Below are 121,896 nucleotides of genomic sequence, written 5' to 3'. Positions count from 1 at the left end.
CAGAACATGAAGCTGCATCTAAAGATGAGAACGCTGTTGTACCACTTAGAAACAATTTTCTCTGCAGTAGGGAGAACATACCTCACACTCTTTATAGCTTTATTCAATTTCCTCAGGTCAGCACAGATACGTACACTGCCATTCTGTTTTGGAACTGGAAGCGTAGGTGTGCACCAATCAGTAGGATATCTGTCCCTTACTCCTTGACACCAGTCCCCTCCATACTGTACACTCCAGCTCCTCCTGTACCCTTTACCCTTTGCATAAGAGACAGGGGGATTCTGCAAGCTGTATGAACTGCATATGGCTGAGCATCCTCCCTCAACCATCTCTGTCACTTTCGTAACTGTTTTACTGTGACACATTCTCTCCCAGTGACCCTTTTCCACTTTGGTGTTTGTCTATTAGCCGGTTTTTCATTCACTATTTCCTACACCACAGCTCACGTCTCCCCCTGCTGGTGAACTTGAAGTGTAACCTCATCAGACTAGCGTCGGCTTTGAATAGTTTGGGCTAATGTGAGATCCGGCATAAGCTGGGAATTCTGTGACAGCTCTTTGTAAAGAACACCCACAACTAAATTGTCGCAAATGAGTCCTTCTCTTTGCCAAAGTCACAGTTTTCAGATAAATCATACAGCACTCTAATACAAGCCTCTCCGCTCTCTGGATGAAACAGGCGTGCTTGTGAATCACAGAAGTACCCGTCATATTTTTGTAATACGACATCAAACCTTTTCTCATCCCGCTCCTCGGAAAAAGTGAACGACATGAAAATGTTCCCACTTCATTTCCCATGTCCCTGTAAATTAGAGAGCCGACACGCACATCACCATCCTCTTTGACTCTTTGTCTAGCTTATCAGCTGTTTGAAAGTGCTGGAAACGTTGCCAGCCAGCCACCCCATTCATTCAGACAAACAAATGCAAAACCATACAGGATCAAACTTAGCCATTTAAACATTGTCAGTAAATGGAACAACGGTCCTCAGATCACCAAAAGAATTTATTGTAGGAGTCCATTCCAACACACAAGCACTTGCAATACCAAACACCTTCTGCACGTGTCACCCTCTGTCAGGGTCAGCACCCATTTGCCTGGGCCTTTCGTGTCTCTTTCCCTTTTGGCCAGCAGGTGTCGCTGTCAGGTGTTCCTGAGTTTCGTGGTTTGGATTCTGTTTTGGATTTTGGTTGTGTTTCACCTGTCTTTGTTATTTCCCTAGTGTTGGAATGTGTTGTGTAGTTTCCGAGTTTCATGATTTAGCTTATTAGATTCACCTGTTTGGTGTTTCCCTGAGCCTCTTGATTGTTCTCACCTGCCCTGTGTTTCCTTGCTAGTCCTGTGTCGGTACCGGATTCTGCTCTGTTCCCTGTGGAGTCATTCCCTGATGTTAGCAATTCTGATTTGCTATGTTTGCTTCCCGACCTGTTCTCTGTGCTACCAGTTTCCATTCGTAGATCATTTTTTGTTCTGTTAGTTATATTGTATCGTTCCCCCTCTTTATATTTGACCACTTGTTTTTTTAGTGTTCCCAATGCGTTCAGTTCTGTAATAAACCTTTGCTCTTGTGGAGGTGTAAGTGGCTTGTCACCACCTTTTTTCCTGCCTGTACTATGCCCTGAGTCCATGACAAGAACCCTCGAGTCTATGACACCCTCCACTCTTACATACCCATCACTGTCATCCTAAAGCTCATTACATTTCCAAGACTAATGATACATTGTCTTTAGGTGGGAGAGGGTGTCAGACTTTAGGATGACTCTCAAGTCTCATGCATTGACTGTGAGACACACACACTCCAACCAGTTCACATGCTCACAATGCCACAGCTTGTGTGTCTCAGGCTAAGTAAGGGATAATGCCCACCAGGGTGTCCCGTTATGCAAAAATATGGACGATGCACAGGCATACGGAGTGGAGTTTTCCACCAAGTTCAGAGCTGTCCTGAGTTATACACCGTTATTAGCCACCTACCAACCAATCAGAAAGCAGCATTTATTGTGTCCGGATAAATTAAAAAATAAGTTACATGTGATCCCGCTGCAAGCGCGTTATTACATGGATGCACACACACACGGAGTGCAGACAAGGTGGATGTGGCAGAACAGCATCCGTTGATTGCGGAACACAGGGCTCTCAAGTGTCATGCGTTGACCGTGAGACACACACTAATCTAACAGATATAATCTCACTCCAAAAGAGAGAAACGTAGGAAAATACACCATGACCATGTAAAAAAAATACACTCTGAAAGCCCTGTTCTATGACTCACCCCAGTGGCCTCTACTACAAAGCAGGGTTACTGGCTTATTGGGTAACTTGTTAGATTTAAGGTACCACAGTTTAAACGGACTTTATATTTGTTCACTTACATTTTGCCCAGTCTACCTTAAATCCGTCATCCTGTCTAACATTCCCCCCTGACACAGTTACTGGGTAAAAATTAGTTACATGTCTTTCAGAGAAAATCTTGCATTTCCACAAAAAAATATTTTTTTCTACTATACAGTAAGCTGTCGTACATTTGCGCTTTGTTATTCGCGATTTCACAGATCCGCGAAAATTTCATTGGAACCGAACTTACTTGCCTCCGCGATTTTTTCGCACATCTGCGAAATCCTCGAGAAACCCTACAGAAGTGTTTATGTTTAATTGTCATAGTAATTTAGAAGTTTTCATGCTTTTAAGTATAAGATTGGTAAAAAAAAAACTTAGTTAATGAAGATGTTACTATGTTTTTGGAGTTACAATAAACATACAATAAATATCAGTTTAAAAATCCTTTAAAAAACCATGGCTTTCTTATGTAAATATTCCTTTTTATGTACATACTGTACCTTTACAAGATGTGAATCCCATTCACAAAGTTTATTCCCTTTGGAACTGTCAGGACCTGTTCATGCGATCCTCCCATGCGATCCTCCCATGTGCCACATTTTTAAGGAGAGGGCTAACCTTGGGCTAACCTTGGGCTAACCTTGTGTGCCTGTAATCAGAAGGTTGCCAGTTCAAACCATATTTAGGTTTAAACTATAGAAATAAGCACATATTACCATTTTCAGTGACTTTACCAAACACCCACGATTCCTCCTCTGGAACGTTCTGGATTCTGGGTTCTGGAACGTAACATCGCAAATGTCCGAGGTCTTACTTTACAGTGAAATATCCATTGATTTCCATTAACTGACCAGGTATTACAGGGTGACTGAGTCTGGAAACTATCCCAGGAAGTACAGGACACACAGAGAATGCGATGCCAGTCCATAAAAGGGCATTATGGGGAGAACATACAAACTCAAAAGAGTAGGTTGATCATTATTTCCTTAAGATAAAGATTAAGAATAAAATAATATTGTGCTATACTGCTATAAAAGATACTATACTACTATACTAAGTGCATACACCCATTATTAAAAAGAGTGATATATAAGGATTTAGCTGAATTCAGACATAAGTTTATCAAGCACAATTAAGTATAACAACTTTGATAAATGGAAAGGAAGGGTTATTAGTAACTGAGACCGTGAAAGTATAGAAATGCAGCTAAAGCCAGTATGCCAGACTGAAGGGTAGCTTGAAGTCTTGCAGAGGTGTTTGTTATTATTTGTTGTATCGGTTTTGCTGGCTTGACAGGGGTGGCTGCTGATGTTGTTACCATTTTTGGGGTCATTGTAGTTGATGTTGACGTGGAGGATCCTGTGGTTGTTGATGTCGACATTGGGGTCATTGTGGTTGATGATGTCGACGTTGGGGTCGTTGGGGTGGTTGATGACGTCGACATTGGGCTCGTTGGGGTGGTTGATGATGTCGACGTTGGGGTCGTTGGGGTGGTTGATGATGTCGACATTGGGCTCGTTGGGGTGGTTGATGATGTCGACGTTGGGGTCCTTGGGGTGGTTGATGATGTCGAAGTTGGGGTCGTTGAGGTGGTTGATGATGCCGACATTGGGCTCGTTGGGGTGGTTGATGATGTCGAAGTTGGGGTCGTTGAGGTGGTTGATGATGCCGATGTTGCGGTCGTTGGGGTGGTTGATGATGTCGAAGTTGGGGTCGTTGAGGTGGTTGATGATGCCGACATTGGGCTCGTTGGGGTGGTTGATGATGTCGCCGTTGGGGTTGTTAATGCTGTTAGAAATCAGAAATGCAATATCAATATTAATACTTTTCTGTATATTCTGTATATCATGCGTGTATTTTACAGCAAAAATAAAATGTAATTTTAATATGTTGTTTTTCATATCAAAGCAGTTATACTTGAAAAAAATGAACTGATATTCTGAACACCTTTATTGACACAACTTGCACTTGAACTAGGTCAATAATGTATAGAAACTGAATATACTTTTAAATTTCATGCGTTCTGCTTTTTTACAATGTAATATTCAAGTTTAAATTCAATTTCTCACATCATTGAAAAACTATAATATAATAATAAACGCTGAAACATATACAGAGTTTCATAAATTACTTACCTGCAATGGCTATTTCTCCCAGTGGTAAGAAACAGCCTAATAACAGAACGAGGTACAGCATTTTCATTCCCTGTTGAACCTACTGATGGCAACTACTTTGGACAGCAAAAGAATAAGCTTCTCTCTGGCCCGAGTGATGAAGTGTACCGAATATATTCTTCTCAGGGATGGGAGGAGCATTCAGTAATGTTTCCTTGACATGCTTCTCTGAATGTGCAGCTCATCTACTTTTGAAGTGATTATGGAGTAAAAATATGGGTCTCTCAGGTAGGGTGTAGGGGTTCATAATGAAGTAGCCACCCAAGGTAATAGAAATATATACTCCTTTGTTTACTATAACTTAAGTTATATTGATTAAAAGAACTTGTGAGCAGGTGGCTCCTGGCCGTGACATTTGGCAGGTATGTTTGTTTGGCATGAGTCATGTGATGGGTAGTTTCATTTGCGTATGAGTTGTGACAGTTTCTCTGTACTGTATATAATGATTAGGTAGGAAGGGAAGCTGCATAGGAACTGAAATGTACAGTGAACTGAATGTTACACAATATCTGTCTCATGATTGTATGGAATGATAGTTTTTTTAATTTTATTATGAGTGCTAATGTGGAAAGATGCTCTGCTTTGATTCCAGCGACCCTCCTCATCTGCTAGGCGTCGGGTTAAGGAGATGAATTGACCCGCTTCACCACCCGTTCCCGCAATCTCCTATGGTTTATCTACTGGTTGCTCTGTGTGCTCCGTGTGACTTGGTACCTTGTGCCAGAGTGTGATGAGAGCACTTTGCTGGAATAAAAGAGATTTTCTTTACTTACCAAACTGAGAGGTCCAGACTTTTATTCTAAGTAACTCTCTGTGTTATCAGAGAGGTTGATTTATAATTTTTCTACCACACTAATAGGTAACAAGAACCAGATATACAGACATGACAGTAACCACTGCATTTATGACAGCACACAACCCTTAAAAGTCTAATACAAAAAAATTCCACTTAATAATAAACATTTATTTTGCATAAAAATGTTATAAAAATACTTGAATGTATTGTACAGTTGTGCACAAACATATACATCCAATAATAAACAGTTTTAGACCGCGATAATTAAAAAAATATATATTCTCGTGATTCACTTAGTGAAACCTTAGGGAAAAACTATAAACATACAACCTGCAAAATACTATATGAAAATGTAACCTTTAGAGAATATAGTCCAATTATTGCTGCTTGATCTAGCCTCAGAGTTTCTGTAACTGTATCTTATTTTTACCCTGGTTGTATGAATCTTATTCAGCTCTGTTGCTTATCGCTATGTTGAAGGCCAAGGAGTATAATTGACTTTAATATGTGGTCAGCTAAAACTTCCAAAAATGGTTACTGCTCAACCACAGAAACACTTGCGTTCTCACGGCATGTCTGGGCGTCTTGTCCGGACCTTTATCACGTTGCCCTTGGCTGACTCTGGGCTCCCGTCAATGAGTATACAAAACATTGTGGTGGCCATTTTTCCATGATTGTGCTTACAGAAAATATGATTGATAAACTCTATCAAAAGGGGGTGGGGATGTAGTTGGACTCTTAAGAAGGTAGGGAATAATGGTAGGACACCCGGGGGGACAACCTGGGCCCTGGAAAGGGAAGCATTATGACTGCAACTGATCCAGAGAGGATGATGCTCGACCCCCTCTGAGAAGAAATATGGAAAGTGTATAAAAACCAGTGTAATTGCATTTATATTTCAGCAAGTGTCAGTTACTAACATAGCATGTCATATTAATTTTGTTATAACAGATAATGTTAAAATTAAATACATATACAATCAAATGTGTAAACAATGAAAAGGCAATATACAACCATGAAGTATATGTATGTTCATATAGATTTCCTTTAAGTATCAATTACTGGACTAGAATTGACGTCCAGAGTGGGTGGAGTAGGTGGAGTGACAGGGAATGTCAGAAGACCAGATCTGGGGTGCTGAGTATTGACACACGTCCCTCTTATGATGCTCCTACTATCCTGGAAGAAGTTTTACCCCTGCTAGCCACACAAGCCTGTTGTATCTCCCCCAAACCTCTGCTTTTCCTGCCATCTATCTCTTGATTTGTTTTTAATTTCAGTTTTCTTTTTATTTCTTTTTATATTCCAGCTGCACCCTGTTCCCTTAAAAATGTTCTTCTTCAAATACACATCCGGTGTCCTGGCTCACCCTGTGAGTCATGCTTCTGCTATACCTACCACTCAAAGACAGATTCACAGGGTGAAAGATGTTCCGTTGTTTCTTTACGTTATTGCCTTGGGCGTGCTTTCTTCTGTAAATACCTGCAATACCTTTTCAATATAGCTAAAAGGGTGTTAAATCACCATGTTGATTTTACTCTACCCACTACAACGCTACAATGTTTCTGTAGGATATTGTAGCATATTGTCCAGTTGCTGTATAATGTATTATGTGAAGTATGTTGTGTAGTCAGAATCATAATATATGGAACCTCGGTTCTCGAACTTTATCCGTTCCAGAAAGCTGTACGAGAACCAATTTGTTCGAAAACTGAATCAGTTTTTCCCAAAAGAAATAATGTAAGTTGATCATTATTTCTAACCCATTCCAGGCCCTCAAATGATTGCCTATTTAAACCTGTATAAATATATACCTAATGTTAATACTATAAATAAAATCTTCAAAGCTTGCAAATACATTAAATAAATGAATAAATGACTGCACCATTCCGTGCTCAGTAGTGAGATCACACATGCAAACTCCTGTATCGTGCTTTGCAATTATAATAAGCTATATTGTGGTTTTCACAACTTTCCTATTGGTTTGCTGCTATCACTAATGGTCTTATTTAAAAAGAAACTAAGATCAACAAAACAAAAAAAAAAACACTAGAATATTCACAGCGCAATTAATCTGAGTGCTTATCTACGCGAGCGTCAGCAGTAGGCTGACTCATACACACGCATTCTCCTTTCTGTTTATGTGTAAATAGACACAAGCTTTCTAAGACACAATCTAGCATGAAAGGGTTATCTGGTTGAGAACCAAAAATACATTAGACAATCAAGGCATTTTTTTTTACCAAAAAATATGGCCGAGAATCGAATCATATACTGTAACAAAGAAAAGCTGACGCACCTTAAAATAATAAGGCAATTTCACTCCAATTTTTGAGTAAGTAATTGGTGGCTCTGAGGATAGGGATCTGTTCCAACGTTCGGAAGGTTGCTGGTTTGAAACCCTGAATGTCAGGACTGAAACTACTCCGTTAGGCCCTTGAGTAAAGGCCCTTAACATGTAATTGCTTTGTTCTGGGTATGATGTTATCCTACATTCAGCTTTCTAGGAAAATTTGGAGGTTGGTGGCAGGACTGGCACTCCAGCCACTGGAAAAAAACTCACACTGGTCCATTCAGACTAGTGTGGTGCTGAGCTATCACCTGCCACACACGTACACTCAGGTTCTCATCACTGAGGTAGATTGTCATGTAAAGGGTGTGGCCCATGATTACCGATATGAAGAATGAAAGATGATACACACACACAAAAAGACTTGGTGCTACATATATTTAATTTTATATATATCCACTTTCATTGTAAATATGCCAAGTTTCATTTTATATACAATATACCCACACACACACACACACACACACACATGTCGGGCGTTCATTTCTATGGGAAAAATGCTAATGCTAACTATGACAACCTTAACCCCCACCCTGCCCTAAACATAACCATAAGTAAAATGCAAGAGCTATTGCATTTTTAACTTTTTCATAGCAGTCACCGATTTTTATAAAATAGAGTTTTCCCTTATGGGGACCAGGAAACCAGTCCCCATAAGGTAAAAAAAAAACAATATTTATCACTTTATGGGGACATTGCGTCCCCATAAGAGTAGGTATACCCGCTCACACATGCTCACGCAAAAACACACACACACACACGCAAGTTGGTATTCCTATCTAAATGGGAACCGTCCATTTATTTCTATGTGAAAAACCCTAATCCCAATCACGACCCCCTTAACCCCTACCCCAGCCCTGACCTTAACCATAAATAACCAACCAAAATACAAGACTTTTGGCACTTTTTTGATCGCATTCACAGTTTCAGGCCGGCCGAGCAGGGAGGGGGCAGACCCCGAAATGCGGAGGTAAATTCCTTTATTTCTGTGATTTGGTAGTACAGAAACCAAGTGGAACGTACTAAATCGTGGTCAAGGGGCAGGCGAGAGTCGAGACCCGTGATGATCAGTCCGGAACAGATGGAAGAGACGGGGATCCGGGGAGGGAGGAGGAAAACCGACAAGGGAGCAGGGAAGGCAAGGAAGGAGGGCAGGGTATACACACGGGTCCAACAGGGAGACGAGGCAGGCACGGAGGGTGAGGCGAGCAGGGAAGGCAGACGGGCGATCAGGCAGGACACAACGGGCAAGACAAACCGGGAAGACAATACACAGAAAGATTGCTTGGTATGGCGCATTACTAGAATGGCAATACTTTCATTGTATGCATGCCAGGTTTTGTTTTATACATATTGGTATTCACTCGATATATATTAAAGATGGTGCAATATTTCCCGTTTGGTATGCTATAATTCTAATGGCAAAATAATATTTAAGTTGCATTTATTACAGTCTTCAAAAAAAACAGAAGCACATCCATCCATCCATTTTCCAAACCGCTTATCCTACTTGGTCGCGGGAGGTCCGGAGCCTATCCCGGAAGCAATGGGCACGAGGCTGGGAACAACCCAGGATGGGGGGCCAGCCCATCACAGGGCACACTCACACACCATTCACTCTCACATGCATTTCTATGGGCAATTTAGCAACTCCAATTAGCCTCAGCATGTTTTTGGACTGTGGGGGGAAACCAGCGTACCCGGAGGAAACCCCACGACGACATGGGGAGAACATGCAAACTCCACACACATGTGACCCAGGCGGAGATTTGAACCCGGGTCCCAGAGGTGTGAGGTAACAGTGCTAACCACTGCACTACCATGCCGCCCCCAACAGAAGCACATCTGTATATATTTTTTCATCATAAATAAAAGTTAAAGGGAAGCATTACTGTACATGACTCGCACCAAAACCAGTTGCATTTCAGAAAGCTTCACCTTCACTTCTACTTTCTTTAGCCACTTGCCCAGAGATCAATGAAAAATATACCACTAACAGGAAAAACATTTCATTTCTCAGGTTAAATATGCAAATTTGCGGATAATTTACTTGACTCACATGTATAATATGCGCAATAAGCAGTTATAATATCCCTCCTCTTAATTATGATTATGCCAAAGCAGATATAATTGGTTTATAATTAGGGTTCGAGTCTCCGCCTTGCCTCCATATGTGTGGAGGCTCCATGTTCTCCCCATCATCCTGGGGTTTCTGATGCATGAGCTTTGCTAGACCCCTTTTACTTGGACCTCTAGCCCAGTCTTTCTCTGCTGAATCTCACATTCAAGTTTTGAGAAGCTCCTATATTTCGCAGTGGATTAATTTAGATTGATAATAAATGGAAAAGAATAGGTTTTTTACAATGTCAAATAAAGCAGTACAGTTTAACCCTGAATACAAGCTGAGGCGTGCATCCTGCAGGCCAGGCCTGTACACCGTGGCAGTCCGTGCTTGGATGGGGGCATGTAATAGCCAGTGCACAGAGCACACACGCCGTAATCACTGTACTGGCATGACTATACGAATCAGAACTGATGAATGATAACAGGACGGGACAGAAATAGCTTTTTAAATAATGCTAATGATGTTATTTTGATTTCTCTTTCACTCAAATATTACTGCGTCCTGTAGATTAACATCAGCATGGCAGTGGCAATAATGGTGCCCTTAGCAGAGTTCAAATAGCACACTGTCTAGCACGTTCCTGACACGGAGCAGTCTTCAGTATTCAAGAAAAGTTTTGTGTGATTTGAGTAATGGAAGCCCTGCAGCAGCCAATAATGTACTAACCACCAGTAATTTAATAACATGCCAATGACATAATAAATTTCTTCATTCTTAAAGTAAAAAAAGTAAGTAATGTAATAACTTTTTGCTGATCTTGTAATAAATTATCACATTATTGGCTGGGAAAATGTATTACATTATTGGCCAGTCATTACATTACTGACTTTTATTACATAAAGAATGGAAAAAATATTACTTTATTGGCAGTTATTGCATTATAGGAAGTTATTACAGAATGGGCCTGAGGCCCAGTAGAGCTTTATATCTAGCAACTGTGCTGATCATATATCTATTTCCATTCCAGCACATTTATTAAAAGTACATTATAGCTATCTGACTGACAAGGAGTGATATTATTCCACTGTTTTTTAGCACCGGTCAGTGTGTCACAGCTGAATTTCTTTAACCACTTATGAGCTGGTAAATCACACATATTTCAATGCAATGTAAATCTTAGGTAAAAGTCCCTCAGTGAGCCAATGTCTGCAACCTTAAGTGTGTCACAGCGACTCTATGGGCTCTTCCACTGGACCTTCTGGCTCTGGACACTTCCGCCGCTTCTGCTGCTGCCACTAGCGCCGCTCCCGGGCCTGGAATCCCGTGGGGATGGTGTGACACCAGGTGCGGACGTCACCGAGAGACCCATGCCCAGGTCCACGGTCCTTACAGCGGGAGGCGGGGCCGCTTGCACAGAGGAGGAACCTCTGCTGCTTGACGAGCCCAGCGACCAGCTGTGCACAAAGCGCACAAGTACTGAGTGATATAGATGTGGCACACATGACGGAGCGTGCAGTCACATGATCTGTGTGTGTGTGTGTGTGGGGGGGGGGTTACAATCAGAATTCTGGGTTGGTCAAGTGGATAAGGCTAAGTATAGTTCGTTGTGAGCCAGAGGGGAACTATATTGAAGTCCCTCAGCTCCCGGAGATTGATGTCTCGCTCTTACAAGGATTCCTCCTTGGTCTCCCTGGCAGACCGAATCTCCCTGGTTAGTTTTGAGCACTGCGATGGAGGGAGAATTTAGCTGGAAGACTTTCAACTGAATTTTAAAGATATTATATATTATATATCTTATAATAGAAAAAAACACCCTTTCATAAGCCATTCTGTCATCCTGGAGAGACTGTGCACTGTGTCCTTTCCAACAGGAGAGTGCATAAATATTTACTTAAGACATCAACAAAGACACTGTATGAACTGAGCAATTGGGAAGATTAAGTATTAGTGCTTGTCGCAGCCTGTTGATTACTATTCTATAACTGTAACCGGAACGTTGTTGGTTCAAATACCATGGCTGACAGAGGATCATATCAATGCTAAACCCTTGCAATTGCTCCTAGCAGATAAATGGCTAACCCTGAACTCTGAGCCTAATCTTCACTCTCCCCAGTCTCTGTGTGTCTCATAGGCGAATAAGATGGGATTTACTAAAAAAAAATCCAGTGTACCAGTTACTTGTACAAATGGAAAAACAAATATCTCCATTTGAGGCTGCCAAGGATATTACAGTGCGTATTTGCTGTGCTCTGTACCTGCGCTGTTGTCCTTTTGTATCAGTACACTGTGAAGTAGTCCTTCCACATGTTTTACAGGTGCAAATTGTGATTTGAATTCAAATATTGGCCAAGATGTAAAGGATTATTGTTGACAGGGGTGAGGCAGGGTGTAACATTTTATTGTTGAATGACTCATTTGAGGGAGACTCTTACAGAAGATTTTGTAAATAGTTACGTACTATTATCAGGACAATACTCAATTGTTCAATCTGATTGTTCAGTATGGTAATAACTACACATGTAGTGCCTGTCAGGCAAATCACAGTAGTAATTCAATGCGCTATTATAATTTTATGATTCCAACTAACATTATTTAAAATTTACAAAATTTAAAATTCACAGAAACTAAACAGAAAGGGTTAATAATTGGTAATAATTACATGTACCTGCACTGTTCTCTTTTTGTGTCAGTACACTGTGAAGTAGTTCTTCATTTTTCACAGGAGCAAATTATGATTGGAATTCAAATATAGGCCAAGAGGATTTTTGTTTACAGGGGTGGAGCAGGGTGTGACCTTCTTCTTGTTGAATGAATCATTTATAGGAAGACTGTGAGATTTTGTAATTAGTTACATTATTAATACTACCAGGACAATACTCAATTGTAATCTGATTGATCAGTAAGGTGGCTAATAACCACACATGTAGTGCTTCAGGCAAATCACAGCAGTAATTCGATACGCTATTATAATCTTATAATTCCAACATTATTTAAATGTTACATCATTTAAAATTGACAGAAACTAACCAGAATGGTTTAATCATTTATGGAAGAAAGTAGTTTTACTAATAAGTGCTTTTTCTGCTCATAAACATTAGAATAATGTTTTTATGTTACAAATGTGTAATCCAAATGTGTGGTAACTGTGGTATAAGTGGATTAATATACCCCAAGCCATGGATTATACGTGTTTAAATGCACCCTGCTTTGCATTGGGCAGTACTTCACCTCCACAGCCATGCACTTAAAAACATATAAACAGCTTGCCATGCATTAACCCTGACTTATTACAGTACATATACTTTGTGCAACGTGGGATATAGACACCATTGTGAAGGTCTGGTGATATAGATTATCCAAATTGATTTCATCCTCTTGTCCCATGCTCTCACAACCCTACCTTAAAATGTACCCCCAAGTAAGCCTACAGAAATTAGCTTAATGGGCCATTTCCTTCAGCCCCCTTAGTAATGGCTTAGCTCCCTTTTTCACAAACTTCTACTGACACTCCTGTGTCAGATCTAATTTCACTCTCAGCTCCCATAACCAATCCACTCCATCTCATCAAAAGAGCTGTTTAGAACAGGGGTAGGCAGCCCTGATCCTGGAGTGCCGGTACCCAGCAGGTTATCCATCCTACCTGGTCTGTGAAGAACCCCACATGATCTCAGACAGATAGTAACTCATCAGGTAGGATATAAAATCTCCCGGATGCTAACATTGGGGTCACACGTCGCATTATAGGGCAATTCTGTAGTCATGCTGTATACAGCTGTTTTTATTTATTGGTAAACCATTACAATTACCATTACAGTACATTATATATCCATCTTTCCATTTTTACTGATGTCCATCTTCACTAATATGCAAACAAACATACCTGAATGTCATCCTGTAGTTCTTTCATTTGCCTTCTTTTATGTTTATACCTTTCCTCTACAGCTCTCTTTTGCTCCTCTAGTCTGAGCTTCTCCTGATATTCCTCACCTAAAAACACAAAACGTGTCATGCAGAATGAACACCATAAACGGCTAAGTGGTTGCAGCAGAAGGTACATCTGAAACATAGCTTGTAGATGGACATCTACAACGCATCACATCTACTTGACTCCTCCATATTGTGGAATGATTTCTGGTAAGTGGTATTGCGGCTGTTGACCACATGCAGGGTGTTCTCCAGAGCCTGGATCTCCTTCTCTGCCTTGCCGATTTTAGCATCCAGATCGTCCTCCTTACACTGGAGCTCTTCATTCTGTGCAGCCTGAAAAATTGAAATGATGATACTTAGTTGATCTCCATGGGGAAATTTTCACCTACCCCATCTTGCTCTCCATGACACACAGACACATATGTGACAGTATGCTTAGCAGCGAAGGGCAGCCACCCATAGGGACGCCCATGGAGCTGGGGGTTAAGGGCCTTGTTCAAGGGCCCATAGACATGACAATTTTTCCAAAACTGTGCTCAAACCGGCAACCTTACAATCACGGGCGCAGAGGCTTAGCTAGGATCTAAAAAAAAATCAAACATGTAAACAAACACAAGATGTTTGGCTGCTTTAGCAGCTTAATAAGCATTCACCTTCATAATGCAGTAAGCCTGAGATCTCTCCTCCTCACCATCGGATGTAATCATGGATACAGTCAGTATCTCATACCTCTTTTTCATCTTGTCAGTCTTGAAGAGCCTTTCACTGACTTCAACACTGACATAAGAGACCAGCCAAATATAAATATGCCATATTTTGTTTTACAAATAATTCTTATAATGAATTAGGCATAAATACTGATCTGGGGAGGAACAATGGCTCAGTGGTCGGTGGCACGGCACGCCTTGTCTGTGTGCGTGTGAAGTTTGCGAAATCTCTCTCCATGTTTCTGGGCGTCCTCTGGAAACTCCAGATTCCTCCAGCAGGTACAGAAACCTGGTTCTCTAAATTACCTGTGGAGATTGTGCGTCTGTGCCCTATTATCAACTGGAATAAGCTCCATTGTGTGCATGTATAGTGTAAAATGCCGCTTGTGTCTGGATTGTTTTGACAGCTGTCTCCATTAGTTATTCAACTAAGAATTTTGATATAGCTACATTTAAAACAACATACACTACATTTTATTTGCATTGATCTGGATGAATGGATATCACTATAATGGCTAACGTTTATGATGTATCTATCCAGTCTTATTATTGTATCCATTTCAAGTTTACCCATCAATAAAAATGATTCAGGAAACTGGGTATTAACTCATTAGGACAAAGAAAGTCCAGGATCCGAGCGGCTCAGCCAATCACCTGAGGGCCTGCTGCTCCTGCTCGGCCAACCTGACCTGCTTGCAGATCATCTCACGGTGAAGCTTAAGCTCCTCCTCCCGCTCGCTCATGACCGCCTGCAGCCACAGCCTCTGCTTCTCCAGGGAGAGGACGCTGTCGGCCTTATTGTACAGCAGGTCCCGCAGGCGTTTCGTCTCCAGCTTCAGGATGTTGTCCTCCACCATGGCATCCTGTGGTGTGATCGCCAGTCACCAAACCAGTCTGCACTCCCCGAGACGCTATGCGATAAATTCTACCGTTTCTGAGACTAGTCTCTTCACCTGCTTTTTCCGATTGAGCTGCTTCAGTTCTTTGTCTGAGGTATCATTGAAGAGGTCTAGCTCCTCGATCTTCGTGGTCAGGTCTGACTTCTCCACTCCTGTCTTCTCCATCTTCTTTTGCATGCACTGAATGTATAACAACCTGACTCAATTTGAAACTTGAATAAACAATCTTCATGTTTCAGAAAGATTTAGTCATAAATTAAGTCTCACATTAACAGACTCACGGGGATTCACAATTGAGTTTGAAGGAGCCGGCCATTCGGCATAACAATTGGTTAATAATCAGCATTAAATAATAATTAATTAAAAGTTAATTAATTTCAAAACATATTGGTGGAGATATTAAAATTTACCTGAGCTAATAATTCCTACACAGGGACCAACCCAGGATGGGGGGCCAGCCCATCGCAGGGCACACTCACACACCATTTGACCTGAGCTTAAACTCATTTATTGAAATATATTTGTCACACAGATTTTGGTCACTGATATTATTTAGGTCATGCTCCAATTACCTGCTTTCCTGAGTGAAGAATCCATCACAGAGCAAACATCTCAAAGAATGAGAAGATGATTCCATACTTACCCAGTTTATTTAATAAAGCTATGGATAATTTTGTTTCTCAGATAGCACGTAACTTCTACATGTCACTGGAATCATGCAGTGTAAGGGCTGGGTAACTGAATTTTTGTTACAGTACTGGTAATTCCATATGTGTTTTACATCACTGATTTTAAATAGTTTCACAAGGTTCCTTTACCCCCCATGGGGCAGTAATTTTTTTAAAAAGTCTTCCATTTTAATCAGAATGTCACTGGTGTTACTGCTGGTACAGTATATCTGTGGCAGTAACTAACGTTATTGTCATGAACGATAAGAAAAATTAAAAGGTTAATGAATATGAAAGCTAGACTTTTGTTAATAGTTTATCTGTTAATTTTGCCATTTTGCAAGGTGAAATAAAACTGTTCCATCTCTGGTGATACAAAGTGTCATAGTTTAGTTATAACACAGTGTTTATTTTTGCAAAGAATATAATCTTTATGAAGAGTATCTTTCTTCAACTGTCATTAAATACAGACTAAATGAAATATAAAAGTTTCACCGCAGATCATGCATTGTGATTTTGGCATCTTGCTGAACTCTCGTGTATCTGAAGGAAGCGGCATTATCTCTATTGTATCTTGTAGTAGAACAACGGAAATCATGTGTCCTCCATTATTAGACACGGTCTTCAGCAGTTCAGTGGTGCAGCCTTCTGACTCAGCTGGGACGACTATCAGCTTTCTCTGCTCACTTCCTCCATCATACATATCTTGGGGGAGGTAAAATGAAGGCGAGTGCATATCATGTGCCCTTTTAATACAAGGTGGCAAAACTGTCTACCAGAAATTATAAACCACAACATGAAACTTTACCATGAATAATCAGATAATTGCTTACCTTGTCAGGTGGATGGCTTTTGTACAACCTTTCCAGTTTAGGATATTCCGTTACAAGCAATGTTGAACTCTTGTGAGTTGTTTGGATATTTTATTGCTTATTGACGTTTTGAACAGCAGGGTAGCATAAAAAGAAATAAAGTACTTTGTATAATATACCAGGGCAGCATGGTATTGGAAAATTTCGAAGTATTGCGATGTGATTTTGTTGTAATAAATATTGGGGTATTTATATAACGAAAAAGGAGTTCAACATAAATTTCTCAAAAACATGTCTATGGGAGTGATGTAAACAGCGACGATGAAAATGATTATTGTCTCGGAGAACGTACGCAGCGCTCATGCAAAAGCAGCGGAGGTAAACTTTAAACTGATTTTTAAACATGTGCTAGACAATCTTTGAAAGGAATAATCATTAATATTGCAAAACGTGATAATTTTTTTTTCGTATGAGAGTAAAAATGTTTTAGCGAAACCTAAACTCCCTGCGCTATAATGTCCATACCAAATTGAAGGTAAGAAAAAGCCTGGTCTTAATCCTCCTTTTGTGATGTCATTCAGTGCCAAAGTTATTACATTACTTACAATTTCCACCTTGAAGTACCGTACTTTTGGTACTTTCCTACAATATATCGTGATTATATTGCGATGTGATATTTTGCAGCCCTCTCTGGCCACATTATGAAATGCGATGTCACACCACTTAGAAGAGGACCGAAACGATTTTAACATTGCTACAAATTTAAATACCTATTTTGTTCTAAATGTAGACATGCACCCATGACAGTACACACACATACACGCATATGTCATCTCAGTCAGTTTCGGGACAAAAAAAATAACATTCAGCAGCATATCTGGGCCTGGATTTCTCATTAATCAAAATTAAAATGTAGAATATCCACAATACGAGCCAGTACTGATCACACCGATATAAGCAAAATTACATCTGCAAGCTTGTGGTTATTGATACACCACCCGGCCCTACAATACCTGCTCTCATTATTATAGAAAAGAAAATCAATCTATGTACTTTTCACATCCTCTTGTCCATTTCAGCATCACAAGGACCTTGAATCCTAGGTCTGCAACCTACAGACGCGAGGCAGGCACAAACCTGGACAGGGCACACTAGCCTATCACAGGGTGATTTTGTGGGTGCACACACTCACACACTTAAGCCCCAAGTTTAGCATCACGAATTTAGGCTGCATGTCTTTACGGCAGGAGAAACCTATGCAGGGAGAATATATGAACTCCAAGTAGGAAATGCCCCAAAAATGAATCTAGGTGATCTGCACAAACTGGACTAGCTGAAGAGAGGAATTATCAGGAGTTGAGTACACGCACTTATAGCGCCATCTGCTGTTTAGGAAGTTGAAGTTGCTTCCATGCCCATCTGTGAAATAATCATGCAGAAACAAATGCCGTTGAATGGTCTTTCTTGTTGAACTTCTGAGCTGCTTGCGCTTGGATCATATAAATGTACATATAAATGTACTCTGGTTAGCTTGTTTTATACACTGCAACATGTTTTCTGTGGTGGGATGGCAAAGATTTAGGATTAAATCCATTTAGCTGATTAGGAAATTCACAACATATTCACAAAAAAGTCCAGACACGCCTATTAAATTAACCAATATTTTTCATAGTTTCACCTTGAGAAAAAAAAACATTGTAGAAACAATGTAATTCCACCTGCATAAACCAACATATGTTGTGTTTTAAAAGCTGATGACATGCATATACCACCAAGGAAAGTAGGGGAGCTAAAATATTAGCCAGGTATGTAGCTGATCCAAGCTTGGTTGAAATTTATCTTGAAAACATTACTTACCTCAAGGTGTTTCTTTAAATTAGAAGTTGAAACTTTTGATGCTAATAGAGTCTTAATTAATGCAAGACACTACTGACATTCAACAGTAAATGATTTTCCACTTTCTGTTTGAACCACACTCGGTCATGGTTGCGCATACTGACCTACAGCTTTAGTGCTGATATACAATTCATCTCTGCCCTCTACTGGGCAAAGGGAAAAGTGTGCATGTGATGATTTAAAACAAAGACAAAACATTCATCTTCCATCCATCCATTTTCCAAACCGCTTATCCTACTGGGTCATGAGGGGTCCAGAGCCTATCCCGTAAGCAACGGGCATTAGGGAGGGAACAACCCAAAATGGGGGGCCAGCCCATCGCAGGGCACACTCACACACCGTTCACTCACACATGCACACCTACGGGCAATTTAGTAACTCCAATTAGCCTCAGCATGTTTTTGGACTGTGGGGGGAAACCGGAGTACCTGGAGGAAACCCCACGACGACATGGGGAGAACATGCAAACTCCACACACATGTGACCCAGGCGGAGACTCGAACCCGGGTCCCAGAGGTGTGAGGCAACAGTGCTAACCACTTTAGCCTAAAGACGAAACAAACAACAACAAAAAAACAGGCATGTCATTCAAAAGATTTTTTAGAACTATTTTTATATCGCAGATATATTCTAAAAGTATTCTCTTATTTTTTTAAAGAGTAATTGTATTACACATACTACCTTGTGGTAATGTGGTAGTTTATGCTGCAATACAGATGGATTGGTAACCCTTTACTTAAAGCCATGATTTTAGTCATTTATAAACACATTGATAATGCATTATAATGCATTCATAATGTATTATAAACATGGCTATAATTTTTTATAAAAAGGCATAACACAGTATAGCCATATTTATTATGCATTATGAATGCTTTTGTCATGCCCGGCTCGTCCGCTCCTCGTGTGTGCCACGCCCCCTGATTACCCATGTGTGCTTCCCTGATCGTCTCCATCTGTGTCTGCTTATTTTGATTAGTCACGTCCTATTTAAGTCCTGGTCTTACCTGTTCCCCTTGTCCGTCATTGTGGTTATGGTGTGGTTGAATGTCTCCAGTCCCTGTTCCCACAATAAACCCTGTAGTTTGCCCTGATCTTTGCCTGTCAGCCTGTTCTTACCCACCTGCCGGCACGATCGCCGCTCAGCACGCAAGTGATCATGACAGCTTTATGAAGCTCTCATCTATAATGCACTATAGATAACCTTTATAATCCAGTACAAACCATCCTTAATGCTTATACCAACCATTATAATGCATTATAAAGGTACCTATGGTATAGTAAAGGTATATTTCTCTGTTGGGAAAAAAAATTGTTTAGCTAAACAACTTATAGCCATGCCTGAGGATGCCAACCCACGCAGAGGTGAGGTGTGCTTTTCGTCATGTTTTTTGGAATTATTGTTCTTTTCATTGGTTGTAACAAATTAACTAATTTGTCATTTAGAGGGTCTTCCTCTTACACCCCGGCATGTAGGAGTACTTTTAAAACATTTGTTTTTCGCTCTCCACTCATGCAGCTTTCAGCTGTCCTGCTCAATCACTTACAGTTAGCTGTGTCGTCAGTGACATACCCACATCAAATGTGTTTAGATGGTTAGCGTTCAGCATCCCTCTTAGTTTGTGATTAAGGCAGGCAAACTTGGGGCACATTTTTTCCAATAATTTATCACAAGTGAAAGCATCTAGATATGAAAGCCACATAAAGTGTGACAGGTGTGTTGACAATAAAATAACCATTTAATTTTTAAAGTGCTGTGAAATTAAATAGCTAAATAGTTGTTATGTACATGTAACCATTGAAATAGAATTAAATTAAATATGTAATGAATGTAACTAAAGCAGTGCTTTACATAGTGGGTCTGTTTGTCGGTTTCTGTCATACCCTCTGTTCCTGTCCCCTTGTTCTAATGTATCTTACCTCCCATTTCAGCCTTCGTGTGACTCACTCCAGCTGCCCCTCGTCTGCTTCCTCATTAGTGATGTATAAAGTGCCTCCAGGGTTTGAGCTCCCCAGTCCAGTCATTGATGTAGCCACCTGTTTCTGCTCCGGATACTGTCCAGTGCTGTCTCATCTTCTCCACTCCTTGTCTCCCTGTTTTGACCCCTCGTGGTCCTTTTTAGTTTGCCCCATTTGTGCTGCGATTCTTTTCAGTAAAGCCCCCTTTAAGTTTCCTGATGCCTGCCTTCCTCTTTGTCCTTGCCCTTGAAGTGACAGTTTGGTTTTTAGATTTCAACATTGCTTATAACGGAATATCCTAAACTAGAAAAAATGTCAGTTATTTGATTATGCATGGGGACGCTTTATGTTTTGGTTTATAATTTCTCGTAGCCAGTTTTGCCAACTTGTATTAGATGTCACATGATATGCCCATCTTCATTTTACCTCCCCCAAAACACTGAAGGAGGAAGTGGTCCGACCTGACAGTCATCCGACCTGAGTGAGAAGGCTACCTCTCTAAACTGCTGAAGACCGTATCAAATAGGAGATGCATGTTTTTTGTTTTTCCACTGCATGATACAATAGACAACGCTGTTGCTTCAGATGCACGGTCATTCGGCAAAATGCCAAAATCACAATGCATGGCCTGTCGTGAAATGTTTATATTTCAATGTGTCTGTATTCAATAACAGCCCAAGTAAGATACTCTTAATAAAGATAAATTTTTATGCAAAAATACTGTGTCATTGCTAAACTATGACACGTTGTAACACCAGTGACAGAACAGTTTTATTTCACCTTGCAAAATGGCAAAATTAACAGATAGACTACTAAGTTTAACTTCCATATTCATAACCTTTTAATTTTTCTAATCATTCATGACATTAACGTTAGTTACTGATGCGACAGATATACTGTACCACCAGTAATATCAGTGACATTCTGATTAAAATGGAAGACTTTTCTTTAAATGGGTAAGGTGACCTTGTGAATCTATTTAAAATCAGTGACAAACACATTTCAATAAATGACAGTTTTTGAATGTAGTGCAATGTTAATGTAACTTTTATACAATTTCTGGTTATACCTTTCAAAAATGTCTGTATATTAAATATGTTTTATAAATGTAGTGCTACTGTGAAACATGGTAAAACCTCTGTGACATGGATTCCTACTTCAAACGGAGCATGACCCAGATGGTATTTCATGTATAAGATGGATTCTCTGCTGCTCCACCACCGGGAGGCGCTGTTCGAGAAGGCCCAGGAGCTGGAGGCCCCAAAGCCAGAGAGATGAAAACAAAAGCAGAGATTACAGGGTTCAGAGCGTCACTGTCCAACCTCAACAGCCGGTTGAACAAGATGGACCAGACCTCCCTCAAGCAACAGAAAATTAAGTACAACCAGATGAAAGACCAGAGTCAGACCTGCATGGAGCTTTCTTTGATGTGATTGCAGTTGATGGATTTAGGATGTGTCTGTGTATCAGCTGTCCATCATATTTGCAGGCATCTCACACTAAAAAATTATTGGTGAATTCTCAGTGGTGATAGAAGCTGTACAGCTTATAAGCAGTACCATGCAGAGACAAGTGCTCAATGCCAGTGGTACAGTAAATGGTAAATCTACAATGGAAAGGTAAATCTACAAACTATATCGAGGTACTCAACTGGCAAACTCCAATCCAAAATACTGCTACAACTCAACCACTACCTACACACTACTACCTAGGTGTACCTAATGAAGTAGCTACTGAAGTGTGTCTGGGAAATTGAGAAATGAAAATCAAATCAACCGTGACACACATGTGGATGTGCTCACATTCTTTTGGAGTAAACGAATAGTTATACTAACTGATACAATCATGTGGAACCAGGACTTCCAGATCCAGCAGCTGGAGAGGAAGATTTCTCGCCTGAAGGGGGAGGTGACTGGGGAGGAAAAGTGGGTGCTGGAGGCCAAGGTGTCTGACCTGTCCGAAGCTTTGGAGGAGAAGAGGACAGCGTCCAGCATGCTGATGCTACAGCTGAAAAGACTGCAGGTACACTGGTCTTTATCTGAGGGACGGGTCTCCAGTACCTGTTGATTGGCACTTTTCAGCCTTCAGAGCAAGATATGATTTTAGTATAGAAATAATACATTTTAGAATTTTTTTGGATTCTGCTGAAAAATAAAATGTTAGACTGGCATTTCATACTTGTGTCATCTTTAGAATTTGCCAATTGAGAATTCTTGTTTTCAGCCCAAAAGCATTGTGTAGAATATGAAATTTCAGAGCTGAATGTTAGTATCTAAACCATTATGAATTGTACAAAGGGTTCCCATAGTTTATAAAACTCTTTCATTTTCCCTTTGACTGTATATTTTGTTTTTTTTAGGGCCAGATTGTCAGACTATAAATACCTTGTTAAAACATAATGCTTACACTTACCATTATAATGGATTATGAAGGTATTTATAGTGCATTATAGATGAGCTTCATAAAGCATTCATAATGCATAATAAACACGGCTATAATTTCTTATGCCTTTTTAAAATAGTTATACAGTAGCTGTGTTTATAATTCTTTATGAATGCACTATTATGCATTATGAAGATATTGCTTTATGACTGCTTTAAGTAAACTCTTACCGACTTCTCTTTTGAGGCTGTTCCGTGTCATAAAACCAGGATATACCTTCCTTTTCTTGTAAGTGCTCCAGAGAAAGTCATTCAATGGTGGATAGTAAAATACATTTTAATATGGGAGTGTATAGAGCTTCTGATCTGTAGATATTTGAAAAAATGTTTCTGAGAAACTTTAAAAGTATTAGCCAGCTGTTGGGAAATCATCAGGACCCCTTCATTGTACAGATCTTTCAATTTACATATTCCCTTTTGCATCCAGTTTTGGGAGCCCATATTTCTCATCCCTAACAATTGTACTTCCATCCATCCATCCATCCATCCATCCATCTCATTTATTCAGAGCAATTAAGGGACACTGTAATCAACATACACAAGGAAGTTATTTCTGAGAATTCAGTCGTATTTTGAATACACTTGTAGCTTATTCCAGTCCACAAATAATTACCATGGAGAATTTAGAGAAGCTGCTTCCTGGTGGAGGAATCTGGAGTTTCCAGAGGACAACCACAAACATGTGGAGAGATTCTGCAAACTTCACACTCACACACAGAAGGAATGCCGTCAACCACTGAGTCACTGTCCCACCCAAGATCAGTATTTACGTCTAATTTATATTAAGAATTATTTATAGAGCAGAATGTGCCGTGTTTATGTTTGTGTTGGCCTGTCACGTCAGTATCAAAGTGCATGATTGGCAAGATGAAAAAGAGGTATGAGATTCTGACTGTATCCATACCTACCCCTGAGGGTGAGGAGGAGAGGTCTCAGGCTTACTGCATCATCAAATGAATGCTTATTAATATGCTGCTAAAGCAGCCAAACACTTGTGTTTGTTTACATGTTTGATTTTTTTTTTAGATCCTAGCTAAGCCTCTGCTCCTGTGATCGGAAGGTTGCTGGTTCGATCACAACTTCGGCAGAATCGTCACTTCTCTGGGCCCTTGAACAAGGCCCTTAACCCCCAGCTCCATGGGCGTCCCTATGGGTGGCTACTCTTCGCTGCCAAGCTTACTGTCACCTACATATGTGTCTGTGTGTCACGGAGACCAAGTATCATCATTTCATTTATTCAGGCTGCACAGAAGAAGGAAGAGCTCCAGCGTAAGGGGGACAATCTGGATGCTAAAATCGACAAGGCAGAGAAGGAGATCCAGGCTCTGGAGAACACCCTGCATGTGGTCAACAGCCGCAATACCACTTACCGGAAATCATTCCACAAAGTAGAGGAGTCAAGTAGGCGTGATGCGTTATTTCAGGATGTCCATCCACAAGCTATGTTTCAGATGCACCCTCTGCTGCAACCACTTAATCTTTTTATGATGTTCATTCTGCATGACACGTTTTGTGTTTTTAGGTGAGGAATATCAGGAGAAGCTCAGGCTAGAGGAGCAAAAGAGAGCTGTAGAGGAAAGGTATAAACATAAAAGAAGGCAAATGAAAGAACTACAGGATGACATTCAGGTATGTTTGTTGTGCAGTGTTATCTAGTTTCCATTTTCCCAGAATCCACTGCCACTGTTAGAGCAATACACATTAGCTTTAGTACAGTTTAATTTTTTAAAAGATGTTATATCATCATAACGTAACACAATTTACAAATACATAACAAGAAAGGTTTAAATCTCAAAAAAAAAAAAGAATTACAAATAATTGACTTTTCTGAGGGGGCGGCATGGTGGTGCAGTGGTTAGCACTGTTGCCTCACACCTCTGGGACCCGGGTTCGAGTTTCCGCCTGGGTTGCATGTGTGTGGAGTTTGCATGTTCTCCCCATGTCGTCGTGAGGTTTCCTCCGGGTACTCCGGTTTCCCCCCACAGTCCAAAAACATGCTGAGGCTAATTGGAGTTGCTACATTGCCCGTAGGCGCACATGCGAGTGAATGGTGTGTGAGTGTGCCCTGCAATGGGCTGGCCGCCCATCCTGGGTTATTCCCTGCCTCGTGCCCATTGCTTCCGGGATAGGCTCCGGACCCCCCGCGACCCAGTAGGATAAGCAGTTTGGAAAATGGATGGATGACTATTCTGATGTACTGTGTTCATTACTTTGATTGGTGATGTTCCTGTTGCAGAGTGCTGGCATTTTCCTGCCCAAGGGCACTGCATGTTTCACTGTAGCTGTGAGTGTTACAAGCCATGGCCTGGAAAGAAGCAGGAAAGAAGCACAAATAGGATAAAATGTGGTTCTTTGGAATGAATAATTCAAGTACAGAATTGCAAAGTCTGTCAGTCAGATTCCCATGAATAATTTATAAAGTATGACAGGAAGTATGTTTCAGTCATACAAGGAAGTAAACATGTTTACAAACATATGTTTGTTGTGCAGTGTTATCTAGTTTCCATTTTCCCAGAATCCACTGCCACTGTTAGAGCAATACACATTAGCTTTAGTACAGTTGAATTTGGATAAATGAGGATATATCACTATAACTTAATTTACAAATCTTTAAGAGAAATATAAAAAATAAACACAAGTACTTGAATATTGTAATTGATTGTGTTCATTACCTAGTTAGCAATGTTCCTGTTGCAGTGTTGGCGTTTTCCTGCCCAAGGGCACTGCATATTTCACTGTAGCTGTGAGTGTTACAAGCCATGGCCTGGAAGGAAGCAGGAAAGAAGCACAAATAGGATAAAATGGGGGCTTTGAATGAATAATCTAAGAACAGAAATATCCCAAAACCTGTCAGAGATTCATTAAATAAACTACAGGATATGACAGAAAGTATGTTTCAGTCATACAAAGAAGTAAACATGAAAAGATTTCTTGTGAAACCGCACATTATGAAATGTCCTACATACTTTGTTCTATCTATTCATTGACCGTTATAGTGGGTGGGGTGTGGGTCTGCCGTTTACGGCTCTGTACCTGCTCCTCAGAGAGAACTGAAGCCATATGACAGCAAAGTTAAAGTGCTACCATGTTATCATGGTCAGTGGTGTCCATGCGGGGGTCTTGGTGTGAGATGCTGCCAGGAGATGTTACTGTTGTCAAGGCTCACGATAATCCCTGCGGAGTAATAGGTCTGTCTAACATGCATGTCCCTCTGTATGAAGCTCAAACGGAATCCTGGTTTGTGAAAAAGGGAGCTAAGCCATTACTAAGGGGATTGAAGGAAATGGCCCATTAAGCTAATTTCTGCAGGCTTACTTGGGGGGTACATTTTAAAGTAGGGTTGTGAGAGCATGGGACAAGAGGATGAAGTCAATTTGGACAATCCATATCACCAGACTTTCACAATGGTGTCTATATCCCACGTTGCACAAAGTATATGTACTGTAATAAGTCAGGGTTAATGCATGACAAGCTGTTCATTATATGTTTTTAAGTGCATGGCTGTGGAGGTGAAGTACTGCCCAATGCAAAGCAGGGTGCATTTAAACACATATAATCCATGGCTTGGGGTGTATTAATCTACTTATACCACAGTTACCACACATTTGGATTACATGTTTGTAACATAAAAACATTATTCTCATGTTTATGAGCAGAAAAAACACTTATTAGTAAAACTACTTTCTTTCACCAATGATTAAAGCATTCTGTTTAGTTTCTGTCAATTTTAAATTTTGTATATTTAAATAATGTTAGTTGTAATCATAAAATTGTAATAGCGCATTGAATTACTGCTGTGATTTGCCTGACAGGCACTACATGTGTAGTTATTAGCCACCATTCTGGTCAATCAGATTACAATTGAGTATTGCCCTGATAATATTATGTAACTAATTTTAAAATCATAGGTGAGAGACTCCCTCAAATGACTCATTCAACAAGAAGAAGGTCACACCCTGCTCCACCCCGTCAACAAAAATCCTCTTGGTCTACATTTGAATTCCAATCATAATTTGCTCCTGTGAAAAATGAAGAACTACTTCACAGTGTACTGACACAAAAGGACAACAGCGCAGGTATACAGCATAGCAAACATAGCAACCTCAAATAAAGTTAATTATTTTGCCATTTGCACAAGTACTACTAAACTGGCTTTTTTAAATCCCATATTACACTCCTATGAGACACACAGACACTGCTGAGAGCAAAGACTGGGCTCATGAGCCATTTGTCTGTCCACCCCCCCAACGCCCCCCTGCCTCCCCCCCTCCGTGGGAGCAACTGCAAGGGTTTTGCAGTGGTATGATTCTCTGCCAGTACTGGAATTTGAACCAAGGACTCTCCGATTACGGGCAAAGAATAGTTATCCACATACCGCAACAAGCACTAAGACGTAATCTTCCCGTTTGCTCAGTTCATACAGTGTCTGTGTTTTTTTGATCTCGTAAATAAATATTTATGCACTGTCCTGTTCGGAAATAGCACTGGACAGAGATGCTGCTGGAAGCGATGCAGGGACATCCAGACCTGAGAGATGCCATTGATATGTACTTTCAGCAGGTACGGTGCCCACTGAACCACAAAATCTGTACAATAAATCTAAAAATACAAAATATAAATGTAAATCCTAAAAGCATGAAATACACAAAAATACATAATACAGTTCCCTTCTGGGTGGCACACATCTATTGTTAGCCTTACAGACTGGGCCAGCCCAGAATTCTGATTGTAAATGCGCCCCCCCCCGACACACGCATACACACACACACACACACACACAGATTATGTGACTTCACACTCCGTCATGTGTACCGCATCTGCATCATTGAGTATTTGTGTGCTTTCTGCACAGCTGGTTGCTGGGCTCTTCAAGCAGCCACACCTCCTGCCACACGGACCTGGGTATGACTTTCTCGGTGACGTCTGCTCCTTGTCACACCATCCCCACCCCATTGAAATGTGTATGATTTACCAGGTTATGAGTGGTTAAACAAATACAGCTCTGACACACTGAGGTCTGGACCTCTGTAATTATTTTCAGAGCTAAAAATAACAGACTTCACTGAAAGCAGATTAAAGCTACATTGTGCGCTTGTGATCATGCAGCAATGTTAATGAAGGCAGCATATCATTCAGTAAGACAAGACAATGATCATTATCTGTAATAAAATATCCCAAAACAGCGACCTGTTACAGTACCTGGAGTAAAGATAATTGTATGAAACGTGCTAAATATAAGAATGAATGAATGATGAATTAATGCCTTTTATTGTCACTATATACATGTACAATGAGATTAAAAGCAACTCCTGCAGTGCAAAAATGTATGTAGAACATACAACAAACAATAAACAAATAGTGCAAAAAGTACAAAGAGTTCTGCGGTACTATATACATATGGAAGGAATAAATAACTTTGTAGGTTATTGCACATTATTTAAATATTACACAGTAGTGATGATCATGTGCAATGAGTAATGGATGTTGGACACAGAGCGATGATATTGTACAGTGTACAGATATAGCACAGTTATTACCAATACCATTTAGATATTGAATACTGCACAGTTGATGGAGAGAAGAAAGTCCAGTGGTTGGGGGGTTAGACTGTGTAGTCAGTGCATGTGAGTTTAGAGTGGTTATGGCTTTTCGGAAAAAAACTGTGCTTGAGTCTGTCCTTGTTGTGATGCACCTGTAGTGTCTCCCTGATGGCAGCAGGTCAAACAGATCAGAACCTGGGTGGGAGGTGTCCTTGATTATGTTTTTTGCTCTGCTGAGGCAGCGGGAGGTGTAAATATCCATCGGCCTCTCCCTGTCTGCCATGGTGCAGCTGCCGTAACAGACGGTGATACAGTACGTCAGCAGGCTCTCCATGGACCAGCGGTAGAAGGTCAGTAGCAGGGTGGAGTCCAGGTTGTGCTTCCTGAGGACCCTCGGGAAGTATAACCGCTGCTGAGCCTTCTTGGTGACTGCTGTGATGTTGTCAGTCCAGGCGACGTTGAGCGGAGATTAGGATGCCGAGAAACCGGAAGGAACGGACCCTCTCCAACACACTCGCCGTTGATGTAGAGGAAAGCCTTGCATAGCCTAGGCTACTCTGGCCATGTTAAAGCTTGAGTTTCTTTCATATTATACCTAATGGGCTAGACTAGGCTAACTAACGTTTCACAAAATGACAATACTTAAAAATAATGACAAACAGCTTAAGAAGGGGACGGTATCAGTTATAGAATGGAATAGAACCATTTCAAAGCCAGATTCGGATATCAAAACAAGTGTATGTGATGTTAGCTTGAAATAGTGTGTTAATCAAGCATTTCTCTTTCATTTTTATCTTTAAACTACCTGCTTTATATCCATAATATTTTACTGCTCTATAATGTTCTCATGAAATAAACCTCAATTCACTCAGCGAGGTACATTCAAACAGTAACCCCACACAGTCTGTTATGACCTAAACTCTAATTAAAATGAATTGAACACTGCAAATTTGGAATGAAATTTCAGCATGTGTCAGTTACTAACATAGCATGTTAATGTTAATGTTAACCATAGTAATTATGTTAGACAATATGTAACCACGCAATACTTGTACTTTGATATAGTTTTCCTATAATTAAGTATCAATTACAGGACTAGAATTGATGGCTGGAGTGGAAGGGGCGGCAGGGAATGTCAGAAGACCAGATCTGAGGTGCTGAGTATTAACACACGTCCCTCTTATGATGCTCCTACTATCCTGGAAGAAGTCTTACCCCTGTTAGCCACACAAGCCTGTTGTATCTCCCCCAAAACCTCTGCTTTTCCTGTCATCTATCTCTTGATTTGTTTTTAATTTCAGTTTTCTTTTTATTTCCTTTTATGCATTTCCATAATGTGTGCTGTCAGTCCAGTTCCAGCTGCACCCTGTTCCCTGAAAAATCTAGCTTATTGTAGTAGGATGCCTAGTCACCATGTAATTTATTATGTGAAGTATGTTGCTTAATCAGAATGAGAATACTTTTATTATCGTGCAGGAAACTGTTTATAACTACAGACTTCAGAGTCTACAGCCACATGAAACGACAAAAATACACAGTACCCCATACAACAAATTCTATGTAAAAATAAGTGTACTGTGAACATCATTATGCCATATTATATTATTTAGTCAATATGCAAACGTATTATGGGTGTAATGGTACACGTACTCGTCATGCCCTTCTCATGATTTAGTGCCATTTATGTGCCCCCTTTATGTGAAATGATGTGTCCTGTACAGCAAACAAATGTCTCAATGAGTGCCCTTCTAGGGAGGAACATATGATGCAGTGCCCTATAAGTTGCCCTTACAGCGGTGTAGCTGGTCCCTATGGGTACCCTTCCAATGGAAAAGGGTGCTGTTACTAAGTGCACTCTAAGCCACTCCCATACAGTATCCCAAAGAGTGCCCTTCATCCATCCATCCATTTTCCAAACCGCTTATCCTACTGGGTCGCAGGGGCTCCGGAGCCTATCCCGGAAGCAATGGGCACGAGGCAGGGAACAACCCAGGAGGGGGGGCCAGCCCATCGCAGGGCACACTCACACACCATTCACTCACACACGCACACCTACGGGCAATTTAGCAACTCCAATTAGCCTCAGCATGTTTTTGAACTGTGGGGGGGAAACTGGAGTACCCGGAGGAAACGCCACGATGACATGGGGAGAACATGCAAACATTCTTTGAAACATTCTTTTTAAAAACATTACCACCAATATTCGTGTAGTAATTTCATAAAGCCCAATGCAAAAAATGATACGTGTTTCCATAGTTCTGGCCACTAGTGTGGTTGATAAAACATTAGTTGAATTACCTTAATTGGGAATGAAGACTACTTCACTGTAAATAGCGAATCATTCTACTGGGGGTGGGGGGATGAATACATCATACAATAACACAACAGGTGCCCTTTTCGCTTTGGTATGCATAATGCACAATGAAATGAATGAACACATTTACTGACATGGGCGGAACCTAAATTCACAAGTACACGTTCAACATGGCAAACATCACGCTAATTGTGATGGGAGCCAGAGGTGGGGGTGGGCCTCATCAATTATACATCACATAGAGAAGGCCTACCTCTATGCAAGAAACATATTTTTATTTCTCTTTACCTATGTCTTCATCATGGGAGATGTAAATTAGGCTTCATTGTAAGAAATGCATTTAATGTATTTTGTTCCAATCACTTCAACATGCCTGTGCAGTTTAGTTTCTGGGGAACAGGCAAGGTTAAAGATAAAGTGGGGAAAATGGGGAGGAGTATGTATGTGGGGTAAATATTAAAGACTCAAGATATCACAGTTTCAATAATGTCAACCATATTTGAATCCAACACTAAATATATGTTAAAATGATTAGAATGCAAAAAAAAAAAAAGATTGCTGTCTAAAACTGTTTATTACTGGATATATATGTTAATGCTAAAATTTCATTAATACACCAAAGTATTTTCATAACATTTTTATGTACATTTTTCTTGTTATTAACCAGAAAATATTTGTGTTAAACTATCCAATGTTGACAGATGTGTGTTGTCATAAATGCAGTTTGTGCTGTAATGGCTGTATATCTGGTTTTTCTTACCTGTTATTCCCTGATCGTTCGTATCTTAGTGTGTGATCTCTCCTCATTTACCTGACGTGGAATCCTCTTGTTATCAGCTGTTTATAATTTTGTTAATTGCTGTGTTTATTTAAGTGTGTTTCTGTGAATGTTTCCCCAGTCAGGTCACTGACGTCAATCCTGCTTGTTGCTCCGTGTTCCTGAGTGTGTTCTCCCCAAATACATCCCTCATTCTCCCCAATCCCTGTACTCCTGTGCCTGCTTCCCCGCTCTGTACCAGCATGTTTGTGACATTACCTGATGGCACACATAATCAAATTACAAAACTATCGTACCTTACACTTATGAGACTTTGTGTAACGTTCAGTTCATTGTAAAGTTCACTTGCCACGCAGTGTTCTTCCTACCTAATCAATATATACAGAGAACCTGTCACAACACATACGCCAAATGAAAATACTCATTACATCACTCATGCCAAACAAACATACCTGCCAAATGTCACGGCCAGGAGCCACCTGCTCACAAGTTCTTTTAATCAATATAATTTAAGTTATAGTAAATAAAGGAGTATATATATTTTTTCTGTTACATTCGGTAGCTATTTCATTAGACACCCTTACACTGTACCTGGTACAACCATATTTTCTCTCCATAATCACTTCAAATATAGATGACCAGCACATTCAGAGAAGCTTTTCTGCACACTACAGTCGTGCTATACTGAGATTTTATTTTTGCATGTGTGTCCTTTCATTTAGAATTGGCCATCCTTAAGTGTAGCTAATAAAGTGCTCCTATGGCCACTTGGTAAAGAATGTATATAGCTATAAAATCGGTTGTATTTACCAAACGCATACACCTGTACTATGTTAGAGATCCTGGATTACATGTTAAGGAAACATTCTTGAGAGCTCCTCCCATCCCTGAAGAGAATATATTAAATACGCTTCATCATTCAGGCCACAGAGAAGCTCATTCTTTTGCTGTGCAAAGTAGTTGCCATTAGTAGATTCAACAGGGAATGAAAATGCTGTACCTCGTTCTGTTATTAGGCTGTTTCTTACCACTGGGAGAAATGGTCACGGCAAGTAAGTCATTTATGAAAACTTTGTAATTTCTTTCAAATGCTATGCTTTTATATATGTATATATATGTATATAAATACACTGCTCAAAAAAAAATAAGGAACACTTTTTAATCAGAGTATAGCATCAAGTCTGTTAAACTTCAGGGATATTGATCTGGTCAGTTAAGTAGTGGAGGGGGTTGTTAATCAGTTTCATACGCTTTGGTGTTATAAATGAAATTATCAACAGGTAAACTAGAGGGGCAACAATGAGACGACCCCCAAACCAGGAATGGTTTAACAGGTGGAGGCCACTGGCATTTTTCCCTCCTCATCTTTTCTAACGGTTTTTTCATTAGTTTTGCATTTTGCGACGGTCAGTGTCACTACTGGTAGCATGATGTGATACCTGGACCCTACAGAGGTTGCACTGGTAGTCCAACTCCTCCAGGATGGTGCATCAATACGTGCCATTGCCAGAAGGTTTGCTGTGTCTCCCAGCACAGTCTCAAGGGCATGGAGGAGATTCAAGGAGACAGGCAGATGCTCAAGGAGAGCTGGACAGGGCCGTAGAAGTCATTAACCCATCAGCAGGACCAGTATCTGCTCCTTTTTAAAGGAGGAACAGGATGAACACTACTGGAGCCCTACAAAATGACCTACAGCAGGCCACTGGTGTGAATGTTTCTGATATTTTGGTCAGAGACAGACTTCATGAGGGTGGCTTGAAGGCCCAACGTCCTCCATGGAGCTTGATTGGCATTTTCCATAGAATACCAGAATTTGCAGGTCTGCCACTGGCACCCTGTGCTTTTCTCACAGGAGGAAGAGAGCAGGTTCACCCTGAGCACATGTGACAGACGGGAAAGGGTCTGGAGAAGCCATGGAGAACGTTATGCTGCCTGCAGCATTGTTCAGCATGACCGGTTTGGTGGTGGGTCAGTGATGGTCTGGGGAGGCATATCCATGGAGGAATGCACAGACCTCTACAGGCTAGACAACAGCATCTTGAATGCCATTAGGTATCTGGATGAAATCCTTCAACCCATTGTCAGACCTTACACTGGTGCAGTGGGTCCTGGGTTCCTCCTGGTGCATGACAATGCCCAGCCTCATGTGGCAAGAGCATGTAGGCAGTTCCTGGAGGATGAAGGAATTGATACCATTGACTGTCCCCCACACTCCCCTGATCTAAGTCCAATAGAACACCTCTGGGACATTATGTTTCATCCATCTGATGCCAGGAGGTTGCACCTCAGACTGTCCAGAAGCTCAGTGATACCCTGGTCCAGATCTGAGAGGAGATCCCCCAGGACACCATCCGTGGTCTCATTAGGACCATGCCCCGACATTGTCAGGCATGCATACAACCACGTGGGGGGCATACAAACTACTGAGTATGATTCTGAATTACCGTAATGAAATTTCGGCAAAATGGACTAGCCTTGCCTCATCATTTTTCACTTAGATTTTTGGGGTGTCTTTGAATTCAGCCCTCTGTAGGTTAATTTAATTTCCGATGTGGCATCCTTTCGTTCCTAACAAATTACCCAGTCTAGATCAGTATAGATATGCAGTATAATTTTTCCCCATTGATATCTGATGTGTTTTCAAAGTGTTCCTTTAAATTTTTTGAGCAGTGTACATATTTTACATATATTGTAAATTATACTGAAAATGTTTCAGCATGTACCATTACACTATAGCTGGTAAATTGTGAGTAACTAAATTTAAATATTATGCCATAACAGTAGAACATTCATTGTTGCTGTAAAATACGCATATGTGAATATACAGACAAACATAGATATTGATATTGTATTTCTGGTTTCTAACAGCACCAACGACCCCAACAGCAACATCAACAACCACCGTCAAACCAGCCACAACGACAGACACAACAACTACAATGACCACGACTTCAACTACCTCAACAACCACTATCAAACCAACCATGACAACCACAACTCCAACAACATCAAGAATCCCAACGTCAACAAGCACAACCCCAACAACAACATCAACATCAACAACCACAATGACCCCAAGACCGTCAACAACCACAATGACCCCAACATCGCCAACAACGACGTCAACAACCACAATGACCCCAACGACATCAACAACGACCATCAAACCAGCACCAATGACAAACAAAGCGACTACAACCACAACGACCCCAACAACTACGACCCCAAAAACAATTTCAACATCAACAACCACAATGACCCGAACATCAACAACCACAACAACCCCAACATCAACAACCACAACAACCCCAACAACGACATTAACAACCACAATGACCCCAACATCAACAACCACCATCAAACCAGCCCCAATGACAAGCAAAGCGACTACAATCACAACGACCCCAACAACAATGTCAACATCAACAACCACAATGACCTCAACAATATCAACAACCACAACTACCCCAACAATGACATCAACAACGACCATCAAACCAGCACCAATGACAAACAAAGCGACTACAACCACAACGACCCCAACAACTACGACCCCAAAAACAATTTCAACATCAACAACCACAATGACCCCAACATCAACAACCACAACAACCCCAACATCAACAACCACAACAACCCCAACAACGACATCAACAACCACAATGACCCCAACATCAACAACCACCATCAAACCAGCCCCAATGACAAGCAAAGTGACTAAAATCACGACCCCAACAACAATGTCAACATCAACAACCACAATGACCTCAACAATATCAACAACCACAACTACCCCAACAATGACATCAACAACCACAACAACCCCAACAACATCAAAAGCCACCATCAAACCAGCTGCAATGACAAACAAAGCAACTACAATCACAACGACCCCAACAACATCAACAACCACAATGACTCCAACAACATCAACAACCACAATGACCCCAACATCAACAACCACAATGACCCCAACAATGTCAACATTAACAACCACGACCCCAACAACCACAACGACCCCAGCAACATCAACAGCCACCATCAAACCAGCCGCAATGACAAACAAAGCAACAACAACCACAACGACTCCAACAATGTCAACATCAACAACCACAACAGTCCCAAAAATGTCAACATCAACAACCACGACCCCAAAAATGTCAACATCAACAACCACAACGACCCCCACAACAACAGCCACTATCAAACCAGCCCCAGTGATAAACAAAGTGACTACAACCCCAATGACCCCAGCAACATCAACAACCACAACAACCCCAACAATGACATCCACAACCACAATGACCCCAACATCAACAGTCACCATCAAACCAGCTGCAATGACAAACAAAGTGACAACAACTACAACGACCCCAACAATGTCAACATCAACAACCAAGACCCCAACAACAATGTCAACATCAACAACCCCAACAACAATGTCAACATCAACAACCATCATCAAACCAGCCCCAACCACACACAAAGCGATAACAAGCACAATGACCTCAAGAACATCAACAACCCCAACAACATCAACAACCACAACGACCCCAACACTGTCAACATCAACAACCATGACCCCAACGTCAACATCAACAACTGCAACGACCCCCACAACAACAGCCACTATCAAACCAGCCCCAGTGATAAACAAAGTGACTACAACCCCAATGACCCCAGCAACATCAACAACCACAACAACCCCAACAATGACATCCACAACCACAATGACCCCAACATCAACAGCCACCATCAAACCAGCTGCAATGACAAACAAAGTGACAACAACTACAACGACCCCAACAATGTCAACATCAACAACCAAGACCCCAACAACAATGTTAACATCAACAACCCCAACAACAATGTCAACATCAACAACCATCATCAAACCAGCCCCAACCACACACAAAGCGATAACAAGCACAATGACCTCAAGAACATCAACAACCCCAACAACATCAACAACCACAACGACCCCAACACTGTCAACATCAACAACCACGACCCCAACGTCAACATCAACAACTGCAATGACCCCCACAACAACAGCCACTATCAAACCAGCCCCAGTGATAAACAAAGTGACTACAACCCCATCAACAAAGACAATGACCCCAACAACATCAACAGCCACCATCAAACCTGCTGCAATGCCAAACAAAGCAACTACAAGCACAATGACCCCAACAATGTCAACATCAACAACCACGACCCCAACAACAATGTCAACATCAACAACCCCAATAACAATGTCAACATCAACAACCATCATCAAACCAGCCCCAACCACACACAAAGTGATAACAAGCACAATGACCTCAAGAACATCAACAACCACAACAACCCCAACAGCGACGTCAACATCCACAACGACCCCAACAACATCAACAACCACTGTCAAACCAGTCCCAACAGCAACCAAAGCGATGACTTCCACAAGGACCCCAACAACATCAACAACCACCATCAACCCAACCGCAACACACAGAACAACAACCACAATAACCCCAAAAATCTCAACATCAACAACCACAACGATCCCAACAATAACATCAACATCCACAATGACCCCAACAACATCAACAACCACTGTCAAAGCAGTCCCAACGATACACAAAGCGATTACAAGCACAATAACCTCAAGAACATCAACAACCACAACAAGCACAACGACCCCAACAGCGACGTCAACATCCACAACGACCCCAACAACATCGAAGACCACCATCAAACCAGCCCCAACAGCAAACAAAGCGATGACTTCCACAAGGACCCCAACAACATCAAGAACCACCATCAACCCAACCGCAACACACAGAACAACAACCACAATAACCCCAAAAATGTCAACATCAACAACCACAACGACCCCAACAATGACATCAACATCCACAAAGACCCCAACATCAACAACCACTGTCAAACCAGTCCCAACGATACACAAAGCGACGACAACCAGAACGACTCCAACAAAAAGATCAACAACCACCATTACCCCAACAAAGACAACCAGAACGACCCCAATAACGAAGTCAACAAGACAATCAACAACCTCCACTGTCAAACCAGCAAACACCTCTGCAGGACTACAAGCTACCGCTCAGTCTGTCATGCTGACTTTAGCTCTATTTCTATCTTTTCATGTACTCAGTTTTTGATAAATCTTCCTTTGCATGTGTCAAAGCTGTTATAATTATGTTTTACATGTATGAAATCACCTAAATCTTTATATATTACTATTTTTAATAATGCATGCATCTGCTTAGTATAATAGTGTAGTAAGTATCTTTTGTAGAAGTATAGCATAATAGTATCTTATTCTTAGGTAATGATCAACCTACCCTTTTGCATGTTCTCCCCATAGTGCCCTTTGATGGACTGTCATCCAATGCTCTGTTTCCTGTGCTTCCTGGGATAGTTTCCAGGCCCAGTGACCATGTTTTACTGTGTAGATGTAAACAATGTGTAAATTTGTATTGCTGTGTAAATTCTTTATTTTCATTAGAGGCACAAATGAATCTTCCAAGGATTTTTGGCTGAACTGTAAGATTTACTCAGAAAGACATACAACCAATTTTTGTCCAATAAATATTCTGTGATATATATTTTTTTAATTGCCCCTTAAAACTGTCTCTGGTTGGGATGTCAAGACATCACCAGCTGAGGTGAGGCTGAGAACGTGGGATGGGTGGCGGGGGGGGTTCATACATTTTTCATATGAATTACTTGTTTAGCTGGATGTAATTCTTGACGAATTGGCATGATCCTGGATCTGTCGGTTTTTCGAAACTCTTGCTGGATGTGTTGTCATAGCAGCACATCCAAATCCTCAAACCTACTCAGAGCAGGTTTATTCTACGTAAACAAGGATTAGCTCACACACTTAACCAGTGTCCGTGCATGGAAACCCGTTCAATCATGGCCTCGCCATTCATGGATGAGCGACTAAGTGCAGTCGCTGCACAAATAATAAGGATGGAATTTCAAATTAAGAGGGTTTTGCGTAATCGCCAAGAGCCTTTATTGTTGCCGGATGATATTCTTTTCGAAAGATACCACTTTAGCCGAGATGTAATATGGTATCTTAAAGATGTATTAGTTCCATGTAGTAGAAGTCCAACTAGGCGAAGTCGGGCTCTCACAGCCACACAGATAATGTGCATTTTGCAAGCAGCGCTTTCTTGTATACTGTACATCCAGTTTGCTAGGCAAGTGCAGGCAATTAAAGAGGTGTTTTATTCCATTGCAGGAAATGTATACGCAATAAAATTACAGTTCTATAAAGAATTTAAAGATTACACTAATATTCTCATTACCCAAAACCAACAAAAGGTTTTGTATGCCTTCATGTTTACCAGTTTGAAGTATATTTTTGTACTTCACTTTAACTTGCTCCCGTGTTCTGCATGATTGTGCTTGTATTTGATCTGTAATTATGACAATAAGACAATAATGAAACAATGGAAATGTAATACTACATTCAAATAATAAATACGATGACTAAAAACTACCTGCACAATTTAATTTGTCGGCCACTTTTTGCCACTTTTTTCACTTTTCTGGTTTAGGCCACTTTTGATGCGTTTTCTTTAGTACATATTAAGTCTTTGAATTCATCATACCCCTCTAATAAAAGGTCCTGCTCGGATTGCGTAAAAATGACACCTTGTTTTTTGACGTTTTGTGGAAGCCAATAAGAGACTTGCCAATGAAGTTTTCTAGACTCGATATATATGGACTTTTCAAGCAGCATGAGCGACACATACGTAACCATCTTGGTCGGTTTCTGGTCTCACTTGTTTTATATGAGGTTATGATCGAGTTGCAAAGTTTTTTAATACTGCTTTGACAGGCATAATATCATAGTTTTACACCAACATGATGATCATTTAAACATAATTTAGTTTTAGTACCCTCTAGTGACCAACTACGGTATTACAACCTAGTTACTAGAATGGACTGGTTGTTACGTCAACCAAATCAACAAGAGTTTCCAAGAGCTAAAAATCTCGGATGTTCTCAGAATCAGCTGGACCTCGATAAGGGTGATTTTTCATAAGTCTCTTGTTGGAATGCTGTTATTATAGACTGCTGCTGGCATTATTTCTGTGTTGTATTTAAATATTGCTCTCCATTAGATCATGTGATCCGCAAAAAAACTGACGGTCAAAAATACCTTTTTGTGAGTAAATGCAGAAATGTGGCAAACATTTTTTCAGGTCGCAAACCATGCATACAAATAAATATCATTAGGACATGCACTTTTTCTAACCTATTTTTGGTACCATTTTGCATAACTTTTTTATTATTATAATTGTACATACGTATGCCCTTCTACAGTTAATTGATCAGCAGATTTATTTTCAGTTCAGACACAGCTAATAACTACTGGGATGAATGACAATACATGCATGTCAATTGAGTGTCTATGTTACAGATTAAAAGTACAGCTTTGTAAATGTGTACAAGTAGCACAAATCCAGTTAAATTATGTCCTCTCTAACAGAATTGTGTTAGCATCTTTACCTTGCATGAATGGACATCTTTAAGTTTCTATCACACCTCATGTTTACCCTCTCCAATAATTAACCAACCTGTATCCTCATGAGCAACAGATGTTCCTCGATATGGTGGAAATGCACACGCAGAATTATAAAATACCATTTTACCGCTCATATGCATGCAAAAGGTTGCTGTTGCATTGTCACTAATATTTAAGGTGAATAGCACAAAAACATTTGTTCCTTACTTGAGTATTATTCAGCTTGGCTATAAGAATGCCTTTCTTTGTGAAGCATCCACAGCAGATTGGCCCCAGGACAATCCACTGCAGTCAGATGCAGCACTCAAAGGGTATACATGGATGCTCATGGTCAAGGTAGATGCAAGAAGGTCAAATGTATAGCTTTGTAGTCTGGCATTTGAAGCTACAGTCAAATAGGATTATTGTGTTGCAGAACATAAAGGAACATCCAGAGAGAGATTTGAGAGGGCGATTTTTGTTCATCTTGATAAACTTGAGGAGAAGCTGTACAATTCTGAATCAATCCTAAGGGCTAGTGTGATGGCTAACAGACATTCTGAAGTATGTGATCTCCTGATGAGGACATGCACTACAACAGAGGAGCTTGAAAACTATTTCAGCATCTGAAAGAGGGCAGCTACAGTATAAGAGGACACTGGTAGGACTGGTAAGTAAATGAAGGGGTTTGCAGTTCTGAGTAAAAGTGCACCTACTACCCAGGTAATCTTAAACATTTCTTTTGACTTTCTTTGATAAATATTTTGCAAAGTATCGTACATTTTACACTGCCCGGCCAAAAAAAAAAAAATTGCCATTAAAATTTTCGTTGGACTGCTTTTAGCTTTGATTTTGTCACACATCTGTCATGGCAATGTTTCCACAAGCTTATCCAACATCTCACCCTTTATTTTCATCCAGATTTGTATTAAATTCTCAGTGACCTTGTATTGACAAGGGGGTTGAACTACTCCAGAAAGCCTCCTTCAGCACATCCCAAAAACCTTCAATGAGGTTAAGGTCACATCTCTGTGGTGACCAAGTCATGTGTTGAAAAAAATTCCTCAAGCTCTCTGAACCAGTCTTTGACAATTCGAGCCCAATGAATCTTGGCATTCTTGCCCTGGAATATGCCCATGTCAACAGGGAAGAGAAAAACCCATTGATGATGGATGGAGGAGTAACCTGGACATTCAGTAGATTCAAGTACTCAGCTGATTTTACTTTATTGCTGCATAACGTTGCTGAGCTGTAATAATAATAAATAAATCAAAATCATAAAAGGTGCCATTTTTTTGTACTTGTATTCTTGTGAGAAAGTGATCGTTTGTGTTTGTAAAACTCCTTGCATTTGTGAGATGGGTTTTGGCCCTATTTCAACTCCATACCCCTTTGCAACCCTTGATGGTGTTGTTGTGGGTGTCTTGGTTGTTTTGCCTGTGGTTGTTGATATCATTGTTGTGGGTTTCATTGTCCTTCGTTTGATTGTGGTGGTGTTTCCTGTTGTCATTGAGGTTGAAATTATGGGTGACCTGGTTGGTTTTATAGTCATGGTTGTTTATGTTGTCATTGAAGGCACTTTTGGGATTGTAGTGATTGTTGTCATTATGGGTGTCATTGTGGTTGGTTTGACACTGGTGGTTATTGTTGTCGTTGATGTTGTTAGGGTCATTGTGGTTAATGTTGTGTGGTGGGTTTGACAGTGATGGTTGTTGATGATGTCATTGGGTTTTTTGTGGTTGTCATAATTGTGGGTGTCATAGTTGGTTTGTCAGTGGTTATTGATGTTGTTATTGGGGTCATATTGGTTGCTAACCCTGCATCAAACATTACCTAAACTGTCAAGCATTAAATACAGTAGTGCACCTGTATCCGCGGGGGATAGGTTCCAAAACCTACCGCAGAAGGTCAACGCTGTAGATAGTAGTGAACACTATAAATTACTTGCTTTCCGTGTACAAACATACCAATGATGAAGCTTAATTTCAAAATTACACTGAGCCTGCGGGGGTTCCATTATACTAGTCTCTGAAAATGACTGTGAATATCATGATGTTGCAGTCCATAATATGTGTGCATGAAGTGATCTGGAGATCTTGTTCGTCTGGCTTGTTTACCAGAGACAAAACGTTGGTGGGAAAAATGCTAAGCAGAGATACTTGGTGTGGGGTTAGCTGTAGCCTAGTCTGAATACCTCCACGCTTCCTTCTTCTTTGTTTGCCAGGAAATTCTGGGGGCCCAGCATTTGACATGGGCTCCCCTTTATTTCCAGCAAGATGGCGGCATGTGTGCATCGCAAGACCTTGCGTCTCCCCAGGTTTTCCGAATAAGTAGTAACATAGTTATTTAAATTTATTTTCCCCCGATTCAGTCATGCAAATGCATTACATAGCAGAAACAACCCAAAAATGCAGCACTGGCCAATGTTCAACTACCAACAGAGATAGCCAGAACAGGTTTAACGCGGTGTAACGAATCAGCTCCATTAGCAGAAAGAGCCCAACGGTAGCAGCGAGGTTGCAAATAAAGGAGAGGGAAGCGTGGAGGTATTCAAACTAGGCTACAGCTGACCCCCCCCCCCCCCCACCAAGTATCTCTGCCTAGCATTTTTCCCGCCAATGCACCATCTTCAGGGCCAACAGAGCAATAAAGAACTCCGGTAAGACCAAAAGTGCGTTTACGTGAACAATGCTTGGTATGAGGACATTGTCACAACGGGAAGTCATTGCTCTGCCGATCTGGAATATCTGATGATTAAGAGAAGACCTTTTTACCTACCCTGGGAATTCACAACTATTGTTATCACTGCCATGTGTTTACTACCAGATGCTAAAACTATGCCCACAATGAAAGAACTGCAGGCTGTCCTTCCAAACAAGACAAACACAAGTGGATCCAGGCAATCAAGTTTATTAGGGGTTAAACATACGGTAGTCATGAGCCGGGTCAAAGTCATAGTCAATAGCTGTCCAATCGTATTGTCAAAAGCCAAAACACAATCCAAAGCCATGGTCGAGAGAGGGGAGGCCGAAGGTCGAGAAGACGGTAGATCAATCATAAATGACGAACATAGGGAAATACACGAGGTGCTTCACGGGAAGAGCAGGAGGGCAGGCAGGAGGCACCGGAGACTCGGGAAGGGCAAGAAGGACAGACCGCAACTGGGGAAGAAACACACAGTTAAATCACTCGGCACGTGCTGCCGCTCCCCAAATACACATCACTCATCAGATGTATGAGGCCTTCCGTGAGGACAGTGAAAGTCTGGCCTGAAGAGGCAGACTCTGCTCTACAGCAGCTTGGTTAACACCACCGCCACTCAGGACTTGGAAGTGGACATTGAAAGGTACACCTCTTCTGTTCTGGATTACATCAATACAAGCAGTCATATCTTATAAATCCTGTCATATCTTATAAATTGTTTATGGGAATCTCTGACTGAAAGACTTTGCAATATTTCTGTACTTGAATTATTCATTCCAAAGAACCACATTTTATCCTATTTGTGCTTCTTTCCTGCTTCGTTCCAGGCCATGGCTTGTAACACTCACTGCTACAGTGAAACATGCAGTGCCCTTGGGCAGGAAAACGCCAACACTCTGCAACAGGAACATCACCAATCGAAGTAATGAACACAGTGAATCAGAATAGTCACTTACTAGCATAGTTTGTAGATGAACATCCTGAAATAACGCATCACGCCTACTTGACTCCTCTACTTTGTGGAATGATTTCCGGTAAGTGGTATTGCGGCTGTTGACCACATGCAGGGTGTTCTCCAGAGCTTGGATCTCCTTCTCTGCCGAGCATCCAGATCGCCCCCCTTATGCTGGAGCTCTTCCAGATGTGAAATGCCCAAGAGCAGTTATATAGCAATAACAGCATTCGTAGAACACCCCTTGTCATATCAGATTCCATGTTGAAACTTTTGTATTATAAAGAATTTATAGACTTTTTCCTCATATTTACCCTGTAAATATAAAACATTGCAAATGAAAAGTATTAACAACAAAATTAGAACATCATAAAATATAAAAATAAGAAAAAACAAAAGGTATCAAAAAAATCTAATTTATGACCTCAACAAAATACAAGCCATAAAATGCTGAACGATAAAACTGAGTTTTTAAGTGCGAAGTAAAATGGCAACTGAGTCAGTTGACCCAATACTGGTACGCTGTTCCAAAGTTTAGGAGTCAACACAGAAAAAGCCTTATGAACTTTGATCTTTAATCTCAACTCTGAAACAGTGAGTAGCTCCTTACCAGATGGTAATAAAGGTCTCATTGTTTGATAGGGAACTAATAATTCAGATATATACTCTGGATCCAATAATGTAAAGCTTAAAAAGTGATCAAAAATATTTAAAATAATTTTTAATAAATTCTGAATTTAAATGGAAGTGAGGTCAGAATTGGAGCAATATGCTCACAAGCCCTTAATCTTGTAAGTAGTCTGGTTGCATCAGACTGCAACAGGAACTGAAAAAGTTCTGTCAAAAAATAGGAGAAGAACCAGGCTAGTGCAGTTCCTGATATTCCCACCCACTGCTTTAATATACTGGTCATATTAGCATGATCAATCGTGTCAAAGAAGAATTAACACCAAGATATTCCCAGCATCTTCATTTACTAAAATGCCATTAGAACTCTGAGGAGAGCTGTTTATGTGCTGTTTTTAGTTGTGAAACCAGATTTAAACTTCTGAAAGAGAATACTGCACTCTACAACTTCCAGAACTTTCATTGCTGTGACTTTCTCTAATTCTTTTGATAAGAATGGGAGTTTGGAGATGGGCCTAAAATTATTTAGCGCTGACTAAGATTTGATTTCTTGAGCAAGGGCTGTGCCACAGCTCTTTTGAAATAATCAGACAACACAAGTGGTCAAAGAACTACTGACAACATAAATGAGTTGAGGATACAACATAACTGATTTATTTGAGCAGTTTAGTGGGTATGACGTCTACAGAGCTAGATGTCAGTTTAAGTTGATGAAAGAGTTCAGTTCAGATCGTGCTCAGTAATACACCTAAATCAGCTAAGTAAACCCTTTTCTGCAAATTGTACCTTATTGTAAGACTGTGGATGAACTATAAACACGCTGATTTTATGGACTTTATAAGTGAAAAACGTTAGGAATTCTTTGCACTCAATAAGTCTAGAAGCCACTGTTGTTTGAACAGGATTATCAAGGTCATTAAAAGTTTTGAACAAATGCCTAGGGTTATGTACATTAGCAGTAATTACTTGTGAGAAATTCTCAGCCTTGGCAGTGTTAACAGCTGTGTCATAAGAATATAAGTGGTCCTTTAAGTGTTCAAGTGGTATGGTCAATTTAGTAGCTTGCTAAACTTCTTAAGCTCTTCTACATTTTCTCTTCAGCACATGGATGTCTTCACTAAAGCAAGGGGAACTCATATGTTCTGTCCGTGGCTTATTTGAGAAAAAGGGTGACAATAATTGAAGCACATAACTTATCTAATTCATCTATCAGCTGATTTGTCAGCTGAATCTACAGCCAACATGATAGAACAAGAGGCATAAAAGGCGGAAGAAACTTTTGCAGCAGTGTCTTCATTTACAATCTGTGAATTTTACGCTCTCAGTAAGAAAGAAATAATCGAGCTAATTTCAAATGATATTGTTTAGAATAAAGCTCTTGTTGGAAAGACACTTTACATTTAATAATCACATCTTAGCAGTAACTGTGGGCCTAGAAAAAAAGTGCAACAATTTTATAGGAATCAAATTTTTATAAATGGCATTCTTATTTTCATTGATTCTCACTGACTTTGGAATAACACAATAAACTCGACAGCAAATAGCATACTGAGTTGAGAGAACAGCAGAGGGCTTATTAATATAAGATAAACCTATAGACTCAAAAGTACGTCTTTAGCACAGAGGAAAAGGCTACTACAACAGGGGTTAATGTAACATTGTCTGCATGCAACCCATACTTAACAGTGTGAACTGTCAGTTTCCGTGGTTACGATCGTTGGGTGAAGCAGGTGATCGCACGGACAGGCAGGCAGGCAAGGAGGAAGCAGGTAGCCATAAGTCGGGGTAAACGGGGTTTATTCGGGGAATTGGGCTACGTGCAGGACAGAACATTAGTACGAACATCAACTAACGTCAATGACGGACAAGGAACAAAGGCAAGACATGGACTGAAATAGACAGGACTGGGCGAAAATAATCAGACACAGCTGGGCTAGATCAGGGAAGCACACGTGGATAATCAGGGGGCGTGGCACACATGAGGAGTGGACGAGCCGGGCATGACATGAACAAACTCATCAAAATTTTGTTATTTTGTAGTATTCGGCACTGAATAAAAATTGTCCTTCAATACTTGAGTGCCTAAAGTATTGGGGTGAATTCTATCAATCCTAAAGATTCAAATTCTCAATAAAAACTAAATTGTATAGAGGGCAAGTCACCTAGAACCAACTCTGCAGGCTTAAAGTGTGCTTGAAACATCCACATCCTCTTCCAAAAGTTGCAATTAGGCCGAAGATAAAAACTTTTTTTCCCACAGGTTTAGATGAAGCCAAAATTCTTGTGTTGAAACCACAGACGTCTGGTTTCTGATGAATAATCATGTTCTGCGCAGATAGGTACTTCTTCAACATAACAGGGAGATGACATAGGAAGTCCAATACCATGGCTCCATAAATATAGTAGATAACAGCTGATCGTAATATTCCTTATGATTGGTATAACTGGTGGGAGACACCAGGGTGCAGCTACATGTGCATTCCACCCAGATGAATGCAGAGGTGAGGCCATCTGGAACAATAGCGATGATGAAGGGTTCTGAGTGATACTGGTCACTCGGTGAAACCCGCTGGGTCCGGTGCGGCGACTTGGAGAGGAGATGCAGACAGAGGAGAGTCCTCCTGCTCTTCCAAAACACTGAATCTATTCCCCAGTTTAATCCCGCATGGTTTGGTCAGGGTATGAGAGTGGCAGTCTGAGCGTTTACCACCTCACTTTCCTCTGCAGGCCACAATCTGGATCTCTAGCTGAGACGGTGTGGAGCAATTCACCAATTTTGGTTGAGCACCCAGTTGGCGCCATGGCTCATTGGTATGAATAGTCTTAGGCTTTGGAGAAGTCGGTGCAACAGCAACTATGGCGGAGCAGGCATTCGCAGTCACACTGGCTACAACCATCATTAGGTCAAGCAGCACTTTGTCTTCTCCGATCTGGTAGAGTTGACATCCTACTTTCCAGCTCAACAGTTTAAGTAGTAAAAGACAAAACCCAGACTGAAACTATTTGAACAGATAATTGTCAGTAAGGTGACACTGAACCTGGGCCGCAACAGTTTTGTCAAGTATTTTTGAGAGAAAAGGTAGGTTTGAAATGTTACATGCGATACGGTTTTGTTATGTACCATAAGGTTTTGTTACGTGCCGTAAGGTTTTGTGGCTGCAGACTTATCCGGACTGGAGATTCGTCAGATCCGCCCAAGTCTCTGTCCCAGTCCTGACAGCGCTCGCCAAACAAAATCATTTCCAGGTTGCACACAGAGGAGGACCAACGATGTGGACTAACAGTTTTTTCCGATTGTCTCTTTCTACTGTTTTGTAGAAAAATCAATGCCTTCCACACCCCCAGGAAGGCTGCATGCGCTATGAAGAGGATGGAGGAAAGCCTTCGAAGCCTCATCCCCGGATGAGTCGAAACTGTCGGAGAGCTAATAGGTTCAGGCCTGTTGGGGATCGGGGCTGGTGTGGTGTGAGGCGTCGCTTGCTGAATGGCAGCACTTGGGTTTTAGTTTTAGGTGACCCATCCGAGTAGGCACGTGGTACCGGGAAGATGACCGTCTTCCTCTGCTGTTGGGGGAGCTTCATAAACTCCGCGTTTCGGTGGCAGCATTCTTTGAGGTACGTAGACCGTGGAGTTGTCAGATCTCTGTAGGTAGGTATACCTACTTTTGGTCTGATCGGTCTGATGGCTGCCACACTCAAGGAGTAGCTGTTGCTATAGCAGATCGGCTCTGTCCAATGGTACCTGATGTCACCTGTGACTCAGGATAAGGGACTCCTTGGGTTTCTTGTCTGTTGTCTCAGTGTATGCTCTGACCACAGTGAGTGATGTCTCATTGAGGGAGACATTTTACTCACAACTTTGCTCAGTAGTTGAAGGGTGCCCATGAGATGACACTCCTCTGGTCACGGGTGACTTAAATGTGACCACTGGCACTGACAGGGCTGGCTATCAGGATTGCGTCAGCCCCCATGGGTCTGGAGACCACGGTGAAAGTGGCTCCATGTTCCTTGACTTTGCGAAAGGTCAAGGGCTGCGGGTCGCTGGATCCTGGTTCCAACGCCCTGAGCTGCATCGTTGGACTTGGTACTCGGTCCAATACTGGTGTGCGGCGAAGAAGATCGATCACATCCTCATGGGCAGACACTGGAGACAGCTAAGTGCCAAGTTTGTGAATTCCGACCACAGACTTGTTGTTGGTACTCTGATGTGGGTGTTGCCAGTGTTCTCAGAAGGAGGTACCGGGTACTGAGAAGGATGGCCGTGAGAGCTCTGAGAGCAGATTAGGAGGTGTTTGTTAGAAAAATCTGTGAGCAGATGACACGCCATCTGTGGTCTAGTGACCCACGCCCTGCTAACAGAGGAATCAAAGCATTAGGCACATCTGAATCTGTTCTTCAGAGGCTTGAAGTCAGGATGAGTGATGGAACAGTACTTACGGATGACATTGCAGTTGTGACCCACTGGGCCGGCTACTTTGAGCAGCAGTTTAAAGCTGACCCTTCAACTAGGATGTTGGACATCTCTGGGTTCACAGTTCTCCAAGTTGACCCTCCAATCAGCTGTGAACCATCCAATCTCACTCAGATTGCATGGGTGGTGAATCAGCTGAGGGTAGGGAAGGCTGCAGGATCTGTGGTATCCAGGTTGAACTTCTCCAGGCTGCTGGTAAGGCTGTCCTTTCTGGCATTGCAGACAATCATTGCTTCCATCTGGGAGTCATGCATCATCCCAACTGACTGGTAAACGGGATTTTTAATCCCTATCTGGAAAGGAAAGGGTGATCGCCTACATTGCAGCAACTACAGTACAGGGGAATAACATTGCTTTCAGTGCCGGGTAAGGTCCTTGCTAGGGGCATCCTTAACAGGATCCGTGATTACTTGCTTGTCTGTCAGCAACCGGAGAAGTCTGGTTTTACACCTAAATAGTCTACCACCGATCGTATCCTTGCACTGAGGGTTCTCATCGAGCACAAGTGCAAATATCGGCAGAGGTTTTTTGCAGCCTTTGTCGAATTTCGGAAAGTGTTTGACTTTATTGATCGAGTTGTCCTGTGGGACATCCTGAGACTTTGTTGGATCCCCCCGAAATTGTTAGACATCATGGCCGGCCTATACACTGGTACTGTAAGTGCTGTGCAGAGTGGAGGGAGCATTTCTGCATTCTTGCCAGTTGATTCTGGGGTTCACCAGAGGTGTGTTCTTGCTCAAACACTGTTCAATGCTTGTATGGACTGGGTGTTGGGCAAGGTCGTGGGGTCCAGCACCTGTGGGGCATCCTTTTACTATTTACTGAACTTTGCCAACGATGCTGTACTCTTCGCGAAGTCAATGGAGGCTCTGATCAGGGCTCTCGAGAGTCTGAGTGTCTGTGTTTATGTGTGTCCTGGATAAAGACCAAGATCCAGGCTTTTAATGACTTCTTAGCCACAACCCTCAGTAGTGTGTCTGTCTGTGGGGAGAATGTCGACCTTGTCGAGAGATTTACCTACCTCAGCAACAACATTCATGAAGTCAGGAAACGGAGTGGAAGAGCATGGGGGGTCATGAGGTCGCTGGAAAGGGGTTTGTGGTGTTCCCAATATTTTTGCAAGAGGATGAAGGATCCAAGTCTTTAGAGTGCTGGTAGTCCCTGTCTTGTTGTATGGCTGTGAGACATGGACACTATCCAGTGAGCTGAAAGGATGACTGGACTCCTTTGTTACTGTGTCTCTTTGGGGAATCCTTAGGTACCGCTGGTTTGACTTTGTATCGAATTAGCGATTGCTAGACGAGTCCCGAATGAGGAACATTACCTGCATTGTGAGAGAGCATCAGTTTTTCAGCACTACGGCTCATTGCTGAGGACCCAAGCGGCTGTACCAGGCTAAGAGGATGCCCATGTTACACCTGGCTGCAGCAGATGGATGGCCAGTTGCAGAGCGTGGGACTGGACGGTGTATCTGCCTGGGGGATTGCCGGCCGGGCTCCCTAGGAGTGTTGCTGTGTGGTGGGTGCGGCAACACACTGCATCAACGCATGCTCCCCAACCTGATCTGACCTGACCTTGCTATCGAGAAACACCCAGTGTTTGCAACCAAGATGGTTGCATAGATTAGTCTAGCTGGATCCATTCATCTGAAATGATTGCGCGCTCCCACACTGCACTGCTGCCACAAAACATCAAAATACAAGGCATCATTTTTTATGCAATCCAAGCAGAACCTTTTATTAGAGGGGTATGATGAATTCAAAGATTTAATATGTAGTAAAGGAAACACATCAAAAGTGGCCCATACTAGAAAATATGGCTGGCAAAAAGTGTTCGACAAATTAAATGTTTAAGTAGTTTTTAGTTATTGTATTCATGACTTGAATGTAGTATTACGTTTCCAATGTTTCATTATTATCTTATTGTCATAATTACAGTACAAATATAAACGCAATCATGCAGGACATGGGAACAAGTTAAAGTGAAGTACAAAAATATATTTCAAACTGGTAAACACAACATTTCATATATCCATCCATCCATCCATCCATTTTCCAAACCGCTTATCCTATTGGGTCGCGGGGGGTCCGGAGCCTATCCCGGAATCAATGGGCACGAGGCAGGGAACAACCCAGGATGGGGGGCCAGCCCATCGCAGGGCACACTCACACACCAGTCACTCACACATGCACACCTACGGGCAATTTAGCAACTCCAATTAGTCTCAGCATGTTTTTGGACTGTGGGGGGAAACCGGAGTACCCGGAGGAAACCCCACGACGACACGGGGAGAACATGCAAACTCCGCACACATGTGACCCAGGCGGAGACTCGAACCCGGGTCCCAGAGGTGTGAGGTGACAGTGCTAACCACTGCACCACCATGCCGCCCCCCATTTCATATATATATATATATATATATATATATATATATATATATATATATATATATATATATATATATATATATATATATATATATATATGAAATGTGTTTACCATATATATCTATGTATATATATATATCTCTCTATATATATATACACACACACACACGTATGTATGTATGTGTGTGTGTTTGTTAATTTTATGTATATGAAATGTTGATCTTTAATATTTTAATATTTATAAAACATTCCTTTTGAAGCTAATAAGAAGATGGCAGACAAAACCTTTGGAAATTTTGGGTAATGAGTATATTAGTGTGATTTTTAAATTTATAATTATTTTATTGTGTATACATTACCTGCAATGCCATAAAACGCCTGCTTCATTGCCTGCACTCGTAGGTGTGCAGGAGAAAAAATTGCGAATTGCCTGGCAAACTGCATGTACTCTTTAATATATTTTCCAAATTGCCTAAAGTATACAAAAAAGTGGCGCTTGCAAAATGCACATTGTCTGTGTGGCTGTGAGAGCCTGATTTTGCCCAGTTGGACTTCTACTATACAAAGCAAATAAATCTTTAAGATGTAATATTTCATCTTGGCTGAAGCGGTATCTTTTGAAAAGAATATCATCCGGCAACAATAAAGGATCTTGCCGATTGCACAAAACACTCTCAATTTGAAATTCCCTTCTTATTATTTGTGCACCGATTGCAATTGGTTGCTCATCCATGAATGGCGAGGCCATGATTGAATGGGTTTCCATGCACGGACACTGATTAAGTGTGTGAGCTAATCCTTGTTTACTTAAAACAAGCCTGCTCCGAGCAGGTTTGACGATTTGGATGTGCTGCTATGACAACACATCCAGCAAGAGTTTTGAAAAACCGAAAGATCCAGGATCATGCCAAATCGTCAACAATTACATCCAGTTAAACGAGTAATCCACATACGAAAAATACCACTCATTCTCAGCCTCACCTTAGGTGGTGATGTCCTGACATGCCATCCCGAGACAGTTTTAAGGGGTAATTAAAAAAAATATATACCACAGGTTGGAGCGGCATGTTGGTGCAGTGGTTATCACTCTTGCCTCACACCTCTGGGACCCGGGTTCGAGTCTCCGCCTGGGTTACATGTGTACAGAGTTTGCATGTTCTCCCTATGTCGTTGTGGGGTTTCCTCCGGGTACTCTGGCTTTCTCCCACAGTCTGGAGGTGTGCATGTGTGAGTGTGCCCTGCGATGGGCTGGCCCCCCATCCTGGGTTGTTCCCTGCCTTGTGCCCATTGCTTCCGGGATGGGCTCCGGACCCCCCACGACCCAGTAGGATAAGTGGTTTGGAAAATGGATGGATGGATATATCACAGGATAGTTATTGGACAAAAATTGGTTGTATGTCTTTCTGAGTAAATCTTGCAGATCTGCCCAAAATCCTTTGAAGATTCAATTGTGCCTTTAATGAAAATAAAGAATTTACACAGCAGTACAAATTTACATGTTTGCAACTACATAATAAAACATTGTAACTGGGCCCGGAAACTATCCCAGGAAGCACAAGACACACAGAGAATGGGATGACAGTCCATCAAAGGGCACTATGGGGAGAACATTAGCAATAAGATACTATTATGCTATACTTCTACAAAAAATACTACCCTATTATACTAAGCAGATGCACGCATTATTAAAAAAAGTGATATATAAAGATTTAGGTGATTTCATACATGTAACACATAATTATATCAGCTTTGACACATGCAAAGGAAGATTTATCAAAAACTGAGTCCATGAAAAGATAGAAATAGAGCTAAAGTCAGCATGACAGACTGAGCGGGAACTTGTAGTCCTGCAGAGGTGTTTGCTGGTTTGACAGTGGAGGTTGTTGATTGTCTTGTTGACTTCGTTGTTGGAGTCGTTCTGGTTGTCTTTGTTGGGGTAATGGTGGTTGTTGATCTTTTTGTTGGAGTCGTTCTGGTTGTTGTCACTTTGTTTGCTGCTAGGGCTGGTTTGATGGTGATTGTTGATGTTGGGGTCCTTGTGGATGTTGATGTCATTGTTGGGGTCGTTGTGGTTGTTGATGTTGACGTTTTTGGGGTTATTGTGGTTGTTGTTCTGTGTGTTGCGGTTGGGTTGATGGTGGTTGTTGATGTTGTTGGGGTCCTTGTGGAAGTCATCGCTTTGGTTGCTGTTGGGGCTGGTTTGATAGTGGTTGTTGATGTTGGGGTTATTGTGGTTGTTGTGCTAGTAGACTCTTTGTGTGTGCTTGGGGCTGGTTTGATGGTAGTTGTTGATGTTGACATTGTTGGGGTCGTTGTGGTAGTTGTGACTTTGCTTGCTGTTGGGGCAGGTTTGATGGTCGTCGTTGATGTTGGGGTCGTTGTGGTTATCGCTGTGTGTTTCGGGGCAGGTTTGATGGTGGTTGTTGATGTTGGGGTCGTTGTGGATGTTGACGTTGTTTCGGTTATTGTCGTTGTGCTTTTAGTCTCTTTCTGTGTGGTTGGGGCTGGTTTGATAGTGGTTCTTGATGTTGACATTGTTGGGGTCGTTGTGGTAGTCGTTGCTATGTTTGCTATTGGGACTGGCTTGTTAGTGGTCATTGTTGTTAGTGTTGGGGTCATTGTGGTTGTCGCTGTGTGTGTTGTTGGGGCAGGTCTGATGGTGGTTGTTGATGTTGGGGTCACTGTGGATGTTGATGTCGTTGTTGGGGTCATTGTGGATGTTGACGTCGTTGTTGGGGTTGTTGATGTTGCCGTTGTTGGGGTCGTTGTGGTAGTCGTTGCTATGTTTGCTGTTGGGGCTGGTTTTATTGTTGTTGATGTTGGGGTTGTTGTGGTGGTCGATGTGGGTGTTGTTGGTTTTTCAGTGGTTGTTGATGTTGTCGATGTTGCGGTTGTTGGTTTTTCAGTGGTTGTCGATGTTGCCGATGTGGTTGTTGGTTTTTCAGTGGTTGTGGATGTTGATATTGACATTGTTTGGGTTGTCGTGGTTGTTGATGGCTTTTCAGTGGTTGTGGATGTTGACATTGACGTTTGGGTTGTGGTTGTCGATGTTGGGGTTGTTGTGGTTGTCGATGTGGGTGTTGTTGGTTTTTCAGTGGTTGTGGATGTTGACATTGACGTTTGGGTTGTGGTTGTCGATGTTGGGGTTGTTGTGGTTGTTGATGTGGGTGTTGTTGGTTTTTCAGTGGTTGTGGATGTTGTCGATAGGGCTGTTGCAGTTGGTTTTTCAGTGGTTGTGGATGTTGTGGTCATTGTGCTTGGTTTTTCAGTGGTTGTGGATGTTGACATTGACGTTGGGGTTGTTGTGGATGTCGACGTGGGTGTTGTTGGTTTTTCAGTGGTTGTGGATGTTGTCGAATGGGCTGTTGCAGTTGTTGGTTTTTCAGTGGTTGTGGATGTTGTGGTCGTTGTGCTTGGTTTTTCAGTGGTTGTGGATGTTGACATTGACGTTGGGGTTGTTGTGGTTGTTGATGTGGGTGTTGTTGGTTTTTCAGTGGTTGTGGATGTTGTCGATAGTGCTGTTGCAGTTGTTGGTTTTTCAGTGGTTGTGGATGTTGTGGTCGTTGTGCTTGGTTTTTCAGTGGTTGTGGATGTTGACATTGACGTTGGGGTTGTTGTGGTTGTCGACGTGGGTGTTGTTGGCTTTTCAGTGGTTGTGGATGTTGACATTGACGTTTGGGTTGTTGTGGTTGTTGATGTTGGGGTTGTTGTGGTTGTTGACATGGGTGTTGTTGGTTTTTCAGTGGTTGTGGATGTTGTCGATAGGGCTGTTGCAGTTGTTGGTTTTTCAGTGGTTGTGGATGTTGTGGTCGTTGTGCTTGGTTTTTCAGTGGTTGTGGATGTTGACATTGATGTTTGGGTTGTCGTGGTTGTTGATGTGGGTGTTGTTGGCTTTTCAGTGGTTGTGGATGTTGACATTGACGTTTGGGTTGTCGTGGTTGTTGATGTGGGTGTTGTTGGCTTTTCAGTGGTTGTGGATGTTGACATTGACGTTTGGGTTGTTGTGGTTGTCGATGTTGGGATTGTTGTGGTTGTCGACGTGGGTGTTGTTGGTTTTTCAGTGGTTGTGGATGCTGACATTGACGTTTGGGTTGTTGTGGTTGTCGATGTTGGGGTTGTTGTGGTTGTCGACGTGGGTGTTGTTGGTTTTTCAGTGGTTGTTGATGTCGATGTTGCGGTTGTTGGTTTTTCAGTGGTTGTCGATGTTGCCGATGTGGTTGTTGGTTTTTCAGTGGTTGTGGATGTTGATATTGACATTGTTTGGGTTGTCGTGGTTGTTGATGTGGGTGTTGTTGGCTTTTCAGTGGTTGTGGATGTTGACATTGACGTTTGGGTTGTTGTGGTTGTCGATGTTGGGGTTGTTGTGGTTGTCGATGTGGGTGTTGTTGGTTTTTCAGTGGTTGTGGATGTTGTCGATAGGGCTGTTGCAGTTGTTGGTTTTTCAGTGGTTGTGGATGTTGTGGTCGTTGTGCTTGGTTTTTCAGTGGTTGTGGATTTTGACATTGACGTTTGGGTTGTTGTGGTTGTCGACGTGGGTGTTGTTGGTTTTTCAGTGGTTGTGGATGTTGTCGATAGGGCTGTTGCCATTGTTGGTTTTTCAGTGGTTGTGGATGTTGTGGTCGTTGTGCTTGGTTTTTCAGTGGTTGTGGATGTTGACATTGATGTTTGGGTTGTTGTGGTTGTCGATGTTGGGGTCATTGTGGTTGTCGACATGGGTGTTGTTGGTTTTTCAGTGGTTGTTGATGTTGTCATTGATGTTGGGGTTGTTGTGGGTGCCGTTGGTTTTTCAGTGGTTGTGGATGGTGTCGATGTTGCGGTTGTTGGTTTTTCAGTAGTTGTTGATGTTGCCGATGTGGTTGTTGGTTTTTCAGTTGTTGTGGATGTTGACATTGATGTTTGGGTTGTCGTGGTTGTCGATGTTGGGGTTGTTGTGGTTGTCGACGTGGGTGTTGTTGGTTTTTCAGTGGTTGTTGATGTTGTCATTGATGTTTGGGTTATTGTGGGTGTCGTTGGTTTTTCAGTGGTTGTGGATTTTGTCGATGTTGCGGTTGTTGGTTTTTCAGTGGTTGTGGATGTTGTTATTGACATTGTTTGGGTTGTCGTGGTTGTTGATGTGGGTGTTGTTGGCTTTTCAGTGGTTGTTGATGTCACTGATGTTGTTGGAGTGGTTGTGGATGTTGGTTTTTCAGTTGTGAATATTGTTGATGTTGTTGGGGTTGAAGTTGTCGATGTGGGTGTTGGTTTTTCAGTGGTTGTGGAAGTTGATAGGATTGTTGCGCTTGTTGGTTTTTCAGTGGTTGTGGATGTTGTGGTCGTTGTGCTTGGTTTTTCAGTGGTTGTGGATGCTGACATTGATGTTTGGGTTGTTGTGGTTGTCGATGTTGGGGTTGTTGTGGTTGTCGACGTGGGTGTTGTTGGTTTTTCAGTGGTTGTTGATGTCGATGTTGCGGTTGTTGGTTTTTCAGTGGTTGTCGATGTTGCCGATGTGGTTGTTGGTTTTTCAGTGGTTGTGGATGTTGATATTGACATTGTTTGGGTTGTCGTGGTTGTTGATGTGGGTGTTGTTGGCTTTTCAGTGGTTGTGAATGTTGACATTGACGTTTGGGTTGTTGTGGTTGTCGATGTTGGGGTTGTTGTGGTTGTCGATGTGGGTGTTGTTGATTTTTCAATGGTTGTGGATGTTGTCGATAGGGCTGTTGCAGTTGTTGGTTTTTCAGTGGTTGTGGATGTTGTGGTCGTTGTGCTTGGTTTTTCAGTGGTTGTGGATGTTGACATTGACGTTTGGGTTGTTGTGGTTGTCAATGTTGGGGTTGTGGTTGTCGACGTGGGTGTTGTTGGTTTTTCAGTGGTTGTGGATGTTGTCGATAGGGCTGTTGCCGTTGTTGGTTTTTCAGTGGTTGTTGATGTTGTCATTGATGTTGGGGTTGTTGTGGGTGCCGTTGGTTTTTCAGTGGTTGTGGATGGTGTCGATGTTGCGGTTGTTGGTTTTTCAGTAGTTGTTGATGTTGCCGATGTGGTTGTTGGTTTTTCAGTTGTTGTGGATGTTGACATTGATGTTTGGGTTGTCGTGGTTGTCGATGTTGGGGTTGTTGTGGTTGTCGATGTGGGTGTTGTTGGTTTTTCAGTGGTTGTTGATGTTGTCATTGATGTTTGGGTTATTGTGGGTGTCGTTGGTTTTTCAGTGGTTGTGGATGTTGTCGATGTTGCGGTTGTTGGTTTTTCAGTGGTTGTGGATGTTGTTATTGACATTGTTTGGGTTGTCGTGGTTGTTGATGTGGGTGTTGTTGGCTTTTCAGTGGTTGTTGATGTCACTGATGTTGGAGTGGTTGTGGATGTTGGTTTTTCAGTTGTGAATATTGTCGATGTTGCGGTTGAAGTTGTCGATGTGGGTGTTGGTTTTTCAGTGGTTGTGGAAGTTGATAGGATTGTTGCGCTTGTTGGTTTTTCAGTGGTTGTGGATGTTGTGGTCGTTGTGCTTGGTTTTTCAGTGGTTGTGGATGTTGACATTGACGTTTGGGTTGTTGTGGTTGTCGATGTTGGGATTGTTGTGGTTGTCGACGTGGGTGTTGTTGGTTTTTCAGTGGTTGTTGATGTTGTCATTGATGTTTGGGTTGTTGTGGGTGTCGTTGGTTTTTCAGTGGTTGTGGATGTTGTCGATGTGGTTGTTGGTTTTTCAGTGGTTGTGGATGTTGATATTGTTTGGGTTGTTGTGGTTGTTGTTGGCTTTTCAGTGGTTGTTGATGTCACTGATGTTGTTGGAGTGGTTGTGGATGTTGCTTTTTCAGTTGTGAATATTGTCGATGTTGTTGGGGTTGAAGTTGTCGATGTGGGTGTTGGTTTTTCAGTGGTTGTGGAAGTTGATGGGATTGTTGCACTTGTTGGTTTTTCAGTGGTTGTGGATGTTGTGGTCGTTGTGCTTGGTTTTTCAGTGGTTGTGGATGTTGACATTGACATTTGGGTTGTTGTGGTTGTCGATGTTTGGGTTGTTGTGGTTGTCAACGTGGGTGTTGGTTTTTCAGTGGTTGTGGATGTTGTCGATAGGGCTGTTGCGGTTGTTGGTTTTTCAGTGGTTGTTGATGTCATTGATGTTTGGGTTGTTGTGGGTGTCGTTGGTTTTTCAGTGGTTGTGGATGTTGTCAATGTTGCGGTTGTTGGTTTTTCAGTGGTTGTGGATGTCACTGATGTTGTTGGAGTGGTTGTGGTTGTTGATTTTTCAGTTGTGGATGTTGTCAGGTTTGTTGTGGTTGTCGTTGGTTTTTCAGTGGTTGCTAATGTCGTTGATGTTGAGGTTGTTGCAGTTGGTTTGACGGTGGTGGTTGCTGAGGTCATTGTTGTGGCTGTCGTTGGAAGTTTTCCAGTGGTGGTTGTTAATGTTGTGGTTGTTCCTAAAGTAGTGATTTTTGGTTGTATTGTCATTGTTGCGGTTGTTGGCGCTATGAAGAATCGAAAAAAACTTTATTCTCATTGATGTTTTCTGTATATTTATATATTTGTAAATATATTATATTACTGTATTGTTTTATATATCATAGTAGGCATACTATCTTGCAAAAAAATTAAATACTCTGACTGAACACCTTAGCTGACATAACTTGCACTCTAACAAGGTCAGCAATGTGTAGAAACTGTGTAGAAATTTCTTTTTTACAATATATCATTTATGTATAAATTCAGTTTATCACATCATTAACCCTCTGGGGTCTCAGGGTAGGGAACACACTTTCACTGACTAGGGCATGGTCACACATTTAATTCAATATCCTAAACTTAATTTATGGCAAATAAATTATTTCTTATATATTTGTTTTGCCATTAAACTCATCTTAATCTTAGTGTACTTTGTACATATATCAGATTTATGTGAATTTGACATCAAAGTATAGACATTGCAAAATGCAATTTGGAACACTTGCAGAAACATTGTAAAAGTACATAGTAAGCAATGCTGGCAGTTTGTTTTGATCCCAGATATCTGATCACCAAAGTCTTGGCTACATGAAGATGACTAAATGGTGTAGTTGCAACATTCGGTTGGATAAATAAATAAGAAAAACCGAACTCATGTCACTATTTCTGGGCTCCTTTCATTGAATATGTAGGAACTTTCATGTGTATGCATGAGCCATTCACACCTGGCCACATCCTCCCCCCCTTTTATGGTGCTGATGGGGATGTATCTGGATCGCATTTCACCTAATTCAGATTACCATGCGAATGCAATTTGATTATGTGCTAATGCAGCTATTTAGAATGTGAATAGTGATCTACAGGTGAAAGCAGTAGTACATGCTCCCGATGCAGGTAAAACAAAAAAAGGTGACATGATTTACTTTTTTGCCAATTTAACCTAATTTAAAAAACTTTAATACTTCCGACAATAGATGTTTTGAAAAGAAGATAGATTACAGATTTAGTCTGCATTTTTTTTTCATGTTTTTACATAAACATTTCAGCGAGATATGAACTGAAATAGACGCAAAAAATATGCTGCATCGTCAACGATGAGTTAACATCTCCGCCAGAGTTAACCAGCTATAGAATAATGAGTTTTATAATTGCCACAATTATAAAATGTTGTTCAGTACACACACACACAGACAGACGTATATATATTTGATATATACATATGTTTCATATATTCATATTTATAACTTAATTGAAATTATAGAGTTACCATAAATTACTTACTTGTTGTGGCCACTTGTCCCAATGCTAAGGAGAAACCTCCCAATATCAGGAATAGATATAGCATTTTCCTTCCTGTTGAACCTAGTAATGTGAATTTCTTTACATAGTAAAAGAATGAGCTTCTGTCTGCCCTGAATGATGAAGTGTATTGAATATATTCTTGTCAAAGATGGGAGGAGCTTTCAAGAATGTTTCCTTGACAAGTCATCCAGGACATCTAACACAGTACAGGTGTATATGTATAACACAGACAATCAATTTAATAAATATGTACATCCTTTACAAATCAGCCAGACAAGCACTTCATTGGCTGCACCTAAGGATGGTCAGACTTTTTAAACCTAACAGAATGGACAAAAGTGCCGTTATACTAATAACCTTAGTATAGTGCCACTGTGGTCTGCAGAAAAGCTTCACTGTGGCGCTCATCTAATTTTTAAGTGATTGAGGGAACAAATGTTGTTCTACAAAGTAAAATGTATGGGTACCAAATGAAGCATCCACTGAATGTAATAGAAATAACATTGATACACCTATTTACTAGGTACCTGGCCCTGACATTTATCATGTATGTTTGTTTGATATGAGTCATGTGATGGGTATTTTCTTTTGGTATCTGTGTGCTGACAGGTTCTCTCCATATATTGATTAGCAGCAGGGGAAATTGCACAGGAACTGAATTTTACAATAAACTGAAGGTTACACAGAATCTGCGTGATTCATCATTATATGGTACCATAGTTTTGTAATTTATTATAAATACCATTAGGTCAAAAAAGGCAGATTCACCAGCGTTACCACACCCACTGTATGTATGACACACCACACAGCGCTTGACAGTGAAAATTCCAACAGAATTCCAAAAGAAAAAACAAATTCCAACTGAAATATCTTCTGCTTAATAACAAACATTTGTTTTAAATAAAAATGTTTTACAAACACTTTGGGTATTAATTCATATAATCATGCACAATCATATATATATATATATTGCATGTTTTTGCATTCGACATATATTTAGTGTTTTATTTATGGTTGACACTGCCAACACTGTGACACTCTTGCATCTTGTTATGTACCATATTGCAATGTTTAATTTACCCCATATACATACTTCCCCCATTTTCCAAGAATCTCTATATCTTATTTTTAAGATGGATTGAACACTGGAAACTTGGGATTAAACTCCATTTTCAGCACGAGTCAGTTACTAATTTAGTGTCACGAGCACGGTGGCGCAGGAGTCGGGGGAGTCGCTCACGGGATTTCTTTGGAACACACACACGGGAACACGGAATTACGTCATTGATCGGAATGGGGAAACATTCACAGACACTCACATACAGAGTAAATTAACAACTAGAAACAAGAGGATTCCACATGACGAAAACAAGGGGGCGTGGCACACAGGGGGATTGGAACGATCAGGGCAATTAATTTTGTTGGAACAGATGTTAAAATTTAATACATATACAATCAAATGTGTACACAGTGAAAAGACAATACAAAACTATGAGGTACGCTCATATATTTTTCCTTTATTTTAGTATCAATTACTGGACCAGAATTCATGTCTACAGTGGGTGGAGTGTCTGTGGTGGCAGGGGCTTTCAGAAGATCAGATCTGGGGTGCTGAGTATTGACACACGTCCCTATTCATTGTGACATGCACAAGTACGTCTTTACGTATGGCTACTGGGGGTAAAGAGTTATAAGGAAGTTGTTTAATTACAGAGCCAGGAATCAGGCAAAGGGAAATAAAAGGTACATATATAGAAGTGAAACAACGTGTTTGAAGGAAAAGGTCAAGTTGTTTGTACCCGATAATGCCTTGTGCTTCACTGAAGTGACTGGTGTCTGAAGATACCAGACCCCTCCCTTAAGCTGTCACATTTTTGGCTATAAAAGATGTAAGCACCTGTTGTTCGGGGAACAGATCACAAGACACGTGAAATATTGGTGAGTGCCTGTTCCGCAAAGCTTTGGAAAAGGAAATAAAGTTTTGGCAGACTCTTAAACTAATAGACTTCCAAATTCCTTCTACAGTGAGTAAACATGAAGTGCCCAAATAGATGCCCTGTCAGTGGACAAAACTTAATGACAGTGCTGTGCCGGGTGTTCATCCCATTGTGAGAATGTCTAGAGTTGTTGTAATGGATGCCAAGGGGGCAGGGTAACATATTCTCAGGGGCTTCAGGGTGTCTAGTAACGTCCCTGGCTCTATGGGTGCTTTTCTGGTAGAAAAAAACTCTATGGGAGCTCTTCCAAGTGAGAACACATAATGAAGTGCCCTTGTAAAGCGGAGATAAAATATTTTATTCTTCCAGTGAAGAAAATGAAATGTGATGCCCCGTAAAGAAATGCAGTTTCCCGTACATGCAAGAAAAGCAGATGAAATAACGTACCTTCAAGGTGTCCCTAAGTGTAAGAAAATTTGGTATCTAGGTTGCTTCTGTAGTTGACGAAACATTATTCGAATAACCGTAACTGGGGATAAAGACTACTTCACCATTAATATAGTATTATTCTTCTGGGGGGGAATGCAAAAGGAAATGAATGAATTATTTTACTGACATTGGCGGAACCTAAATTCACAAATAGATGTTCAACATAAAACAGTATGATGATTGTGGCTGTCAGTTGGCTAAGGCTAATGCTGGCTGCAGTCAGTCAAAATTGGCGGTTTGGAAACATTTTGAATTCCCAGTAAAACACGCCAACACTAGAGACAGTGACTGATAAAGCCAAGACTGTCTCTCCACTATGTCGTTGAAAACTCACCCGACGGGACATGTGTGTATGACTGGAGCCAGTCAGAAACAGCTTCTGCAGTCACTCTCCCTGTGGCATCTAAGGCACTTAGGAAATAAGTTAAAACAATAACTACTTGTATATCGCTACAGATATGTCATCTTAAATTTATTTATTTAACTAGGGTTTGAGTCTCAGTCCTGCCTTCATATGTGTGGAGTTTCCATGTTCTCCCCGTGTCATTGTGGGGTTTCCCCTAAAGTGAATTGTATTTGCCAAATTGTGTGGATGTGTGTGTGAGTGGTGTGTGTGCCCTGCAATGGGGTGGGGCCCTGATCTGGGTTATTCCCTGCCATGTACCTGTAGCTTCAGGTATAGGCTATGGAACCCCGTGACTCTGCATAGGAGAAGTGGATACAGAAAGACGGATGGGTGGATGTATGGAGTAAGTGACAGAATGTAAAACAAGCCTAGATAGATAGATAGATAGATAGATAGATAGATAGATGCAAACAGAGGAGAGTCTGAATGGGGACATTCCAGCATAGTCTGTAGCAGCCAATTATGTAATAATTACCAGTAATGTAATAATACGCCAGTAACATAATAAATTTTTCCATTCCTAATGTAAGAAAAGTTATTACATTATTGGTTCAGTAATTGTATTAAATTATTGGCCAGTCATTACATTATTGGGTAACGCTTTACATTCAGTGCACCTTCATAATGCATCCATAATGCATTCATAGAACATTTATAAGTAGCATGCAAATACACCTTAACATCCTAACATCCCTTAACAGCTTTAATATACATTAATAACAAACATTACATGATTATACAATTATAATGTTTGTTATTATGTTTATGAATGATTTATGGATACTTAATGAATACATTATGAAGGTATACTGAACGTTTTATGTGATATAAAAGCATTATGAAGGTGGAGTAATGTAAAGCGTTACCCATTATTGACATATCACATTAAGAAAGGAAACATTAATCAGTTATTGGCAGCTATTGCATTATTGTCTGTTGTTACAGTATTGGCTGTTGCAAGGCCTGAGCCCTAGTACATAACTGTGCTGATCATATATCTATTTCCATTCAAGCACATTTATTAAAAGTACATTATAGCTATCTGACTGACAAGGAGTGATATTATTCCACTGTTTTTTAGCACCAGTCAGTGTGTCACAGCTGAATTTGTTTAACCACTTATGAGCTGGTAAATCACACATATTTCAATGTAATGTAAATCTTAGGTAAAAATCCCTCAGTGAGCCAATGTCTGCAACCTTAAGTGTGTCACAGCGACTCTATGGGCTCTTCCACTGGACCTTCTGGCTCTGGACACTTCCGCCGCTTCTGCTGCTGCCACTAGCGCCGCTCCCGGGCCTGGAATCCCGTGGGGATGGTGTGACACCAGGTGCGGACGTCACCGAGAGACCCATGCCCAGGTCCACGGTTCTTACGGCGGGAGGCGGGGCCGCTTGCACAGAGGAGGAACCTCTGCTGCTTGAAGAGCCCGCTGACCAGCTGTGCACAAAGCACACAAGTACTCCGTGATGCAGATGTGGCACACAAGACGGAGCGTGCAGTCACATGTTCTGCAGGGGGGGCTTACCGGAGTGAGGAAGCTGAGCTGCGGCCAGAGGAAGGCTTTGAGCTGGTCCCGCTCTCTAGGGTAGGGGTGGGAGAGGGCAGGGGCAGACTGGCCTACAAATAAAGGCACAAGCATTTTCCATTCACCCTGTTCTGGACTACTCTGGACCCAGAGTAATATTGTACATAATGAGGCATATATTTTAAACATTTTTCACGAAAAAGCACCCCTAATAATCCAGACATTAGACAGAAAACAAAGTGCATATTCCCTTCGGTAATGATCTACACACTACCCTTCTGGAAAAAAATATTGTTAACACTTTACTTAAAGCAGTCATTTTATTGAATTATACATTCCGTCATAATGCATAATAGTGCATTTATGAAGTATTATAAACATGGCTATAACTATTCAGAAAAAGGCATAACACATTATACTTGTGTGTTATGTATTATGTTGCTCTTTGAAGGCACTGTAAATACCTTCACAATGCAGCACAAAGCATCTCTAATTGTTATACTAACCATTATTATGCATTATGAAGGTATTCATAGTGTATTATAGATGAAACCTTCATAGAGCATTCACAATGCATGAGAAACATGGCTATAATATGTTATGAATGTTACAATGTATTATAAGAATAATTCTTAGGCTTTATGAATACGGGCTTCGTGAAAAGTGTTAACAAAATATTTATTTTATAATTTATTTATTGTATTATATTATTATATTTAGCCTATAAATGAATGGACAGAAAAACACAAAAAAAATGGCTGGAGTTCTGCTACAAATAACAAAATGCTGCATTCTATTTATTAGGAAGAAAATTACTTGATATTTCCGCAATATTTATTCATAAAAGTTTGTATGGGTATGTTTGATGTCGCGCTCCGTCAAAATACTCGAAATAGAACGAACCCAATAGAACTGCAACACCTCCCACATGTAAACACAATGACGTGATACAGCATTGGTTTGTTGTTTTAGGCTAAAATGCTGACTAAAAGTTTCATTGTGAAATTTCACTTTACCAATCATAGTTTATATAGGCGACTGTGTTTATTCAGTGGATCATAAACTAAACAATGCTCATCTCTTTCATTTTTTTCCGATGTTAAGAAAAAAAAAAATATATATATATATAAATATATAATTGCTGTCTATGAGATAACTTCACGGGGCGGCAGGGTGGTGCAGTGGTTAGCGCTGTTGCCTCACACCTCCGGGACCTGGGTTCGAATCTCCGCGTGGGTCACATGTGTGTGGAGTTTGCATGTTCTCCCCATGTCGTCGTGGGGTTTCCTCTGGATACTCTGGTTTCCCCCCACAGTCCAAAAACATGCTGAGGCTAATTGGAGTTGCTAAATTGCCCGTAGGTGTGCATGTGTGAGTGTGCCCTGGGCTGGCCCCCCTTCCTGGGTTGTTCCCTGCCTCGTGCCCATTGCTTCCGGGATAGGCTCCGGACCCCCCGTGACCCCGTAGGATAAGCGGTTTGGAAAATGGATGGATGCATAGGATTACCTAGCCCCAAGATGGTAACTTTGCTGCATATTTTATAGTGTGTCGTTTTATGCAGTCTGTTTCTGATCTTGACTTGATCTAGCCCTGCCTTGATCTTAATCTTGTCTCAGTCTCGCTGTCTTGGTCTGGTCTTGGTCTTGCCCTACTTTGGTCTTTGTTTTGTCTCGGTCTCAATACATTCTGGTCTTCGTAATGACTTGGTCTCCGTTTAGGTGGTCTTGACTACAACACTAGGCAATTCTGGGCTGGCCAAATATGTAAGGCAAACTATAGATGTGTGCGACCCAGAAGGGAACTGTATTATCAAATTTAGTATATTTAAGGCTTTTAAGATTTACATTTATATTTATTTATTGTACAGATGATTTTGTGGTTCAGTGGGCACCATACCTGCTGAAAGTACATATCAATGGCATCTCTCAGGTCTGGATGTCCCTGCATCGCTTCCAGCAGCATCTTATTCACTGTCCTGTTGAAGTCCCTCAGCTCCCGGAGATTGATGTCTCGCTCTTCCGAGGATTCCTCCTTGGTCTTCCTGGCAGACTGAATCTCCCTGGTCAGTTTTGAGCACTGCGATGGAGGGAGAATTTAGCTGGAAAATTTTTTATTGAATTTAAAAGAAAACCTCTTATAAGGGACAAAAGAAAAACATCCTTTCAAAAACCATTCTGTCCCTGGAGAGATTATGCACCCTGCCCTTTATAACAGGAAAGTGCATCAATATTTACTTAAGATATCAAAGGACACAGACACTTTATGAACTAAGCAAACTGAAAGATGAAGTCTTAGTCCTTGTTACGGTATGTGGATAGCTATTCTATAACTGGAAAGTTGTTGATTCAAATACCGTGACTGACAGAGGATCATATCACTGCCAAACCCTTGCAATTGCTCCCATGGGGGGGGGGGGTCAAATAAATGACTAACCCTGAGCTCTGAGCCCAATATTCACTTTCACCAGTGTCTTTGTCTCATTGGAGATGGAATTTACTAAAAAATATCCAGTGTACCAGTACCTATACAAACAGCGAAACAAATATCTCCATTTGAGGTTGCCAAGGGAATTACATGTTTGCTATGCTGTATACCTGTGCTGTTGGTCTTTTGTGTCAGTACACTGTGAAGTAGTCCTTCCTCATTTTTTACAGGAGCATTATATGATTTGAATTTAGACACAGGCCAAGATGCAAAGGATTCTTGTTGACAGGTGGAGCAGGGTGTAACCATGTTCTTGTTGAATGAGTCATCTGTAAGAAGAATCTTACCTAAGATTTTATAATTACTTACATAATATTATCACAGTAGTCAGGGGTGTTGCTATAGCTTTTGGGTCCTCGACCAATGCAATAATGTTTGAAAATTCTTAGGGCCCCTGTCAGTCAGGGACCCTTGCAATTGTCCGAACTTTTCCCCCCTTTGTGGCGCCCCTGAAGGCACTGTTGAATTGTTAAATCTAATTCATCAGTATGGTGACCAATAACTGCACATGTAGTGCCTGTCAGGCAAATCACAGTAGTAATTCAATGCGCTATTATACAACGGCTAGTTCTGACCAGGAAATCTGATTGGACAAGAGGCATTCTATGAAAGTGGTTATCAGAGTACCACACTCAGACATCTCACATCAGCTGTATCACTCTGCTTTACAGGTATATCTAAAAACCATCACATATGCCTCATTTCAACCAACATGGAACTGGTGGTGGGCTGGTTCTTCTTTGGTGCAGTTTGAGAACTTGGCAGTGTTTCCACCCGTTTTAAAAAGAACACATGCGGAAAGTGAGAGTAAATTATGTCGATTATGGACAGAATTTTCCGCATATGCAGAAGGTTTGGATGCGAAGGCCCATCCCACTTTCGCTGACTTGTTTTTCTTTCCGGAGGCCCGTAAATGTTTAAATAAATAAACAGAATGTGCTGTACCATATTAATGATACCTTGTAAATGGTACTTGATGAACTGTTGTATAAAAGCCTGCAGCCTCGTGCCTACGGCTGAATCACAGCCGTGACATATTGGAGTACAACCATACTACTTCTCATATGTTATTGTTTAATTATAATCTTTCATTCCAACTCACATTATTTAAAATTTACACAATTTAAAATTAATAGAAACTACAGAGATCAATGGTGGAGGAAATTAGTTCTACTAATAAATGCTTTTTCAGCTCGTAAATATGAAAATAATATTTAGGTTACAAACATGTAAGCCAAATGTGTGGTGACTGTGGTATAAGTGGATTAATACACCACAAGCCATGGATTATAGGTTTTTAAATGCACCCTGCTTTGCATTGGGCAGTACTTCACCTCCACAGCCATGCACTTCAAAACATATAATGAACAGCTTGTCATGCATTAACCATGACTTATTACATATTCTTTGTACAACATGGGATATAGACACCATTGTGGAAAGTCTTGCTTAGCTTCCTTTTTCACAAACCTCTACTGACACTCCTGTGTCAAATCTAATTTCACTCTCAGCACCTATAACCAATCCACTCTATCTCATCAAAAGAGCTGTTTAGAACAGGGGTAGGCAGCCCTGATCCTGGAGTGCTGGTACCCAGCAGGTTATCCATCCTACCTGGTCTGTGAAGAATCCCACATGATCTCAGGCAGATAGTAACTCATCAGGTAGGACAGAAAATCTGCTGGATACCGGCACTCCAGAATCAGGGTTGTCTACCCCTGCTCAAGGTTTTTGGTCATTTGTTTTCTTTTAGCCAACCCCTTTGATGTTTTTGCAAGCGTCACAATAGCCATATCCCTGCGTATATGAAATGGAAAGTTTGTAATGAACTCTCTACTGAAGTCCTAATATGACATGGTACTTTTTGTCATCCCAACCAAACACTCTTATACACTAATGGATTAATTATCCACTTATCCTAGATTTTTTGCTGAATGAAGGTAGCTGCCCACTCAAACATGCTGAGCACCCCTTCTGTGAAGGCCCGAAGAACAGAATGTGGCATCGTTACTGGCACACCTGTTTCTTCACTCTGTCCAGCTTCTCCTTCTGCAAGCTCAGCTCTTTATTCAGTATGAGGAGCTGAGAACGGGTCTCTTCTGTCCTTTGACTTTGTGCCGCTTCATCATGATTCAGGATTTCAAGAGTATTCTTCATATTCTGGAAGTGACGACAAAATGCATTACTGTTCCATAACCAGAGTGACAGCAGATTCAATGAATTGCTGGTGAGTTTTGTCTCTCAGTGTTTTATGGAAGCCACTGGCTTAGAAATATATAAGTATGTATAATAATAATTACAGCCAAGGGCATACACAGAAATTTCGGGCCCCCCTGACAAAATGTCCCTTAGGGTCTTCCAGTCCAATTTTTCACATTATTTTATAATTATTCAAGGGCCCCTGTGAAGTGCTGGACCCCTTGAATCTGTCAGCATATATAGCCCCTCCAATTCCCCTGATTTCAGCGAAACATGAACAACATTCCACCGGAAAATGATAATGAGACTTCAAAAACCAATTATCTGTGAGTTTCAGTCAAACACAACAATGAAAAACGTATCTTTTACACATGATGCTTAAGAAAGCACCACTGTGCGCTATTTATATACAAGGCTGGAGGTTGTGTGCGGCTCAGTGGGTTTGGACCCTGTGCTTGTGAGCCTCCAGTTCAAATCCCGCAGCCTGCAGAGTACTTTCACCATTAGGTTCCCAAGCAAGTCCTTCAACTCCTATTGGTCCAGGGACTGGATAAATTTGAATGTCACTTTGCATAAAAGCAGCTGCTTAAAAACTAAATTTCAACCACATCCCCTTTTCGCAGACGTGCTGCTCTATTTGAATGGCAGGTCTGTCCCACAGGTCAGCCAGTAATGCTATCATAGCTACACCTGCGTAGCACTTTCTCTGCATTTCTTAGGTAGCATTAAGAGGACAATGTTCAACCGGAGCTGCTCTCTGATGTGAGCCTTTCACTATGCATGTCCCAGTTGTCCTGAGCCATCTGTAAGGTATAGGAAAAGTATGGGCTGCTGTCTTCTTGTCTGCCAGTGTTTATCCCGGTCAAGCACTGCTGCCCCATGCATTTAGAATGTAGCCATTAGTGGGGTACAGTGTCAGGATTCCGTTTGAGCTTCATACAGAGGGACATGCATGTTAGACAGACCTATTACTCCGCAGGGATTATTGTGAGCATTGACAACAGTAACATCTCCTGGCAGCATCTCACACCAAGACCCTCGCATGGGCACCACTGACCATGATAACATGGTGACACTTTAACTTTGCTGTCATATGGCTTCAGTTCTCTCTGAGGAGCAGGTACAGAGCTGTAAACGGCAGACCCACACCCCACCCACTATAATGGTCAATGAATAGATAGAACAAAGCATGTAGGACATGTCATAATATGTGGTTTCATAAAAACTCTTTTCATGTTTACTTCCTTGTATGACTGAAATATACTTCCTATCATGTCCTGTAGTTTATTTAAGGAATCTCTGACAGGTTTTGGGATATTTCTGTCCTTAGATTATTCATTTCAAATAACCATATTTTATCCTATTTGTGCTTCATTCCTGCTTCCTTCCAGGCCATGGCTTGTAACACTCACAGCTACAGTGAAATATGCAGTGCCCTTGGGCAGGGAAATGCCAACACTGCAACTGGAACATTGCTAACTAGGTAATGAACACAATCAATTAGAATATTCAAGTACTTGTGTTTATTTTTTAAAATATATTTCTATTTAATATTTGTATCGTGTTATATATTAGCATTTTAAACAAGACAACTGTACTAAAGCTAATGTGTATTGCTCTAACAGTGGCAATGGATTCTGGGAAAATGGAAACTAGATAACACTGCACAACAGACATACCTGAATGTCATCCTGTAGTTCTTTCATTTGCCTTCTTTTATGTTTATACCTTTCCTCTACAGCTCTCTTTTGCTCCTCTAGTCTGAGCTTCTCCTGATATTCCTCACCTAAAAACACAAAACGTGTCATGCAGAATGAACACCATAAAAGGTTAAGTTGTTGCAGCAGAGGGTGCATCTGAAACATAGCTTGTAGATGGACATCCTGAAATAATGCATCACGCCTACTTGACTCCTCTACTTTGTGGAATGATTTCCGGTAAGTGGTATTGCGGCTGTTGACCACATGCAGGGTGTTCTCCAGAGCCTGGATCTCCTTCTCTGCCTTGCCGATTTTAGCATCCAGATCGTCCCCCTTACGCTGGACCTCTTCCTTCTCCTGTGCAGCCTGAAGAAATGAAATGATGATACTTAGTTGATCCCCATGGGGAAATTTTCACCTACCCCATCTTGCTCTCCGTGACATACAGACACTTATGAGGGTGACAGTAAGCTTGGCAGCGAAGGGCAGCCACCCATAGGGACGCCCATGGAGCTGGGGGTTAATTTGCTCAAGGGCCCATAGATGTGGTGATTCTGTCAAAGCCACGCTCCAACCAGCAACCATCCGATCACTGGAGCAGAGGCTTAGTCAAGATTAAAAAAATATCAGACAGACAAAAAACAACAGCAGATGTTTGGCTGCTTTAGCAGCATATTAATAAGCATTCACCTTGATGATGTAGTAAGCTTGAGACCTCTCCTCCTCACCCTCAGGGGCAGCCATAGACACAGTCAGTATCTCATACCTCTTTTTCATCTTGTCAATCTTGAAGAGTCTTTCATGGACTTCGACACTGATGTGAGAGACCAGCGCAAACATAAACACGGCACATTCTGCTCTAGAAATTATTCTTATACTAAATTAGGCATAAATATTGATCTGGGGAAGAACAATGGCTCAGTGGTTGGTGGCGTCATTCCTTGTCTGTGTGCGTGTGAAGTTTGAATAATCTCCCATGTTTGTGGGCGTCCTCTGAAACTCCAGATTCCTCCAGCAGTTAGAGAAACCGAGTTCTGTAAATTAACCATGGTGATTGTGTGTGTCTGTGCCATATTATCAACTGGAATCAGCTCCATTGTGTGCATTGAAAATACAATTGAATTCTCAGACATGACTCCATTGTGTATTACTCACAGTGTGCATGAATAGTGAAAAGTCCAGGATTCGAGCGGCTCAGCCAATCACCTGAGGGCCTGCTGCTCCTGCTCGGCCAACCTGACCTGCTTGCAGATCATCTCACGGTGAAGCTTAAGCTCCTCCTCCCGCTCGCTCATGACCGCCTGCAGCCACAGCCTCTGCTTCTCCAGGGAGAGGACGCTGTCGGCCTTATTGTACAGCAGGTCCCGCAGGCGTTTCGTCTCTAGCTTCAGGATGTTGTCCTCCACCATGGCATCCTGTGGTGTGATCGACAGTCACCAAACCAGTCTGCACTCCCCGAGACGCTATGCGATAAATTCTACCGTTTCTGAGACTAGTCTCTTCACCTGCTTTTTCTGATTGAGCTTCTTCAGTTCTTTGTCTGAGGTATCATTGAAGAGGTCTAGCTCCTCGATCTTCGTGGTCAGGTCTGACTTCTCCACTCCTGTCTTCTCCATCTCCTTTTGCATGCACCGAATGTTGTCCTGAAAATAGGAACCTTTGCTTGGGAAATGTTGAAGAAAGTCTATCACAGGGCAAACATACTGACAAACAACTACTCTTTTTATTATTGTGCTTAGCTAAAATGTGTATCTTTTATTTTCTTATTTATATCTTTTATTTATACAGCTGAGCATTTCAGATTAAATACAATTTTGGGGTATAACAACCTGTCAAACTCTGAAACTTAAATAAACTGTCTTCAAGTTTCAGAAAGATTCATTCATAAATATATTTAGTTTTTTTCCTGCAGAATCCCAAATAATAAAAAATTTATTATTTCTATACTAAAATCATATCTTGCTCTGAAGGCTGAAAAGTGCCAATCAACAGGTACTGGAGACCCGTCCCTCAGATAAAGACCAGTGTACCTGCAGTCTTTTCAGCTGTAGCATCAGCATGCTGGACGTTGTCCTCTTCTCCTCCAAAGCTTCGGACAGGTCAGACACTTTGGCCTCCAGCACCCACTTTTCCTCCCCTGTCACCTCCCCCTTCAGGCGAGAAATCTTCCTCTCCAGCTGCTGGATCTGGAAGTCCTGGTTCCACATGATTGTATCAGTTAGTATAACTATTCATTTACTCCAAAAGAATGTGAGCACATCCACATGTGTGTCACAGTTGATTTTATTTTCATTTCTCAGTTTCCCAGACACCCTTCAGTAGCTACTTCATTAGGTACACCTAGGTAGTAGTGTGTAGGTAGTGGTTGAGTTGTAACAGTATTTTGGATTGGAGTTTGCCAGTTGAGTACCTCGATATAGTTTGTAGATTTACCTTTCCATTGTAGATTTACCATTTGCTGTACCACTGGCATTGAGCACTTGTCTCTGCATGGTACTGCTTATAAGCTGTACAGCCAGGAACATCCCTGAGGATTATGTTCTTCGATTTCTCTAGGGAATTCAAGACGATTCAGCCACCCCGTTAGGGAGTAAGCTCTCTGCTATGCAGGTTCAAGCTCCCTTAGGCTCTCTGAGATCACAGTCTCCTGTCACTTCTCTATCAATCAAGGGGGGTGGACATGGAGATTGTTGAGGACTATAGGTGCCTTGGTGTTCACATGGATAATAGGCTGGACTGATCCAAGCACTCCCTGCCCACCTACAAGAGACATCAGAGTAGGATGTACTTCCTAAGGAGACTCAGATCCTTTGAAGTCTACAACACTATGTTGTGGATGTTCTATGAGTCTGTGGTGGCCAGTGCAATTTTCTATAATGTGGTGTGCTGGGTTAGCAGTGTTACGGTACGCTAAGAGACTGAATAAGCTGATCTGGAAGGCGGGCTCTGTGGTTGGTGGGGATCTGGGCAGCTTAGAGTGTGTAGCCGAGAGAAGAACATTGTCCAGACTTCAGGCCATCGTGGATAATATTGATCACCCACTTTACAGTGTGGTGACTGAGCTGTAACGCACCGTCAGTCACAGACTCACCATTGTAAAGTGCTCCACTGAAGGCCACAGAAAATCCTTCCTCCCCACCGCAAGCAGACTCTATAACTCCTCCATCCATCACTCATCTTCACAATAATGTGCACAATAACCTACTGCTATTACAATAATTGTGCAATAACTGATGATACTCCTACTTGGTTATTGGTTTTTACATAGGCAATATATTTACCTATGATTCTGTGCAATATGTTCATGACCTATGATTCTCTGATATCTGGGCAATACAATTAAGATGTGCAATAAACCTCTATTTTTCCCCACAGTTTAAAGTCTAACTTAGTTATACCAACACGTGCAATATAACTAAATATGATAATGGTGCAGTATACTTTTACTTTACAGTGCAATATACTCGTAAGTGTAACTTTTGGACAAAGGTACTTTTAGTTTCCTGAGAATCCAGAGATTTTTTATTTTATTTTGTTTTATTAGAATGTTTAACAGAGTGCTTTAATTTGTTACCTTACACTTCATTCCTATTTTTATATTTATACTGTATTGTTCTTGCCTTGGTGTCTATGTGCAGTTGTGCAGTCGCAATGTGAGTAATATCCTCTGGGAATAAAAACGTCTGCTGATTCTGATTCAGCTTGTAAGGGTATCGCCACTGAGAATTCACAAATAAAGTCTTCCCATCATTGCACTATTACATAAATTCTGTCATAGGGCCAATGGTATGAAAGCCACCTTCCACATAATTCCACAGATTTATTTGTGTGAGATGCTTGCAAATCCGTCAACAGCAATCATATCAAAAAGCATGCACTGTGATTTACAGGTCTGACTCTGGTCTCTCACCTGGTTGTAAATAATTTTTTGTTGCTTGAGGGAAGTCTGGTCCATCTTGTTCAACCGGCTGTTGAGGTTGGACAGTGACGCTCTGCACCCTGTAATCTCCGCTTTTGTTTCCGTCTCTCGGGCTTTCAGGGCCTCCAGCTCCTGGGTCTTCTTGAACAGCGCCTCCCGGTGGTGGAGCAGCAGAGAATCTGTTTCCTACATGAAAGACCATCTGGGTCATGCTCCGTTTGTCGTAGAAAACCACGTCACAGAAGACGTATCATGTTTCACAGTTGTGCTGCACCTGTAGAACAGCTGTCACACAACATTTGAGAAGTTTAATGCCAAACATTTTAAGAAGTTATAACCTGAAATTGTATGAGTTTCATTTTTTATTATATACATTATTAATATTGTACTACCAGTAAACTGCTTTCTTCACTCAACAGAGGAATCAGAGGAAACATCTCAAGGAAAAAGAAAGTGATTCCGTACTTGGTCATTTAATTTAATAGATTTATGGGGGGGCACAGTAGTTAGCACTATTCAGAGGTGGAAATTTCAGGTCCAGAAAGTAAAAATCCAGACCAGGATTTGGTTTCAACCAACCAATTGAGTATGAAGAGTCACTGTCACAAAGTACACAGCTGTTTGGTTGAAACAAAATCATGGTCTGGATTTTTACTTTCCGGGCCTGAAATTTCCACCTCTGGCACTATTGCGTTCCACCTCTGGGACCAGGGTTTGTGTCTCTGCCATGGCTCCATGTGTGTGGAGTGTGCATGTTCTTCCCATGTCATCATGGGGTTTCCTCCAGGTATTCCAGTTTCCCCTCACAGGCCGAATGCCGACCATATAATCACAGGTGCGAAATATTGGAGTACAACCGCACGACATTGAGTATCTTATTGGTTTTACGCAACAGTTCATAGAATAGCATTTATAAGTTAACACAAATAAGCTACAACTGATAATACTTTGCTTGATCATTTATTTATTTATTATTCCGCAGAATAAAAAAATAGTTCCCACCAGCCAACCGTTCACTGTTGCCAAGCAACACAAACACTTTGCGTCAAATAATAATTTGCAAAATGTATTAATATTTTACTGCTGAACTGTATCTTATTTCCATCCAATACAATCCATACTATTTTAAGCCATTTTCTGACATGTATTTTGAGAAACATAGCAAGGTAAATAAAATGATTACTTTGTAGTCTTATACTTGCAAAAAAGGCAGTGAAAAATGCTACAGGAACAGCCTAGTTACCTACAGTTTGCATATATTTATAAAGACAAGTTTTGCGGAAGCGATGAATATTAGTGACATTTGTCATTTACGAAGCCACTGCTTACCCAAGTTTGCAGTTATACAAGAATTGCAGTGGTATTTTTTATCGTATTTTCGCAGTGAAAACTCTCGCACGTCACAAAATAAAAGGTCGAAGCTCCTCAGTCAGTGTAAACAGACCCCAGACATGTGCTCTCGTTTATGGGAGTTTTCATGTGTTTCCTTGACCCAGTAACATCTGAGGTATGATCATTATCATATGAATAGTGCTATTTGCAACTGGGTGGCCAATCAGCGCTGCTTCCAGACTCAGACACCCGAGTCACTCACTCGTGTTATTTTTATTCTTCAAACAAAGCTTGAAAAATATATTTAGTTTCTTCCAATATATATATTCCGAGATATATATGAAAAGTAGACAGTTTTTTTTTATGTTTCTGTGACGACAACTGTTTTAGAGGTTTGGTCAGACTCCTGTTTGATCCTGAGGGGGGGTCTCTTGACTCCAGAGGTTAAGTTATGGATTTAGGTAAACCTGGCTATACTCTGATACCAGTGCTCATAGAAGACCTCTTGTAATCAGATTTCTTGGTCAGAACTAACTGTTGTATAATAAAAAATAAGAATTACTCATGATGTGATCATTTTTCCATTTTATGTTAAATATTTTAATACATATTTGGGTTTATGTTCTTAATTTTACATGTTTGGTAAAAGGACATGTTAATAGACATGTTAAGGTGATTTACTTTCAGAATGAATGAAATTGATTTTTTAAAATGTATAAACTTCAATTCCTTTTCCAGAAGGAGAATGAACCATCTATATCCTCACACTGCGTAAATGAAATGCTTAACACCCAGTGTGAGTCGGGTCTACAGTGCACTCCCAGAAATAATAGATACAGGCTCCACCCTTCTCACTGAACAATAACGAGTTTATAAAGAGCACAGCTCCTGAAGACCTTGTGTTCATTTTGCGAGACTTATTTGCATGATGAGTCACCTTACTTTCATGCATCAGGTAAAGTAATCCTCCAAATTTGCATGCTGCCACTACAAATAAGTAATGGGTGGAAATTTCCAGTCTTTAAGGAGTACTAAGCCTGCTGGTATTCAGTGCTATTCTGAACTGTATTATCAAAAGTAATTTTTTTGGAACATTGAAAGACCTGGATTTTTTTTATGCATCAATTAATAAGCAAATCTGTAATCTATAGGGGTCCTTGAGGACTGGAGGTGTTAGTGTTCAGGGGTGGGGGCCGGGCACAGCAGGAGGGGCTCACCTTAACGGCCTGCTCATTCTCCTTCAGCGTCTGCTCCATCTGCACAGCCCTCTCCTCTACACTCACGGCTGTCTCTGTTATACACTGCAGCTTCTCCTGCAGGGTGGCGTTGGAGGCCTGGGCTGCCTTGACCCTGCATACGGGGGAGGGTAGAGCCACTGGACGTCATAAGACAGCCGCAGAGACACTGAACTAGCTTCGTAAGAATGTGAAGATACGCAAAGTCGCTACTCTGTCTGTGCAGCTATCAATAACGTGTGAATCTGAAACCTTCAGCTACAGATAGCGCATGTTGTCGGATAGATCATTGAGTGCCAGTGTAGGGAATGCAAGAAACAATGCGTTGCACCAAAGATCATGTACTTGTTGCTTTTCTCCACGATGTCTTTTTTCATGCTGGACAGCTGGGATCTCTTCGCCTGCACTTCTGTAGCTGCTCCATCCACACTAAACCTTAGGCTCTCCAGCTGAACAAAGAGAACACAATGAGAAACAGTAAATTACTAAATGTAAACATAGATCATACCTCATTTTATGGCCTCTTTGTCAGAAATGCAATCAAACAACATACCACTGTTTGGTGGAGAAGCAGCCTTCATGGCTACTGTGGGTTTAACTAACTTCTCATAGCAGGCTAATTTAGCTCACGTCACTGTCCAATTAAATCCCATGATATTAGATCGGACAGGAATCCTGTCCACTCTTATTACTAATTATAGCCAAAACGTTATGGGCTTCAGTGCTCTGTGATTTTGCCATTGTTGAACAATTTTCCATGAGGTGCTCAATTGCAATCTTTCACGAGACTGGTATTACATTTTGTTTAGCAGAGAGTACGACGAGACAGTCTCTGGAAAAATTAGGGGTTAAGGGCCTTGTTCAAGCACCCATCATCTTGACTGCAGGATTTCAATCAGTGACCTTCTGATAACAAACACAGTGTTCTAACATGCTGAGACACTTGAGACTCCACTACTGCGTTGCCAAAATATCAGTAGAACTATTGCTTGCAATTAGCTTTCCTGGCAAGTCATCATTAGCTGTAAAGCATGTGCGTCAGTGAGCACATAATTCTGATAGCAATGATGCTGACCTCATCCTGCAGCCTGACACGGTTGCTCTCCTTTTCCTGCAATTCCTGCCTAAGCTTTGAGGCCAGTCGCTCTGCGGCTGCAATCTTCCTCTCAAGCTCCCTGTTGTTCTCCACCTCCCTGTCCAGAAAGTTCTTCTTTTCCTTTATTGTGGCCTCCTTCTCTCTCACCTCCTGGTTCACCTGGGCGAGTAGCTGGAGGAACAGAATGTCACAGAATACACCTGTCACAGGTTTTATTCACCGTTTTGTATCTAAGTGTTCAGCTGGCCTCAGCCATTTAAAAAGACAGGTATTTAAAAAAAACAAACAAATTAATAAACGAATAAATAAAACAAATTTTAAAAGACAGGAATTTTGCTGGAACATTCAGATTAAGCATATGTTCAGGTTACCTGTACAGCAGTGTTTCCCAACCCAAACCGTCCACCTTTTTGCTTCCTCTCAGCTCCCGATGCACCTGTATCAGGTATTTAGTGTTCCTGATTGGCCGGGAGCTGGGAGGGAGCAAAAATGTGGATTATCTGGGGTTCCCCGAGGACTGGGCTGGGAAACACCGCTGTACACAATCTTGCTTCCTAATCACTAAACACCGGGGGCTATTTATAGCCAGCAATTCACATGAATCACAAGTTTGCAAACTTAGGCAATATGGAGAACATTCAAAACTCCAAACCATGCACAGCTGATACAAAATATGAACCTTTTAGCCTTTTTATCCTGTGCCACCCTGCACTGGCCATCTACTACCTTGTCATTTCATTAAGGCAGGGGTCACCAACATGATGCCTGCGGGCACCAGGATGCCCCCAAGGGCCACATGAGTCGCCTGTGTTTCAGTACCAGTGAAGTAGATCTCAGTTTCAAAAAGGTTGGTGACCCCTGATTAAGGCATTACATCTCCCCCTGCTGGTTACCAATGTGTACTGCTCCATCTCACGGTCCCTCCTTCTCATCTGCTCAATGGTGCTCTCCCACTGTCGAATGAGCTCCTGCCTCTCTGCATGGGCTTGACGGAAGTTTTCAGCAGTACTGTCCAGCCCTATCTGTGTTCGACAGAGAATAAACACGGGATGATCAGAATGATGCAGAAATAGGCCGTTCCACGATGGGCGAATGCCCGGTAACGGGCCGACACTTGGACCTGTGCCGTGATCGTCTCCGTCAGCTCGTTGTCAAGGGCTCTGCGCTTCTGGCTGGCCTCGATGGTCATCTTCTCCATGCGAACTGTCAGTTCCTGTGGTGTGAAATGGAATGCATGGCATTAGCTAGACCCAGAACCTGGGTCCGTGCCTCAAGCCAATCTCCTGTTATATGAATGGATCTGCCTACAAGATCTTACCACCCCATTTATTATATAAACTACAGCTAAAAAGTGTTCTTGCTATACAACATCTCCTCCTCCATTTAGGGAGCCTCCTGCATGCTCTCTCACCCGGATTCTGCTCTCATCCTGTTGGGCGTACTTGACGATAACCATGGTGTCCTCATCTTTGCGCGCCGACTCCTCCAGCCAAGCATCGAGAGCCTTCTGGTCCCAGTTCATCTGGCTCTTAAGTTCATCTAACTTCTGGGAAGCTTTGAAGATGTTGTTCTAGCGGGGAACACGTATGTGGGGAGAAGCCGTTACAAATCAACATATGACAGTGGCATTGAAGAGAACTAAGCAGTGTAGCACGTCGTTCTCACTGCAATCGCAGATGCTGTATATACTCATTATGTACGCCACTGCATGGCTGTGCATTTTTCTATTTATCACAAATATATACATTGTAGCTATTTCACCATTTCAGATTAGACACTTAACTGCATTTTGTTGTCAGAACACTTGAACTTTATGCAATAACAATAAAGTTACATCTAATCGACCCCAATTATTCTACTTTACAGTTTTTTGCATGAGGAATGTAGGTTGTTATGCTACACCAGTTGGCACAAAGGGTGGGGTTGAAGGAAGCCACTGTTATTTATGAGAGTCAGGGGGCTGAGCTCGAGATCATCTATGCATTACTGTTGTATCATTTTATATGGGTGCATTGTGTGCTTCAGATAAAAATCCTCAGGTGGTGAGCAGTTTGAGCTCCTGCCCTTCGTGGGTAAATGCAGAAAGACTACAAGCTCATTCAGGCTGACATTGTACTACTGTATGTTATTTGTTGTATTTTTTCCCCCGGTTGGAGAACCTGCTTCTTCTGCGGTTCGACAAAAGGAAGTAGGACTCAGGTCTGGTTCCAAATTTCATAATTGACCAGATACTGATCGCCAAGCGTTCAAGTCTCCGCCTGGGTTACATGTGTGTGGAGTTTGCATGTTCTCCCCATGTCGTCGTGGGGTTTCCTCCAGGTGCTCCGGTTTCCCCCCACAGTCCAAAAACATGCTGAGGCTAATTGGAGTTGCTAAATTGCCCTTAGGTGTGGATGTGTGAGTGATTGGTGTGTGAGTGTGCCCTGCACATACCTCTCATATTATCGTTACATTTGGCGCCATCTAGTGGTTGCAAATACACATATTGTATATAATTATTTATAAAGCACCTATAAAAGCGTTCGTCTTCAAATCCTTTATGCAGAACAGAATAGCAGAGTAATATACAACCCTGAAATATATACACTGTATGTATATATGTACATGACTGTCGTGCAGTTAAAGCAGCTACGGCTGTCACCTCCTGTGTATTCTTCTTGTCTCTCATTGCTCCCAACTCCCTCTCCAGCTTGGAGATCTCCTGCTGCAGTCTGCCCATCTCCCGTTCAGCCAGGGCCTTGAAATGAACCTCGGACTCGGTCTCCTTCTCTTTGGCCTTGGAAAGGGCCTGCGTGTGTAGACACGGGCGCGCGCACAATGGATCGCGATTTCAAATACGTACATTTTGCGTATGCACACATTATAATACATTAGCCAATATAATACACAGTGATGCATCACATAATTACAAATATAATTTCTTCTTATATTTTGTCAGAATGTTACTTTGTAGTTATAGCGTGAGTATTGTGAAACATTTTATTACTGATAATTATATTTTTTTAAGGACTAAATGACAGCATACCTGAGTGTGAGATAGCTCCTGTCTCACATTTTTCAGATGTTCACCCATCGCTTGAATCTTATCTCTGTGTGTGCAGAGTTTGCCGTCCAGGTCTGATTTTTCTTTTTGTTTCCTTAGAAGCTATAATATGGAAGAAGACAGTTAGCAGCGGGTTTCCCTATGTTAGCAGGTTGACATCATCGACTGCAAAAGAAAGACTATGTGTGCATTCAGTTAGTTAGTGGCAATGGGAAAGCATGTTTATGGGTGATTAATGAACATAAACTGTCACTACCCATGGATAATTCAAAATAAAGTATTACGGCTGATCTTGATGCAACTTATCTACCTCGTCTTCCAAAGCCTTGTTCTCTGCATTTGCCACCGGTATGGCAAAACCTTCATCCCAGCCAATTTCGTGTAAAAAAGTTGCACCCGGCATTTTTCCTATGGAACTTTTATCGATATGACGTCTAAACCGACTTCGTTGCGCTCAGCAGAACTCAGACTGGAAAACGGTGCGTCGTTTTGTGTTTGGCGAAGGCGCCCTTAGCAACCGAGCGCTGCCCGGATGTTAAAACTGCAGGCGCCATATCTGCCACTAGAGGGAACTACAACATCAATTATAGGACATACACCTGCCATGCATCAAATGTGCTTTTTGCTTTTTAATCACATCAACCGCCAGTCTTACGTCTTAGTCCAAGTAAATCTGTAAATTACCTAAAAAAAGCAGAATATTTTGTTTATACTTGCATAAGCAAAAAATATATTAAAATTTCTATTTTTAACGTGTACTAAAACTGAATTACTGAATAATGCAAATGGCGGTTTTACTAAAGCAATTCTGGTTAAACTCAAATGTAATACCACTCCAGCAACTTTATTTACTGACTGGTACAACCATGATCAGCAAATGAAGCAAAACACAAATTTTACAATATAATGCATGGCAGTGTTATCATTTAGTGGCAAACTAAATTCCAATGATTTGCAGCGTCAGATCTACTCATTTGTCTACGTGGGAGGTGTCTCTCTGGGTAAATTTGTCCCATGTAACTTTTCAGTTGTACTAAGCACCTCAGGTTTCAGTTGTACTAAGCACCTCAGATCCTCTCTGCATCTTCCAGGCGATAAGATAATAATCATTCAATGTGACAGCTTTTCAAGTGCATTTTATTTACATGCATTTTTAAACAAAAACAGTACAGCTGCTAGTTATGGGAAGACTTGAATGCACACATAAAGATGAATGAACTTAGGGTTGCTGAAGAAATTAGAAAGTACATGGGCTTATTCTGTAAACAAGCTCACAGCATTTACAACAGTCTCATGGAAATGTGCAGAGACGTGAATTAAATTCAGAAGAGTGGCACTTCCTGAAAGGGTCGATTGTGTCTGCAGCAGTCCTGCTTTGGCAACATCCAACGGAGAGATATGAGGAATTTCAAATTTTCTTTCCCTCTATTTTAATAATAGCTGTGCATAAGTAATTTACTGAAGGCCAGGCCAGCAGTGGGCAACAGAAAATTAAACTCATTTTATCTGAAAGCATGTGAATTTCTATATATCATTAGCATGCATAGAATTTGCACAATGCTATTTTTCATACTGATGGAATGTAACCAAATAACATATCAGTTTTTTTTTTTTTTGCTTACGCACAAGTAAAATTCTTAGATAAAAGTGCTAGACGCTTGCAATTTTGCTACAAATGGAAACCAATTCTTGGAAGCTACTTATTCCTGAATTCACTTGATTTGCATTTAAGCCTGATAAAGGTGACATTAGGATTTGTGGAACAGATTTGATGGAATGCACTCTGTTCTGTAATGTCATTAAGCAAAATCTTTTTTATCTTTTCTGTGATAATCGTTTCAATATTTCCTGTCTCCTCTTAAATAGCTATTAATGCTGTTATTAATTTCTGCAGTGTTAAAGTTTGAAGCTTCCTGTAGACATTTCCGCAATCTGCAGACTAGACTGCGAATGAATACTTTACGAGAAGCTCTGCTTACAGAATTTTCATTAAGTGGATTTTAAGTGGATCTTTTCATACTGAAAACTCCCTTAGAGTTTGGCCACAAAAACGTAAAGTTTACCACAAATTTGGCATATATATTATGTATTTTCTTCTATCTGTGTTATAACTCTAACCTTTTGAAATGGCAATCATCCACCAAAAAGAAGATATTAGACATTTTATTTGAAAGTGTAAATAAAAACCACCAATTAACTGCCAGGAAAGAGTATAATTCATTTCTCTTTAAAGTGCAATATCTAGTTAAACTTGCTGACAACTATTCATATTCACCAACACTTTCTAAACACTAAGACTCCATCCGCAATACACACTATTTTCAAACAGCTCATGTCCAGGGTCACACACATCGCGAATCACACATGCTCTTTAGTTGCAACTGATTGATACTGGAATTTGTAAGGTACTTTTGAATTATTGTTTATATATATATATATATATATATATATATATATATATATATATATATATATATATATATATATATATATATATATATATATATATATATATTTTTTTTTTTTTTATCTGCAAACAGGGCATGAAGCTGAGAGGATTTCAAAGTTCCTCACGGTGAAGGAACTTTAATCCGGGTGCTGAGTAGTATACATTAACGTTTCACTCTGAGCATCTGAAAATTGCATGGCTCACATTTTGCTAGAGGCAGGTTTGGCTTCCAAGGACCACAAAGGAACACTGAAAGCAATGAGCAGCAGAGCTTTTGCGTTTGCATGGTAAAAGAATTTCAAGGGATTCATTCTGTTTGTTTGTTTATTCAAATTAAGAGAACACGTTGCGTACCGTCAGATCCAGCCTCGTAAATAACAGCTCTGGGAATTTTTTTGTTTGTTTTATTTATGACAAAGAACGTTGCTAAAGAACATGACTGTGAAGTAATAGGCCTGTTTTAAGAAAGAACTAAAAGACTTCTGTAGATATACAACAGTACTATTCAGTCAATGGTGGTTCTTAATTATTACATACATGAGATGTTTCTGTTTAATTTAAATAGGATTTGTGTTTATATTTCCAATGGAGCAGCAGTTAACCAAGATAAGGCACATTTTCACAGTACCGTTATCTTTCTAGGCCACGTGTGCATTTACGTTTGTAGTTTGCTAAAGTTGTCCTTGGTCATGACTGTATAACATATTAAAGAAGGAGATTCTACTAAAGTATTCGAACCCAGGTCCTAAGCAGATTATGTACACTTTATACTGAGTTTTATATCATATTCAGCATAGCATATTGCACATGCCTGTCAGCCAGGCCCGGGTCTGCTGCTGAAGATCATAGTTAATTCTGCGGATTTATGGAAATGCTACAGTCATATCATCGGCAGCATCAAAAATATTAACAAGCTTACAGTAAGCTTTGGCAGTAATGTTATGAGGTTTGAATTTCTGGAGCGACTACAGACAGCAGTGCAAAATCCAGGTTCAGCAAAAATGAAATGCTTCCCATACCTAAAAATCAGACCTGCTGCATGCATATTTTCCAGTAACGTAAGTGAGCTCGCAATTCGATTCATTGCCTGTGGTCGGGACAGCCTAAAATCCCCCTAGAAATATTCACTCGGGGTTTTCCCGATTCTCCATTGAACTAGTCTGGACTTTTTAAAGGCCTGTCTATTGTATTGTTTATCTTCCATCCATCCATCTTTCAGACGTTTATCCTGGATGTATGGTTTCAGTATTGGTATGGGTGGCATCTGGCCAAATTCCTCCACTTCCTAAACACACATGGTATTCCCTCAGTATCAGTTGGGACACGCCCCTACCGCCCATACCCAAATCTACGCACTTTGTACATTCAGTATTCAGACCCAATTCAATTTTCAACCGTTTGTTATGTTGTAGCTTCAGGCTAAAATTATGTAAATTCATTTTTGTTCCTTGTGAATCTGTACTCAGTGCCCCATAATGACAGCACAAACATGGGATTATAGACGCTTTTTGCATATTTATTAAGGAAGAAAAACTGAAATATCAAATGGACGTAAGTATTCAGACCTTTGCTGTGACGCTGACATATTTAACTCAGATGCCGTCCGTTTCTCTTGATCATCTTTGAGATGGTTTTACACCTTGACTGGAGTCCAGCTGTGTTAAATGAAATTGATTGGACATGACTTGGAAAGGCACACACCTATTTATAAAAGGCCTCACAGCTCATAGTGCATATCAGAGCACAAACTAAACCATGAGGTCGAAGGAACTGTCCGAAGAGCTCAGAGACAGGATTGTGGCAAGGCACAGATCTGGACAAGGCTACAAAAAAGTCTGCCACAATTAGTGCTCCCAAGAGCACAGTGGCCTCCATAATCCTTAAATGGAAGAAGTGTGGGACAACCCAGACTCTTCCTCGAGCTGGCCGGCCGGCCAAACAGAGCAATCTGGGGAGAAGAGCCTTGGTGCGAGAGGTAACCAAGAACCCAAAGATCACTCTTGCTGAGCTCCAGAGATCCTTTGTGGAAATGGGAGAAAGTTCCAAAAGGAAAACCATCACTTCAGTCTGGGCACCAATCTGGGCTTTATGGCAGAGTAGCCTGATGGAAGCCTCTCCTTAGTGCAAGACACATGACAAGGGGTCTGAATGCACTATATATATATATATCCATCCATCCATCCATTCTCCAAACCGCTTATCCTACTGGTTCACGGGGGGTCCGGAGCCTATCCCGGAAGCAATGGGCACGAGGCAGGGAACAACCCAGGATGGGGGCCCAGGCGGAGACTCTAACCCAGGTCCCAGCGGTGTGAGGCAACAGTGCTAACCACTGCACCACTATGCTGCCCCCTATATATATATATTTGTTGTTACTCTTGCAATTCAAAGTGAATATTGTGAGTAAAGTAAGCATTATATCTTTTCAAAATAAGAACACCCACACCCAACTCTAATAGAAATGAAAGTGTACCTAATATTATACATACATGGAGAGAGAGAGAGACACACACAACAAATATATATATATTTCATCCAGGCCTACATATAGACAAATTAACATAAAGAAACAGGACATTGTACTCCTCCCATATCTTGGAAAACGGTAATACCGTGATATAATACAGTCATCGTCCAGGAAGTGAAAAAATACCATGAAAATAATTTTAAGTCATATCGTCCACCCCTACACTGAAGCACGAAGACATACATATTCATACTGAAGGAAAGAAAGCGCTAGTAAATCCAAACAAGCCTGTAAGGATTTAATAAACGATTTTAAAAACTCCTCGTTTGAATTCATAGCTAAAGGACGGAAGAGAATGCTAATAGGCTTAGCATTATATCTGTGAATATGATCAGACAACAATCTATTGAATAAACTCTGCCAGTCTCTGGCGCAAAATTTTCGTATCCTCGTTGGTTGTCCATTTTTCATTTATTTGAATTATTATTCAGAATTAAGATGGATATAGCCAGATGTCGATTTGAAGGTTTATTTTAATAAACTCTGCGTTATCAGTAGCCTATAATCCAGTCACGGACACAGGGGACAAGGCCAGACTCACCACATGAAATGAAAAATATAATTAGCCTGAACCGAATTACAAGCCGCAAAATAAAATATAAAAAAGGACTTATTTTCCCTCTCATTCAATTTTATGAGTAATTAGTTGTGGACTTCTAAGTGCCATCCTTCAGTTATCCAAAGGCAGACCTGAAATATCACGCGGTTTTATTTTGCTTTAATGAGGAACTAATGGACCCACAGCAGATTAGTTATTTTCTGTTGCGAGAGAGAAAAAACTATTTTCCACTTTTGAAAAGACCAACAGTATACGAGGTGATAGCCAGAGCGGCTCTTTGAGCTCACATACACCCAGTTCTGTTACTCGACTTCACATTCAATAGGAGTGAGACTGCAATTAGCAACAAAGCAAAGAGAATCCAGTTTTACAGCTGAGCTGCTGTCTATGACTCAAAGCGTCGCCGTAATTAGAACCAGGGCGAATGTGTCAGCCGTGAACAAAAACTACTGGCAAATTACTCTTGCAAAAGAGCTGCGCTAATGTTTTTCAATTATACATAATAATAGCCCCTATAAACTGAATCTGGATACATATAGTGAACAAAGAGACATTGGGAGAGAGGAGCATCATTATTCTTGGCAATATAATTTTAAAAAAATCTGAAACACTGCCATGTTTGCCCATAAAATAACCCATTAGGGGGCAAATCTCAGTTTCACTGTACTCTGGTAAGTTTACATGAACTTATTTGAGTTTTCTATAGAAGTGTGACATTGTTGCATTTTATTGAAGTAACGTACAATGTGATGCAAACCTTTGAGGTTTCATTTTTTTATAAATATATACGTTTTATATAGCATACACACATACAGTTATAAACACACAATAATTACATAACATTCAGAAATTAAGTCAAAGCAGGATTATGGGTACCGCTGATAATGATATAAGTATCAGTACGAGTTTGTAATCAAACACCAGAGAGTGCTGTATTGAGCAGATATACCTCATTACTTGTCAATCATTGTTTGTAAAATGGCGATCTTATAGGTTGAATTAATGATTTATGAAATTGCATAACAGGAAAATGACTTTATTTTCAAATCACGCTTAACAATAATGGAATCCATAATCGTGACGTCATAGGGGACTTTCAGCAGAACCACAAACACCTTCATGTTAATGGCCCTGCTTGAAAATGCATTTTTACTTAGCCCATTTTGGATGCTAAACACTCACACAAACACAAGATTATTAATTATTGATATATTACTGTTACTATGAAATCGTGTTTATAACAGGTGAAAACCTATCAACCAGAAATATTTAACAAGCACATTTCCGTCACAACATAAATTGCAGTGGGCATCATTAGACATAATTATAATTGATGATATTCATAGTGAAATACAACAATATCTGATCACGTGGCACTAATAGCGGTCAAACTGTGGACATAAGACTCTCCTTGATACTATTCTGCTGTAGCTACAAATGCTATAGATAATACTGGTAATGCGATTTTAGTTTTTGCATGTAGAGCATTTTCAAATTCTTCCTGGGTCCTGTTGTTATTTATCGATGCGTTTTAACCTCTTATTGTGATCATGGTCACAATATCATGGAGAGAGGGCTGGAGCCTATCACAGGCAAAGGGTAAGGAGACTGAGGGACACCCTGGATGGGACACCAGTCCATGGGAGGTAGACGTGCACGCACATATGACGTCAAATTTAAACCACAAATTAACTTACTGCACATCTTTAGATCAGGAGGATCCGAAAGCAGTACAGTACAAAGAGAAGTGGATGGGCAGTTGCTGAAAGCCTTCGACACATACGTTAAAGGGGCGCTCAGTATTTCTAAAGAGAGGCACTTTAAAGTTCTGGCAAATTGGGCAGGGGTTCTGCCACCCCCCCAGCCTACACGTGCCTGATCCGAACAATATGTAAACTCCACACACAGCGTTAATAATTTTGAAACTTAAAACTATCACGTATGATGCAACAAAGCATCATTATTGGATAAATGTACATAAGTGCATAAATATTGCCATGTAAGAAGTAACAACGACACATATTTATTGCGCTTTCTTCATGGCAAATAAAAAAAACTTATGTTAAACAGTTGATATTGGTTTAAACTTGATTTCAGACTGCTTCTCACGTATAAGTAACTAGATTCTGCACTATGATATTTTACACAGTTCTCACACGTTGCACACCGGACGTGGAAACCTGTACTGTGTTTTAAAGGAGAGTCTCCCGGCATGCACTGCGCGGCCAATATGGAGGAACTGACGGTGGAGGTCCGTGGCTCCAACGGGGCTTATTATAAGGTAGCCAGCTGAAATATCCATATCCCGCTAGCGAGTTTGTCAGTAAGCGGGTTAGCCATCAGACTCATGGGGAAGGGGGCGCGTTCGCAAATATAAAACGCCGTTTTAAAGGGGCGATCACCCGCACTTTCCTCTTAACACTGACAATGTTTGGCAAAACAGCAATGTTATGCTGTGAGGCACCTTGTACTGGCTAAGTACCTGCATAGTTAGCCACCTCATCATTCGTTTTATTTCTGTTGTTGCTTTTATTATCCCATCATTTTTAAAATTAGAATCACGCACAGCAACCAAGTGGTTAGCTTCTTGTGCAATAGCCTGATCTGATAGCTATATTTTGCAATTATCATCCTCAGTTAACTGAGCTAGATGCTGGGTGTGGTGACTTGGCTACTCGTTGACTGCATTTTGAAGAGTTCAAATATGCATAAATACTTTTTGTAGCTGTTAAATTAGGACTTTGGTGTCGATTCATAAATTATGGATCTCTGTACTATTTGGAAGTTGACCAGAGTGACTTGTCGCCTTGTCGGGGTTATTTCTTACTGGCATGACAGAAAGCATTCAGGTCATTGTTATTCTGTTGGTTTGGGGATTTTGCCGTGCACTACATTAGGGTTTGGTCTTGTACTTCGTAAAGAAATACGGCGATCTTTTGCAAACTAGTTATTTAATTAGAAATAGAGTCGAAACTCTAACAGTGATAGGTAACACTAGATCGTATATTATAATATAGTAATTTACTTATGTTGTTTCCGTTTCCCCTTCGTAATAGTCGTAAGGTTCCTTTTTGCCATTTTTTTGTTTATTTGAAGCATTTCTGTATGACGTAATAATTCGTTTTATGTTTTTAATGCAATGAAGAAAAAACTTTTGCCTTTTGTTTTTAGGGAGTCGTTACAGATGTCCATGAAGACTCACTTACAGTTGTCTTTGAAAATAAGTAAGTATGACATTATGTAATCTGGAGTTCGAACCTGTGGAAAAATTTAAACTATATCCAAGGATGTGTGTTACTGAAACCCCTGTATCAAACAAAACATCACATCATAGACCAGGATTTGTTGTACTTTGGTTATTTTTAATATCTTTTAGCTGGCAGCCTCAGCGACAGGTTCCTTTCTGCGATGTACGACTACCGCCCCCTTCCGGTGGCAAAAGGAACATCGGGGAAAGTGACCAGGTGGAGGTATGTGTGCCAGTCCTCAAAGGGGAACTCCTGAAACATAAGATTACTGTAATTTTTGATAAAATGGAAATTGTGTACCTGAATAACAAAAAAAAAATGCCCTCCCACTATTTTAAAATCTCTTGACAGATTTTCTCAAGAGCCAATGAGCAGGAGCCTTGTGGCTGGTGGTTGGCTAAAGTACGCATGATAAAAGGCGATGTAAGTTTTGGAAGCCTGCAGCCTGCATGTAGCCTGCCTAGCTTTTCTGTGAATCCTATTCCTGCTTTAATTCCCACCCCCAATGTCTCACTTTAGTTTTACGTTATTGAATACGCTGCCTGCGATGCCACCTACAACGAAATCGTCACATTTGATCGGCTCCGGCCCATAAACCTGAACGGGGCTGTGATGAAGGGCACCTTCTTAAAATGTTTGGTTCCGGTCCCCGATGACTTAAAGGCAGCGTATGTGCATTTTCTTTCATTTATAAAAATGAAATTGTCAAAGTGAATGTTCAGGTGCTTTTTATATTTATATTACTTGTTCTGAAAACCAGTGATTATTTTTTCAGATGTGAAGATGAGCTTGTGCATAAAGACTTCAAAAAGGCAGTGGGAGCGTGTAAGATCTTCTACAGTGCAGAAATTAAGAGTTTGGTTGTACTGGTAGGTGTTCTTGGGCCCCCCTGTGCGATTAGCTGCTTTTATGGGAAATAACATTTGTTCATTGGCATCCTGATTAATCTTTAACGTTCTGTTTTCCAGTCCAGAAATGAAAGCACAGAGAAGCGTGTTTCTTTACTGAGTGACATGCACCTCCGAGGTATTCGTACAAAGTCACTGCTTGTGTCTAGAAATGAAGAGGCAACAAAACACTTGGAGGTAAGAGACATTTGTTTTTATGATTTTATTTTTATTGTTACTTTTTTTGCCGGACTAGGTGTTGATTTAAGTTTAAATTTAGAATGTGTCTGGTATGTTAATTTAAGTCATATAGCTATATGATTTCACTTCAGTTATGGATTTTATAAAATATTTTGATCTTCTGGGCTTGAAATTTTGTAAGAACGCTTCAAAACACAAACGTCTCTTTTTGGTGGGTGCAAAAAGTTGTCAAATGCAAAATCTGATAGCTGAAAGTCACTAATGGCTCAGCAGTGATGTCCCAACATTATCATCAAGAGTTCATAGCTGCTACTAGGTCATGTGACGCAGCGGATTTGCTGGGCGTTTTCAGAACACAAAGCAGCTTGTGGCAGCTTTCCAAGAGGAATTCGTCATCAAGGAGGACTTGATGGGCCTGGCCATCGGCAGCCACGGCAGTAACATCCAGCAGGCTAGGAAAATGCCTGGGGTAACGGCCATCGAGCTGGATGAGGCGAGCAGAACCTTCAGGATCTACGGGGAGGTAAAATGGGGAATCCTGCACAATGGTGCTTCTGAACCTTTGTTTCAGGATTTTAACTGTTGTACTTTTCTGATTAAGAGCACAGAGGCAGTACGGAAGGCGAGGGGATTGCTTGAGTTTGTTGAAGATTCAGTTCAAATCCCAAGGAATTTAGTTGGTATGACTTTTTTTTTTCTTCTGGAAACGATACATTTAAGGATTTTTAATCCCCTGAATTCAAATTGAAAATGTTTTGTGGAACTTCCAGGTAAGGTCATTGGCAAAAATGGGAAGGTCATCCAGGAACTTGTAGATAAGTCTGGTGTGGTTCGAGTGCGGATTGAAGGAGACAATGACGGCAAATTCCCTCGACAAGAAGTAAGCCCAGATTCTTTCGTTTTAGGTAGATGGAACATACTCTGCTCCCCGTTTGTGCAGCATAACTCTACTACAAAGTAACATGCTGATCCACTTTCTCCGCTGTTATCTTCCCATTATGCTAAGCTAGTAAACGAAAAGGACAAATTTGTCTATGATACTGTTTATTTTGTGCTTTTGGATACAGGGAATGGTTCCTTTCACCTTTGTGGGCACAAAGGAGAGCATTGGGAACATCCAGGTCCTGCTGGAATATCACATTTCGTACCTTAACGTAAGCCGCCGTATGGTCTGCCTTCGGATCCAGTGGGTCTGCGGGGTAGAGGGTGACCCTAACCCTGACCTTTGCTGCGTGCAGGAAGTGGAGCAGCTGAGGCTGGAGAGGCTGAGGATCGAGGAGCAGCTACGGCACATGGGTGTGGGCTGCAGGCCGGCTCCAGGGCGATCCAGCAACAGGGGCTATGCCACAGCGGAGAGTGGCTCTTCCCAGCGAGCAAACCGCCCCTATGGAGCCCGGGGCCGGGGCCGCCGGGGCCCAAACCCTGCCTCTGGATACGGTAACCCCCACACCAGCATGCTGTAGAAAAAAATTTGTCATACTACTCTGGCTTGGACTGTGAACTAGAGAAAGACTTAAATGGCTTATATAAATTCGGCAGTTTGTGTTCATCTGGTGTTGTGTTGTTCTGCTCTCAAAAGGGATGAAATCTGAGCAGTACAACACCTCCGAGACAGATTCAGAGAGGAAGGGAGAGCTGAGTGACGGATCTGCAGGGGGGGATGGCCGGGGGCGGGACAGCCGGAAGGGGCTCACACCAGCCCGTGGACGAGGAGGCCCTGGGGGACGGGGGCGTGGCACTGGGAGAGGAGCGACCGGTGCCTCGATCGGCTCTGGTACAAGCCTTAAACCGTATCCCTGTCCTGCCTCTGTTCTGCTGAGAGTTTTCACTGTGGGTCACATGTCCTTATTCTTGGTCCCTGAACTGGATCGATTGAAACGCTTCTTGTCATCCTCAGAACTGAGGCTGTAATTCATTTAGGGGGAAAAAAATCACAAACAAAATATACATAGCCCTGTCCAATTCTTTTTTTTTTTTTGTGGCTGAGAGTGTGACTATTTTACCATGTTAAAATTTGTCGTCTTACTTTCTGAAATGAAATCCTTTGATACTGATTTCACTTGCAGTGCTGAAAGATCCAGACAGCAACCCATACAGTGTCCTTGACAATGAGATGGATCCGAGCACTGACAACGATGGCAGCGACCCCCACCCGAGCGCCGGCAAGCGTCGTCGCTCCCGACGTCGACGGACGGATGAGGAACCCACGCTAGTCGATGTCATGAGCGAATCGGATGCCTCGGCACACAATGGGAGCGGCACTGGTAAGCAAACAGGAAAGCCTTTGGAGGGCATTGCAGTTATCGTGGGACAGAGCCTGCATCAGGGCGTCTCAACTCTGGCCCTCGCTTCCAAATCCAGGCCTTGTTTTCAGTTCTCCCAGGCAGTTAATTTAATGATTACTGATTATGATTGGACACACACGGCTCTATTTTGACGGCCTAACACAAAGTGTGGTACACAGAGTGTCACTAACAGTTTTGGGCGTGTCCAAATCCATTTTGCAGTTTTGACGGTGGGGGAAAAACCAGACTTTGTACCAGTGCAAGGCAGGAAAAAAGGTTGTCCTGACTCTAAGTATTCAGTGGTGTGTTTTGGCCGTAAAATGCAATAAACCGATTGGGATGATGCGTCGCGTCACCTCACCTCAACCGTGAATCGCTATTACAATGCCGCATTTGCCTGGCAAGCCACGTCGCTTTTCGGCCGAGGAAACTGATGTGCACGAAGAGAAAAGGCACAAGCGCATGATCTGCAGGGGCAGCACTGTTCCACAAAACCCCTTTGAGGTGAAGCAGGTGTGGAGCGAGGGAGCAGCAATGCCAGCTGATCCCTCCTTGCCCACGCTGATCCCATCCACTCCTTTGTTGGCATCAGCACATGCAGTTTAGCCTCACGCCTTCTAAACCATCTAATGCACCCTGATTTATGTCCAACAGGCATCCGTCATGCATGGCAATGTTACGCAAAAGACATTCTGAGGGCTGTATTGTAATGACTTACAGGATTTAAACTTAACCTTAAACTTAACCTGACTTACCTGAAACGCATTTTTAGCAGTCCAAACATCCTTTCAATTACAGTACATGCTTAGTTCTGATAATAAACTCGAAAGGTCTTTTAACGATGCAGTTTAGAAACCCGCTCGTTTCTAAAATGCGCTGCTTAAATACCGTTTAACAATGTGCCACTGACTTTAGATGTGGTTTTTGTTGGTCAAAAGCGCAATGACATTGCACGCTGCCTTAAAATAGCAATGCGCCAACAATAAACGGGTGCAAAATCATTCGCTATTTTAATGACATGCGTGGGTGGCGTGAAAATGACCAATGTGCTGTTACAAAACTAGCAAAAACACTTTTGCGTGGCGTGTTGTTCAAGTGGGTGTTAGAGCCCAGAGGCTTCATGCCCTGACCTAGATGGATAGATGGCAGCAAAGCTCCGCTACAACATACCGCTTTCAGTTTTAGGGTGAACTGCCCCTTTTAAAAAGAAGTTACCACTGTAGTTGAGTGAGGAATTTGCAATTATGTGCAAAAAATGAAATTTTAGAAGTTATCTGCTGCGTTGCACAGGGCGTTTTGCAGTTTGTTTACTTGGGTGATGTGTTTCAGCAGCCATTGCAGACTGCGTACCCGAGCCGGAGCTTCAGGAAACGCAGCTAAGCTCAAAGGGGAGGAACAACAAAAATGAGCAGGTAAAGCTTAAGGTCAGATATGAAACTGAAACTTTAGGTTTGTCCGCTCTGACTTTTGGAAGAGCCAGTATCAGGTGGCCCAGAATTAAGGGCTATTGTAGAGATGGTTACGTTGTTAACTAGTTTGAAATGGTCCGCAGGTGTTTAGGTTTTATTCGCTGTTGTCATGATGATGTTCTGCTTGAATCCGGAGGCCTTTTTGGACGTTTTTGAACCGTACAGGCATAAAGCGAATCAGAGGGCCTTAGATTTCATGGCTGTTCCTGTTCCCTCGCATAGGGGGATTTCTTGGAGGAAGATCCTGTGTTCGTGACTGGCAGCAGTGCCGGTGATGCGTCCCGTGACGATCCGGGAAAAGCGGCATGCGCTCTCGCCGAGCCAGTGACGAAAAATGGTCACCAGAGTGACGGGGACCAGCTGAATGTGCCCAACGGGGTTTCTTAAGCGATTCTGGTTTATACCCTGTTTTACAGCAGTACTCATGTAGGCTCGCCAAAGATGACTGCCAGATTTTTTTTTTTTATACCGCACTTTTGAGTTCCATTATAATGGGACAAAATAAGATATAGCCTGAGGAAAAACATTAAAATAGAAAATATTTTGTGCCTTCTAAAAGCAATTTCAGCACACATATTTGCTGATTTAGATAACTTGTGTTGGGTAATGCTGGGATTACTGACATCGATAGCACCCATTAGGAAGAATGTTAACTGCTTTTCTCACTTTTTTTATATGCAACCACTTTGTAAAAGATTTCTGGAAGCTCATTGTAGGGTGGGTTATGTTTTTTTGTTTTGTTTTTTTGCACTGGAGCCTAGGTGGAATTCTGTTATGCTCACTTTTGGTCCAATTCACTGTTTTGTTGGCGTCTGTTTCACAGAAACGAGCAGTGACTGTCTTGTGAAAGGGACTTTATTTATTTTAGATTGTACAGTATTTAAAACAAAAAAAAAAAACTGGCAGAAAATGTTTTCAATGCAAATGTAATCTGAACTACTGACCAGGCCATTTCCATAGTTTGCTGTATATTTTTCTTTGTGCAGTATGTTTTGTATGCAGGTAAGTTCAATAAATGCTTTTTGGGTTTTTTTCCTCTTCAATGCAACTATGAACACATGATTCTAACTGTACTGCGTTGGAGGATCGGCAACCCAGAAATTTCACTTGTGCTTAACATCGCAGTGACAAACTCACTGTCCAGTGACCATTAATTACTTTGTGGAATGAAAGTTTCATCACTTTGTTTACACTGGGCAAAGAAATTGTGGAGGATTTGTTGATGGGCAAAATCCTCAAGAAAAATGTTAATTGCATTGAATATTTATGAACAGTAGGATGACACATGATTTGAACATTTATTGGTAGTGCAAAAGGTGCTCATTTTTTGGCCTGTCCATCAAGTAAATCTTTAGCCTCGTTTATTTTTGCGGCAAGGTAAGGCGAACCCCCTGTAAGAGAAAAGAATGAACATTTCACTGATTCTCAATAACACTTTTTGTCTATTATAACTTGAGCGACTTCCTTTGTGTAAAGTGACTGTACCTCTATCAGGGTGATTCAACACCATTATTTTTCTGTGAGCTTCCCTTATCTTCATTTTATTGGCTGTGGGACTAGAAGAAAAGAAACATACAAACATGTTGTCTAAAATGACTGATCGATGCCACCTGTGTTTAAATTGACGGGGTGTTGTACCTGACTCCTAGAACGAGAGAGGCTTCTCTTTTGGTCATTTTTGGCTCAAATCCACCTCTGTAATATCCAGAACCAAACGCCTGTCCCAAAGACAGCAGTTACAACCTTTAAATCGATTTATCTAAATAAATCCACAATAAACTTCCTGTGAACAGAGTTGGGTTTGAAAAAAGTCACGGTGCTAATTAGGGTTAAAATTGTTTGAAGTGTTGAGATGTTCATATCTTACGGATTTGGGAAGGTTGTGGAGAGCCTGTTTCACTTGAGGTTCCACGTGCCTCATGGCCTGAACAGCATAGCGTCCTGCAGGAGACCAACAAAATCGATAAAGCTTTGGTACTTTTCTAGGTCATTCATATGGGCACCTCAGATCTCTATGCATCAAGTTGGACAGGCGCCAGGGAGAAATGTGTGGTGAACGAGGAACGGCAACAAAAAGAACCTGCAAATCCAGCGGCAGCCAGCGCTAATCCCACGGCCACCACAGTACCAGCCTGCAAACAGAAATAAGAAACACAAGTGATCTTTACTGATTGGCACCACGAGCTCATATCCACGAGAATCGATAAGCGGCATTAAAACCCACCGCAAGGTATATTTTTTGAAATGTTCGTGGATGCATTACATACATACATCGTGTAATATGAGGTATACCATACTGATCTTCTACAACAGAAGGAAAATGATCATAAACCTAAAACACTGCAAAAATATCACTGACCACAACAAAAACATGAATAGGATGCAAAGCCTTTAAATCGTAACTAAAGAGTTAGCTACCTATAAATAAGAACACAACATAGTTACTTCAATTGCGATTATAGTATTTGACATTTCACCCAAGTGGAAAATTGATAAACCAAAATTAAACTACATTCAAGCCTCGTAACGACACTGGAAAGATACTGACACGAGACATCTAAAATTTTCCCATACCATCTCATGTGAAAGACTACTTCCTTCACGGTAACAACAAACATAACGTTATCTCCCACTTGGAAAAAAAAATTAGCGATGCATTATATTCTTTCTTGGGTAAATAAATGCAAGAGGCTAGCAAGCCACACGGCAAGCTACATGTAAGGTCACGTCCACTAACAACCAGCCGTAAAGTAGGCAGTAATGTCGCACGGAATAACGGCGTCACGTCAATAACGTGCCTGCAGCGCGCGGTGATTTCCGGCACTGTGTGGGAATGTCGAAAGGAGCACTGGTTCTGAGATTATGTTGTTTGAGACCTTAGTCTTGGAGGTCATCTGCTACACTGTTCACTGGATTTTATTTATTTATTTATTTTATTTTTTTTGGGGGGGTAGTGGTCTGGTGTTTATTTTACATAAATGTGCACTTTTGTAAATTATTATTAACAAAGAAACGAAAAATTGAACTGAAATTGTAAAATACACTGTATTTTAGAAGACATAGTTTATCTAAAAATAGCTTTACCAAAAACTCCTTAAGGGCTGTAGATCCTTAAGTATAATAATTGTCTCCACTGGCTGCCTATAAGGAGATTCAAATCCATTTCATTTCAAGCAGAATTCACTCTTACACCTGTTAGGGTCATAATACAGTTTCTTCCTAGCAAATTCAGGAAATGATTGCCCTCAGAATATCCACTGGCTTTTCAACCACCTCGCAACAATGAAGCATCTCAGATTAAATGTATTATATTAGCGTACAATGAAAGGGATGATTAGCGTAAGATACACAGAAGGAGACCACATCTGAGGGTTGTTCATTTGTTAATTGTTAAACAATGTGTGGATAATCAGACGGAATTTGGAAACTACACATTTGTGCTTAAATTAGCTGAAGCCTGTGATTGGTGGTGAGTGGTACTGGATGTTAAAATGATGATTGACCAGCGGAGAACAAAGGGCAATTCAAATCAGTGAGGGCCGCGAGTCTCCTCAAGACAATGCAGAGACACTCATGCGACACAATTAATTGTTAAAAGGCCCTAACAGTAGCCTCGGTTCTTTTATGGAATTACAATATTTCTCACTAGCAGGTGAGGAAATTTTAAATGGCATTGGACATTTAGCAGACAGTAAAAGTCAGCCTTAATGATAAGTCCGTCCTTGGAGAGTCAAATCCAATGGATTGCATTTCAAAAGAATTTACAAGTCCAGCCACACAGACATTAGAGTTAGTGCCCCTAAATCATATGGAATTAGAGTGCTGACTGCATGTGCTCCGCATGCACACATAAAAAACCCAGAGGAAGCTACATTTTCTGTTGGTTTTATTAAGCCAAGCAAGCAATTTAATTCTTTTGTTCGGGAGAGTTCTCCTTCATTGATTAACAAAAGCAGGAATATAATTTTTTCAGCCTTTTTACAGCCTGAAATGTCAAGCCTATTGAAAGCAGATTATTCTGCCTCTGTGCAGTGAATACAGCCAGAGTAACCTTTTGTCTACAATTAAATATTCTGGCATAAATATAAAAGAAAAATCAGAGATGGGGAAGATTGACTCACGAGAGGCTTGAGAGGTAGATCTGCAGTCTGATAGTGCAAGTCGCTTTCTTCTAATTAAATATGCCACAGAGTCTCAAAGCATTCGCCTTCAGCTGAGGAGAGAGAAAACTGCCTTACTATGTAAAGGAGAAATATGTCACATCATCAGTCTGTCCACAGGCTTCCTCTTGGGCGTCTGAAGGTATTTCAGAACTGTTTTGGTAATTGTTTGTTTTTAAAATATGGAAGGTGATTCCTTCCGGGAAATGCATTAATGCAGCTGTACAAAAAAAAAAGTTTGTGAATGGTCTAGAATCCAGGCATATAATTAACTGTGACAATAAGGAAGTTATGGAAATCATTTCTCGGGGCAATTGTTCAATGCTTGGTTGTTCTTAAGGGTGTTTGGCTGGGTTTCAAAAATTGAAAAATGGAAAGTAAGTTTTGATTAGTAATTCTCTGTACTTACATACCACCTGTAACAGTTGATCTATGTGTTTGAAAATGTATTTAGACTTCAGTAGAATTATAGTGTGGATTTTGGTATTGGCTGCCTGTATGCATCATGCATTGCTAATCTGTTTATGTCTGCGAGTTTCATCAGTGCGGTTTCCCTGTTTAGTGATATTGTGTACTTTTGTGCTGTCATTGCATTTATATGTCATACATATTTATGTATTTTTATTTTTAAAATACCGTTCCACAGATGTTTTCTGTGGAACATGCTACTCGGAGACCTATATTTTTGAAAATTATTATTTTTCACTACTGACTTCAAAAAAGCTGTAAGCTAGGTGTTGCAAAATATATTAGGGTATGAAATGCATATTTAAATATTGTATAACAAATGTTTTATCTGCTGACACAAGAAAGAATGAAAAGACACAATCTGTGTCAGTTGCCAGGTAGCTCTTAGTGCGAAAAGCGTCCCATTTATCTAGCCAGTTCTATTTTTGCCTCATGTTACAGCTGTAGATCCACTGCACACAGTGTTTCTTTGGTTTAGCCAAACAGGATATAAGATTAATACAAACTATCCAAGACCAAGTTCATAATACGTAGCGGGGTACTTTGCCATGATGTGGGCATGTTGGCCTCTTTAGGTACTATTGAGGATGACACAGCACTGCGGGCACTAGACTTTGCTTTTTCATCCTGCATCTGAGGAGCAGCTTCATAGGTTTACAGGTCAGAGCTCTGAAATTGGCACCAAGATCCCAATAACAGTCTGTAGTTCAGGTCCTGAAAGTAAAAACGCAGACCAAGATTTTCAATTGAGTTGAGTGCTGTGTGACTGTGACTCTTTATACTCAAATCATTGGTTGAAACCAAATCTTTGTCTGCATTTTTACTTTCTGGACCTGAACTATCTACCTCTGGCTTTTATGTAGTGTTCTTTCTTGGTGTCGCATAGCGGCTTAAAGGTTGGTACCGGTACCCTGGCCGGTTCAGTGGTTCAGTGTTGTGGGTTTGCTTCACCCCTTTTTCAGTATGGATGGATTTTGAATGTTGTCCCTTTGTTAGATATTTTTGTTAAGCAATACAGTGTGCTGTTGATAAGCACAGTTTATTTCATGGAACCTTCTGGGACTGCAGCAAGGTACCTGGCGACTGAATGATGGTCTCTTCTGTGGATTAAGTTGCTGGTACTCATGATGGAGCCTGGCGTGTTGGTGGGGGATAGTTTTAGGAATTTCTTCTGCCCCTAACCTTCCACAAATCCGAAGGTTGCCAACTCTCACATATTTGTTGCTTTCAGACTCTCACACTCGCAAAAGAAATCTTACAACAAATCTATATTATTACATAGTAAACTAAAAATGATCTACATACAGAGCGTTGGGATAGTTTGCAAACCCTACAGACTATTTACAAGGTAATAGAACTGTTACATACATGTAAATGCGTGTGCATTTAAACTTGTTTCAATTTCACTCACTCCAGCCAGCTGACTAAAGTTGGCAACCCTGAAATCTTCATCACCGCAGTTCCACAGGTCAAGCAAACAAAGAAATTGTACAGGAACAGATTTCAGCTAGTTGTTTTCTTTTTGTCATTAAACATCTCCCAGTATTAAATCAGAAGAGTTGGGTGAATGATGACAATATCATATCAATTCTATTCTCAATAATTCTAAATGACTCCATGTCTAGACCTGTCAAGATTGCACAATATATGAACATAGCCTTGATCATTTTCTCTGACCTCGATATCGGAAAATTGCGTTTACATAAGAGTGAATGCCCCCAACATTTTAGCCTATCGCAACCCCTCCGCCCTCTTGTGCCGTCAGCACAGCTCAGGGCTGATTCATACTTCTCATGAATGCGTGTAGCCCACGCATCGCAATACTTTTAGCGCCAATGCACAAGGCAAAGCTAATGTTAAAAGTCACATTTATGAAGTGCGGTATAGATGTTTTAGGAATTTCACTAAAACTATCTGTGCACTATGTGTTCACCAGTACGCAAGGCAGGGTTAGGCTTGATGAAAACATTTCCATAAACTGAAATAAAAGAAACAACATATAAAGACTATGGTAATGTAGTAGTTAGCGCTGTTGCCTTAAGTCCCTCGGACCAGGGTTAAAGTCTCTGCCCTGGTTCCATGTGCGTGGGGTTTGCATGTTCTCCCCATGTCGTCATGGGGTTTCCCCACCCGTAGACCAAAAACATGCTTTAGCTGATTGGAGTTACAATATTGCCCCATAGATGTGTGTGTGCCCTGTGATGGGTTGGTGCCCCATCCTGGGTCGTTCCCTGCTTTGTGCCCTGTGATGGTTTGGCGCCCCATCTTGGGTCGTTCCCTGCTTTGGGCCCTGTGATGGGTCGGCCCCCCCTCCTGGGTCGTTCCCTGCTTTGTGCCCTGTGATGGGTTGGTGCCCCATCCTGGGTCGTTCCCTGCTTTGTGCCCTGTGATGGTTTGGCGCCCCATCTTGGGTCGTTCCCTGCTTTGGGCCCTGTGATGGGTCGGCCCCCCCTCCTGGGTCGTTCCCTGCTTTGGGCCCTGTGATGGGTCGGCCCCCCCTCCTGGGTCGTTCCCTGCTTTGTGCCCTGTGATGGGTCGGCCCCCCCTCCTGGGTCGTTCCCTGCTTTGTGCCCTGTGATGGGTCGGCGCCCCATCCTGGGTCGTTCCCTGCTTTGTGCCCTGTGATGGGTTGGCGCCCCATCCTGGGTCGTTCCCTGCTTTGTGCCCTGTGATGGGTCGGCGCCCCATCCTGGGTCGTTCCCTGCTTTGTGCCCTGTGATGGGTTGGCGCCCCATCCTGGGTCGTTCCCTGCTTTGTGCCCTGTGATGAGTCGGCGCCCCATTCTGGGTTGTTCCCTGCTTTGTGTCCATAGGCTCCAGACCCCCTGTGACCCTGAATAGGGCAAGTGGTTACAAGAAAAAGGATGGAGGACATTCGAGTTTGAATGTCTGCATATTCTAAATGATTAAAAGTCCTTTGCTTTTTGATAAGGTCTGCTTTCATTCTTTTGATATTATCACTATATAAGTGGCATAAAGAGATCTTAAAAATTCAATAATATAATTTATTGCAGTTATTTCTGGGACAATATATCATCCAACAGAAGTAGTGACAGGCCTATCCACATCTACCCATAATTCCAGGGTTATTAACAACGTGTGCTCTATTGCAAACAGTGCAAGACTGCAGTGCTGGATGCATGATACCTGTAATGATCTAGGCTTCTTTTTCCTCCATGCATTTTCGACACGGCTTCATATGTTACAGTGTTTCATTCCTGGAGATTTGTCCAGGGTTTCGTGACGGTTGTAATGGATTTGATCGGAGGTCATCGAAACATTAAGAGGGATGGAGGTTTAATAAATCGGGCCTGACCCTATTAAGTGTATCTAGGGAGATGGCGTGTGCAGAGTGTGAAGGGCAGGTGGCTATTAATGTAACACAATACCTCATATCAGCCGGGGTCGTCTCTTTCACCGAGTCATGATTATCCGAGAGAAAGAACAAGGAAAAAGAGCTTTTCTTTGGTTGTTTTCCATGGCGGTCGTGTGAGAAGCGGCAAAGTGGCGATTTTAGCTGGGCATCTGTCTAAAATGCCAGGGGATTGCTGTGGTTTACCAAAGCCCAGATAAGGTTCATTCAAAGATCCGAACGAGAAACTCCATCTGATTTTTCTCTTTAATTTCCTCATTTTCTTTTCTCAATCCTTGTGATCAAATTTAAGCAAAATCAAGGGGGGGGGGGGAGTTGACGGTGATGGCGGTGGCTGTGTGTATGTGCGTTTTTCTATGAGTGCGTGGTGGTGGGGCCAAGTTGAATGAAAGTAGCTTTTGTCGACGTGAAGAAGCAAGTAATTTACAATGGCCTTCCTTTGTGCTGGAGGGTAAAAGCAGAGACACATCAGCAGCCTTTAAAGCTGGACCCGGCTGCCACTGGGACCACAATGAAAGCCGTCTTGTGTCACTGTGTCATGAGGTGGAAAGTGTCTCAAAGCCAGGCCTCACTTGGGGTTATGCTGGTTTAAAAAAAAAAAAAAAGCATTAAATCTGCACCAGTTTGTTTAGTGGGGGCCGCTGGGTGTCAACTACATCCACATATGGCTAAAGAACAGCACAGGGACAGGAGCACCAGCAGTCAGCGATCTGAGCTGTTGCCGTTTACTTATCTAACTTACTTCACGGCCCTGACTTCGCGCTGGACTCAGGCAACAGAAGGAGCGTCAGTGCAGATGCGGGGATTGATGTATTTTCGAAAGCTGTGACTCTCCGTCATTCCACGAAAAGCAGGGAAGCGATGGAGCAGCCCCTTAAAAGTGAGTCCTGTCTTCCTCTGTCACCTGGATTTTGGCTGACGTGGGCTTTGGTGCGTCAGCGATGCCTCCTGACTTTTTTTTAAAGTAGCTTGGAGAGTCTGGGCTGTGGTTAGAATGCAGGTAGAGCAAGAAGGAGTCCAGTGACGTGTGATGGCTGTATAAGCGTGTTGCTTGGATTGGTTTGCCAGTGAAGGACACCTGGTTTAAAACAGTGGCAGGTCGGAACACCTGGTAATGATCTGAACACAAGCAGGGATGCATTTGTTTTATGCATATTATGTTATTACCTGAATTTGTGTTTCATACCAGTTAATACCAATTATTACTACTTACCAATTAAGTAATTTTGCTATAGCTGACTGATGCCACCACACGTGAACATTTCAGATAAATGCAAATGTTTTTTTTGCTGGTCTTGCCATTTTAGATGGTAAATCATCTAGGTTAGATGTTGCTAAGGAAGGGATTATAGCATTGCAATATCATGCTGGAAGCTTGACAGAATCCAGTATCCATGATCAACTTTTTGATGAAGTTTAGCTTGAAGTTGAAATCTATGTAATGTGATGAGCAGGAGTTTTGGTTTAGAATTTAAATTTCTTTCTCGCCTTTGCTGTGACTCGGTCATTTCATAAGGTGGGAAATTCCTTCTACTGTGTCTGAGAAAGTTTGACTCTGTTTATTATTTTTTTTATCAGCTATTCCTCAGTTTTATTTGAAAGTGCTGCATTAACACGTATCTTTAGGGAATGCATTCTGAATACACGATAAAAACTGTAAAGGTCTAACCCTTTGCTTGCATAAAAAGAAAAGTAAAATGTCCTTTTCTTATTTTGTCCACACAAATGAAATCCCAGGCTATTTTCATTTAAAATTATATTTTGCAGTGTACCAAAATGTCAAAATTTGCACAGAAATAAAGTAATTTCATATGAATGGTTATTGAATCAATAAAGTCCTTTAGTACTCGGGGAAAAAAGAACTGTCAACCATTTTTGTATTTAGAAATGAAGACACAATAATATATACATTTTTATATTTATATTATTCCCTTTTGTATGTATGTATTTCCATGCTATACGCATAAAGACACAATTGGCGAAGTGTACTGTATTACGAGAATACAGTGTGTTCTATGAAACATTTATTGATTATTTAGTCATTTCCTAAGGCTTCTAAGGATACTTTTATGGCTAATAGTCAACTAACGAATAATGTCTGGAACATGAATTTCTGACTATATTCCATCCATTATGGGGCATTTTCACTTTATAATTCATTTGAAGGTGCAAGTATCCGTGTTTTTTTAGATTAAAATGGTTTACACTTGTTAAACTCCATTGTTAGCTAGGGAGAGCATGTTGTAGAGTTTTTTTGAAGCTCGTAGCTGACGGATGCACAAATGGAGTGAACGTGACATTATTTTGTACCCTCAAATTTTAGGCAATAATTAGTTGAATTGGGGACCTAAGTGCACATCGGAACCTGAAACCCTGCATGGATCTTTTACGTTTAGCTACTTAACAAATTCCTTAATCCTGAGCGATTTGCATTTTTCACTATTTTTTTTTTCAGATGGACAAGTAACTAGGGAAATTCAGGGTAAGAACCTCACTGCAGGGCCTCCCTGAATGAAAAAGAAATAGACGTGTGTACTTGGGTGTACTTATCCATCTCGGAAATAATTTTGCTCTCAGTCTGGATTGCTGACTGTCCTTTTGCTTACTTTAACTGCATCCCAGAATTGAAATAGACAGGTGCTACCAGTGCCCTCTGGTGGTACTTCTTGACCAGAGATGACTGAAAAAATGTTGCAATATCCAGAATACTTATTGCATAACATTTTCCTTCATTGCGTTTTCCTTTGCTTTACCCATTTTTAAAATACATTAGAAATATATTTGACTAAATTATTACAAATCATTTTATACTGTTGTGCTGATTTTGCAGTATAAAGTTTACTTGTTACAGTTCTGCTATTAATCATATAATCATAACCCATATACTTTATAATGTATCAAAATGTATACACTTGAATTTGCTATTTAGAGTTAGTATAATTTATAGTTAATATATTGCAATATTTCTGAATGTGTGTTACTCCTGGTATAAATTCTTGTGCAAGTTCATTTGCTGTGGAAACGCTGAATTTACTATATATTCTGTTATTTCAGCGATGGGCTTGGCCCTTCATACCACATCAGAGCAGCCTGTGTTTGTGACTTCATCATAAGCTCAGTAGATTCCATCGCACCTCGCTGCAGATTTAGTTAACGAGTTTCTCCGAACACTGGCAGAAATTTTCTGCAGTGCAACAGAAGGCCACATTTAAAGCCTGTTTTCAGCCCGAGAGTAGTTGGCTTGTAATTTGCTCTGCTAGCGGTTTTTAGCCGTCGGCTAAAAGCTGAATAGACACACACAGAAAGCAGGACAGGGATTATTGACTTGATAGCGGACAGCCATACTGCAATTTCATCCGTTAGACAGCTGCGTTACAGGTGAGAGTGAGCATAGATTATCGGGGGGCTGGGGGGGGGGAGGTCTCGCATTGTTGAGAGATTTAAAATTACATACCTGTAGGTGGGGGGAGCAAGGGTTGAAACTGCAAAATCCACATAAAGTAAATGTACAGGCCTCTTGGAAAAGAGATGTTCAAAAGAATTTAAATATTATTTTTTCATAGCTTGGGAGGCTTCATGGAAATTCCAAAGAGAATTACAACTTTTTCCAAAGTAAAAAGTACCCCCAGTGAATATAAACCAGCTGGTATCCAGGCTTATCCAACCAAGGATTTCAACATTTTATTTCATTGTTTTTTTACTTAAGTGCTGTTGGTCATCATGTCAAAATAAGGTTAAAGCTGTACTTGGTTTGTCTTCATCTCAGCCTTTAAGGGAACGAAAGCTGAAATTCCACAAAGGTTGCCCTGATTTTTATTTCATATCAACTGTAAATGTATCTGAAATATCTCACTGGTAATGACTGGCGTCAGTCAATCTGCTGTGCTGATTGTAATGCTGTTACCTGTCAGCGTCGTGATAATCATTTGGAAATCTCCATCATTTATGGGCATTACAAAGATAAGATGGAGTGCATTAAATACAAGCTCTCCCAAGATGTCTGGGAAGGTTTCCCTGTCTGCTTGAGGGTGATTCTGGAAAATTCTTTAAACGCTAAATAATTGTTGCCTCTTATTGATTTTGCTTCTCTTCGAGCGGCAGAGATTCAATGTAAGAGGCTCTGAAAAGCTTTTCCTATGTCTGCCACGTACACAACCTTTCCTTTCAGTGGCATTACAGTGTTTGCAGAAAGAAAACAAATCCCAGGCTATTTCTTATGGACATCACTGACGTAGACCCTGTCTGTCTGATCCAAAACCTCCAACTAACAAAAGCTGAAGTGTTTAAAAATGGATTTCTTGACCTACTTTTTTTAACGAAAAATTAAGATGCAGTGGATTTTATTATTACTTTTCCAAAAAGTGCGGTTCCTGCTTGATTGAGTGTCCCTTGTTACAGCATCAGTAGTTACTGCTTCAAAGGTCACGTGACCACTTATTAATTTTAAGGGGGCGTAACTTTATTCATATGGCTGGTGTAGGTGAAGGCATACTTTTTTTCTGTAAATAAATGAAATGGTCATTTTAAAATGTTACAAATTTCACCACATTCCCTTTGTTGAATATTATATTATATATATTATATATAAAGATGTGAAATCATTCAGTGTGGCAGTTGTGGAATAACAGTATAAAACAGGATAGGGGGGCAAATACTTTTTCATAGCACTGTTTGCAATTTACCGATATTCCATCCAACCTGGATTGAGGGATATAAATACCCCATGCAATAACAAACCACGCACCCTGCTTTCAGACTATTTTAATTAGTTAATAAAAACACGTCTTACTGTCAAATGTATGTGAAATTATGGCAGGCAAAACCTGAATAATGATGTTGCGTTTTGGCTCTATCTCTGTTTTTACATTAAATGCAAGAGCAGAGACGTCTGAACTAAACGATGCCTCCCAGTCGGTACTGATGCTTTGAATACTGACTTATGATTGCATTATGTCAATGGGTGTAAACTGAGCTCAGCTCATACGTTCCTGCATGATAAAGATGTTGAATTTGGGTGGTTATGTATTTTTGGGGATGGGTCTTCTGTGTAAGTGTGCTTTAGCCTTCAGGGCTATTTTCCTGAAAGCCATACGGAGACCCCCACACTTACAGCTGAGTGCTCTATTCCGATCAATGTGTGTCCATGTAAAGCCCCCAGATGGAAATCCACGGTGTCGCTGATTGGGCCCCTCCCTTGCAGTTACACAGAATCGATAGTTCAGAGTGGGGGGGAAAAGTCATCCGGGCGCACCCCTGAATCATCTCCCCTCCCCGTTTTCAGATGAGCCTTCCATCTCGGAGGGGGCACATGGGCTTGGACCCCCGTGCTCCAAAGTGGTCCCATGCGGGGAAGATTAAAGACGTGAACTGTGGGGTGCTCTGCAAGAGACCTGAGCCCACTCCCCATGTTTTCTGCCAATGATACACATCAAGACAATCGATGGGGCTGCTCTCAATCAGCGCACAGGTACCTGATTCTCCCAATCCTGGGCTAAAGTGGCCTTTCTTCGGATTTGTTTTCTATGTTAAAGCACTTCGAGTGCTGCCTTCATTGTGATCTGAGATGGGTTAATCACCCGAGCTACCTCACAAATTTGTTACTGCATATTTCATAAAGAACATGTGATCTGCACTGTTCCACTCCAGTGGCCTTGGAAAACGATTAACCCCGCACCCCCCCACCCCCCCCACCCCCCCACAGGAGGCCATGACAACTAACTGTCACTCTTACATCCACTAACACTAACAACCTAATGGGATGCTTATTGTACTTCAGTTTCAAACTTAACATTAATCTTAAACACTTTGCTGGCGTGTTAAATTCGATCAGTTCTGAAGTTTGGATTGAGGTATGTAGGTTATTTTTGTATACATATTTCTGTTTTAGACACGTTCAATTAGCAGCAGAAGAATCCAGGTGTTTTTAGACAAGGCACACGTGGCAAAATTGTAGCGTAAACCAAGTAACTTTGGGAAATTGGCGCCCCCTGGGGGAAGAAAAGCAGAACATGACGCCTTGTGTAGTATTGCCGTTTGAACGGCTGCTAATATTTACACAAAAAAAAAAATTGGTCAACTGTTTCAAGTAAAGGATTTCAGTTAGCAGATATGAACCGCTCGGGCAATATTTTCATCTATTGAATTTCTTTTATCCTGGTGAATCGGACTGTTTCACCTCCATACACAGTCTGCCTCTGACTCCTATAAACATGTAGGATTATTTTCTATCCACTTAACAACAGCTGTATGTCAAGCACAAGTCCTTTTGAAATATGTAGCAAGGTCTGACGGATTAAACTATTGTGTAATGGTGATAGATGCTGTGTTTTCCATGAACTGAGACGTATGGATTAACACTGCAGTTTTATCACAATCTAACATATGTTGTATCACACAATATAAAGCAGAAAGACGGAAATGGTGCACAATAATAACAGAGAATTGCAGACTGGTCTCAGCCTCTATTTGGTAAATGCAGCGCATTTTTTCCAGTTTAGCTGCAGAATACATACATAGACGCCTGTAGGATACATTGTATTAATTGCCTTAATATATATAATTCAATAAATGTAGGGTTCTTTGATCATATACGGGTGACCAATATGCTTATCTTTGAGTCAGAAACAAGTAATTTCACTGTTGTTATTTTTTTCCTGTAATTATGCTATTGCTATATCAAAGGGCACGATAACAGCCGTGTTGGGAAAAGCGCAATTCTCTCTGATCTCTTTTTTACTAAGGAAGTGTAAACTGAAAAGAAGAACTTCATCACCTAGCAGTTCAGTATGTTTCCCTGAGATAGGATGAGCAATTATTCCAATAGATGGCATCACAGCACTAGTCTAGTGAGGGATCCGTTTGAAGCAGCGGTAATGCTGCGGTGGGGGGCGCGTCGCACGGTGATAGGCTGACTCACTCCATTACTTTCGCGTTACAGTTACATGTATGCACCCGGGGAATAAAGTTCATTCATGTTCTGCTTCTGCGTCTACCTCTGCAAAGATTAATCATAGTATTTGATGGTATTTGTTAGCAGTGGGTTAAGTGGCCCAGTTTTAGAATGGGTGTGATGTTGTTCTGCTGACTGCCGTCCTTCAAAGGCTATGCTTTTGCTCTCGAAGCACAGACTGAAAAATGATGAATGTGAAATACAGTGACCTGTCTCTCCCCATTGTGCCACCCACACAAATACCCCCCCCACGCAGCCCCCAGCCCCCCGGAACCAGGGTCCTGCTCGGAATAGAGCATGCTTGATGACCGCAACGTCATGCAGTCACCCGGGCCACCGGCTCAGTAATAGAGAGTCCATTGTGCGAAATAGGACAGTCATTAAAGTGGCGCATTGGATCTCCCAGTGAGCAATAGTGACACACTGTAACGGCATTTGGTACGAGCCAGATTAATCACATGAGCGCTTTAAATGGATTGATTTGAGTCGAATAAGGATGATCTGGTTGATATTTAAAGAAGCTGACCACATGGTCAAAACAGAGTGAGAATTTATTAAATCAAAATTGTAATAAACTAATAACTGACTATTTGATTTTTTTTCTGGTTATGATATGAGCGCACTTTACTTTGAAACCTCGGCCACATGAAGATTTAAAGGTAGTTTGGAAACTCGATTTAAGATAATTCTTATTGTTTTTTTTCTTTAAAAAAATAATAAAACCACTCGGCTGATTTTTTTTGAAAGAGGGACATTAAATCTCATTTTTATAAGAAACCATAATATAAAATACCTTTTTGTGTGGGCTATGTTTGGCTGTCCGCTAACAGTTTTAGGCATACATATTTACCATATAATATTGCGTAAAAGTGATATATTTTTATGTGAAAAGTATTAGATGTTTATGTAATTAGTATTCTGGTCAAAAAACTCTTTAGTTTTCCGAAGTATCGAGCCATTGTTGACGGTTGCCACCGGGAAGTCAATTATCCAAAAATGCAAGTTTCATGCTGTTTGGTGGTGAAAACAACCCAGTTTTTTCTATAACGCTTCAACATGTGTCCGTAACTCTGTAAACACATAAGAGATAAACGCATACTTTAATAAATAATAACCTCCAATTGTAATCGTTCATGTAAAATCATTCGTCAGTCGTAATTTGCTGAAGGCTGTGTAAGTCAATTTGGCATCTGCAATTGAGATTAAATCCTGGATTTGCGTAATGGTGTGAAATGCAAAAATATACAGATAACATTAATAATATGGTCGTTTGATAATATAATTAATTTTCAGCAAGAATTTCCTCAGGGTGACACTCTTGTGCAGTTTAATAAGGCAAGGAGTCGCGCTTTGGCAACCTCCATTTGGTAATTACCCCTTCTCGGGGTAATTAAACGATAATTTATAAAGCGTCAGAGGGCATTTTGACAGAAAGCAAACTGCTGCTTATCGGCGAGCCGAGGGCCCGGTTTGTTCCGATTTCCAGCCCTTATCTCTGTTTCCACCGCGCAACTTTAGTCCCCGCAGCCCTTTCTGCTAACAAACACTTTTCCGCAAAGCTGCATTTCCCGGTGATCATTACTGAAGAGAAAGTGAGGAGGAACCATTCATATAAATAAATGACATGCTGAAGTCACGGCACCGTAAAATAATATGTTAGGTAAAATATGTCACCGTTATTGTCAGTAATAATAGCACGTTACGTTGTATTACCTTGGTATTATAATTTATACATGAAAAATTATAACTATATTTAATTTATATTCTAGTATTACCTGTAATAGTAACTTTGAATTTACAAATGATATAGATATTATTATCAAATCGTAACCCTCTAGTGGATAAGTGGTTAGAAAAGACAGATAAATGTTTCTCTTTAGATAGACTGATCATAGAAGGTGTTTTTCAGGAGTTCATCATAGTTCTGTGGCTGTTAAAACTGACATGCCCCACCCAGCACCTCCTGCCCCTGGGGTGATTTTCCCGACCACAGAAATTGAGCATGTTGCCCCCCCTACTCTACCCCCAAATCCAAATAAGGTCTACCGAATTTGTGTCATCAGTTCATTGCTCTAGGGATCTGGGCTACGGCATATATTTTACCCTTCTAATTTTTTTTTTTTGGGGGGGGGGGGGGGCACTGAGGGGCCCATCATGAACGGTCCCCGTTGTCAGTGGGAGCCTCAACTGACTCTCCTCAGCCATCTGCCCCGTTGCTGGTGGGGGGGGGGGGGGGTGTTTGGGAGATGCTGTCAGGGCTTGATATTTGGGGACGGATGATCCCAGACCCCTGGGAGATGGAGCTGGCCGTGTCGTTGGGTGTGAGGCATGTGGAGTTTCCCAAAGCCTTGCAGGCCCCTTTGGCCCCAAACCGCCCGATGCAGATTAATCACCCCAATCTGGTTGGGGGGGAGCGGTGGTATTGTTAGCAAAACCGTTGCCTTGTGGCATTTTAATGCTCTGTTAGTTTTGCTGAGTAATACATGCTAATCTTACGCCTTCATGGGCTCTGTTAGCGCTGAATGTGCCTCATTCATTAGCTTCTCCGCGCTTCTTTGTGTCACTTGCCAACTTCTTGCCGTCATCACCTTTGCTGGGATGAGTGTCTTGGTAACACAGTGGCCACATTCAGAGTCGTCCAATGATCCTGAATGCAGATATATTGTAAAGGGGACTTATCCCCTCATTAACCGGAAGCTTCTCGCCTCTCTGCTTCCTGCAGTTGAAGTGAAGGTCAGACGTCGAGCCAACAACAGTTAGATTCCAGGCCTTTTGCCCCAGGTCACGCTCCTGTTTCCCAGCAATGCGTGATATTTTAGCAACCTCACGACTGCATAAAACACTGGATTCTTCATCTGACTTGATTAGATTCCTTTAAAAAAGCGTAAAGTGGCAAAAGATTTTGTTTAGCGGCCTTGCTTTTCATGCTTAAACGTGTCTGTCCTCAGTGTGTGCCTTATTGTCCGTTTCAAGTACAGTCGAGGCGGTAGCTAAACCTGAAAAAGGAACGATAAAGGCTGCCGGTTTCTCTAGGGAAGCCAGTCGGCGGATATACGCAGCAAAACATGAATGCTGGTGGATGGCGCCATCTTGTCTTGGGGGAGGTAAGACGTCAAATGATGAGAAGAGGCACGAGCAAAGCGTGAGGGTAATAGGGTTAATTGGCATATAAATGCTCCACAGAAGATGGCCGCAAATTTCCTGCTTTTGTGGTAACAACTCACCCCCCCCCTCCCCCATCTCCCAGGGGAGAGCTGGGCCCAGATGGCATTTTTGTAGAGACTTTGACCCCCAGGATGGGGGGGGGGTGTGGGGGGCTCCCAGCAGGACTGGAGAGCAAGGTGTACCTCCTCAGCCTAATTAATTTACCGTTATAGCACCTGTTTCTGAACAGATAGGGCTGAGAAGGGCTGGGGTCCCCCGACGCTGTGCCCGGCTTGCTGGTAAACGGGTGCGAGCTGATTATATTAAGCCGGCGCTTTGATCATCCAAAGGCGTTAAAATGGAAATATGTTTTCGCTGGCTGTTGGCCTGGAGAAGACTCGCCGTCTGGGGAAACAGCTGATTACTTCTGACTGAGGGATCACTCAGGGCCTCCCTGTAAATGAATTAATTCTCAGTCGGCGTGGCAGAAAAGTCTCCCTGCTGATCGGTCTGCTCCTGCTGCTCCTCTGTTCTCCATCATCATTTGACTTCATTAGCCAGTGCATACCGTTATATCATAATATAATTGTCTTGAAATATTGGTATTTCTTCAAAGCCGGTTGCCAGTGCCGTGCGTCAGTGATGCTGACTTGCTGGTGAAAAGCAGGTCTGGATTTTAAAACTGCGGAAGGACGCCAGAAAGTGCTCGCTGGATCAGTGGGACGCACTGGTGCCTCAAACCTCCAAGCCTGAGGTTCTGATCCCACCTCCCATTTTATCTTGCAGTCCAAATACAGCTCAGGAAAAAAAATTTGAGACCAACATTTTTCATTTCATTCATTTCTCTATTTATGGGTGTGCGTCTGTGAATAATATACATGTTATTTTGCAAACCGCAGCCTGGTTTCTCATTAATGAAGGGATATTTCTTTGCTTTGTGGGACTTCAGTCTGATACAGCTGTCCTTAATGCACTTAATGTTTGCCATTCCTTTTGAAGGTCACTGGATGTCATCCTCTGATTCATGAGAAACTGTTAGATAAGTTAGTGATCATCTCTGCCAACTGAAAGTCGCTTCTGCCCTCTGCCTGGTAGTTTTCTGGCCGTTCCCAGTGTCTCCTGCTTCACCTTGTTCTTCTGTACTGCTGTCGTAAAAACTCTGAACCTGGAAGCAGCCTGCAGCTCAGTGTAGCCTCTGCCAGCAGGACCACAATTAAACCAGGATTTCAAAATGCAGATCTTTTAATAATATAGAGTAGTCTCTTCATTTTATTCCTGAGCGGTATATGCAGTTAACTAGGCTGACTGGGATCTCTGAATTGTGCCTGTATGCATGGACCATGCGGTAGACCCAGTCACAGTGTTCCTCATGCTCTCTGCTCCTCGTGACCCCAGCTCAGATAAGCAGTTAGAAGATGGATGGACAATCTGAGCACTTGACACCCTGAGTAGAGTTACCTGGAGAAATTCCTCCCTTGGGCGAATTTCAAGGTCCCCCAGAAGATCAGTCTGCCCGAATCCACCCTTAGCGGCTATTAAAAGAGGATCACATTCTCCAGACATGAAAAGGGCCGACGTGCTCTGAGCAGGCTAACAGACGTTGTGTTACCTTGCCAGGGGAGCTGAGTGACTGGTGGAGTTTATCATGAGCGAAACATGGGACTTCGTCAAAGATGGATATGGGCCACGCACAGATTATCTCACTGATGCTTTTAGGGACGTGTTGCTTGGCAAAATAAAACAGGCTCTTGTTTAATCAACTGCAAAGCTCATGGAAACACTATCACAGGTACACTGAGACTTGGACTCACATCCATTATAGCATTTATTTTTTGTTTAGCGTTAAACTTTATCTCATGCGGAGTTTGTCAGCCCTCGTGCTAATCTTGCAATTTAAGTCGGTCAATATAAACTACAGCGCTGTGCAAGCTGGACTGAATACGCACCCTTGGTCAGGAAAGTCTGGAGCAGACCGAGCAAATGTTTGAACTATAGTTCCGCACGCAGCGATCTGTGTATCTCGATTAAAGCCGATTCTCTCCCTGCTTCCCCAGATTCTCATTTCCTTCAGTAGAAGGATTTTTTTTCCCTTGACCTAGAAACTGAATTGATGTAGCAGACGAGGTACTTCTCACCTTGCATAATTAGCTATTTTTTCTCCTCTCAATCTTCCATCTCTTTGCCGTTAATGGTCACTCAGCCACGTCTGTGTTGCGTTGCGCATTTTCCATTAGCGCCAGGTTGAAAGAGCTGAAGATGACTGTATACCGGTTTCAAATCAGACGCTCCTTTTGTGCGGGTTCTCAGTTTATTTTGACGTCAGTAGATATTTTCAGTCTAATTTAATTTAAATCCAATTTTAATGCACATCAGTCTTATCAGTGTATCTCTCGCTTTAATTTCTGAAGAAAGAGTGTCATTAATGTTTGTCTACATTCTAAAGATTTGCAAAATTTGAACTTTCATTAGCATTCGACTCTGCAGCCTGCTTTTCGATATAATCCCTGAGCCCTGATTTTATCGTCTGCGAAGTCTGGCACGTTATAGTGAGAGAAATGGCGATGAAATTGGCTGATGACTGAAGTTGGTCTGAGTAGCATATTGTATCAATTGAAGAGAATATATTTATATGGAATTTACATTAGAATTGGTCAAATTAAATGGCACCATAATCTGTTAATTGCAGCCTTCACTGCACCATGGTTAAAGTATGGAGGTGGAAGAAGATTGAAGCGGTGACAATTTTTTTATTATTATTTTATATTGCAGATGGCACAAGTATGTATTTGAAGTTGATTGTATTAAAAGTGCAATAGTAATTCAAATTTTAATTCTAATAGTCAAGTCCCAAATGAAGGGCATCAGGCACAACAGTGTATAAAGACATAAACTTGTAGATGGAAGTTACCCTAAGATACAGCTGACAGAGTGACATGCATCATAGTCTCAACATAAGAACATAAGAAATTTACAAACGAGAGGAGGCCATTCGGCCCATCAAGCTCATTTGGGGAGAACTTAACTAATAGCTCAGGATTGTTAAAATCTTATCTAGCTCTGATTTAAAGGAACCCAGCGTTTTAGCTTGCGCTACACTAGCAGGAAGACTATTCCATACTCTAACTACACGCTGTGTAAAGAAGTGCTTCCTCAAATTCGTTTTAAAATGTTCTCCTGCTATTCTCCACCTATGGCCATGAGTTCTATTGTTTAAACTAATATTGAAGTAGCCATTTGGCTGAACAGCATCCAGACGTGTTAGAATCTTATATACCTGGATCATGTCCCCCCTTAGTCTCCATTACTTGAGGCTAAACAGATTCAGCTCAACTAACCTCTCCTCATAAGACATTACTCTAAGACCAGGAATCATTCTCGTAGCCCTACGTGGCACCTTTTCCAAGGCAGCAGTGTCCTTCTTAAGGTATCGTGACCAAACTTACAATTTCTTACCAAGAAATTGTATAATCGTAGCATCGCTTCCCTTGACTTAAACTCCACACACCTAGAGATGTAACCCAACATTCTATTGGCAAACTGGTATAAATAATTAAATAATTCAAACTGGAATTAAAAATTAACCAAGTGACTAAATATATATATGTGAAGATGTGTTTGGATCTCTTTGGCTATCCGATGTCCCAGTAAATATTTACGAACAAATGTTTATGGTTCTTTCAGAATTTGGTGAAACGCAGACAAGCAGACAGGCAGGCAGGTGGACAGGCAGGCAGGCAGACAGGCAGACTCCGACTGAGTGCGTGAATTGGCTTTACCATGGTAGAACTTCACACTCATTTGGCGTGACAGTTTTGGACCAGGAACTGGTCATTAACCGCAAACCATGACTCATTTTCCCAGCAGCACACTCCTCGAACCGCGTAACTTAATGACTGCCACCTAATTACCATTATGTGTGCCCATCTGGCAAGATTAATTACTGTTTGCTGAGAGCTGATGGGGCAGAATCATTGCTAGCCCACAGCTAATAGAAACATTTGATAGCGGGAGTGATTTCACGCATGTGTTTCCTGAGCACTGTTTGCCCTGAGCTGTACATGCACAACAGAAAGGGCTAATTGATTTAGCTGACATTCTCTCCCACAAGACAGGGAAAGAGTTACTGGATTCTACCTACTAGCGCCACCAACAGGTTTTGCTGTTTTATGCTTCGATTTATCGGGACAAATGTTGGTCTGTCATGGGGAAGTACTGCCTGCAAGTCAACTTATATTTGTATGTAAGAAATATATTTCATACTGAAAGGGCTCTGTTTTTTCCATATAGTGGGGATACAGTTGGGTATTCTTACATTTAAGCTCTGCTAGGTCTACTCAAGAGCTAACAAATTAACCATATCTATACTTTCTCTTATTTTGAGTGACAGTGGTGGTAAGGTATAATAAATGCTTCATATTTCAATATTGTGTCTGAGATGATGCGATGTAAAATGCTCTACAAACATTTGTGTTATAAAACGTTGCATGAACATTAAGAAAAATATCTTTTACAATGTTACAGCAGCATCTGAGCAACTAATTTCTGGGTGTTTAAACACTCAAAGCTTGTTAACTTTTGTAACTGGTAAAAAAATACTAAATAATTCAAAAACTGTGTAAAGAGGATTAGCAGAAAGCTGTCCTTCATGAAGCTATTTATGTGCTTTGGGGTAATTTAACAAACTCAGAAATTGATCTAACTCTGCATGTTGTGCTGCAGAACAGTTAGCCTGGCAAGCCCGTCCACCTCGGGACCGCGGACTTCGCGGGCAATTCCGACGTATCATAATCTGATTTCCCTCGGCCGAAAATTTGAAAAGAAAACACAAAGATTCCGCTTTCATCGCAATTAGCGCTTTTTAATTCTGCGTCCCGGACTGAGCCAAGTTTGAAAACATCCGGAGTTGGGCGGGGGGGGGGGGGGGGGGTTCACCTTGGGGATGGGAATACAGTGAAACAAACTGCAGTAGCTGGAGATTCTGTGCTGGAAGTTGGATCCCCAAATAAAGTGGCTTGAAAGCGAAGCGGAGAGGCCTGCAGCATAACGATAAAAAGGAGACCGCAGACGTCTCGGCGTGGACCAGGCTGGCGAGACCCTGCTGACAGCACAGACACTTCTTGGCGCCCCTCCCCGAGGCCGAGCAAGAGCTGCCGTCAAAATGGAGGGAGAAACTGGGCATCGAATTCAGCTAATTCCTCTTCCTGTAGCCTCCTACTCAAAGGCTCCCTGCTAGCGATGCTATTGGAAATTGCTACAGTTTTTATCTTCCCTTGTCCAATTATTTAAAAATTAATGCTGCAGGAAGGGTCTTCTGCGTGGTATTTTATGCTGGGGCTGTCTGCAATGTTCAGTGGTGCTTGATACTGATTTTTCTACAGTGAAGTTACAAGAGCTCACTCGCTTTTAATACCGTCGTTTTTCTCCTACGTGATGTTACAGGCATACCAGAGAATTCTTAAATAAACCACATACATGGCTTCCCACTAGCAGCTAATTGTCAATTAAAGGTAATTGAGTCACCAATCCACTCTTACCGCGACTGAAGTGAAAATGAGAGAATGTCCAGACAAATATCTGTTGTTGTTACTGAGTGGGTCACTTCCCCCTGTGTCATTTGGCAGGCCCCTGTTTTTGATCCTCTGCTGACATTGGGGCCCGAATCGGAGCATTCCTTCATGGTTTGTCAGGTGGTGAGACTCGTGGGAAGCCACAGCGTCCACACGGCCTTCCACACCTGGGCCGCGGGTCCCCTAGTTCGCCTTCACCGTTGCCAAAACTCGGCAGGAGACTCTCGTCGGTAGGGCTTGTGTCGGAGGCGATGTTTACGAGGCTCATTATATTAATCAGACCACACGGACAGGCTGAGCACGTGTTCCGGCGTCCCCACAAAAGCGTAATCTCGTCCTCAAGTGGGCACAGATTTCTTTGTAATTCAGCCGCTATTGCTTAGGCTGGCCTCCAAGTCACTCCCATTAAATCCACTCCAGCTCTCTTGTGTCCCACATCTGCTCAGATCTCGCAGATGTGGATCCGGCGAGGAGATGGTAGGAAAAACATAATCCCATCGAGGGAGAGATACAATTATGCACAATTTCGCACGAGAAACGGAAGAAACATCTGTCTGATACATTATGTCGCTTTAGAAGGGAAACTCTTTGATTGATTGCCAGACATGTAAAACAAAGTGTTGAATATTTCATTTATTATTTAATGTGGAAATGTAATACATTCAAGAATACTCTTAGATGAAAAACAAGTTTTTTATTATGATAGTGTTTGTATGATATTAAATATTATTAGTAAGGTACTAAATTAATCAGATCCTAATTAAGCTAATGCAATACAGCAGGCCTAATGTTTTAAAGCTGATTTTGAATAACAATGTTAAACTTACCCGACATATTTCATCGCAGGAACATGCCTACTTGTCTCTGCTGCTTCAGTTACAGCTGGCCGTTTTCACAATGCCATCGTGTTAATCAGTACGGTCTGCGTTCGTCGTGTGATGGGGCATGTGCTGGTTATTTCCGGAATCACATACATCAGGAGGTCCCTTGGATATTTTCGTTGGAGTTGAAATAACTGAAGCAGAACATGGTGCACCAATGGGTAGTAGCAACTTTAGATTTTTTTAAATGAAATCAGTAAATAAAAAGGCCGCATGGTGGCCTCACACTGTTCAAACCCCACCTCCTTTGTGTCTATGGAGAGTTTGCATGATCTCCCTGTCTTTGGCAAGTTGCCATTGGGTGATCTGGTTTCCTTCTATAGACAAGCAGTGAGGCTAAATGGTGTCCCTAAATTGCCCATAGAGTTTGATTGTGTATGAGTGTGTATGTGCCCTGAAATGTTCTTGCAATCCAACCAGAATATATCCCAGCCTTGTATCCAGTGCTGAACTGGGACAGGGTTTTTCAATGAGGAAAAAAAAATCATTCATACTTAGAATTTTCAAAACATGCATTTCCAGATCACAACTCTTGCAGAGAAGAGGAAAATCCTACCCAGTAGGGGACACACAGCACCGTACACACTGGACCAGATGCTAGTCCAACAGAGAGCTCACACACATTCATACAGTCTAGGGGCAAAGTACGGGCACTGATTAACTCAACTGTCTTCAGGCTGCAGGAGAAAACCTCCTCACAACTTGGAAAAGCATGTGAACTCTGTACACACAGATGAAGTGAAATTTAAACCTCTAAACCCAAGAGGTATAAGACAACTGTCTTGCCCACTCTGCATTAGTAGATATTTATTATTCTCATTATGAATTATTAATAATATGACTTGCAATCAGGTTTTTTGCGCATTTTGATCAGAACGTCACTGCAGACGTGCATCCTTGTCAACCTCTCAAATGACGTGAGGGACTGACAGCTCTGAAGCCTTATCATTCACATGCATGATCAGTGTCTTTGTGCAAAAGTCTTAAGCACTCATAAAATGTTTAAGGCTTTTTATTTGCGTAATAAATGTGTATCTGCTCAAATTAAAACACACGCATAAAATTTAACATTAGAACATCTGCAAATTAACAGTAACACAATGAAAAGTAAGAAGAATTTCTCCCATTCTCCAAAAAGGTACCGATATTCTGTTGGATGGCTACAAGCGCATCACTTCAGTGCCCAAACCTCTCCTCAGCCATTCCATGCTTTCGTTACATTTATCCACCACCTTAAATTATTCAATGTGGTATCGATTAGCCAAATGAGGTGCGCTAGTGGTCGACTGAAAACACATGAGTGTATTGGACGGTTGCTGACAATACTGGGGTGGCTTTAAGAGAGGTTTTGAAATGGCAAAGCTGACACACTCTGCCAAATATCTTAGTTTTACAATAACATGAAGATCATTTGAACATCATTTTCTTTGCCTTCATAAGACTTTTGCACGTTACTCTATGTCCCTGGATGTCCCGTTTTCTGATGATGTTCTCCAGGAATGGAGAGAATTGGAGAAGGCTTCTCTACACCCACGGGACCACCCCCCCCCCAAAAGGATAACCTAGCTTTTATACACCAGTGATCCCACTGTCTGCCTGCTCCAAAAATCACACGCCCCCCTGTGTGGTGTTTCGAGAGCTTAACACCAAACAAGTCAATAATTAATTTTATATCCGGGGGTTAGGGGTTGGCGGGGGGGTGGGCCGGGATCCTCGATGTAATTTAGCCCCGATGCTATCTTGCGAGCTGACCACCTTGAGAAGATTGAAGGCACTGGTGCAGAATGAGAGGCTTCCCTCGTCAATGCCTCGACAATCGTGCCAACGTGCCTTAACGCTGTGGGTTGTGGTGGTGGGGGGGGGGGGGGTCCATTATTCAGGATCGCTGTCTGCCTTATATTCTGGAAGCTGCTTCAAGAGCAGCTAAACCTTGTTAAATTGCTAAACTGTAAACTGATAAAAGTTACTTTTGTGTGACTTGATATCAAGCAACCATGTCTTTCATGTTTCTTGGTGTCAGGATTCAGCCAATGTGGCCTCAGTTGCGCTACATGTATTTTGTTAAATAGATTTGCTAAAATATATCATAGTCGTTACACCACCCATTCAAAACTGGCTGTAGAGGGTCATCGGTTAAAAAATAACAGCATGTTAAAAACAACTAAAAAAAAGGGAAAAAAGGAGAAAAAAGTGGAAAAGAAAAAAAAGGAAAAAAAACAACTAAAATATTTGCCAAAAAAATATACAATTGGGGAAATAATGCGTTAATGTTTTGTATAATAAATCCTCTGAGTGTTTCTAGCCTGCTTCAGGCTGCTTAAAGCA

The 121,896-nt window shown here is 41.4% G+C and overlaps 5 protein-coding genes and 2 long non-coding RNA genes across 10 annotated transcripts; 2 read left to right on the top strand and 5 right to left on the bottom strand.

The window, feature by feature from the left end:
• Positions 1-3,826: 3,826 nt before the first annotated feature.
• LOC125716293 (uncharacterized) lies at positions 3,827-4,758 on the bottom strand. Its single transcript, XR_007384306.1, has 2 exons — positions 4,472-4,758; positions 3,827-4,124 (listed from the first exon to the last, which is right to left on the bottom strand). It is a non-coding gene; the product is annotated as an uncharacterized LOC125716293 (long non-coding RNA).
• Positions 4,759-10,866: 6,108 nt separating this feature from the next.
• On the bottom strand, positions 10,867-81,911 carry ccdc39 (coiled-coil domain containing 39). Of its 2 annotated transcripts, XM_048988416.1 has the most exons (21): positions 81,716-81,911; positions 81,388-81,507; positions 81,004-81,150; positions 79,774-79,932; positions 79,483-79,575; positions 79,256-79,384; positions 78,342-78,533; positions 77,612-77,715; positions 77,249-77,381; positions 74,691-74,885; positions 72,811-72,975; positions 72,286-72,423; positions 71,987-72,195; positions 71,471-71,594; positions 70,987-71,146; positions 70,760-70,866; positions 68,901-69,041; positions 66,294-66,473; positions 64,398-64,489; positions 64,281-64,309; positions 10,867-11,146 (listed from the first exon to the last, which is right to left on the bottom strand). In XM_048988416.1, exons 1-21 carry the CDS (start codon positions 81,806-81,808, stop codon positions 10,956-10,958), a joined length of 2,901 nt encoding a protein of 966 aa, XP_048844373.1. In that variant the 5' UTR covers positions 81,809-81,911; the 3' UTR covers positions 10,867-10,955. The 2 variants fall into 2 exon arrangements, with proteins under 2 accessions (XP_048844373.1, XP_048844372.1); XM_048988415.1 differs by lacking the exon at positions 10,867-11,146 and having other exon boundaries at positions 61,535-64,309.
• On the bottom strand, positions 13,617-16,078 carry LOC125716291 (coiled-coil domain-containing protein 39-like). Its single transcript, XM_048988423.1, has 3 exons — positions 15,309-16,078; positions 15,010-15,218; positions 13,617-13,981 (listed from the first exon to the last, which is right to left on the bottom strand). The coding sequence occupies exons 1-3, from the start codon at positions 15,429-15,431 to the stop codon at positions 13,753-13,755; spliced, it is 561 nt and encodes a 186-aa protein (XP_048844380.1). The 5' UTR covers positions 15,432-16,078; the 3' UTR covers positions 13,617-13,752.
• On the bottom strand, positions 52,770-58,406 carry LOC125716288 (mucin-2-like). Its single transcript, XM_048988414.1, has one exon. The coding sequence runs from the start codon at positions 58,280-58,282 to the stop codon at positions 53,102-53,104; it is 5,181 nt and encodes a 1,726-aa protein (XP_048844371.1). The 5' UTR covers positions 58,283-58,406; the 3' UTR covers positions 52,770-53,101.
• On the top strand, positions 72,278-73,411 carry LOC125716295 (uncharacterized). The gene is made up of 3 exons (XR_007384308.1): positions 72,278-72,366; positions 72,751-72,879; positions 73,337-73,411. It is a non-coding gene; the product is annotated as an uncharacterized LOC125716295 (long non-coding RNA).
• Positions 81,912-89,089: 7,178 nt separating the features above from the next.
• LOC125716831 (fragile X mental retardation syndrome-related protein 1-like) lies at positions 89,090-96,073 on the top strand. Of its 3 annotated transcripts, none has more exons than XM_048989607.1 (16): positions 89,090-89,221; positions 90,112-90,164; positions 90,317-90,410; positions 90,540-90,611; positions 90,708-90,856; positions 90,964-91,057; positions 91,157-91,273; positions 91,629-91,799; positions 91,878-91,956; positions 92,047-92,156; positions 92,344-92,430; positions 92,515-92,713; positions 92,856-93,050; positions 93,343-93,540; positions 94,891-94,973; positions 95,253-96,073. In XM_048989607.1, exons 1-16 carry the CDS (start codon positions 89,153-89,155, stop codon positions 95,415-95,417), a joined length of 1,935 nt encoding a protein of 644 aa, XP_048845564.1. In that variant the 5' UTR covers positions 89,090-89,152; the 3' UTR covers positions 95,418-96,073. The 3 variants fall into 3 exon arrangements, with proteins under 3 accessions (XP_048845564.1, XP_048845563.1, XP_048845565.1); XM_048989606.1 differs by having other exon boundaries at positions 92,338-92,430; XM_048989608.1 differs by lacking the exon at positions 89,090-89,221 and adding an exon at positions 89,614-89,789 and having other exon boundaries at positions 92,338-92,430.
• Positions 96,074-96,314: 241 nt separating this feature from the next.
• On the bottom strand, positions 96,315-97,787 carry dnajc19 (DnaJ (Hsp40) homolog, subfamily C, member 19). Its single transcript, XM_048989609.1, has 6 exons — positions 97,605-97,787; positions 97,111-97,162; positions 96,898-96,971; positions 96,669-96,748; positions 96,516-96,586; positions 96,315-96,421 (listed from the first exon to the last, which is right to left on the bottom strand). Exons 1-6 carry the CDS (start codon positions 97,605-97,607, stop codon positions 96,351-96,353), a joined length of 351 nt encoding a protein of 116 aa, XP_048845566.1. The 5' UTR covers positions 97,608-97,787; the 3' UTR covers positions 96,315-96,350.
• Between the last annotated feature and the right edge of the window lie 24,109 nt (positions 97,788-121,896).

This window comes from Brienomyrus brachyistius, chromosome 21 (assembly GCF_023856365.1).
Source record: "Brienomyrus brachyistius isolate T26 chromosome 21, BBRACH_0.4, whole genome shotgun sequence".
NCBI classification, from domain to species: Eukaryota; Metazoa; Chordata; class Actinopteri; order Osteoglossiformes; family Mormyridae; genus Brienomyrus; species Brienomyrus brachyistius.
This window is presented reverse-complemented; position numbering and strand designations above follow the sequence as displayed.

Excerpts from the sequence above, each read along its gene's own strand:
- LOC125716831 (XM_048989606.1), top strand. The coding sequence starts at position 89,153 with ATGCACTGCGCGGCCAATATGGAGGAACTGACGGTGGAGGTCCGTGGC. Across the intron at positions 91,800-91,877 it reads CCTTCAGGATCTACGGGGAG|AGCACAGAGGCAGTACGGAA; the intron begins GTAAAATGGGGA and ends TTTCTGATTAAG. Across the intron at positions 92,431-92,514 it reads ATCACATTTCGTACCTTAAC|GAAGTGGAGCAGCTGAGGCT; the intron begins GTAAGCCGCCGT and ends TGCTGCGTGCAG.
- LOC125716288 (XM_048988414.1), bottom strand. The coding sequence starts at position 58,282 with ATGTCAATGTCAACATCCACAACCACTGAAAAACCAAGCACAACGACC.
- ccdc39 (XM_048988416.1), bottom strand. The coding sequence starts at position 81,808 with ATGCCGGGTGCAACTTTTTTACACGAAATTGGCTGGGATGAAGGTTTT. Across the intron at positions 71,595-71,986 it reads CAGGAGCAGCAGGCCCTCAG|TGTCGAAGTCCATGAAAGAC; the intron begins GTGATTGGCTGA and ends CTCTCACATCAG. Across the intron at positions 71,147-71,470 it reads AAGCTTACTACATCATCAAG|GCTGCACAGGAGAAGGAAGA; the intron begins GTGAATGCTTAT and ends TCATTTCTTCAG.
- LOC125716291 (XM_048988423.1), bottom strand. The coding sequence starts at position 15,431 with ATGCAAAAGAAGATGGAGAAGACAGGAGTGGAGAAGTCAGACCTGACC. Across the intron at positions 15,219-15,308 it reads AGCTCAATCGGAAAAAGCAG|GATGCCATGGTGGAGGACAA; the intron begins GTGAAGAGACTA and ends ATCACACCACAG. Across the intron at positions 13,982-15,009 it reads CAGGAGCAGCAGGCCCTCAG|GCTGCACAGAATGAAGAGCT; the intron begins GTGATTGGCTGA and ends TCAATTTTTCAG.
- dnajc19 (XM_048989609.1), bottom strand. Across the intron at positions 96,749-96,897 it reads TCCACAACCTTCCCAAATCC|GCGTTTGGTTCTGGATATTA; the intron begins GTAAGATATGAA and ends TCTTTGGGACAG. Across the intron at positions 96,422-96,515 it reads GTTGAATCACCCTGATAGAG|GGGGTTCGCCTTACCTTGCC; the intron begins GTACAGTCACTT and ends TTTCTCTTACAG.